This window comes from Parasteatoda tepidariorum, chromosome 9, assembly GCF_982258835.1.
Source record: "Parasteatoda tepidariorum strain Cologne lab strain chromosome 9, Ptep-v5.0, whole genome shotgun sequence".
NCBI classification, from domain to species: domain Eukaryota; kingdom Metazoa; phylum Arthropoda; class Arachnida; order Araneae; family Theridiidae; genus Parasteatoda; species Parasteatoda tepidariorum.
In genome coordinates, this window is record NC_141763.1 from 64,378,882 (window position 1) to 64,517,257 (window position 138,376).

A 138,376-nucleotide genomic window follows, 5' to 3' on the forward strand; every position below is an offset into this window, starting at 1 on the left:
TTTTGTTAATATAATTTAGCATGTGCGTATCAGAAATTTTCTCGAAGAAATTATCCGATTTAACTGTTTGAGACCACTCATTTTGGACGAAAATATTTGCACACACATTTGTAAATTTTAAATGTAAATATCTATTCTCTGGTGGTTGTAGCAGACAAATCTCAATTTTCTCATTGAATATTTTGTGTGCTACTATGTAAGTTTTAATAAAAACCTAAGTTATTGTAGCCCGAATTTTTATTATTTATTTAATATTTTTAAAAATATTATTAATAAGAATTAAATATTTCTAAAAATCTACTTATTTTAATTTGTAATTCAATACTTTTGTTTTGTACAACTTATTAAAAATCTGACAATAATATTTAATGTTCTTTCAAACATGAAAAAGTCCTTCATAAAATTTTGATAAAGTTGTGGCCCCACCATTTGATTTGAATTTTTAATTGTGGCCCGCGGCCTCATGTAAGTTGGAAACCCCTGTTTTAGACCATTATAACAGAATCGTCCTTTTAAAAATATTTCTCTGATAATGAAAGTGCATAGAGAAAGTGATTTTTTATTAAAAAATGTAGTTTCATGAATGCTGTTTTTAAAAAGAATTAAAAATAAAACCGTCTTTAATGAAATAAAAAAAATATTTAAAACTGAATAAAAATAGACATAACAGAACAGAAATGTCTATTATTTATTATTATTTCTTAACAGAAATAATAATAAATAATAGATTTTAAACAAAGCGAAATTTACTTATATACTTCCTAAAAATAGCTGAGAAATGTGTTACAGGCTATTTAATGTAATTTATCAGCGCAAAATAACGCGTGTTTGAATAAGTTCTTTAAAATTAAATTTTTTTTATGCCGAAATCTTAAATTAAATCTTATCCGTGTTAAAATGAAATGTATTAACAAAAAAATATTCTTAATAAAATTCAGTATTAAAATAATCCTTTAAAAGACTACCTATCTGGTAAAAGACTCCTCATTTTACCAAAATAAATGAATCATAACTGTTAAAATAGGGTGAAAACAATTTTGCAGAGAATTGTATCTCCACTAATTACTTAAAAACTGACATATGTTTTAAAAAAATCCTTGTTTAATTAAGAAAAGAAGTATATTTAACAAAAAAATATCTAGTTTAAGAAACTCCTTCTTAGAAATTAAAAAAATTTCTTGCATCAAATCCCTCCTCCTCCTACTTGCACTAATTAACGAATCTGAATCAAAATTATGAAACGGCAAGAAAACTATTCATAACGTTAGCGTCGTGTCAACTACTTCTATAAACTATTAGTTAAATAAAGAATAACACACATTCCGTAACAGAAACAACAAAAAAATTTTAAATAGTCTTTTTATCATATAAAGGAAGGGGAAAAAAGTAACATTGTGCTTAAATGTTCTTTCTCCTTTACCTCAATTAGCAAAACTAAATATCAATTAATATGAACTTAAAATATTTCCATGGCACCAACCATCCGAATCAGAATTTTCGACAATAAAATAAGTTAATAGAGATAAACGTATCTCTTATAAGAAATAAAAAACCTATAAATAAATAAATAAAAGACGAAACCTCTTATAACAATTTAAAATCTTATAAAAAGAAAGAAAAAATGCATCCGACACAAAAGTCCTCCAACCTTCCTCAATCGGCTAATATGAATATCTATACCCTCTTTCCAATTTATCATTTAAAATAAAAAAATAACATCTTTTACATTAAACATATTAAAATGCATCTTCCCCTTAGAAAAATAAAATAAATTAAATACATCCAGCTTCTAAGAAAAGAAATACCGTGACTCTAATTAAAAAAGAGCAATACTTTCCTTTCTCCACAATTGAAGAATAAACATCCAACACAGAAATCCACCCACCTTCCTTAATCGGCTCATATAAATATCAACACCCTTTTCAAAAAATATCATTTAAAATGAAAAAAAAAATAGCATATTTTATATTAAATCTTGCCCTAAAAAAATAAAATAAATGGAGAAATTAAACATACCCAGCTTATAAAGAAAAGAAATACCGCTACTCTAATTAAAAGGCACCAATACTTACACCTCCAATCACGAATAACCATCCAACACATAAATCCTCCCAACTTCCCCGATTGGCTACTTTAAGCCCCACATTAGCAACTTCTTCACAAAATATAATTTAAAATAGAAAATAACACATTTTTCGCTTAAAAAAATTTAAAAAAAAAGTAAAATATTATTGAAAAATTTAAATTGTATCTTCCTGCTTTAAAAAATAATCAAAGAAGAATAAATAAGTGAAATAAAATTAAAAAAAAAAGCGTAATACAACCAGCCTATAAGTGCCCCCCCCTTACCCTTCTCGTAACCTCAATGATCTAATCTGAATTATTACAGATAAAAAGAATATTCATTGAAACAGCGAGAAGCATTCATGTTGCCCAGAAAGCGAGAGCGAGAGGGGAAATATCCCTACAGATTTTCCCTATGGAGGTACCTTTTTTACCGGGACCTTTTTTTCCGGGACCTTTTTTTCCGGGGACCCTTTTTTCCGTACCTTTTTTTCCGGGACCTTTTTTTCCGTACCTTTATTTCCGGGACCTTTTTTTCCGTCTACCCTTTACCCCACCTTAGAAAATCAACTATAAATAATTTAAATATTAATATTTTCCTTACCTTTTTATGTGAATGTGTTCCTCTGATGTTCCTCTAGAAGTCTATATAAAAATATCAGCGTTAAATAAATACAATTAGGTACTGTATGGAAGTTTGTGAGCATCACATGTAAGCAATCACATGGCAGAGAACATAAACAGTGTAATTTGAAAGCATCAATACTGTTGCCAGCTTTTTAAACTAAAATAAAAATGACTCACAATCTCAAAAATTATTTACAATACTTTTTTTAAATAAAAATGTATTAATAATAAATGAAAAGAGGAGTTTTTTAATATACCACCACTTTCCCCCACCTGACCTTCATGAATGTATTGTCATAAAAAGTAATCAATTCTCATAATAATGTAATCGTAATCAATCTAACTTGAAATTACGATAACATTTAATAGAGCTGTAATCATATATATTACAATTACTTATTTAAGAGTACTTGTAATTGTTAGGTTATGATCACTGATAATTATGATTACTTGTATTTGCACCTCATTATGACACGTATTTCCCGACAACTATTCTAGGGTTTAATTACTTAGGGTGACCTGGGGTAATTCACGATCAAAAAATGCAAACATCTATTTTGTGGAAAAACTATTCAAGATAGAATTTTAATATTTACTGGAAGTTTGAGGCTATATGAGATGAGCCCTATGCCACCTTCTTTTGTTTGAAAATCTAATTAGAATTTAAAATATTTTAAATTTTTAGTGATCAGGAATTACCCCTGGTCTTGATCATTTCTGGGGTAATTCCTGATCACTTCTGGGGTAATTACTGATCACCAGTTTTTACAGTAAAGGGGCGGTTTAAAAATAATTATACAGTGGTAATTAACAAATAAGACATCAAGATCAAATAAATAAACCAAAAAGACAGTTTAAGTAGCTAATAAAACTACTTATTTAGAAATAAGAATAAAGATTAACACTTTAAAGTTTCCAAAAATCTTTGCAAAATTTTTTGTAGCATTTATATGCACTGCTTACTGCTGTATCATCAACAGTAAATGGATCTGTTCCAGTTAAGGATATGGGACCATAAAAAATATATTTGACATCAACTTTTTCAATTTTGTCGCGTTTGGGCCATCTGAAGTTACCTGCGCCTCTTTCCAAAAATTTCATTTCAATTAGGTCATCCTCTCTATTTATTGCTTTGCCAATATATACAGGATCATTATCATAGTACACAGCATAATAACTGTGTAGTAGAATATTCTTGTGAATATTTGTTAGCAATAATCTAGCTTCATCTAATGGAGTATTTCTATATATTTGGGCAGCATTATTTTCAGCATTTGATTCTATCATGTCCTCTTTCTCTAGATCCTACTTATCAACTTTTTGCTTTTTTCCAGATTTCTTATATTTATGAATATCTCCTTTTCTTTTCACTTCTTGTTTTCTTTTCTCCACCAATTCTAACTAAAAATTCATTACTTGTAATCACTGCTGCATTGGTTTCTATCTTTCTCCTTGTCTCAGAACGAGCAATTTTCGGCTTTCTTCTTAAACAATTGCATAATAGTTCTTCGAAGGATTGTGAAGCAGATGATACAATTGGTGTAGATAGAATTTCCTGAAGACCCTGAAATACCTTCCGAAGCCAAGGCAATGGTATTATTCAATGAAAATCTGCACTGGTTTGGCTGAGCATCAGCCAAACCAGTAATCTCTTTGCAGGAGAATTTTGGAGGGTGTAAGAACTGAGCATCTGACTACAAAATCTGTCTGTTGGATATTTTGTTCTATCAATTGGAAATATTCCAGTGGAACGGAAACCAGATTTGATATTTGCTGATGTAAGCATGACAGGCCAGATTTCATCAACGAGTTCAATAAAACAACTTTTACTGATTCGTGTTGCTCCTGATAAGCGTTGTACTACTGTAAGTCTTTTATCCCATTTCATTTTTAAGGGTCAAAAGCAGCATTTGTCAAGGGGTTGTAAAATGTCAGTGGTATGTGCTGGTAGTTTTGAAATTGAAATTTGTTCACTTCGGGCTTTAGCTATGACATTCATGGACATGTGCGTCTTGTGGCCATCATAAATAATTAGCAGAGGACGAGGTTTCACTTGTTCACAAAAAATAATGAAGCAACTGTCAAAAATGTCTGCAGTCTTCCACCCAGATTCACTAACAGCCAAAGTCAAATTTTTGTCAACTTTGGAAGTTTTCCATGTACTTTGCAGTTTTTTTCCGCTGAAGATTAAGAGAGGAGGGTGTCTTTCTCCAACAGCATTGACGCACGCCATTACTGTCACTGCTTCCCTTCCGGAGGTTGCGGTTGCTCTTGCCAATTTTGATCCTTTTTCTCCCCTTTGTCTTAAATGGGTCTAAAACTATAGCTGTTTCATCCAAGTTATAAATATGTGAGGACTTGTTCTTTATATTCAAAGAAGAAAGCTCTTTTTCAAGCAAATCATAAAATTCATAAATTATAAACGGGTTTGAAGTGGCCACAAATCTTGATCTTTCGAAAATACTTGGTTTTTTTGCTGACAAATTATGCTTATGCATAAATGAATTTATCCAGTCCTCTCCAGGCATATCATCTTTGAAGTGACAATATTTTTGCAAATACACAGCTAATGCTGTTGTATCCTCCTTATTTTTTATTACAAAATCAAAAACAATTACTTTAATTTCTTTTCGAGTTACAGGAAATCCCCATCGTACCATACATTTTAGGCAAGCAGCCAACTCATTCTCATGTTCTGCAGGAATATAAGAAAGAGTTCCTACATGGGTTACTTATGCTGGATTTTTTAATTTCATTAAGCGACAGTGTAAAGTGGAGTAAGGTATATCAACAGCTCTGGCAGCAGCTCTCACACTGAAATTTTCAATCATTTAAAAACATTCATTAATTACTTTCTAGAAGCTTAGTATCCTTTTTAGTCTTATTATTTCTCACCATATTTATTTAGCTAATATATAAACTTAAAAATTATTCTGAAAATGTAATTAATAAAACTAAGATAGAAGTAAGTTAAGACAAATTAGAACACATTTGTCTTGCATACAGTTAAAAACAAATTTTGTGGTTATAGTTGAAATATATTTTATAGTTGTTCCACTTAATAAATTTGAACTGTCATTTAAGTAAAGGCAATAATAAAGTCTAAAAATAATAAAAAGTAATTGGTTGGCAAAAAAGCATGAATAAAATAAAATAAACACATAAAAAGATAAAGTTTAAAAAAGCAGACGATAAAATTAGAATTTTAAAACAACAGAGAGTTGTTGATATTTTGGAGAGTAGCTCTTAGTTTTTTAAGTTTATGGGATTTACTATATTTTACTGAAGGATTATTATTAACCCATTGCAGGTAATTTAATGTAATTGTGGTGTGAAATAAATGTTTTTTTTTAAAAATAAAACAAAGAATTGTTTCTTAATATAGCTTGATACGTTACACAATTATATTTATTAGCTATTTTTTATACTATTTATAAGAAAAAATGACCATGATCAAGAATTACCCCAGTGATCAATAATTACCCCATCTGTAGGGGGCAACAATTGATATAGTTTCCTATAATTAATTATAATGTTTACAGTAGATGTGAAGCAACTAATCAAAAGCTTACACTATTTTTATATAAAAGAAAAAGAAAGTAACTCAAAATATTTATTATTAAGAGAGGGAGGGGGATCTTTGCAGAAATGTGCACATTTTGAAACCCATCTTTGAAATGAAAAATACGGAAAGCAATTTAAAAGATATTTATTTTGTTAGATTAAACAAAAAACTATTATTAAATAAATGTAGTTATACTTTAGTAGAGTGTAAAGTAGAGAGTTTTTTTTTTTAAAATAAAACTTAGGTGATCATTATTTACCCCAGAAACAGAGTGATCGTGAATTACCCCGGGTCATCCTATAATCCCGATTATTTTCAATCACTTCTTGTTGTGATAATAAATAATCATAATTGCTTGTAATGAGAAATAATTATTTGTTACCGTGATTACTTAATTGTAATGATGATTACAATGTAGTCATTATTTTCTGTAATTAATTACATTAAAAAATGATTACCGTAATCGGCGCGAAAGTCGCAATAAAATGACATGATATTTTAGTTTTGCTTCCATTATTCAGAAAAGTTATTCATCAATCATTATTCAAAAATTTGCATAATGAATGATGACTAAATTTCCATGTGAATAATCTTTCAAAATAAATTTAGTCATGAATAAAACTTCCATGAATGATGCCTGTTTCGAATGGTAAGTTTTTGAATTAATATCAAAATTGGCTTACCTGAGATTTCTTCCTGCTATAAAAAATAATGTTAATTATCTGAAAAATAGGGATTCGATTTATATACCAAGAAATGGGACAATAACGTATGCTATTTTCATTCGATTTATTTTGATTTTTGAAGATGATTCCCATTACAGGAACAACATTGCTCGCCTCGATTCCAATGGCAAGCCAAACATAAACAGAAAATCTTTTTTAATGTTATTAATAAAAGTTAGTTTTTCATCAAAATTGAAAACAGCGCCATCTATCGGCGAAATGTTTTATGAACTAAACAATGCCCATCATCGTAATATATACTTAATTTAAAATATAACAGTCATATTTCTTATGTCTGAAAATGTTGGTAATTCCGGAACAGTTTCGAGTTTATGAATGATTTTTATTATTAATAATGATTAGATGTCATTAAAAGTCTTCTATACATGTCTTGAAAACATAGTCTATTGCTAATAATTTAACTTTATAAATAAGCAATTTTTCTTATTATTACAGTTTTAGGAATGAAAGAACAATATATATAGATAAGTGAGCTTTATATAAATACTTAAAAGTGATAATGTGTAGTATAATCGAACAGGGTGCTTTGTTTCTGTTTGTAAATTGATTACTTAATAACTCACAATATATTTAAATGCTGAGCTGTTTGAGGCAATAATAATACTGGGAATTCAGATTAACTCGAGAAGAATTCTAAGGAAATATCCAATCATTTTTATAAAATAAAAAAAATCCTATATATTGTTTATGAATATAGACTAAAGGAAAACAATTGCTGTTTCTCTGCCGGTCTGACTGCTTTGCGATGAGGGTTAAAATTAATGTAATAGGCTGCAGTCCAAGTGCGAATGATATGAAATAAATAATAGTTCGTTTCAAAGTTATCTTATCTGTCCTCATTCTGTTATCGTATTTCAAATAATGTATTTTGATTTTGCTAGTGAGAATTCAGTTAAAATTAGGTCCTTTTAAAATGTGATAAATTATAGAAAGACTTTTAAGGGAAAAAAAAACAATTACACTCTAATTGAACTGATAACAGTTCAATTAGAGTGTAATTGTTTTTTTTTATCTATAAAGACGAAATACACATCGATTGCATTGTTACAGATTATTTTTAACTAATTTTATTTCTTATGCGCTTCATATATTATAAAATAGTTTTTTTTAATATATATTAACCTTCAACGCACCTGAGTCAAGCAGAATAGCAATTATCTGGTTCAAAATTAAATATTTTCTTCAAAATTTTTCAATCAAAATTCAAATTCAAAATTTTTTCTTTTGATTGTCAAGATTCTATATACTTCATAGGAAAGGATAATCGCAAACAGTCTTATTTTGAGAATTTTTAATGCTTCACAATTTGAATTTCAGAGAAGGATTAAGATATTCAAATAATTTATAAGCTTAATGCGTCATGTTTTTTTAAGCATTTTTTGTACCATTGAATGGGCATTAAAGTATAAAATCTTTCATAAAGAAAAAAAAAAGATTGATATCATAGTTTTTATTATATAATATTTATAACAATAAACAAAATTATTAAAATAAAAGTAATTACAATCTTTTTCAAAAGTAATTCAACTTTTTTCACTAAAATGAACATCTTTTGTGCTCGTTTAAAATAATCTCGACACATACATACGTTAAAGAATTACTTCATTCAATGCAAACCTTATTTCAAATGCTTACTATCTGGCAGAGTTGGCCAAAAATGTAATCGATTACATTTTTTGATTACAGTAATCAATTACTTGTAATCATGATTACAATTTTCAAAAATTTTGATTACAGCTGTAATCATGATTACAATATTGATTACAGTAATCAATTACTTGTAATCGTGATTACAAAGTTTGATTACAGCTGTAATCATGATTACATAGTCGATTACAGTAATCAATTACTTGTAATCATGATTACAATTTTCGAAAAATTTTGATTACAGCTGTAATCATGATTACAATTTTGATTACAGTAATCGATTACTTGTAATCTTGATTACTTGTAATCGTGATTACAAGTAACCACAACAAAAAAGATTACATGTAATCATGATTACAAGTAATCAAAATATATGATTACATGTAATCATGATTACATGTAATTTGATTACAAGTAATCGTGATTACATGTAATCAAAATGTATGATTACAAGCAATTATGATTGTATACCATATATGAATGCAGTATGTTCGTATGTAGACTCATACATATTTTTATGTACATAAAATGTACGCACGTTTAAAAATACAATTTACTATTTTACAATGCATGTTATGATGTGCATATATGGGTGTATAACGTATATACATGCATTCATGATTCATGTACAAAAGTACATACATTGCATAAATGTACGCTGATAGTACGTATGCATATGCAATGTACGTACAATATATATGTAAGAGCGTTGTTTATAGGCATGATACCTACAAATAGCTGGGTATATGGAATGCATTTGCGTATGTATGTATGTTTGCATGCACACTTAGTGCATGTACATATGCATGTACTTGTATATCTAGAATACTTATGGTCATGCAATGTGTTTACATATAATCAAAATATACAAACTATTACGATTACGACTGCAAATTATATATAAATGCAGTGTGTGCGCATGTAGCTACATACATATTTTATGTATATAAAATGCACGTATGCATATAAATATACTAACGCATGAAACAATGCATGTATTTACATATCTATATAGACGTATATATGCATACATAGAACATGTATGAATGTACATAGATATATTTGTATTCTTATAATGTTTGTATGAATGTGTGCATATACCATAAAGGTACGAATGTAAATGCAATGCTCTAATGTAAATATAATATTTTTATATATGTACAATGTATATCCGCTCATACATTGTTTGTACTTGAAAATTATACGTACATAACTATGCTTATACAATACGCATGTATGTACGCAGGAAAGAGCAAAATTTTATGTACGCAGGCATGGACAATATATGTATGTACATAAGTATACATGTATTACGTTATATAAGTGTACGCTAATAGTGCGCATGTATGTAAGTATGTGTATACAATGTATGTATGTGCGTACAATGTATATCTTTAAACGCTGTTTATACGCATAATGTATAAACATACCTGTGTATATAAAATGCATGTACATATGTATGTACAGTCGGCAAAAAAAAAGATATCACCCTGAATAATTTTCGTTCTAATGATCGGATTTTCACGAACTAAGTGCTAATCTTAATGGTTCCTGGGGGTGACCTCAAATATGCTAATTAATTAGTGCTAACTATTAATTAAGTTACGAAATCAGACACAAAAACGTACTTTCTCTGAATAAACATATATTTTTTCTTACATATTTGGATTCTTAACCTTCAAAATATAGGGGGTAGCCGCAATCTGGGAAATATGGTCCCCATAGTTGGTCAGGAGAGCGATTCAAAGTTCGTACCCCTTAATGTTAATTTCACTTTTTACGTTTTTAGTCATATTTTAAAAACTAATAAAGCAATTCGAAGAAAATTTCACCCAGTCATAAAACTCATTTACCCAAAGATAATTTCACGAAAAAAATAATTTTTAATAATTGTTAATTATTTTTTATTATTTAATTAAATTAAGGATGAAAAATTTTTGAATTATAAGGTATGAATTTTTTTATACCATATTAATCTACATATTTTTCAATTGAAAAATCTAAAGTTTCAACTGTTTTTATTAATTAGAAGCTGAGAAAAATTAAAATTAATTGTTTTTAAAAAAATAATTTGGCGACAATGAAGAAATGATTAAATGGAGCGATTAATATTAAAATGTGATAAACTTGCGAGGAACTTGACTTCGCGCGCTTAGCATAAAATTTCATTCATATTTTTTTCGCTAATAATCGTTTGCTTATCTTTACATTTTTATTTTTTTAAGCTATAAAATACGATGTTTCTTCTTTAGTCGTCTAAAATTCTATTTGCAATTTAGTAAAGAAATTTGAATAAAACATTTTATTGAATAAAATACATTTTATTCAGAGAATGTGGAGTTTTATAAAAGCATGCTTCTGATAGAATATGATTATACAACAGATTGTGCTTCTTTAATGTGATTTTTTTTCTCTCAATAACTGATAAAATTTCAATAATATACATACGAATGAATAAATTTGGAATAAAATATTCATCAATTTCTTGAATATATATTTTATAACTATTAATAAAAATACGCAGTCAACATTTTTAAGCATCTCTCACAACATCGCAAATTTCTCAAAATCTTATAGGGTAAACTAACCAGTGAAGGAATACTTAAGCTTAGCTTGTCTTTAAAAAAAAATCATAAAAATTTCAAAATTTGTAATTTTAGCTAAATGACGTATTTGTTATTAAATGCATGTCGACATATTTGTTATTAAATGCAAATTATGTAAAAAAAATTTAGATAACTTACATAATATTGTTTTAAGCTTTTGGTGGTTTAAATAATAAGTAGCAAGATAACCAAGTGAAGGAACAGTTCTTAAATTGAATAAACACTAAATTTTCCAGTGAATGAACACTTAATTTTGAGAATGTTTGATGCTCGTTAGGAATCCTTAGGCCACACAGATATCTGTCGCCCTGTAGATGCCTGAATTGACTGATGTTAACACAGGCGGGCATTAGGAAAAAAAAATCTTTTTAAGTTTTCGTGCCCCCATTTCAGTATCTTAAGGGCCTTACGAGCTCTGTTTAAAAAGAGAGTATCATATCAGATATATATATATATATATATATACATAAAAAGCTTCAATTAATCTTTTTATGTTAGTTTCTTTGCTATAAAACTTCATCCTAATTAATTATTCTAAACGAAATACTTTCTCACACTTTTAAAAACCACATCCTGTTCTTAAATCTATTTTTGGCTCAAGTATGCATTTAATTAAGAGCAGGACATTTTTCCCTTTGCTCTTGTGTGGGAAACGTTCGATCTATTTCATAAACCAATAGCAACTACTAAGAGTTCCCTCTTTCCCTAAATTAAGACATATTACGGATTTTACTTTGCAAGATTTTCCCTAACATATAACCAAGGAGCGCAACTTTTCATGTGCACTTTCACTCACTCTCACGACTGCTCTTGTCTAATAATTAATAAATAAATTTTGTACCCTCCTTCCCTACCTATGACCTGTTTTAATCCTTCCACTCGGCAACGACGTTATATATACTATATATATATATATATCTGATATATATATAACAAAAATAATCATAGTAGCAGTATTTGGTGGTAAATGTAGCTTATCGTAATTGAAGAATATGCTGTGCGACATTTTATGGTGAATTTGCGAACGTAAGTTTCAGAATGTATCGAAACATGTGGATGCTATTTGCTAATCATCTTTATCCAAAGAAAACCATGTAACGTAAATATCTAGCAAAATGAAGCAATTTTTTAAACAATGAATCATACAATATGCAACATATTATTTCTATATCTTATTCTTAAACATAACATATTTCAATGTTTTTAAAATGCCACTAAACATTCAGCAATTCATTGAGTTATAGAAAAAAGAAATCGTAAATTACAGAAAACCTTGTGAATGTGCATTAGAATTACTATACAATCTACATTTTATTTTTCATGCACTTTTTTTTCCTTCAAACTTTCATGCCTAGAAGACTCGATTAAAGCTGTAAAAATCATTATCCCTAAAATTTTGTATATAGCTATTATAAGTTATGTTAATTTGATTTTAGTATGAAATCCTCGAATAAACAAAGCAAAAATAGCATAATGTAAATAATATCAGATAAAAAGTTCATGTATTTAAATTCTGAAAACTTATAAATCGATTCAAATTTTCTTTTCAAAAGAGATTAAAATAATTTTTTATTTTATTTATTTATTTTGCTTTTTGGACATAAATGAACTTAAAAATTGTCTATTGCCTAGAAACTTCGAGGAGTTTTCTATTAACTATTAATTAAACCTCTCAGAGCAATCACAAAACATTATTTCAATTTTTTTACAGTCAGAAATTGGTTGCCTAGCAACCTAGTAAAATTAAGCGTTTCTCTTTTGAATCAGTCAAGGGTTATCTTAAAATATTTATTTGCGCAGGCGACTTTTTTTGGCGGTTTTCTGGACTATCGCCAAATATATAAACCTTTATTGCAACCCAATTTACGACCCAATTGTTTTAAAATTTTGTCTACCCCCCCTAATTCATGTGTCTAGATTCCAAATATGTAAAAAAAAATATATGTTTATTCAGAGAAAGTACGTTTTTGTGTCTGATTTCGTAACTTAATTAATAGTTAGCACTAATTAATTAGCATATTTGAGGTTACCCCCAGGAACCATTAAGATTGACACTTAGTTCGTGAAAATCGGATCATTAGAACGAAAGTTATTCAGGGTGATATCTTTTTTTTTTTGCGGACTGTACGTTTGCATGTACACACATTAGCGGTTTGTACGTTCTATGTACGTACGTTAGTATGTAATATCTACATGCTGTGTTAGTTTATATGCTCATGTAATGTATGTATGTACAAAAATATTTGCATGTGCAATGTACGCATGTACATACGGTGCATGTATGTTCGTTATTACACGTAATGTGTAAATGAGTGTATGAACAGGAAAAATTTGTATTTGCAGCTTATATATGTACATGTATGCATGTGCGTATGCATGTCAAATTCTTTAGATATCAAGGTAATAAGTTTCCACGGACCGAGATTCAAAACTTTACTTGCTCTTAATCATCTTATATACTTGCTCTTTATCAACTCAACCATAGAACTAAGGTAAATATGAATATTTATTTCTATGCTATTTTAACTTATTCCAGAGTAACACTGTTGCTTTATAAGTTTTTATGTGTAGTTATATATATAAAAAAAAAATTTCTAACATTTAAGTTAATTGTTCTAACATTTAAGTAATTTAAGTTAATCTTAAAATTTCTTCCAAAATCCATAACACTCAATATCTTGTTTTAAGAAGCAAACGATTATAATGAACAAGCAAACGATCTCGTTTTAGATTCCTAAACGCAATTTCAATGTAAAAATTAAACGGTTTTATTTAATATAAAAATTTTTATGAACTTTACATTATAAAAAATATGTTATAAAATCAGATTTGAAGCCTTAAACATTTTATGAAAATACCCGAAAATGATTTTTATTCAAATATTTTTAATATGATATAGAACAATTAAAACTGAAAATTAATTTTAAATATCGTTTGATTTTGTCATTGTCAGCTGTTATCAGTTTCCGTCATATATTTAAATTAAGATAAATTCATATTTGTTCGAAAGTAAGGATTTCCAAAAGAAAATTTTCATTTTAGAGGTAAATAAATTTTTAAAAGCATATTATTTTTTTATTTCTTATTTTTTTAAAATATGAATTGAATATTTCTCTTGTTTCAAACAGGTGAAAAAATAATTCTGCCCATAATTATGGTAAATACTAAACTTGTTCTAACAGTTTATTATGATAAAAAGAAATAAGAAAACTTGCTTTGTTAGTTTAATTCTTCCATACATTTATTGTCAATTCTTTAATTATTTATAGCATTATTTTATTGAAATCTCTTCAAAACCACTTAATTATCTTATTAGCATGCATTTTATAAATTCCAGAATTGTAACTAGAATTGTAAATCATCAAAATTATTAAAAATCGTATTTTTTAGCTTTTAAAATATTTTACATCAACTTAACTAATGGAAATTAATAACTTTTTCGTTAAAAATCTGTTTAATAAAATACTTCTATCTCAATGTTAAATGTTATTGTATTTAATTCAATACAAATTTTACTTATTAGTATGGGTTAACTAGTTTAATACCTCTTCCAAAATTAAATCACTTTAATCTAAATTAGTTCAACCTAAAAATTTTATTTCGTGCTAATTTTATAAGCAATTCAATATTTTTTGAATTAAAAATAAGCAAAATAAATAGAACATAACATTAATTTGATTTTTGTTATTGTATTTGTTATTGTATTGTTATTGTACTTGATTCATTGCTATTGTATTTAATTCCATACAAATTTTACTTATTAGTATGTGTTAACTAGTTTAATATCTATTCAGAAATTAAATCACCTTAATCTATCTAAATTAGTTTAACCTAAAAATTTTATTTTGTGTTAATTTTATGAGCAATTCAATATTTTTTGAATTAAAAATAAGCAAAATAAATGGAACATAACATTGACTTGAAACTGCATTTGAGTCCGCGTGTCTACTGTTTAAAAATTTTTATGTCAAAATGACTTTTGTTCTGATGATCAGATTTTCTCAGAGAAATGCCAATCTTAATGCTTCAAAAGGGTGACTTCAAATTTGCAAATTAATTAGTAGTAACGATTATTTAAGTTAAGCAATCGGACAAAAACTAGTATTTTCTCCGAATCAACATACCTTTTTTTTTATAGATTTGAATTCTGACTTAGCCATACTCAAAAATATGGGGAAGGGGTAAGAGCAATCTGGAAAATATTGTTCAAGTAGTTTAGTTAGGACAGCTATCGAGAGTTTGAACCCTTTAATATAAATGTTAATTTCAATTTTTGAGTATTTCGTTTAGAAAATTTTTACGTGAATTTAAAGAATTTTGCAAACAATCAAATAATTAATTTATCCAAGGATAATTCCAAGTAATAAATGCTTATCATAAATTGCTATAACGTCATCTTTCATATTAGGTCGAAAAATTTAGAATTGTAAGGCATATATAAATTTTTACACCACTTTAAACTATTGTAATTTAAATGACAAAATACGAAAATTGAGAAAAATTGGATTAAAAAGCTGAATCATTTCTAAAAAATATTAAACTGGTTTTGTTCAAGTTTTGTATTTTATAATTTAAAAAATTACACAATTTAAAATTAATAAAAAATTTCCTTACCATACAGTTCAAAAAATTTATGATCCTAATGAATATAAAAATGATAAATAATTATTAGAATCTATATTTTGCATGAAACTATATTTCGATATATGAAATTTTAATTGCATGCAAAAATTTTTCGATTACATAAGAAATTTTTCATTGTATCGCGAAATATGCAAAAAGTAAAATTAAACATAAATGGTCTAAACTTTTAACCTCTGTCCTGACTCAACTTTCAGGATTACGTTTTTTTAATTTGTGGTTACTCACCCCCCTCATATTTGATAATAAAAAATCCTAAACGAACAAAATGCCACACGTTTTGTGTAACCTATTTAATCATTGTAATTAGTTGACATATTTAAAGTCTTTTTCTTGAGCTATTAAGATTGGCTCTTACTTGGCAGGAATTTAATCATTTTAGCATTTAGAATATCTTTTCTACTTAGCACTCTGCGCACTATGATCCTACAAGTCTGGAAGGAACCTTCTAAGTTTTTGACATTTTTTTAAACTTCTTACAGGAAATATTTTGACTGTACTTTAGTAGCACTTCACTTACGTCATACGAGAGCTGTACAACGGGCTATTCACGACTGTTTAGGAAACATCCCTGAGAATGATCCGAAGATATGCCATCATAATTTTGATCCTTTTCTGAGAGGTAGCTCCTCCGTTTTGGTAACCAATGACCTGCGAGTTGGACTTTCGAACGAATTGGAATTAGAAAAAAAATCGCGTTTATCTATAACTAAAAAGACCCGTACAGAACGTCCAATTTCGACACTGTAATTGCATTTTAGCAGGCAGTCGATCAATCATCATGTTTCTTTCTTTCTTTTTTTTTTTACTAGGAACAAATTAAATAGTAAATTATTCTCAAACTAATAATCAAATGTTTATTTCTTTTTAATTTCATTGCCCTCCTTGTACATTTTTATACACACTATCATAATTTCCAGATTGTAAGTCTTATAAATTTTTTGAAATTGCACTTCTATGGCCTGTAAAGTAGCCAACTAATTATTTTTTCCTATAAGTTTAAATGTTAATAATCTTCAACTATTTATCGAACGTATAATTTTTCACTCGTAATCCCTGTACACTTGAGAATTAAGAGCAATTGTAAATGGTACTTCACGGAATTCAATTGGATATAATATAGCCTACGTCACAGGTTGTGTTGTTCCTACTAAATTTAACCCATGAACGGCATTTTCTGCGAGCCTAACTTCAAGCCACAAATAAACAAACGAAGTGTTCGATCGTTTAAATAGCTGCTCGCCAGATTTTATTGCATTATAAAGAAAAGTTATTGAAACTAAATACAACTAAATAAACAACAACAACTAAAACAAATAACAACAACTACTAATAACAATAACTAAATAAACAACAACTAAATTCCATTCGTTTAGCATTGCGTCATATGTTGTTCCTACTAAATCGAAGTAGTTGTGTTTTTTTCATATTATACCCAATTGCTACCTTAAATTGAGGTTACGTTCACTCAAGTTTTAATGCCGAATTATTTTTTACAGGTATTACACGTATTTCGTATAACTTTGATAGTAGTATAAATAATGAAGTATATACAATATATTTGAAATGTTTACCATCTCTAGCATAGAGTAAACAAAATAAAAATATGCTTGTAATGATAAAATTAGTTATGAATGTTTTACTGACGCTTATATTTTATTAATTTTTTTGCAGACAAAAAATATTATGAAGTCTCAAGTTTTGCTAACTGAAGGATTTGGCAGCGGGAATTACATATAAGAGTTGACTGCTATTGAATTATTACACTCTGTTTAAAAGCTTACTTTTAAGAACAGAAGTTTTCTTCGTTGGTTTAATTATTTTAAATAATTAACTTATGGAATGTTACCAATCGTTAAGTGATGCAGAAAATGCTGCTAATGATTCATCTCCCGACAAGGATATGATAGCTGTATCGAAATCTCCAGTTTTTGATAGCTCTAATAAACGATTTGTGGAGTTTATGGATGGCACTTTTTTTGAAAAAATTAATGATAAGTGTACAGAAAGTATGACAGTTGGAAAATGTGTAAAATGCCTACCCGATATTATAGAAATTAAAGGCTTTAGGAACTGTACATCAAATTATTACAAGCATTTAAAAAGGAAACATGGAAATGTTTGTCTCGAAGAATTTAAATCACATCTTAAGATGCAAAAAATTAGTCATAGAAATTCCTGCTCAGATAACATCACTGCAAGCAACACCTACACTCAGGAAATGTTCAATGATGATCTTGTGAAATTTTTTTCACATTCTATGATACCTTTAAATTGTATAGAAGATCCATACTTCGTAAATATTTTAGAAAAACTAAACATTGAAAATTGCGGTTTAAAAGTGATCAGCCGGAAAACTTTAGCGAGACAACTCAGTAAATGTTTTGAAAAAAACGTAGTGTTAGTTAAAGAAGAATTGAAAAATGCAAATCATGTTTGCACCACGATAGACATTTGGTCTGGTCGAAAAAGGAGTTTTTTTGGTGCAACCGCCCATTGGATCGACCAGACGTCCTTGCAAAGAAGGTCTAGAGCACTTGTCTGTCGGAGATTCAGTGGGGATCATAACTATGAAAGAATCAATGACATGCTGCAGGGGATTCATGATGAGTTTGGATTATATGCTAACAAAATCGAAGCAACGATAACCGATAATGGAAGCAACTTTGTGAAAGCATTTGAAATGTTTGGCATACATCCGGCCAGCATTATTGATGGATATTTGAATATCATTGATCCTAGTGAAGAAGATATCAAAATTCGGGAGTACTCAGATATATCTCAAGACATGGATGACGGAGAAGTCGAAATCGTAGACGATAACTTGAGGAAGAGCTTACCAAAACACTTACGATGTTGCTCTCATACGTTGAATTTGATTGCAGCTTCAGACGTCAACAAAGCAATTAAAAGTGACGCAATACTCAACTCAGTGCATCAGAACGTTCTTAGCAAATGTAACAATCTTTGGAAACGTGCTAACATTCCTAAGTCTGCAGAAATAATTAAAAATACTTTAGGACACACTTTAAGTCGACCTGGAGCCACTCGGTGGAATAACTTATATGATGCATTGAAGCAAATTTTGAGCATTAAAGATAAAAACGTCAACCTTCATAAAGCTTTAGGGTTAAAAATTATGATACACGAAAATGAATTTGATTATATGGAAGAATATTTAAAATGTTTAAAACCGATTTCCGAAGCTTTGGACATTCTTCAATCAGAAAAATACACATTTTACGGAATCACGTTGCCCACCTTATTAGCCTTACAAAAAAAAAAAAAAAAAATTAAAATTTTATGTTCGATTGATATGCTGTATTGCAATGTAATTAGCCAATCAATATTAAAGAATTTCAATTCCCGATTTTCAGCTTTTCTAACCCTTACAGAACCAACTGCTGAATATGCTATACTAGCAGCATTAAGTTACCCTCGCTTTAAAAACCAATGGTTTTCTTGCGTTGATGCATCTGAGCACACTCGATTGAAAAATCTTCTAATTTCCGTCATTACAAAAGAATTTAGTGAAACAGCACAGCCTATTATCAATAGCAATGTAACTAAAGAAGAAAACGAATTTTTTGATTTTGACATTTACAAAGATTGTTTACTAGGAAAACCAAAAGGTAAAGCTGAATTAATCATTGCGAGTTTCTTTGCAGAAGAAAGTCAAGATTTAAAAATACTCAATCGGTATCCAGAAATAAAGAACATATTTTTAAAGTACAATACACCCCTACCATCTTCTGCACCAGTAGAGCGACTGTTTTCGTTTGCGACTATGATCAATACTCCAAAAACAAATAAGCTATCTGATCAATTATTTGAGGAAAGAGTAGTATTAAAAGCCAATTTAAATCACGAAAAAAATATTTTAAATATGGTTGTTTAAATCATTATTTTGAAAAGTGTGATATTTATAGTTTGGGGTATATCTGATTTCAGATTTAAAAAAAAAATAGTTTTCAGGGTCAGCTTAAATCAAAATTGAATGCTTTAAAAATGGCTTTTAATTTCATGCTAAGCTTCTTAAACATATATTATTTACATGTCATGAAGTATATTTATTACATTTGTTTATTTGTAATTTTGTTCTCTGCTAATAAAATTGTGTGAAATATTGTGTGAACTATACATTGTTTTAAATAAATTTACTTGGTTTATTAAATTATATTAAATACTTTGCTTACCAAAAATATTGTTTTTAATTATTTTTTTCAAATTCAGGTTCAACATTGACAACTTTAAAACTATCAGACCTATCCACTTAGAAGGGATGTAGAGTACTGAAAGATACTTATAATTTTTTTGCGTAATTTCACTATTTGCATACTTCAGCCATGTTAAAGAAATTTTGTGTTTTAAATTTTTTGTATATATATATATATATATATATATATATATACACAACAAAATAAATAAATACAAAAAAACGAAGAAAATTAAGAAAAATAAGTATCATTTATTGCGCATAAGCTGCAAGTAAAGAGAACTCATAAAATGAGTTCAAGATGAAGATAAAACAATGGAAAATTACAAACATATGAAAAAAGGGGGAAGGAGAAAATAATAATAAAAATAACAAAAAGCTGGAAAAAATAATAATAATAATTAAAAAAAGGGAATAAATTTTTTTTAAATATACGGAAAATAAAAGATATAATCTTTTCATCAGCGCACACGATTATATCCGCAAAAAAGAGGGCTTTCTGATATTGTATCAATGTAGCCAAAGCAAAATATATCAATAAAATAGTGTGAGGAGCACTCAAAAATGCTTTAAAATATATCAATACGATAGTGTGAGTGCTCCTCACACTATTGTATTGATATATTTTGCATTATTTTATATTACACTTTTCATTATTTTATCTTCATTTTGAACTTATTTTATGTGTTCTATTTACTTTACAGATGTTCCGGTTAGGTCGTCAACCGAGTGTGAACCCCTCCCCCCAGAGTTTAGTTCTCAAGCATACGTTTAAAACATTTATCAAACTGCTGAAGGAGTGAAAGGTTGAGTCAACCATGCCCCTGGTCCGAGGATCGAACCCAGGACCCGTGGCACAAGAGATATATATAAATACATACATAAAGACATATATATATATATATATATATATATATATATATATATATATATATATATATATATATATATATATATATATATATATATATATGTATATGTATATATATATGTATATATATGTTCGTACAAACAACAAGTACTTGTATGTACATGCGTACATGAACATTGCTATACATTTTACATACATAAGTGTTTGCATAAAATGCATAAATTCATTGTGTATGAATGTCATGTACATGTCTTTATTTTTCGCACATGCATATGCAATTATTTGCTGTGTACATATGTACATATATCTTATACTAACAATATAAGTGTATGTACATTTATGAGTCACTAAAATGTCTGCACAAATGCACTAGATAAAATCATATGTACATACATTTTAGTTATATTCATTCGTATGTATACAAATACGTACAAAATGTATAATTATAAGATACATTATACTATCTACTGTAAAATATAATCATTTATAAGAATACAATTTTCTTGTAATCGTGTATTTAGATTACATGTAATCAGATTACAAGTAATCATGATTACATGTAATCATATATTATGATTACTTGTAATCACGATTACAAGTAATTGATTACTGTAATCAAAATTGTAATCATGATTACAGCTGTAATCAAAATTTTCTGAAAATTGTAATCACGATTACAAGTAATTGATTACTGTAATCAAAATTGTAATCATGATTACAGCTGTAATCAAAATTTGTAATCATGATTACAAGTAATTGATTACTGTAATCAAAATTTGTAATCATGATTACAAGTAATTGATTACTGTAATTGAAAAATGTAATCGATTACATTTTCGCTCTACTCTGATGTAATCAAAAATTTTGATTACTTGTAATCGCGATTACTTGTAATCGCGATTACAAGTAATTGATTACATTGCTGTAATTGTCTGTAATCAATTACAGTTGTAATTACTTGTAATCGCGATTACTTGTAATCGTGATTACAAGTAATTGATTACATTGCTGTAATTATCTGTAATCAATTACAGTTGTAATCGATTACTGTAATCGATGGCCAACTCTGCTATCTGGTACAGTATTAGATATGGTTCTTAAGCCTCGCATGATAATTTTTGTTTTAAAAATTTCTTTTTATTTCAGATTGGTTTTCAAATTCTCAAAACCAAAATAAATTCAGAAATAAACAAATAAAATAGACATTTTAATTTATCATAAAAAGTATTAAGAACAATGCTAACGTTTTATCAATATCTTTTATTCAAATATTATTGAATTGAACGATAATTTATGCAGAAATTGTAATTCTGTGAAACGCCGAAACAATCTTTCGAAACCGAAACTAATAACCAGTCCTTTTTTTATGAACCTAATTGTTCTTAAAGTGAAAATCAATGATGCAGTTGCATCAAATCTATGATTTTCTATCCAAACTAACTCCTAAATGTAATTAAATGAACTACTTAGTATTCGCGATCGCAACGCTCGAGTACGCCCTCTATCGGGAGCCTGTAAATATCAGACATTAATTTATCACGTTTTCATTTAGTTCCATCAAACTCATCGGCTATGACGGACGCCATTTTCTTAACAGCAAATAAAAATCAAAATTTCCCTAAGGAACAGCTGAAGAACTTGAAAAAACTAACCAGAACATGCCAAACATTGAAGCAGAACACGCCAAGCATTTGAAGAACAATTTCTGAATAATTTTTACCTTTCAATTACCAACAACATAACTTACGATTTCATGATCACTTGCTGTTACAGATGTGTATATTACGGTAAAATAATTTTTTCTGTCTTCAATTCGTTACAAATTAAAATGAAGTCAACATTGCTTTCGTCATACCAATAAAGAAATGTGAATTCAGAACGTCAAGAACTGCAATAGTTATAGAATTCTTCTTTGTTATAGAACAGTATATATTTCTGTATCTATATAATTCGGAAAACAACAATAAAGAATCAACCAAATTACTTGAAATAGTGTCATTTGTGCTGATGATTAATAAATGTTTTATCGCTTTCTTGGTAAGTATTTCTTAGTTTTGAAAGAATAGATAATTTCAACTAGAATTCAGCTGTTCTGTTTTTAAGCTACATATTCAAATTCATATCGAGATCTTACAATTATAAAATTTTGATGTGTGGTATGTTATCTAAAAGTAATAAAGGGATAATCTATGCACATATTATTTGAAAATAAAACTTTCAAACGAAGAACATTTCATTTGGAACTCTACGGATTTATAAAGAAGTTAAGTGTTATGATTTTTATAATAAAAAATTAGCTTGTAAAACTTTTTTTCTTATTTAATGATAGTTCTCTACAGAATGGTTTCTTACGTCTGATTAAGAACTATAAGAATAATAAGAAACTATATGAAAGTTTTTATTTCAATGTAAAGAATTCTTAAAATCGTTTTTCATCCTAAGAATTCTTTATTTTCCGTTTTATAGTTTATAATTTTTTGATAAAAATTGTTGTCAAAATACTTTTTTTGAAAACATAAATGGTATAACATTATGTGTTTATGTATACTTCTTGCATATTCTAATGTTTCAAGTAATATGATTCAGAAAAGTATGAATAAAAATTTGGTACTTATGTATTAACGCCACAGCAGCTACAGATTTGGCTGTTTTTAAGTGCCGCCAATCGACACCTAAAATTTTTGTGACAAATCATAAAACGAAACACTTTATTTAAAATCAAAGTAGTTTATCGGATTTCGGTGGACAATGGGGAAAATATTTTGCTCCAGAAAAAATAAAATTGCATCTTGTTCTATTTTTGGCAAATCCCAAAGACGCATTTTCGTAGCACTGAAAAATGGTAACAAAAATCGAAGAACAAATCATTTTGGAATTCTTCTGATTTATAAGCAGGTAAGTGTTAATTTTTATAAAATTAAAAATTTTACTTTTAAGTAGTTTTTTTCTTATGATAGTTTTCTATAGAATGGTTTTCTACGCCCGATTATGAATCAAAAAAGAAAAAACATGAAAGTTGTTTATTTTAATATAAGGAATTTTTAGAATTGTTTTTTTTGTTTTTGTTTTGTATCGTAAGCATTCTTTACTTTACGTTTTTAAGTTTCTAAATAATGATTTTTATTATAACTTAAAATTTTTTGATAAAATTACTTGTCAAAAAACTTTATTTACAAAATTAAATTACATAAAATTATGAAGCTTATGTATACTTTTTGCTTATTTTAATGTTTGAAGTAATATGATTCTTAAAACTATGGAATGTAAAGTTTAAATAGGCCTTTCAGGTTATATCATTAAATTTAGCAAAACTATTTCTCGGGCATTAGGTTTTAACTTTAATAAGAAGATACATATTTTTTTCTGTTTATTTACAAATATTTTTCAGATGTTCCTTCTTTTAAAAAAAAAGAGATACCATCTTGTTTTCGGTTGTATAAGAAAGGATATCAAACATTTTTCTTTTTTAAATTTAATAAGCCACATTAAAGAAGGAACGTTGCAATGCTACACGCTACATTAAAGACGTCTCCAGAGTAACTGAATGACGGTTCATATAGAAATCGCAGGTATGCGTCTCATACAACAACGCCCCCTATAGTTCGTTGCGATCGCGAATAAAAAAAATGATGAGAAACATACATCATTTAAGAAGGAAAACAATCGCTGAGAGGGAGGGGATGGTGGGTGACGTCATGAATACGTCATCACTAACCCTGTTGACCGCGCCCACTTATAAAACTCCCTGCAGGCACTCGCAGGGATCTCGCCAAATATTGGCAATAATTTTGGCGTAGATCACAATACCGAATTTTCCTGAACTGTAAAAAACACCTATAATTATTTTTACAAAAATACTTCAGCTTTATTTGTTTTGTTTCTGTAACTGCTAAAGTCTGCTATATTACATAGATAGTTATAGAGTTGCCTTTTTGATGTTTATATAAAAAATTATTTTAAATTGATTAATAAATACTTTGAATTTTTGAAAGTAACTACTTATTTATTTTCCCAAACTGTTTAACCACTTGTGCTTTAAAAACTTAAAGAAGCACCATTCTCTTCTTCTTCAGCCCTTACCCTCAGTGAAAAATTAATGGTTTTATTTGTCTATTGTTAATTAAATTTTATATTAATTGTTTTTATTACAATGATTTTAATTCTTTAACAAAATTATTTTATAATGTATTACAATTTCATATTAAACCTGAAATTTTAATATGAAATTTATTTATTCTTGTATATTATAATGTTGATTAGGATTCATTATTTGATTATTTAATTATTCTCTTTTAGGAATGGACTTTAATTCTTGGATATTAAGATGAAATCTGAAGAAATATCTGATGTAATCCTCCCAGAAGAAACTAGCTTATATTCTCATCAAGTAGCAGGCCATGAATATGATGGAAATACCAAATTGGGTAACTATAAAATTTTTATTTATTTGTATTTGAACTTAAAAGAATGTAAATTTATTTTTGAAATAAGAATTTTTTTTCTAAAATTATATGCTTCATAGTTATACTTATCGATATAGATCATTGAAAAATAGAGCTTCACACAAAATATCGATGAGATATATTAAATATAAACAAAGATTTACGTTGAATTTTTTTTTTTTTGAGACGTGACATAAGCAGCACCAAAAACTAAATAAATAAAAATTTGCAAAAAGTCAGTAGTTAGAAAGGAATTGCCAAACATCTGATGCAGATGCACAACAAATCAGTTCATTTTATGCTTGATATTTGTCTTTATAGTTAATTTATAATGACAAAATCAAAAATTAAATGGTCAACCTTATTTTTCTATATTATTCTTGTTATATATTTTAAATCCTCGGAAACTTAAATAGACAAGAGGGGGGTTAAAAAATTATTTATCTTTTTATAAAAAACTAGAATTAATGCTTCAGCTACAAAGCGCTTGCTATAATCACAAGGAAAATTAGTTGCAGTATTGCTATTGACTACCATTTCACAAATAAACTGGATTATACTTTTGGTAGTTTTGCTACTTTACTGCATTCATTGGCTTGAAATATCCATGTATCTCCCAGACATTAAATCTTGTTTATGTTAGATCAAACATAAGTTAATGTCTTATTGCTGTTGAGCTAATTGTGGACAATTTTTATGATTTTCTTTCCTATGCAATGCAAACTGCAGATCACAGATCAAAAGATAGATATGAACCTATTGCTAACTGCACTTTTTTTGTCATTTGTGATTAGGGCTTTAAATAATAATCCATGATATGATGTTTATGATATATTAAACCATGATACAGTAATTATGTTTGAACCTATTGCTAACTTCATTCTTTTTGTGATTTGGGCTTTAAATAAATACTAAGTCTTTAAGAGTGTTAGTGCATATGTGTAAAAAGCATTTGTAAATAACTTTGAAAAATATCGCAGCTTTTAAAATGCTATTTGAATTTTTCATTGTTGTTTATAACTGTTTGTTGTTCGTATGACTTAATTTCTTTCCACTTTTTACAACAGGTGTCTTAAAGCACAAAAATGGAGCTATCATTAAACCAGTCATGGAAAATGGTCGATCTGAAAAGGAACTTTTATTTTACGAAAACGTTTTCTGTAACAAAGATTCTGATTCAATTCTATCAGAACTGAGTAACTATTTACCTAAATTCCTTGGTACCTGCCAGGCTAGAATTAAAGACAAAGGTATCAAACATTTCATTTATAATTTTATTATTACAAAATGTCTGCTATTTTTTATTATTTTATGTGCTATGTTTAAAACTTATATTCTTTTTGTTTCTTTACTGTAGCACAAACTAGTTTTATTTTTTTAAAAAGGTGTGTTTGACAAGGAAAAACTTTGTATAAATTTTCCCATAGTTGAATTGTTCGGAGGGTTAAACCATTAGAGATACCTCTAATGGATTTGAGGCAGTGATATCTCTTATGGAATTCAAATTTATTAGCTGTGGGAAGCGGGATACTGGGTAGTGGGGTACTGGTCCTTAGTGTGTAAACGAAAATATTGCTTTGCTAAAAAAATTTGCTTTTTAACATATTTATTTCTTTAAATTTATCAATGGTAATAGGCTTCAAGTTTTGTGCAGAAAAAGATTTAGTCTGTACTTTTTTTTTTCTTTCCTCCAAGCCCCGAGCATGTACCTAGGTTATGAAAAATCCTTAACTATATAGCCCAGGACTTGGCCACTAGTCCAGATCACTCCAGCCTAGGAACGGGTACCTACTCTATTGCTGTGTGCTTTAATCTAGGAAATTTGTATTGATGTGTGTTGAAGTTCTTGTTGAATATCAAAAGAAATTCTATTATTTGTGCCAAAATCAAGTATTGATGATGTTGATGCTTTTGAGTCTGACCAGAGGATATAACTATCATTATTATTGAAGTTTTCAGTGCTCTTAATATATTTAATGCATTCAAGGATTGCCAACTGTTCGACTTGAAAGATTGAATTAACCCTCTCTAATGTGTAAAGAACAAAAGTAAAAAAAATTTAGAATTATCTAATAATAAGGAGAACAAAATTATAATAAATTCCTTGAAACAAGAAAGAAGATGTTAGAAATCTGTTCTTAGTTATATGAAGTATATTTCCAATCGTTTGCCTGGTTTGCTAGCTGGTTGACGACGGTTAAAAAGTGGAATCTTAACTCTGAATGGATTGACGAAACTCCTACGATAAAATATTCATCAACACTCTGATTGTTGGTCGCGGCTTTTATCATTATATACCTATATCATTACACACGGCAAAACTTTTAGCCATTCATTATTCAGTGTGAGAGTAGTGCATAGCCACTAAAATTTCCTTACAATTTTACCTATGGGCTCACCACTTGGAGAGTTAGTTTATTTTTGTTCTGTAAATATTTTACTAAATTCATATGCAGTGCTGGATTACCCATTAGGCGTGGCTAGGCCATGGCCTGGAGCCCCCAATGATTAGGGGCCCCCTTAAAGTGGATTTTTTTAAAATATCGCAAGAGCAGAAAAAAAAAAAAGATTTTTGAATACCAATTTTATAGTAGCGTTGATTTTGTAAAGTGTTAATAAATTTCAAGTTCTTTAAAGACATATATTTTTGTTTCGAAACTTGCAACTTTGATATAAAGTTTTATGTGTTAAAAATTGCAATATAATTACAATTGGATTACTGGATTGGATTAAAAATTACTATATTATTTAAATTTGCTGATCATATGTCTTTAATCGTAACTGAAAAAATATCATGTATCATCAGGAATCATTGTAATTATATGGTGAATAATTTTATGAGAAGTTTAAAATGCATATTCCAATGTTTTATGACAAATTTGTCATGATTAATTAATATTTGATTATTCAGAATTTTTTTTTAAAAAAAACAAACAGCGCCACAGTTTTAAAAAGTTTTAATTATGCCTTTCAGAAAAGAAATTTCTGTGTTTGGAAGATGTTTGTGAAACTTTTTCAAAGCCTTCAATTCTAGATGTTAAAATTGGAAAAGTGACGTATGATCCTGAAGCCACTGGAACTAAAATTGAATACGAGAAAAGCAAATATTTGTACAGTGAGGTTTTAGGATTTCGAATTCTGGGAATGAAGGTAATAAAATAAAAAATTAAATGACATGTATGGCATTTTATGATTAATAGTTGGTTATTCTAAACATAAAGTAAGACTTATGAGAACATTTTGAAGATTATGAATCCTATTTAATATTTAGATCCAGTACATTTTAACACTAAAATGTTCCTTTGTATTGTTACCTGGTAACAGCATAATACACGTATAATATTATTGCCTATAAGGGAATAATACTTTTACCCAAAAGTTCTTACCTGCACAATTTGAAAATGTTGTTAATTTCATCATTATATCATCATTATAATTGTTAATCATTATATTTAAATAAGAGAAGGAACTGTTTCATCTTAAATATATTTTACATATCTTTTCCCTGTCAACTTTGAAAAAAATTAAATTTTTCTAGTTCATTAAATACTATTTTCTCTTAATAGTATATATTTAGAGTAAAGATGTCTAATAATTTGGATAAGATTTAGCTGTCTTTTTATGCTTGATGATATCATGATTAAATTACTGGCAAATTTAAGCTGAAATTTGAGAACCAGCATTGGCTAAACATTACATTCAAAATTCATCTGTAGACATTAACTATGTCTTGAGTGTGTTAATTATTCAAAAAAAGTAATAGTTTTCAAGAATCAGTTTTACAAATAGTATTGAATTTCGTAAGCCTGTTTTAAATTAAAGAGTTCCTCTCTTTATTAGAAAAAATTATTGGAAGCAACTTTCTCTGTACAATTTTCACTCTTAAAACTCAAAAAGTTGGATTTAAAAAAATATAAAATTCAGCATATTTCTAAACAAATGTTTGATGAAAGTTCTGATGTGAAAATATTTGTAATTGAGTTGAAATTTTTTAAAATTTCGCATAACGTGTTGTTAAAATATAATTTAGACAAAATCAGTGTTTTCTGATTATGTTCTGATCTGAATTTATAACATTAACTGTTAAGTTATGAAATTTTTTAATGCATTCATAGGTACTATTTTTTTTTGTACTAAATTATAGTTGTGAAAAATATAACATAGTTTTTTGTGAAGTATATAATCACTCTTATAGTAGTATTATTTGTTAGATTTATAAATATTTTACTTCCAAATTATTATAAACAAATCTTATTTAAAACTATGAAATAAAATATTTTTATAGTTTATTATAAACTTAATATTTTTAAAAATTCTCATTCTAGATATATAACTATGATGAAGAAAAGTATGTGCATAAAGATAAAAAATTTGGAAAAGGAATTACTCCTGAAAATATGAAAAATGGTAAATTTTTACTTACATAAAAGTGTTATGTTTATGTATTCAACTTGTTTGTGCTGCATATTATAGTAACAAAAATTATTGACCTTTAAAAATTATTTTAAACATGCGAGGTGTGACAGTTAAAAAATTGAACCAATCTTAAAAATTAACTTTATTCAAAACATTTTACAAATATCTTTTAGTCTCCTTTAACATACTCTCCTTCGCTATCAATACATCTTTGCATATGAGTTTTCTACTGTTCCAAGCAGTGCTTCAAGTTATTATAGGTGTCACCTTCTTCAAAAAGTCTGCCGTTTTTGCCTTCACCTCTTCTACAGACTAAAAATGTGTTTTCTTCGATGCACATTTCACTTTTAGAAACAGGTGGAAGTCACATGGTGCAAGATCTGGTTGACTACTGTAGATGCTTGAGCACAGTAATGCATTTGTTTGCAGTTCACAGAGTTTGTCCACGGTTGTTTCACGGAGTGCATTGTGTGCCGGGTCGTTGTATTGGTGCAAAATTCATGTGTTGTTGCTCCACAAATGTGGTCTTTTTTTTTCTCACTCTTCATTTAATTTTGGGACCTCAATGTAGTACTGATGGTTTATCACATGGACTCGAAGCATTCATTCTATCATGATGATACCATTAATATCGAAAAAAATGATGAGCATGGCTTTCAGTTTGGAATTGTTGATTCAAACTTTTTTGGCCCTTGGTGATATGGGGTCTTCCAGTGCATGGACTGTCATTTAGTTTCAAGGTTGTACTAAAAAATACAAATTTCGTTACGTGTGATTACTTTATTAATTGGTTCAGGATCGTCTGTGAAGCATTCCATGATGTTAGAGCTAATTCTTCTCTTCCTGTTCATTTTTTGCTCACATGTCTGGTTTTTTGGTGCAAGTCTTCTGTCAAAATTTTTCTTATTTTCTCTCTCAATGTTTATAATATATGACATCATTCTAAGACTCAAGCATTGGTTTTTGCGCACAATTTCATTAATTTTTTTAATGTTTTCTTCAGTTCACGGGCCGACCAAAACGTTCATCGCCTTCAACAACCTCGCGAAAATCGTTTGTGCTATTCAAAAATTTGACTGTGATATGCAATTATCTCCAAACACTTCCTTTAACAATTAAAAAATTCATTTAGATTCTTTTTCTTATTTTATTAGGAATTTTAAATGAATGCACTGCTCAATTTCTCCACTTCCCCACGCCAAGCCTAACGGCAAGGGCATGCACAGTCTGGTTACTTAATTATTACACCTTGTACGCAAGTTTTACAAGTTAGTAGGAAATAACTCAACTTCTTTATTTCTGTGCTATAAATTTTTTTTATTATTCAATAGATCAAAATTAACCCTTCTTTCTTAGATATAAGTGACCTGTTCCTCTTTTCTTAGAAATTTCAAAATGGTAGCTCAAGAAAAAGTGATGCTATTTACAATATGGAACATTTATTGTAAACAGATGGGAAGTTTGTAATGAATAGTTTGCCTAAATGGTCAGCACTTAGGCAAACTCTCTTTACTCTCTTCCCAAAACACAAATTGTGTCATCTGTCAACATTTAGAATATGTTCTTCAGTAGAGGTAATAACATTAGTGCTGTAATCAGCTCTGTAACTTTTCTGTGTTTTATATATGTTATGTGGGTAAATTGTTAAAATTATTAAAATTCTTTACCCTAAATTGTTTCTTTCGATCCTGTATTTAATCAATGATCATAATACTGTTTGAGAATTTGTAATTTCATATTCAGAAAAATGTTGAAATTATAATATTAAAAAGATGCAATGACAAAATTAAAAAAATAATTTTAATATTTAAATTTATTTTCAACTCTCTAAGATTTAAGCCCAGCCTTTTCTGAAATTTTTGCTTCAAGCTTTCTTACATCTTGAAACCGGTTTGAGGTGCGCTACTTAGTGGGAAAGTAGAACATGGCCAAAAATTTCGTGTCAAGCTTGTCTAGGGCCTCAACTCTTGGAGGATTAAAAATAATGTTTAATTAATTGTAGGAAAACACTACGACAAAAAAGTTTTAAATAAATTTCCTATTCTCAGTGCACAAAAAATTTTGTATTGTTTGTTATATGACTGTTATGGATTACATTAAACATAGTATTTTAAATAGAATTTTGCAAGAAACTGAAATGTTTTTTAAAAGTTCTTACAAAAATGGAAACATGTAAATTTTTCTTCAATTGATTTTTATGTATCTAAATTTTTTTGTTGATATTAAGTTCTATTGAGATCAATACCTTTGACAGTAAAAATAACATTTTAGAATTGCTAGTACTAATGCATATTTTTCGTAACATTGTTAAAATTTATGGTTTTCATAATTTTGTAATAACTTTTTACAATGCAGTTTAGTATAATGTAAAAATAGAATATGTAATTTCACATTTGATTTTTTAAAATTATTTCCTATTATATTTACATAATGTTAGTTCTAATTCCTTTTTTTTAAAAATAATAATTTTATTTTTGTACTGCTGTTGTTTAAGTGCATGCTTTTACTTTTCCTTTTTTAGTGTATTTAAATTAATTGTTAATTTTAAATTTAAAAGTAAACAGGAAAGCATTTGCTTTAATTTCTTCTTCATTACTGCTAAGAATATTCTTTTTTTTTCAGCTCTTGAATTATTCTTCACAAGCAATTTGTTTATTAATTGCTGTATTTTGAGTGGATTTCTACACAAACTTAATGAACTGGAAAATTGGTTCAAACGTCAAAGGAAATTTGCTTTCTACTCAAGTTCGCTTCTATTTGTGTATGAGGGAATGTTTACTGCCTGGAACAAGTGGATTAAAACCAACCTTCATAACTTTTGTAGATTAGAATGCCAGGAAAAAGAATCTAGTGCCATTTCTGCAGAGTGCCTTAGAAACATATTCATTGATAATAACTCAAGTAATAATTTGAATTGCAATACATGCTTATTGCATAAAAGTATTTGCCATAAAATAATAAGTGACTGCAGTCTTATACGTGTTGCTATGATAGATTGTGCTCATGTTTTTCCTACTAGTACAGAAGATTCAAATTATGTATTTGGTCTTCAAAAACTAAAGCAATTCATACAGACAATTTTAAATGATCAAATTAAACTGCTTCCTAAAAACTAATATTTGTTATAAACAATAGTAGATTAAAACATAAAAAATAATGTAATTTCCTTTAAATTCTTTATATTTTAAAAGATAATGTTTGAGAAAATGTTTTAATTTTTGAAGCACTCCAAACACTGAGCTTACCTGACAAAAGTATTAGATACCCTTATAAAATCCTGAAAAGTCACATTTAATACCCTGTAATTACTCCTCTGAACTTGATAACTATCTGTATATAGTTAAAAAGTGAGTCTTAAAGGTTTTATAGGTAGGACCCATACTTTTTAAGCCTCTTCTTTGTTTGTGCAAATCCATCAAATTACAGAGATTCTGATTTTGGCATTTTATCTGCTGTTCTAACATGTCATAGAGATTTTCCATGGGGTTTAAATTAAGTAATTTTATTCGCGCAACAAAATATATTGAGGCATATTCATTAAAATCAGTCCTATATTCTTCCAGCGCACTAAAACTCTGATGTTATCATCTTGAGAAATTAAGTTATCAACAACTCACCATTAAGAGAATGACTGAAAAGCTCGTCTGGTCATTCATAATGTTAAAATAAATATGCTGGTTTACGTAAGTGTTCACCTTAGTGATTCGGTTCATCTCGTATTAAGAAAACATCCCAAAACAACAGAAACCCATTTCTGGTTTCAGGTGCATGGTTCATATTCTGTAGGAGTGACTTATTTTTTGTCTGGTATGCTTATGTCTTCCAGTTTTATTTTCCAATAATTTCCTTGCTCTCTTCTCATTGATAACACTGTGAACTTTTTGTCGCTATGATGTTTAAAGTTCAGATATAACAAGTATTTCTGCTCAGAGAATTATTACAAATATATATATATTAATTTGTGATCTTAGTTTTAATTAGTATTCTCAAATGGTGTTCAATAGAATATCAATTATGACTTTATAAGGATCAGCTATGAAAAAGAAGCTGAAAAAACTATATAAACAGTTATGAAATTAATAATGATTATTTAAATAGTGTTAAAGTTTCAATATGTAAATATTTTTTGCCTATTTCAATGCATGTAAATTTCGTTTTAATTATCCGTTCTTCTGATAATTTAATAATCAATCGAAAGCAATATGCTATAAAAATATACTCCATACTTTTCACACATTCCTTACTTAATATTAATATATTTAACTCTAGCAGGCAAAAATAATCGTGCTACTTTTGGTGCCACTACCACTTAGGATAGTGTTTGTCAGCAGTCCTGTTTATGCTAACTTAAATTTTCGTTTGTGGTAGCATATAATTAAAAAAAAGGCATAAATGCATACTTGAGTGCAATTATCAATAAATAAGTGTGTAATCCTGGTACTTAATTTACTAATTTTTTTACTCTATTTCTTCATTTCCCAAAACGACCAGCCTATTTTGTATTTGTGCTATATATATATAGTATAATTGTTTAATTTTTATATTCCCAAATATAAACCTATTATCATGATATGAATAAGCAAAACCAAAATGTCATTTTTTCCTTAGAAATTTACTCTAAACTATGAGATATTTTTTACTATCTTTACTTAAATATTTTTAAATGCATGCAGTTTTAATTTTGTTGTTGTTTTACATACAAGTTTTATTTACTTGTTTTTATAGATATGGATTTTAATTTAGATCACAATTTATCATACAGCATTTTATTCTGAATATTGACTTCTATTATTTTGCAATTAATAACATGTTTCAGTCTCATTTCAGATTACAATAAGACAATAACAAAACAAAAAAATCTTTTTTTTAACATTTAGTGAAAGTTCATTTTGAAGAAAAAGCTTTTTTTTTTGCTCTATTCCCCTAATGCATTGATTCAATGTAGAACTCCAATAACTATTTGAGTGTTTGCATTATAGTCATTTAACTTGGTTTCTTTCTTGCATAACAAGCTAGTTCCTCTAATTATGCAAGAACTGTAGAGAGAAAAAATTCCTTGAAAGTTTGCTTGGAGAGTGTATGGATTGATAATTATGTTTCACTTTTGGACTATAGCAAAATTAATGGAGCACGACATTAAATCAATGCACCAGCTGTGTGCATCTCTTTGGCACCTAATTTATAAGATATAATAATAAATAAACCATGCTTTTTATAAAAACTTTAAATTTACTAATTTATGCATAAAGAAAATGCTTAGTAAGGTTTTTGAATACAATTTTTTTATAACAATAAACTATGCAACTTTCTTTTGAAAAAGTTTTCTTCAATCTTTTTGAAGATTTTCTGATTGCAGATCAGCTAAGTTAACCATTGAGCTTGGTTATTTAAAAATATGTATATCAGAAAGATGCAGTATACTCTGAAATTTATAATTTCAAATATTAATACAATTAATTTTTTTTTCTTTTCCCTATCTCTGTATTATTTCTCTACATATTTTAAATGTTTATTCTTAAAATATCCTCTTAAAAAGGATATTTTAAGGTTTAACAGTTTTTAAATATCTTAACTATGTATTTTGGTGCCAAAAATTTTACGCTGATTAAAAACAATTTTTAAAATTGAGATTATTTTTAAATATGTTTACTAGTCATAGCTAAGCATTTTTTAGATTCTAAATTTAATTTTAAATAAAAAAGTGGAAACAGAATGTTATGGAATTTATCAAATAGCAACTTTAATTTCCTCATTTTATTGGGTCATTAATTAATAAAAACCATAGAATATTAATGTAGCTGTAGACTTAATATCAAAAATTCTTCATGGAACAACTACTTATTCGTAGGAATTAAAGATTGAATTTTGATAAAACTTTTATTGAAAGGAAAGCAGTACATTAAAAGATAATCTGATTGTTTCCTGTATTGTGTAAAAAAAATTACAAGAGATTATTGTTAGGCATGAATGTAATGGAGTATTTCTGATTGTGATATCTTTTCTTGATAAAAAAAAGGTCTTCATTGTTTGATGTACTTATTAAAATGCTTTTTTTAGTGTATTATAGTTTTGTGGCATGTGTTTCTATTGTTATTTCATTCCAAACAATGTATAAATATTACTTATTTAATGAATGTTAAAATATGTGATATAGTTATCTAAGTAAAATAACAGGCCAAAACATGTTAGTCTAGTAATGTAAAAACCTGTAACCCCTTTCATAACTTAAATCTTTTTAATACTATTTACAATTGTTACATGGTTGTCAATACTTAATAAGTTCAATATATTTTTACATTAAAAAAATTATGTTTAATTTTGAGTGAGTGCATTTATTGTTTTTATCTTACAAAACAGATTTAGATCACATTATACAAAAAATTATGTTTAATTTTGAGTGAGTGCATTTATTGTTTTTATCTTACAAAACAGATTTAGATCATATATCTAATTTCCTATTTAAATATCCCAAATATTTCAAATATCCCAATTTTTAAAAAAAAAAAAAAAATCAGGTTTTCAGATGGATACTAGCTTGTTTGGAAAGTAAAGGTAGTTGCTGACTTCAGTGAAATTTTTATTATGCGTGTGGTTTCAAAATTACAGACTCTTAACCACATGGCTAACAACTGACAGTATTCCAGAGTTTCTGCTATTGTCACATTTCTAGATTACAGAATTTGCTAAAATGGAGCAAGACATTTTAACTAAAGGATTTTACCAGCAATGTAAAATTCTTCAACAACAGTCTGTTGTGGACTAGAAGGTCAAGAAGATTGAAGACTTTGACTGTAGACATGATTGTAGAAATGTGGTCAGCAATGTACCTAAGTTACCAAATTCTATTTAACAAAAAAAATTGCAACAAGATTTATAATATCACACCTTCCTTAGAAAGCTTTATTGTTTCGATACACCTAGGCATAGAGAAATATTTACTGAAGGGAAAAAAAAGGCAAATTCTGTGTCGCAAACAAATAATGATTTCATTATTTGTTTGTGACACATAATTGTATTTTTTAGCAATAAAAAAATATAAAAATTTACATTTTTCACCTGCAAAGATTTTGCTAATAACTTTTAAAACTTGTTTACAAATTAAAATTAAACACATCCAAGATTCTAGAATGGATTATAAACTCAGTGTAAACCCTATAAAATTCTTTAATTAAAAGGAAGTACATGTTTATTTATAAGAATATAATAATCAAACAATATAGAACAAACAATTCTTTTTGTCAGGTTATTTAAATATACAGTCAGACCTCGATATAAGGTCATCCGCATGTAAGGTCACTTTTCTGAAGTCCCGGCTCACTGAATAGGAATTCTTTGTTACAGATTATCGGATATATGGTCAAGTTTTAAAAATGATTATCGCTTATAAGGTCATTTTTATCTGAGGCGAGGGGAGCTCTTTTCTAACAAAAGCTATTTAACTTCCTTTCAAGACAATTAACCCTCTCGAGTTCTAGGAAAATGTTGCAGCTAACGAACAAGCTACAATATCTGAAATTGTTTCACAAGTTGTGGACAGTGAGGACAACGACAGTGATCCTTAGACTGTAGCTGTAACCCAATAGGAAGCTTTCAATGCAATGAATGTCATACGAAATTTCTTTACAAACCATGAGGGAGCTGAGGAACATTTTAAGGAGTTACAAAATCTAGAAAACATTGTTCGAAAAATGAAACCAAAAACGAGACAGACCTGCATAAATGATTATTTTAAATAAGGTAGGATGTAATGTATGCATGTACACTTTGAGGAAATTTGTAAACAGCTTTATTTTAAATTAAAATTTTTTTTACTAATCTAACTTTATTTAATTCTTTATTAATTCTGTTAAAATTTATTGACTTAAATATTTAATTTATGGCCGACCGTTTTTGTTTGTATTACAATTTTAAAAAAATTATAATGTGTACTATTTACGTGCTAAGTTACGAACTGCTAATGAATCGGTTAAAAGGTCACCCCGCTTATAAGGTCACTTTTGCGATGTCCCTTAGGGTGACCTTATATCGAGGTCTGACTGTATATACATTTCTAAAACAAACTCATCATAAAAGCTTAAATATTATTACTGTGCTTTTGCAGTTTGAAAAAACTGAACATGTTAAGTGATTTTTAAAATTCTATCATTTACAAGTATGTTATGGTCAGCTGTTGGCATAAAGTCTAATAAATCTAAATTTGTAAACAGCATTCTGATAATGTTTTTTCTAAAAATTTATCACTAAAATTAATAACTTTTATCTTATCGCTACAGTAATATTTTTTTTCTGAAATATAGAGAAAAAAAAAAGACATAAGTGAATATTTTACCACTATTGCAAATAAATAACACTCTAAGTATTTGACTTCTTAATTTGCTGAGAAAAATGAATACTTCTAGTACTAAACTCAGTGAAGCGACAGCACATGAAGAGCCAAGGCCTACTTTGCACATTCCAGAGACAATTTTCATTTTTGGCTTTGGGGTGAGAAGCATGCTGTACTTATTTTATTGACCCACCCATGCCCCTTTCAAAGATAGTGCTCTCAAGCCACAGCTCTGGGGTTCCAAGTGCTGACACTCAGTCACTAAGGGTTACATACTTTTTGTACCACACCACAAATCGATAAAGCACCAAGTATTTCATTTTTTAAAACAAAACCATCAAAAATTTCTATATAATGCGTACAGAAATGTGCATAATAGCACTATTTCTTAAAGCTATATTTATTTGAATACTTACACGCTAATTTCTCTCACGTCGTGCTTAAAACTGCAAGGCTATAGGGGTGGAATATAAAAATCACACATCCACCAAATGAATAGGCTAGAATATCAATAATAAAATAAGATTGTTTCCATTCATAAAGAAATCTAAAGGTTGTTAATTTTAATAAAAATGTGACTACTTTATTTTAACAAAATTTAAATAACAGTAAACATACTAGAAGTGAATGTTTCAAAATAAATAAATTTGACAGAAATGCTCTAATGATAGTCAAAAAACAAAAATATAATCTATACAAAAAAATAGACCCACTACATAAAATTCCAAGTAAATTTTAAAATATCTATTAAGTAAATATTATGTACAGTTTTCATAGATTGAGAGAGTTAATTTTGAAGACAATGCTAAACTTGACTATGTCATGTAATTCTTTTGGAGTTTGGAAAATCTTGATTTTTGAAACATGTTAATGCATGCAAGCTAACAGGTCTTTGTGTAGGTAAATTAAGGAGTCTAAGAAGTTTTGTCTTGATATCTAGTTTCTTGTTTGTTGCTTCATTACTGTCGGGTGTCATCTATAAAAAAACAGAAATTACTAAATTATATTTCATTTTATATAAAAAAGATGGAGACACACGTAAATATATTTTTATTTCATCATTTTTCTAAAAAAGAAATAGCAATTTATCACTGAAGAAATTTCTTTTAATAAAATATTTTTGTTTCATAATATATGAAATTTTTTTTAAAAAATTGTTTACATATGCTTAACAAAGAACTCTTAATTTAGTAAAGAAAAATTGCAAATTGTTATAAAATTTCCTTCATATAATGCTTTGTTCATATAACGCTTTGAAAAATTAACTCTTGCTTATTAATTAATTTAACTAAAATTTTACTTCAAGAAGTCAGAGATAAAAGTATATATGTCTTCAGTTAGTTGAGTAATCAAGTTCTTTACCAACAACTGTTATCATTTTGTAATGTGCCAAGCTAATTGGAAAAATCTTCAGTGTTTTCTAATCAGTCTGACACTTACTAGGCTATTGTAGTGACCCAACATTCCTTCAGGCTAATTAAAAAATATATTATTTGCTCAATTAGCTTGATTTATTACCGATTTTCTGAAATTGGGATAATTGAGCAAATGTTTTTTCTAAAGGGCCTTCTAGGGTCATTACATAAACCTAAAAAAAGTCAGACTGATTAGAAAACACTGAAGATTTTTTATATTAGCCTGGCACATTATGTTAAGGCTTATTGTAAATAGCCCTATTTACAGTTTATTGCAATTCAGTCTGAGCAATTATTTACGAACTTCCTAATTGGCCTAAAGATAAATAGGTTGATTGTATTTTAACACTATTAAAACAAATGATAGTTCTTTAAAAACAACTGTCACTATTTTGCAATGTGCCAGGCCGATTGAAAATTTTGTTGGCATTTTTTAATCTGTTTGAAACTTTTTAAGCTTTTGTAGTGACCATGCATACCTTTAGGATAATTAGAAAATCTTTCATTTGCTCAATTAGCCTGATTTATATCAGAAAGTTTGCAATATCCCAGAGTAGTTAAGGCTTATTGCCAATAGCCATATTTAAGGTTTATTGTAAATCCACCTGATTATTTGTTCAAATATTTTGAAATAAACATAAAATAATATAATATCCCTTTTTCTAAAAAAATTGTTTAAGTCAGTTAACAGCAATGAAATAATTATAACTATTTTTTTTAATTTCTTAAAATAGCTGTCAAATAATTTGTTGCCCTCGTGGGAACTGGTTAAAATCAATACAAGATTGTTGAAATAAAAATTAATTTTGAAATTTAAAATAAATTAACTCTTTTTTTTTAAAAAAAAAAAAAGCTAACCTATTATGATGCATTTTTAAATCTCCTCAATAATATTTTTATGTAAATTATGAGAACTCTTTCAAATTTAAATAGGATAAATAATCAAGTTTGTACTAAAAACAAATCCAGTAAGTACAACTTAAAAACAATTTTAGATTATATTTTGTTGAATACAGAAATATAACTGATATGAAATACATTTTATACAGTTTTTCATTATCGCCTATTTTAAAAATACCTATCTTGCACTTATTTTAACAATAACGTTCAACAACTACACCAAAATAATAAATTTAATTAAAAAAATTGCCAAATAAAATTTTACTAAATTCTCAATGATAAGTATGAAAATATTACCTTATCACAAACATGTTTGTAAATTAAACCATCTACACCCACACTGAAAGTTGACAGGCCATCTATCCACCTAAAATACAATAATTAATATAGAATTAATAATGAGATCTAGTTTTTTTAATTCATTCATGTATAAGCATATTTCTTTGATCATGATAGCAAAAATCTTGTTCCTGTTAAGTCGTAGACAGCACAGATCAAATTTATAGAAAAATAATGGAATTTATTATCAAAACAACTTGACAGTTCTATAATTTTGTCATTTTTTTATGACAAAGTTTCAGTGGAAAAATTTTTAGAGGGTAAAAAGCACTATCAGTAACTGAGTGATCTAACAGAAGAATCAAAATTGAAATACAACAGAGTAAGCTTAATTTTTCATCTTATATTCTAATACTAGTATGAGAAATTGCACTATGAAAAAATTCACCATTTTAATATTTAAAGGTTTAAAATCATTTACCTTGATTTGCCAATAAGACTATGACCATGCAGAAAACCAAAAAAGTTTATTATTTTAATTAACTTTTATTAATTTACCCAATTTTTTTAATAGGTTAAAGATCCAGTGTAATTTATCAAAAATTAACTATAATTTATTGAAAAATCGGCTTCCCAATCTTTTGATGGTGTATTCAAATTATGTAGAGGAAATATTTATTCAAATTAGAACATTTTATGTAATTTAAAATCAACCATTGAAAGAGTAATGGCCTGTTCTTCTGCTTTTTTCGAATTTCTCTGATGACTTCTGGCAAACAAATGGTCGTGTACCATTCAGAATTGACCATCCTGTGTTGCTCTAACGCCACTGTTGACACATGACCGTTAATGCCGAAGAAACAGGCAATCATTTGTTTCGATGTGCTTCTTCCTCGAACAACTTTTGTTGGTTTTGCCTCGTCTTGGAAGACCCATACAGTTGATTGCTGTTTTGTTTCCGGCTCATATGCATAGATCATATGCATGATTCGTCACCTGTGTAGATGTCATACACAGCCTTTGATGTACCTTGAACGTATTTTTCCAATATTTCCTTGCACCAATCGACACGAGAATTTTTTTGAGCGTTTGTCAGATTATGCGGGATCCAACGCGAACAAATTTTTTTTACGCTCAAATGTTCATGCAATATTTTATTGATGCTAGTCATACTAATGTCCAAAGACGCCTCTATCTCACGGTATGTCACATGACGATCTTGCTTTATCAGTTCACGCACAGCATCGATCTTTTCTGGCACAACAACGGATTTTGGACGACCTGTACGGGATTCGTCATGGATCGAACATCGACCACGATTACATTCGTTATACCAAATTTTTTCAGTGCTGTAGGATGGCGCTTTATCGCTGAATAAAGAATTAAGTTCATCGAAGCACTCGTCTTGACAATCCACGTCGAAAGTTATGAAACATAATGGCACGAAAATGTTCACAATTCAATTCCATTTTTTGAAAGAGAAGAACTTTTCAATTTACTGTCCACAACACAAATGAAGCTATAATGGTAAATCGTCTGCTGAATTTATGTTTAAAAATATCAAACTTTAGATTAAAATCGTCTGCGGTCGCCAAGCAACACTTAGTGTTGCCAAGGCCAGAAATATAAACAGCAACCCTCGTAAACATCTTTCAAAAGAGAAAGAAAAATCCTAAAATCTTATGAGGAAAAAAATATTTTGTTTTTTTCCTTAATGGCGGAAAAATGTATCGAATTTCGTTCCGGTTTTTTGCTTTCCGGATAACGGGTTCCGTACTGTATCTCGTGTGCCCTGAATAGGGCGGGTCGAGGTATAAATAAACAATATCAAACTAAGAAGAAAAAAAATATTTTTTAAAACAATTTAGAACAGAAAGTGCCAATAAATTTACCACTAGTTAGATGTTTTACCACAAGATTGAAATGTTAGTTCACTAATCAATCCAAAATTTTATAAATTCTTATTTTCTTTAAAAATGTAATTAGTTTCAAAAAATGAAAAGGAAACAGGAAAAATGATATCATTAGAATTACATATTTTTCATAAATTGAAAAAATAGAAATAAATATTCTGAAATTATATAAAATAAAATAGATATCCTTTGCATTACACTTACTCCGTTTCTTCCTGAGGCACAGATAGTTTTTTCTGTTTCCAGAGGTTAACTAATAGCTGTTGTCGAGATACACCATTCACTCGCCACCTCACTCTGATAGCCCCATCTTCAATGTGATGAGTAATTTTCAAAATTTCTACTTTAACTTTGGCATAATGAATAAAGCCATAAAGCTTTAATATATACATAGCTTGGATATAGGCAGTTAAGCCCCTAAAAATAATTTTTTTTTTTTATTAAACAAGGTGAAAAGAACTAAGAACCATGTGGAAAACATGTTAAGTAGCATTTTGTTGTACATATTATGTTGTATATGTACATATTTTGTCATAGGTTAACTTATGCTATATTATAACTTTATATTGTTACAAACAGAAAACTAAATCTGCTTTAAAAATCTGTCTTATTATGGTTAATCAAAACTAATTTATCATAAACGATAATTTTATAAAATAATTTAGGATGAAACAGATAAATGAAATTAAAACTGCCAAAAAAAATTTCACAGGAACAGAGAATATCTTTATTTGAATTATCTTTTTAACAAGTAAATGGTCATTAGTCATTAATAGGAATGTATAACATTACTAAAAAAATTAATTTTGTAATTTTTTTCTTCATAATTTTAAATTTCATAAAAAGAATGATGACATTATAATGAAATTTAAGTTTTTTTAGTTTATAGTTCAAATGTAATACATATATTGCCATTAAAAACTGAAATTCGTTATTTCACAGAATAACTTGATATTTCATGAAATAATTAGACTTGTTAAAGTATGTAATATTATTGAATTCTACGATTTAACTAAGTATTCTATTAAATAACGATTACTTGATCATTAAAGTATGAAATATGGCACTCAAAAGTTCTTTGAACCAATTCTAGCTCAGTTACGAACCGCTTCATTGCGCTGCTGTTAGGCGTAGAATTTAGACAGTGTATTTATGTTAGCATTTTACATTATTAACAAATATTTTTCCTTATTATTTATCAACTAATCATCCGCAATAGGGATAAAATGTATTTGTTGAGAGATTTTAGCAATTCATGATCAATTAATTTATAAAATAACTTTAAAATTGTTTATTTCTCACTTTAACAATTTATTATTAGTTATTTCATTAGAATAACTAGATAAAGTATGAAATTTTTCATCTATTATACTCTTTAACTGACTTGTCTAATTATTTCATCAAGTACAGTCCGCAAAAAAAAAAAGATATCACCCTGAATAACTTTCGTTTTAATGATCGGATTTTCACGAACTAAGTGTCAATCTTAATGGTTCCTGGGGGTGACCTCAAGTATGCTAATTAATTAGTGTTAACTATTAATTAAGTTACGAAATCAGACACAAAAACGTACTTTCCCTGAATAAACATATATTTTTTTAACATATTTGGATTCTTAATCTTCAAAATATAGGGGGTAGCCGCAATCTGGGAAATGTGGTCCCCATTGTTTGGGCAGGAGAGAGATTCAAAGTTTGGACAACTTAATGTTAATTTCACTTTTTGCGTTTTTGGTCATATTTTAAAAGCTAATTAAGCAATTCAAAAACAATTACATCCACTCATAAAACTCATTTACCCAAAGATAATTTCATGAAAAAAATAATTTTTTACAATTAATTATTATTTTTTATTAATTAATTAAATTGAGGATGAAAAATTTTTGAATTATAAGGTATGAATTTTTTTATACCATATAAATCTACATATTTTTCAATTGAAAAATCTAAAGTTTCAACTGTTTTTATTTATTAGGAGCTGAGAAAATATAAAATTAATTATTTTTAAAAAAATAATTTGGCGACAATGAAAAAATACTTAAATGGGGCAATTAATATTAAAATGTGATAAACCTGCGAGAAACTTGACTTCGCGAGCTTTGCGTAAAATTTCATTCATATTTTTTTTTGCTAATAATCGTTTGCTAATCTTTTTATTTTTAATTCCTTCAAACTATAAAATACGATGTTTCTTTTTTAGTCGTTCATTAATTTTTTTGCAATTTAGTAAAGAAATTTGAATTAAACATTTTGCATAAAAAACACCTTATTCAAGGAATGTCTAGTTTCATAAAAGCGTGCTTCTGATAGAATATGATTATACACCAGATTGTGCTTTTTTAATGTGATTATTTTTGATTTCTTGATTTTGTTTCTCAATAACTGATACAATTTCAATAATATACACGCTTATGCATAGATTTGGAATAATAAATATATATTTCATCAGTGTAGGATATACCGGTCAAATGTATACCGGGCTGTGGCACTTAACTAGACCAAGTATATATTTCGGACATTTACCAAAGGTCTAGTCATACTAGTTCTAGTTAATTGCCACTGCCGGTATACATTTGCCTGGTATACCAGACACTGATGTTTTTTTAAGGTCAAGTGTCACTGCCTGGTATACATTTGCCCGGTATACCAGACACTGATGCCTTTTTAAGGTCAAGTGCCAATGCCCGGTATACATTTGCCCGGTATATCCTACACCGATGTTTTTTTAAGGTTCAGTGCCATTGCCCGATATATATTAGCCTGATACTCCAAACACTGATGTTTCTTCTAATCTACCGTCAGTAAGTATAAAAATATCGAATAAATGTAATTATATCCACGAATATTTTAATATCAAATTGGATGTAATAAATATTTCGGACATTCACCAAAGCGACTATGTGATTGTCAACATTCACCGGTGAAAGTCAACAACCACCGATTTCGGTCATTCACAGTAACATGCACATCATTAATATAACATAATGACCTCATCAGTATGTTTTTTTCATATTTTGCCTAAATAACATTTGTCATTCTATAGAATGCATAGGGAAAGTATGTAATACCTCTCATATTTCATACTTTGCCTAAAAACATCCAGCATTGCATAGAATGCCTAGGCATTCTACTCAATACCGGCGTTTTATACTTTGCCGATAACATATATAAGAAAACAAAAATAATCATAGTAGCAGTATTTGGTGGTAAATGTAGCTGTAATCATATTTGAAGAATATGCTGTGAGACATTTTATGGTGAATTTGCGAATGTAAGTTTTAGAATGTATCGAAAGATGAGGATGGTATTTGCTAATCATCTTTATCTAAAGAAAGCCTTGTAACCTAAATATCTAGCAGAATGAAGCGATTTTTTAAACAATGAATCTTATATGCAACATATTATTTCAATATCTTATTCTTAAACATAAAATATTTCAGTGTTTCTAAAATACCACTAAACATTCAGCAATTCCTTGAGTTATAGAAAAAATAAATATCGTAAATTATAGAAAACCTTGTGAATGCGCATTAGAATTACTATACAATATACATTTTATTTTTCAAGCACTTTTTTTTCTTAAAACTTTCTTGCCTAGAACACTCGATTAAAGCTGTAAAAATGATTATCCCTAAAATTTTGTATATAGTCATAATAAGTTATGTTAATTTGATTTTAGTATGAAATCCTCGAATTTTTATAACATAAACAACATAATCTAAATTATATCAGATAAAAAGTTCATGTATTTTAATTCTAAAAACTTAGAAAATCATAAATAAATTATAAATCGATTCAAATTTTCTTTTCAAAGCAGATTAAAATCAAAAAAATTTTGCTTTTTGGACAGAAATTAGCTTAAAAATTGTCTATATCCTAGAAACTTTGAGATATTTTCTATTAACTTTGAGATACTTCTATTAAACTTCTCCGAGCAATCACAGAGCATTATTTAATTTTTTTTTTTTTTACAGTCAGAAATTGGTTGCTTAGCAACCTAGTGAAATTAAGTCTTCTTCCTTTGAATTAGTCAATGGGTTACCTTAAAATATTAATTTGCGCTGACGACTTTTTTTGGCAGTTTTTTGGACTATCGCCAAATATATAAACCTTTATTGTGACCCAATTTTTTAAAAATTTTGTCTACCCCCCCTAATTCAAGTGTCTGGATTCCAAATTTGTAAAAAAAATACATGTTTATTCAGAGAAAGTACGTTTTTGTGTCTGATTTCGTAACTTAATTAATAATTAGCACTAATTAATTAGCATATTTGAGGTCACCCCCCGGAACCATTAAGATTGACACTTAGTTCGTGAAAATACGATCATTAGAACGAAAGTTATTCAGGGTGATATCTTTTTTTTTTTTTTGCGGACTGTACACAGTTATTCTATGAAATAATTGTATTACACACTTTAATGGTACCACATACATAATATATATCTTTGGTAATGTTATTTACAGTACTGAAAATACTTCAGATGAAAAAAAAAAAAATTGTAAAGGTGGGAACACAAAAAAAATTATAATTTAAAGTTCTAATTACAATAATATGATATTTCATTACATGCAGTAACAAATTTTGATTTCTGAATAAAGCTAACTTTAGAGGTCAATGAAAAATTTTAATTTTATGGTTTCTTATTTTTGTACATTTACAACGTTTTTGTAAAAATTTGTTTTATATTTCTACATCTAGATTTTCAATTCAGATTTATTTATATAAGTACAGTCGGACCTCTATTTAACGAAGTCGTTAAATCCTGATAATGAGTTCGTTATATGGAAAATTCGTTAAACAGAAAATCACTTTTGAAATACTTAACACAAAACAGGCTTTAAATTCCTAAACAGTAGATATAATTGAAATAGCAATTGATACACCTTTATCTTGTAGACTAGTATCTACTATTTATTTTATAAATCTTAACCGCAAAAGAAATCTGCATGGTAAGCAAGAATAGAGCAAAACATTATCCAGTGTTACACTATCACGCTACATATATTTTCAACGAAAAAAAAAAAGAAGCTAAATTTATGTATAAAGTTATAGCTGCATTTATTTTAAAAGTAATTTTAAATACATTACCACATGGGTTCTTAAGTTTAATTGCTAATAAAATCTGTTAATTTTGTCTGAGTTTTTGGTTTGAAATGCAAACAAAAAGCGAAAAGTGGCTTCGAAAATTATTTCAAAGCCATTTCTCCTATAGAATGCGTTAACAAGTTTGAAATGCTTCGAAATATTTTGAGAAATAGGGAATGTGGATCTCAAAGAAAAGTTCGTTAAATAGAAAATTCACTTCGTTATTCAAAAGTTATTTTAAGAAGAAATTTCCAAAATGTTCTTGGTTCCTCGAAAAATTTCGCAAAATAGAGAAATTCGCAAAATGGAAGTTCCTTAAATAGAAGTCCGACTGTATATTTATTTATTTTAATACTTACTTGATGCATTCAAGTTAAAAAAACTTATAGTAAAAATGTAAAAATAAAATAAAAGTATGTCATTTATATATCTTATAGAATCTAAATACACCCAGTATATATACAATTGTAGCTTTAGGTTAATGTTGACTTCAACATAGAAAGTTTTAGGATTTGTGACCAGGTATCCAAAAACAACAGCAACCTGTTATTATTATTATGAATATATATATATTTTTTACATTAATTTTTTTAACCTTAAAATCGATTTCAATAAAGTTATATTACATTCTGTTTGAATAATTTAGTTGTACTTTTGACACTGTCCTGAAGCAATGAGATTACAAAATATTTTTTCATTCCATAGAATTTAAGCAATTAACAATAAAAAGGTGGAAAAACTCACTTAGTAGTAATTCCTCCTCTTAAGTTGTTTTGAAAAACTATGTTTTTGTGATATATGGAAAAATTTAGAGGTTTCTCAAAGAAGTTCATAAGCTGAAATAGAGAGCAGATATTAGATATCAAACACAATCAGATAATTCAGAATCTTTTGGGTGTGAAAGAAAAAAGAGAAAATCAAACATTAGGCAAAATAAATAAAGGTTTTTATTTCAAAAGTTATTCATAAATCAAAAACTGAAATTAAAATAATTTGTTTCATAAAATAGCAACCAATATTTTGTAAAATGATAATAGTTTATCAAGTAATATTACTGGTATCATTTATCAATGTATAGTATATTATATAAAATAGAAAGAACACATTTATTACAATTCTGTTCCCTACTCTGTATTTGGACTTGACATTCTTTCCTACTTGACTCCCTGATTACATACAACACAATAAATTTTTGTGCAGAATCAAAAACCAAATCTATATACCTGGATAACTTTTAAACTAATGATCAGATTTCATAATATAATATGTAATCTAATATGTTATAAAATGTAGACCATTGATACACAAATTACTTATAACAGACAATATTTCAATTAACAAAATCAAACACTAAATACCTTCCTAGATTATTAAAAAAAATTTAATAATGCAAAAATCTTTTTGATTATTAAATTAAATTAGAAAAATAAATATTTTCTAAAAATTACTTTTTATGGAAAATATTTTTTAAATGAACAGTTTTTGCAGTTATATGCAAAAAAATTTTTTAGTTTAATATAATAATTATAGTATAATTAATAGCAGCAAAATGGAAAAATGATGGAACAACTTTTTAATAATTTCTTACCTTAACTATTTCATTTTCTAGATTACAACTATCCCATAATTTGGGAGGTAAAAATTTTAAAAGTTATAAAGAGAAATGTTTATTTGAAGAAAGTGAAAAATATCTGCACTAATAATCAAACATATTTAAAGCCTTTCCTCAAACTCAGAAAATAGCATCTTAGTTAAATTAAATATCTGATCCTTAGATCAGAAGTTATCCTGGGGGTAAACTTTTTAAATAAAATGTTCAAGAGAGTAAGAAAAGTTTACTTACTGAGTAAGTTAAATGCTCTATCACATAAAGCAACTGCTCCTCAGTGGGTTTACCAGAATTATCACCATGATTTTTACTAGTCGAACACAACACAATCGAGTCTTCAAAACATTTAGGTTGCTCCACATAATTAAGTTCTGTGCTGTTATTGAAGTTGCCTGGAGTATAAACTGAAGTATGTATAGCTGTATCATTGTAAATTGAATCTGATAATTTGACATCGAAAGTGAAGGGTACCCTAGATATTACTTTTTTGAACTCTTCTTTCCTCAACAGTTCATCTAAATGGCATTCATTTGTTACTGAGATTAGTTTAAAATATCGATTTTCAATTATGTTAAAGTTTTCTTTTAAAAATGGTGAAAGGCAGAATGTTTCCTGAGCTGCTGTTAATTCATACTTGGGCTGGATACTACTTTGAGCGTTAAATTTTATGTCAGTACAAATAACTCTACAAACAGAATAAGATAGGGGTCTTGGAACCTAAAAATGGAAGAATTAAGAATAAATGTTAAAGCACATTTAGTCAAAAAAAAAAGCAAATGGAAGTTACTTTAAAAAAGCATTTAATAACAAATAACATTAATTGGCAACTATAATTATTTTGTTCTATGAAGAAAAATACAGAATTTAAATAATTAGCGATATAGAACCTCTATACCAGTGATTCTCAACCTTTTTTTTGTTGCAGCACACTTTTAACGATTTCGAAATTTGACGGCACACAATGAAAAAAATTAGATTAAAAGTTGTTTAATTACCTATTTTACACTATGTTAAATAGTTTGTGATAATAATTTTGAATGTGAAATAAAATAATATGCACTACAAAAGCACATTTTTTAAGGGATTAATTATTTCTTTCGACCAATTTTTTATTAGCTAGTAACAGTTATTATTTTTTTTTCTAGTTATTAATTGTTAGCTTGTTTTTTATGGTTATTAACTGTTAGTTTTTTTTTTTTTACATTAATTGTTATTTTTTTGTGATTTCATGTTAACTAGTTTCTTTTTGCTAATTATTAATTGTTAGCTTAATTTTTGTTAGTTATCCTTCGTTAATTTGTTTTTTATATATTTGTTTTTTTAGTTATCCTTTGTTAATTTATTTATTAATTGCATAGCTTACTTTAATGATTAGCTCTTACAACATTTTTTAAAATTGTGTGTCATATACAATTTAAACACTTCCATCTTATTTTAAGATTGTCAGAGACAAGACAATCGCCGACAAAGATGTTCATGCGGTTAAAGCATGGAAAAATTATAAAATGTATATATATATACATATATATATACACTTTTCTTTAATTTAAACTTTACTCATAATAAAAAAAAGATTACTCACGTTATAATTTTTATTGTATCATTCCTAATATTTGGCGGCACATTTTAACGATTCGGCGGCACAGTGGTTGAGAATCACTGCTCTATACTTATAAAACATATACGTCTATGGTTGAGAACAAATTTGTAACATGTTTATGGCTTTTAAAGAGAATGTTTGCTTTTTAAAAATCAAAAACAAAGTTGAAAGCTAAATTGCTATTCTTCTAAATTTTAAAATACTAAATGTGAAAAATTGGCTTTCTTAGTAAATCACAACCGAAAAGCAGGTTTCATGCTAGATAAAATGAAACCCAATAAAAACTAACAGCAACAATTGATTAAAAGAACAATTTTGTAAAAATTGTTAATGGTAGTATATCATGAATAGTATAGATATAGGAATTAAGGATATAAAACTTCATTTGTTTCAAAAAATATGAAGGTGGTAACTAATAAAAGTCAAGTAAATTTTTGGAAACAAATAAAGCTTTATAACTCCTAGTAGATTTTTCTGCTTCGGATTTTTGGGATTATAAATCATATAAACTATATATTCATTATGTTGAATTTCATGGAAATAAGAAAACCAAAAAAGAAAATAAACTTTTCGGTGAAGAATTTTTAGTGTTTTCCTTACCTAATTTGACATGATAGATGGAGTCATAAGTATTTCCAGAATAATAACTATTGATCTTTGGGATTTTTAAAATTTTTTATATAGAAATATTGTTGGTTTTTCTTAATTGGTTTCCTTACTGAATGGCAAAAAACATTGTTTCCCTCCATTTTTATGTCTATTTCAAAATTTTATATTTTACATTATTTTGAATAATTGATCCATTGTTTAGCTTTTAAAGACAATGATTAATCAGGGGTCTGTCTAGGTTTTTCTGAGAGGTACCTATTTTGTGAAAATTTAGACATAATTTGTGAAAAATTAAAAATTATACTAAAAAATCAACACAAAAATATGGATTTATCGTTTCTTAAGGGATACAAAAATAAAAATTTAAGAGAAAGTATTTTGTGAAACTACCATTTTTCCTAAAATTGAATTTGTGAAACTACCGTTTTTCCTAAAGTTGAATTTGTGAAGGTACCGCTAAACGGTAGTAAATTCGGCCTGGACAGACCCCTGTTAATAAAAGTCAAAACAAGCATTGCAAAAGAACCAGATGTAAACATCAAAGATGAGTACACTATCTAAAATAAATCTTTAGGTCAACTCGTGATAAAGATTTCATATACCACACAGGGTTGGCAAGATTTTGCCGCCGGTGGAAAAAACCATGGTAAATACCGGTATAAACCGTCCTGGCAAAAACAGGTTTTTGCCAAGCAAATTGGCAAAAAGTGGCAAAAACCTATATTTTCCAAGATGAGAGGACAAAAACACATTTTTGATTCAACATTATTCCTAAAATTGAAATATATACTATAAATATAAATAATTACAAAAAAATTAACAAAATTATTATTCCATAATTAAATGATAATGTAATAATATATCATTTTAGTAGTTTAAAACATTATTGATTGGAAAATTTGTGATTATTCTTTTTTTTCCAGTGAAATGAGCTTATTTTAAATTAATATAACTATAATTTAAAGCATAAAATATCTATCAATATATGTAGTTAATTATTGTACAAATAATAATTTTTTATAATAAATAATAATATTATACAAATAATAATATTTATTTATTTGTAAAAAAACATTTATTTTAGGATTCTAAAATGAAAAGAGATCACAAACTTTCAATCTTTTAAAAATTATTACCATTATATTAATTATTAATATGTTAAAAATAATTTTTTCATGTAATGTATCAAAATTATTATTCCTTATGATTGATTTAAATTTGTTTCAAGTATTTTGTAATAATATTTAATCAGCAATTTAGATAATTTGGTTTTTGCCGGTTTTTACCAGTTTTTGCCGGTTTTTACCAGGTTTTTGCCACTGTCCTGGCAAAAACCCCTTTTTGCCGGCAAAAACTCCAACCCTGCCACATAACTTTCAAATTAAACTAATATGAGGTTTCTTCAGCAATAAAAATGCAGCCAAAATAAAATTTGAATAAAAATTTAAAAAAAAATTTTTTTTAGTGTAAAAATGTAAAAGCATTAGAGTTGTGAATTAATAATCCCAATAATATATTTAAATTAGCTTTTCAATTTGCAAATTTTTGTTTAATATCAATGTGAATATTGCATCTTGGTCCTATGTATAAAATAATCCTATTAATTGCAAATTTAAGTCCTTGGGTTCGAGTGGGTCTAACCCAGAGTTCTCCTTAGGAATAAAAAAGGGTATGGTGCTTCCTCACAGAAAAGGGCACTTACTACTCACTGTTAAAATTTATCAAAATGTACAATATAATGTAATAACTGAATTTAATCCTCAATTTAAAAATTACCCTCTTTTCCTATTTAATGTGTATATTTCACTAAGCAATTCTCTTTCAGTATCAAAATAACAGAAAAATTTGAAACTTCTGAAGAATAATTAAAGGCAAGCTTAAGGACAATCTCTGTGTATAATTTTTTTTTTTTTTAAAGTAAACAAAAAAGCATTAATTGGTGATCAACTTGGAAAGTTTATAAATATATATATATAACTGAAAATTCTGAGAAAATAAACATTTAAAGGTGCATTTTTAAATAAAAGGTATTCGTTAAGAAAACAATTCGGTTGAGCCACCCTTCTAAAAAAAATTCTTAAGCCACACAAAGTGAAGTCAAACTTATCTCTAGTAAACATCGATTAAGTCTGATCCTTGTTAAAAATAATCTTAGAAGACAATTTTGTAGTAGGTTTAAAAACTGTGATAATTAATCTGAAAGAAAAACTTGTAATCATGGTTGCAATACATTTTTAAGTTAAACCAATTAAATTAATATTTTGTTGCTAGATCACACACTTATGAAATGCAGGGGGAAATACTTCATCGTGAATGAATTATCTTTAATTAATAATAATAATATACAATTCATCAAATGAACTTTACATGAATTATTTTTAATACTTCATTAGGCACAAATTCACAGGAAGCAAATCCAGAAATTATAGTCAGTACATTACATTCAAGATATAAATTTTGAGAAAAGTTGTGTCAGGATAAAATTTAAGTGAATACCTTCGACGAAAAGAAAAAAAAAGTATCCTACACACATATTAAAAATTTAAAAAAATATTATAAAAAATTACTTATTTTTTCCTCTACTTTTTCCGTCTTACCTGCTTTTTTTATCACATATTATAATATAGGCTATATTATAATACAGCCTACAAAATTTACAATTTGATTACATAACAAATTATAAACTTCACTAACGCATGAGATCAGTCTATTATCAATAAACAAAAATACTAACTATCATTCACATAATAATTGAAAGAAAAAAATTTGTGCGCACTGAAGGCAAGTAGTTAAGTTTTTTATAAAGGTCTTTTGATACTTTGTAAAAAAAAATATATCTATACCTCAACAGTTCTTGAGAGAAAAACATGAAAATTTGAAACAAATTTAGTATTTCTCATGCAATATAAAACACGTATGAAAGCAGAAGAACAACACTTCTGCATGATTATAATCACATGTAAAAGGATTCAAGCATTTATCAAGAAAATTCGAATTGCAAAAAGTTTTTGCAGAAAACAGAATGGAATAAAACGAAAACAAAAAACATTTTGTTACAGTTGCGATTAAAATTTTTTTATTATAGTTTCAAAAATTCTCAATAATTTTTATTCATAATTTAAAAATTATCATTTAATAATACGTCTTTAAGATTCAACTCGCAACTTTAAATTTTCACTTTATTATTTTATAAACACATTTTAAAAAAAGAGATAATTTTTATGTCACGGTTATAAGCATTAGTAACCGCACATTCTTTCATCCATGTTAGTTCTTTTTTAGGTGGAAATTTTTAATATTCTTTTACGATAAAATATCTATCTTTACTTGGCTTATCAAAAATTTGTTTGTCAAAATTGTTTTGACGTAATCTATTATTTTATTAAAATGTTTGCTTTATCTGTTATCTGCAATTGATGCCATTTTATGATTCATCATGGAAACCAATGGAATGAAACCCGTCACTTTCGATATTAGAAAAGAAAAGAGATTTCAAGCAAAGAAAAGGAAACTGGAAGCCCTCCTTAACCTTTTTCAAGAGGAAGACAAATCTCTAACCATATCAAATAAAAAGAAAACCTCTACCACTCTTCAAGAGGACTATAAAACTCTCAAAGACGAATTGAAAAAATATACAAGAAAACCAGACATGGAACCAGGCTTTTACCTTACAGATACTGGATATAAATCTCTGTTAAGATTAAAAGATAAAAAGCTGTCGAAAAATGTAAAGCCTTTATTTGTGAAAGATATCTATCAAGTTCTCCTTAAATCTGTTATTGGTCATATGTCACCTTATTCGAATATTAAATGGTCAAAATTAGAACAACCGCAAAATATTGTGAAAACTGTCTTTTTAGTCATTGAAGGCCTTCCTAAAAAAGTTGTTCTACAGAATAGAACTTCTCTTTCAAACCTTACTGAAATTTTTCCCTTTGTATTTGATATTGCTTCTTCGAATTTACCGTTCCCTCAAGAGTTAACCACATTGCACAAAGTGACTCATTTTCACATAGAAAATGGAAATTCTTATTCTTCTATGTTCCCAAGTAAAAAGTCTGTTCAAGTTAAATCGGATGAGAATTTACAGAAACCTTCTAAAGTTCATTTGCTGCTCAGCCCAATTCAATTGGTAATGGAGAATTATCCTTTACCTAAAAGTGTGTTTGAATACTCTAAAAGTGATAATTATACTTATTCAAAGGAGAAATATGTCCCAGTTACTGCTAACTCTCCACTGTTCGCCTTGGATTGTGAAATGTGTCGTACTGATAAGTCCAATTCTGAACTAACTCGAATTGCTGTAGTTAATGAAAATCATGAAGTTGTTTACCACTCATTAGTTAAACCAAAAGCCAAAATTATTGATTACTTAACTAAATTTAGTGGTATTACAAAAAGTATGTTAAGTGGTGTTAAAACTAGATTGGAAGATGTTCAAAGAGAACTAAGAGCTATTCTGCCATCAGATGCAATCCTTTGTGGCCAGTCTTTGAATTGTGATTTGCACGCGCTTAAAATGATTCATCCATATGTTATAGACACTAGCATAATATTTAATTGTAGTGGAATACGTCATAAAAAAGACTCATTGAAATATCTGTCAATGGTTCATCTAAATGAAAATATCCAGGGCAGTAAAATGGGTCACAGTCCAGTCGAAGATGCTTTGGCAACTATGAAATTGGTTCAGTTAAAACTGAATAACACTATTAGTTATGGTGATCTCTGCATTGGTGATGGTATTGCTTCGAATAATGTAGAAAAAGATATTGATATTAAGTTTTCAGGAGAAAGTAAACAATGTAATGAGGAAGAAAATGGAGTAGTAATTAGTGAGAAAACAGATGAGAATGAAAATAAAGAGCAACTTGGAATGTCTAATGAAAGTCAAAGTAGTTTCTTTGACTTGACCTCTAAATATGAGAAAAAAGTTTGCTTAATTGGCCCTGAACCAATCCTTAATTTTTATGGTGATAATTTGCCTGAGACAATAGACAAAAAAACAAAATTTCATAAAAATAAAATCATTAAAGAAACCTTAAATAATATGGATAACTTTAATCTAACAATAAGTCATGTTGAATTTAATACAAATGAAGAGTCTGATTGGATAAATGAATTAAATGAGCTTGTTAAACTTGTATTTGATAATTGCTCTGCTAGAACTATGTTCATGGTATTTATTTCTGGTAAAGATATGATAAATTTCCAAGATATTGTTAGTGGAATGTTTATGGCTACTGTGAAAAAGAGTTAAACATAATTTTTACCTTAAAATTGCTTTTTAAATGTTTGTCTTTGATTTATATTGAAAATCATGAGCTTTATTATCATAAATGTGGAATTATTTATTCCTTATTTGAATTTAAAAATACAGTGTTCTCCCTTAGTGTTTTTAGAAGGGCGGCTTGCCCTGCCGGCCTTTGATCCTTATAAATTCACCATCTTTGTCCTTTTTGTAAAAACAAGCCGCCCATCCATTAAAAACGCTGCCTTTTTATTTACATTCCAATTTTATAAAAGTTAATTCTCTGTTTTAATAATTACGCACTGTTAAGTAATCTGTTTATGGGTTTAATTCTGATTACAATTACAAGTATTTATTTTGTTAGGATAATTTTCGACTCTAAATTTTTATAAGTGTTTTTCAGGCGAAATATTAATAAATTTCTTCATTTTTAATAACTTTGTTTTTAAAAAGTAATGCAATTTTAAATCTTTATTTTCTCACAATTTTCAGTTTAAATTGCATTAAAATCTCTCAAGTTTATCAATAATTTTTTTAAAAAAATTGTGTCCAAATATTATCTATTAGCAGGCTTTAATTATTTTTATAAAATGTAAAATTATCTCTTATTCTGATAATGAGAGAGAATTATTTTTTGAAATATACAACATGTAAAATTGTATAAGGGTAATTTAAAAATTGTTGAGGATCAAATTCAGTTCTTATATAATATTACACATTTTAATAAATTTTTACTGTTTCAAAATTTATAGTGCTCTTTTTATTTCTAGGGAGAACTCTGAAAATATAATTAAGAACTATAATTTGAAATATACTAAATAAATGACAGATTTTGTATTTACATTTTCAGGTGTTTCTTTTCTTGAAATTGTTTTTTTTTTTTTATTTCTGTAATTTTTTTTATATTTAATTAATCAATAGTTCTTTTAATTTGGATAATTTAAAAATTTTTGAAAATCAAATTCAGTTATTATATAGTACTAAACATTTTAATAAATTTTTACTGTTTCAAAATTTGTAGTGTCCATTTTCATTCCTAGGGAGAACTCTGTAAATATGTTTAAGAACTAGGTATAATTTGAAATATATTAAATTAATGACTGATTTTGTATTTGCATTTTCAGGTGTTTCTTTTCTTGGAGTTGTTTTTTTATTTTTTTTTATTTCTATATATTTTTTTTATATCTACACATAGCTTATAATAATTTCACAACCACCATCTGTCATTGATTTATCTGGCTATTAATTTTAAAAAAAATGTTCGAAATTAATAGTTTTTATGGAGAGACACCCTGATCTATGGTAGAATAATTGCTAAGTCTTGGCAATTTCAGAGCAGTGACCTGCAAGAAAATAAAATAATAAAAACGCAGAAAGGGACCAACTCGAAGGGTATAACTTGTTGCCATCCATGAGCAAACATCTACATGTTTTTTTTTTTTAAAGTTTTTTTTCCATTTGAAATCAATTTGGCTATTTTTGTTTGTGTGGCAGATCACGATAAGAAAATATTCTTTACATAGGATATACTAAAAGTTAAATTTAATTATTGCTATCTAAATACACAAGTGGGCAACCTTGGTGCTAAAATGCAAAACTAAGGCAAACAACGTTAAAGAGCACAAAAATATTTATAAAAAAAATATATTATAAAAATATTAAAATTATTTTTATAAATATTTTTTCTGCTCTTTAACGTTGTATGCCTTAGTTTGGTATTGCTGTCTAATCTATAATGTACATTTAATTTGAATAAAAGTGGAAATTTGTTATAACAGATTAAACTGAATGTTTTCTTTTTACTGTGACAAATTCTCATCTAGTTATTAGACTATTTGAGACTTGCAAATTTTTTTTAATGTTATGTAACTAAATCAATTTTTTGAGCAAATTTTGAAAATAATATGAACAAATGATAAAATTAGTTGATCTTGTAAAAATCTGTTTAAATCAATTATGTAAAGTGGTGGACAAAATGTATTAAAATGACTTTTCTTGCTTTCCTTAGTATTTTATTTTTTTTTAGTTCAAACAATATTGTTTAATTATTGTAATTAATATAATTTATATATTATATAATTATATGCATTAGTTAATCATAATAATTTTTTAAGTGCCTAAAATATTTTTAAAAAAGGTTTTAATTAGCCAGTATTAGCTATCGTTAAATAAATTTTTTAAGTTATGCTTTAAAATATCTTTGAAGTTAATTTCCTCATCTTACACCCCTGTATATTCCATTACAAAAAACAAGAAAAAAAAAACTTATAGAGATGCATTAATAAACAGTTAAGCAATGTTGAAAAAATATGTAAGTCTCAGTTTATTCATAGTATGTATTTTATTTTTTTCCATGGAAATAGTTACATTTTAAATGGGTGCCTACTTAAGTTAAGATTGAATAAATGTGGACTTAAATGACATAAGCTGTATTTTTGTAGGCTGCACCAAGAGTAAGCTTTTAATTGAATGTGGAAATAAACTTAGTTTCTAATGGGTGGTTTCAAATACTCCAGATATTGTAAGTTACAACATGCTATCTCAATTTGGAATACATTGCTCCCCTTAGTTTAGTCATGAAAGCAGTAAAAAGTTAAGATGCCTTGATGTTAGTTTCACTTTATCTTCAACTTTTTAAGCCCAATTTAACACTCTTTAATTATGCTATTAACACATTTGAAGACATTCCTATGCACTCTTAAAATAGGCACTCAATCATAAAAATCTGTTGACTTGAACAAAAGTATTCAGGTTGATATCTATACAACTTACAAGAAATGTTTTGGAATAATTATATGTACCTTCAGATCGTGAAACCTGTATATCTAAAAAGACATGAAGACTATCTTATAACAAACATGCTACACCTAATAAGTTGCAGTTTATTGTCTGCTGACAAGAAAGGAAACTGTAAATGATTAGTTGAGTGATTTTTCTCTCGTGGTTTTAAAGATATTTTTCATAGTCATAAGAGTATGTATCTCTATTTTAAGTCTTAAATGCTTTGGAACTTCTAATATTTAAAAGTTTTTCATTCAAATAGTCTTTTTGTAAATGATGTTGCTGTTTTAAGAATTGTTCTATTCCTAAGAAATTTTCAGTATTAAATTCTTCTTAAGCCTTTAAATTTTTAAATATATATCCTTTTCCTTCTCAGCCTATTATATTCTAAATTTCTTCTTGGCTGACCAACATTGGCATCACTTGGGCCCAATTTTTAAGGGAGATACAATTAAAGTATGCACTCAATCCTAATTTCACAGATAAGAAAAAATTCTTAAATATGCTAAGTACCTACTAAAAGAGTAATTATTTTTTATTTTTTTCGTGTTTTTAATTTTAAGGAATTTAAACATGGGAATCGTGTTTGGTGGGTATATTACCTTTCCAATAGTTAGAAATCTCCAGAAGTCCCTTTCAATATTACTGACAAATAAAGAAAATTTTTGCATTTAGATTGTGAAGACAGATAGTATCAGAAAGATAAAGTTTTTTTTAAAAAAAAGGGAGGTTTAAAGAATTGCACAGTTTTTGCCAAATGTATGACATCAAACTTTCAAATGATTTTTCTTTACAGTTTCAATTAAGGTTTAAATCCCCTTAAAGTTAAAGAGATAAAAATCCACCATTCCTTTCCCCTGCTAACAATGACCATGCTGGTGAGATCTGGTTTGAGATATCTCCTCAATTAAGAAAGAAAAAATCTTTTCTAATGATAATTTTAGTTAAATTATCTACACCTGCTTAATGCTTATTTTTGTCATTTATAATTGTGCTAAGGTATTTAAAATGAAATCATTGCATGTTGTATGCAACAATGTTCCTCAGGGGGTTTGCTTCGTTGAAGTAAACACGGGAATCACGCTCCCGAGGTACCCCAGTGATATTCCCTCATCATTTTTCTTAAATTTCGGAATATGTAAATACAAAGTTTCTTAGGTTTTATCACGCTAAAAAAAGAAGCATTCTCTAAATAATTTGTGATTGCCTAAATTTATTCTTAGTGTCACAAATTCAGTTATTACAAGAGTGTTAGAATTTCAAGATCTTCTCAACAAGATAGCTATATCTGGCTCTTGTGCCAATAAACTTTAATTTACCGACTAATGACAAAATCTCTGAAAATTAAGGGTAAGAAGTAAAGAAATATTGAAAGTTTCCATAGCATATGGGAAATATTGTGTACCCTATTGTATTTAATATTTGAACGATTTCATTAGATAATTATGATAATATTTGAATACATGCCTAAATTATTCACAGGCACTAATTCAAGTCCTATTTAAATGTTGAAATTTCAGTGATGTAAAATCTATTTTTTAATTCTGTGTTAGAATACACAAAAAAATAATAAAATGAATCAGTTTAAACACAGCTTATATTTATTCTTCCTTATAAATATTTACAAAAAAAAGTTACAAGAGATCCTCCCTCTAGACCCTGCCAGTGCCCTATTTTTGGTCCGTAAACTGGGGCTAGGAGTTAGTTCCCCCTACAAAAGCATAAAAAATAAAATTCAAGTAAATAATACAATAAAATATTTGCAGAGAACTGAAAAATATCTATACTAAAAGTAATAAATTATATAGGATATTTAAAACACATATATACAAAGAATTATCTAAAAATTTGTATCCTAATTATACAAAGAAAAAAAATATTAAGAAGAGTAGCATTAGACTATATATTTGGTAAAAAATGAGAAAAATAAGCAGCAGTTAAGGTTTTAAGAAAACAATCATTCTGTGCAGGAAAAACTTCAATTACAACATAGCTGTTGTCATACGATGAAAATATAACAAAAATGCTCCTGTCAAATACATTCCCAGCTGGACCTGGCCATAATAAACATGCTAAGTTTCAAAACAGAAGACTTCGACATTTTGATCAGAGGAAAAGATGCATCTCTCTCTGTCTTCCATTTCCTGCCCAAGGAAAGTCGAAGCATTACCAGGAAAAACATCTGTTGCAGAGGCAACTTTCTTTTTCCAGTCAGGATTTTTATTCCTGCTATAAGGAAATAGCAAGAAGACCCAGTTATACGTTTCCTACGCTTACAAATCAAACTATTAGAACATTGCTTCTGTAATGCTATGTTTCGAACTTCTTGTTTTGTGAGGCATACTTTTTCCTGGAAAAATTTTGCTGTCGCATGATCCAGATTTGGAATGCTAAACTGCTAGAAAAGTTTTGTCTTCCAGGACAGCAATTTTCCTTCTCGGCTACTTTCCTAAAACAAAACAAAAGACATGACATAAACAATTCATTGAAATTCAGGAATTTTTTACTTATCTACTTTGAGAATTTTGTAAGGGATACTCAAGGTAGCAATAGCTTAATTATGTAAATGTTAAAAATAAGAAAAATATTTTATTGAATGCTGATCATTATGAAATGGTTTCATCTATATTAAAATTAAGTACGCAGTATCTAATATAGGTTAAATATAGACCTTTTTCTTCATCAAACACCGGTCTTATATCCTATCTTCTGACTTTTTGCAATATTGCATAAAATTAAAATTTTAAATGTGTAAAAATTCTTCTAAATCAGAAGATAATACAAAAATTCAAATTATTCAATCTGCAGGGAATATATCCATATTTAACTGAGTTTGCACCAACTATGATTGCCAATGCCTTTTAAGAAATTTAAAAATTGTACATTTTTTTGTTTTAAAAAATAGTAAAGAGGTTTGCATAAGGATAGCTACAAATTGGACACTTCTAAGTTGTTTTTCTTTAGTCCTAGGCATGCCACTGTCTGTGTCTGGAGATAGTCAATACTTGGCATTTATTTTCGTGAAGGTACCTGTATACGAGACATAAAATTTTTACACTAATTTGGAGAATTATACAAAAGAATAATTAATAACCCAAAAAATATTCCTACAGTTCTAAAAGAATAATCAAACTTCGTTGCTCACACAAAATGAAACATTTATTTATACTTCTATATCTCAATCAGAAGCAACATTGTTGCAATATATTTTTTCCTTATATGTTTGACTACAATTAGTCCGAATCTTGTTGAAAAATATTAAATTAATCGACATGAAAATTTTGTATTTCAGTAATCGGCTCCTAGAGCAATAAATTCGCATTTCTTTTATCTAAAAAAGCAACTAAATGGAAAATAACTTACACAATAGGCTTTGGTGTTGTTAAATAACAAGCTTTATGTCTGGCGAGAACTGAATAAGGACAGCTTTAACACAACTTAGTAATGTATCACTTTTAATGTGTTGCGCATTAAGTAATCTTAACAATTTTTAAATTTATAATATTTTATTTAAAAAATTGCTAGAAATTATTTTTTATTTACATAATCTATTAATTTTCGAAAAAGAAATTATGAGATACAAAACATACACTTACATAAATTTATACAACATATTAAATATTTTATAAACTGTTTCATTTACTTTCCTCCAAATGCTTTGTGCGAAATGAAAGTAGCACCCTTTAATTTTTGTGTCTACGAAGACATCCTTTAAGGGGACAAGGGAGGTTCAAATCAATTTTTTAAAATTTTTTCACAAATGTTTCGAAATTTTCTGAGTTAATAGATATATACAACACGAGATGCTGTATAAAATTTGGTTCAAAAATTTTAAAAAAGCACCCACAAAAAAAAGTTCCTGGCTCATCAATTTTTCAAATATTGTGTTAATATTCTTTTTAGAAACTGTAACAAAACTTGCTTATCACCATTAATATTATCCAAAGACTTTTTTTAGAAAAAGTAAAAAAGAGCAAACAAATGTGAAAATTATGTGACAACGCTGAAGAATTTTGGAGGTAATTATGCCAATAGCCCCAGCATATCTTGATTTGATAGCAAGAAATATTCCTGTACATATAAACAATACGTAAAAAAAAATTTCAAGTAAATTGAACCAAAATTAAGCCGCCTGGAACTTTTCGAAGTTATTAAAATGACGAAAAACAATAATTAGAGAAAACATCAATTTTAGGAAACTTTTAACAATATTAATTTTTCTGCTATATAATTGTGTGTAAAAAATAATGCAAAACATACATAAATTTGAATAAAATTTTATTATAGACAATGTAAATGTTTAAAAAATGTCATTATCGACAATGTGAATATTTTAAAAATGTCAAATTTATTGACATATTTCTATTTCATAAATAAATTTTTTTTATCATATACATTGCTCACATAACTATATGCTATTTAGCTAGTCTGTTTTTTTTCAAATTAAAAAAATTTGAAATTTAAAAACATAAATAAAAATTTAACTCAAGCGTTACAAGAATTTACAAGGCAATTAAAATTTCCCGGCTCCATATGTTTCACCTTCTCGTTTTAAAATTGTAGCATTTTTTGATGCACATTTTAGTTTTTTCAAATTTCTTTTTAGTTTATAATCAGTAGTTTTTCGCGCCTATCTCTTTTTTCAGCTTCCCATAAAAAACTCATTGGCATCAATTGTCGTTGAAAGTTGTTCAAACGAGCTGACACAGCCAATATTAAATTCTCGTACAGCCGAAATCACAGCTAATTCAAGTCTTTTTTTGGAAACGAAAATTTCTTTTTGACATTTATTCCAAATGCAAACACTCATTTGCATTCTGTGTCTTAGCTGACACACATTTCGCTAAAATGTCTTCAGATGCCAGTCGTTGGTATACCGGCATAATCTTCTCTGCAACTGTTTCTGATAGAACAGTTTTCATCGCAGTGTGGCTACCTGGTTTCTCACTTTTTGCTATTGCTCTTTGAAAGAAGCACCATGAAGTTTCACCAGCAGGGCATTTGTTGTGCATGGGTTTCTTATTACTTGACATGCAATGAAAAAGCGATGCATAAATAGCAGACTTCATTTTGGAAATATCGGGGGCATTATCTTTTTTCGCGCATCGATAGTAATTTTGAAGTCGCCTAATTGTTTCATCTTTCAGCGCACCTTTCTTTCTTCCGCCAAGAGTCACCCCTTTACTCTTTCACTCCTGCACCTTATTGCGCAAACCAGTCCCCAAGCGTTTTGCAGTGTGATTAATGCATTCTTTATTTATAATGGTATCACCATAAACTTTTCTTTACGCTGCTGTCATCTCCATACTATTAGATGATCCACTGAAATTCTTTTGGCATTTTGGTTCATGAGCCGAATACCATACATGGAATTCCGGACTGTTAGCTCCCAAATTATTTTTGGTAATTGGTCAGTCATGGCAGTACTTACTCAGTACTTCATAATCAACCACCAGTCCGGTTTCAATGTGAATGACGAAGCCTATACCATACAATGACGAATGGCCACGCTTTTGCCTGGTGCCATCATACAATAAGCAGATGTCAAGAATATCTTGTGTATCAGTAGCATCCACATAATAATGTTCCCTAATTATGTGGAATTTAATCTTTACAAGATTTTGAGTTTTGTAGTTCGCTGATTTGTGTGAAGAAGGTAAATAACTGTTGTTATGCACTAGAGAGCTGTCTCGCGGTGGTCTAGACGATGAGGCAATGGATCCACCTACAATTGAACTACAATCGAGTCAGTTGCAAGATTTTGACGAATGGCAATGGCGAGTCCGAACCCCCAGGAAGACCCATCTAGTGCATAAAAGATAAAATGAGGAAGAAGGCCGATGTTCCATTGATAAAGCAATGATGAGAGTTGCCATCGCCAGTCATAAAGAACGGTAATAAAACCTGTTAGAATTCAAAAGATGAATAGTTGGCTAGGTGGTCGGAGCAAGCATTAAAAAATGTTAAGAGTTGAGGTCAGTGGTCGGAGAAAGGATGTCCAAAATGTTATATTTAATCAATAACAGTCGAGAATATTATTAGTTGCGCAATTGATGAACTGAGAACTCAACAATAACGGAATAAACATTAGGGGCTCCGCTAGACAGAGTGAACGTCGATAAATTTGGTTATGATGCCGCGATATGGCGTAGTCTTTAAAAGACTAAGAACATGAGATAAAACAAAAGAGAGATAAGCAAAGAAGGGAGGGGGGTGGTCGATGCGAGTATGTCCATAAAGTTACTTTTAATAAATTACAGTCAATAATATTAATAATTATTCATTAGATGAAGTGAAAACTATAGAATACAAATTAACATCAAAGGCGCCGCTAGGCGGAGTAAGTAATTAGAGAATTTAATTTAGTGGTGACATTGTGGGATGAGTCGTAGTCTGAAAAAGACGAACAACCTGTAAGAAGACTGAAGATGAATGAAAAATTAAAAAGGGGGGGTGGTCGGTGCGAGGATGTCCGAAACGTTATATCTGATTTAATACAGTCGAGGGTAATATTAATTATGCATTAGATGATGTAAAAACTCTATAGTAAGGAAGGAAAGAAAGATTTAGGGCGCCGCTAGGCAGAGCAAGCAAGAAATTAATATTGGTGACTAATGATAAAATATCTCCAATTCATGAAATGGATGTTAAATAGGCCTGTTAGAAGGTGGATAATTAGAAATGAGACCGTCGGTCGGTGCGAGGAAGGTAGGTGCTAATATATGATCTAGCGGTAGCAAACAATTAAAAATATACAATGCAATATATAACAGAAGCACTAGAATAGAACAAGCAAGATAAGTATAATACTTGAGCCCCAAAGAGTGGGCAATAGTGTAAAAGCATAAAATGATATTTAAATTGGCATATTGCCAGGGATAGTAATGTGATAAAAAGGTCTGTTAAAGGAGTATAGGCTGTCGCTAGATTAAAGATAGTTTTCTTAAAATATAAAGTAATGGTACGATGTTAGTCTATGCAAAAACGGATGCAGCGGTAGTCGGTTTGACCTGGGTCTGTCCATATGTAAAAGAGAGGAATCCATAATCTTCTGATGAGCTGATACAAGAAAACGCTAAATGATCTTATGCTACATGAAATGTACATAAAAACATATTTAATACATGTGGAAAATAACTATATAAAAGGTATTAAAATAATCAGATAAGAAACTCACTGACACAATGAAAATACTAATATTTTAATGGTGTACATATATAAAACATTAAAAGATAAAAAGAAAGGCTTTAACCTATGTAAGATAGTTAAAAAATGCACTGGAAAAACATATGTGGGATAAAGATTCAATACATAATAAGACTGTAAACACTGATTACGATATTGGTGTAAGACAACAAAGATTTTGTATTACTATCGAAAAGATTAAAGTATAATAAGAAAATTATTATTAAAGAAAGGCGTGATGAAAAGCTCATAACTGTTTTTGCAATCATGAAGTTTGTTTACAATTTACTATGGGTAATGGAACACGATTTATAATGGAAAAGTGATGTTACTTTATAAAATCAGTGGATGGGAGAAAAATTTAAAAGAGGGCGGCAGGCTTTCAGAAATAGTTGGGGGAAACACATATTAAAAATTTAGACAAAAATATTAACTATAAGAAATTAATTTGAATGTTCAAAGTCAGCGTTTGCAATAAGCAAAAATTAACATAGCGACAGCCTATACTCTATCTCGTTAAATTTTAAAATGATACTGTTAAAAAGAGTATCAGACTGCCGGAAGATAAAAAGTTGATAAAATCTGAAAGATAATCGCATGGGCGATTGTAATAATGTATTTAGAGCCAAAAATGAAGTCGGAAATATAAAAATATTTGTTGCCAAAATTAGCGATGATTTCCACTTGCAGTGGATGACATGTTAATATGGCGGTCTGATACTCTAAGCCTAGATCAATGGAACATCGGATTTCAAAAATTGGAAAATATGCCTGACAGAGGCTCGAAAATACTCACCGGGGATGCCGTGAATGATTACATCCTGTTTTTATTAGCTTTTGGCTGTAAAGAATGGATATTTAATGCTTTTAGGAGCGGTTTTTTGGAGCTCCCAAAGGAGATGTTGTTACTTGGGTGGGAACTATATATTTTTTATTATTCTAAATTCTCTATTTTTTACCTTTATTCTTTATTTTTTGCTACTTTAAATTACCTAGTTACTATCAAAAGTGATGAAATATGAAATGCTTTTTATGTATATAAACTAAAATTTGAATTTTATTTTCCCTTAATTTTGTTCTATTTTGTTCTGTCTGTGTCTTCAATTTTCATTTTTGGTCACAGTTCTGTTTTGCTCTGTTCCTGTTGGCCTCCAATTAGGATGTTGAACTGATTTATATTCTTGGTTTAATATCATCTATCTTGTTTTTTTCTCTCTTGCCTTCTCTGTATTCCTGAATCCCTCTAGATCTGTGTGGTTTATAACTGATTTGTGATGGTCTTTTGCTCCTTCTGATTTGTCAACTGCTATGGGTTGCTCTTGCTGTGGGACTATTGGTAGTGATTAAATGCGAGTAAATACGAATTACATATGATCTATACTGACTATGATGATAAAACAGTTTTATCGAAGAAATAATTTCTTGATAAGTTATGTTTTTAGTCTAAAATTTCGTTATATTAAACACTAGCTGACCCGGCGAACTTTGTTCCGCCTTAATGTCAATAAATAAGCAGATTTTTTTTTTATTGGAAAAAATACAAAAAAAATTAAATTTCTACATCAATCATTCATAATTATTTCTGTATTTTAGTACATAGGTTGCTCTTCATTTAAGTACCTTGTGATACACGACATTTTTTGTTTTATTATCAGGCGCAAAAACAAACAACGCAGATGGTCTTCCGACCCGTGAACATGCCACGTATAATTGACCATGGGAAAAACATGAATGTTCTAGATTTAAACCACAAACTTTTAAGGATTGGCCTTGTGATTTGTTGATGGTCATGGCAAATGCAAGACGTATCGGAAATTGAAGTCTTTTAAATTCAAACGGCATATCGGTTGGGATCATCGGTATCCTCGGAATGAGAACTTCCTCACCTTTGAATTTTCCTATCATTATCGTAGCGTAAATTACATTGTTCATCAATTTTCTAACCACCAAACGCGTACCGTTGCACAGTTTTGGTTGGTTTATGTTTCGAAGCATGATTACTACGGAGCCAACCTTTAGGCGTAAATTGTGCGGTGGTAAGCCAGGCACGTCCAAAGAGTTTAAAATTTCAATTGGATAGTTGGTGGCTTCATCTTCATTTGTGACGCAGTCAATAGATTTGAATGAATGCATTGTTCCAATGATCTTATTTTGAATTATGTAGTTTAGGTCATCTACATCTTTATTCTTAGCCGCTAAAATTGCTCGCTCACTTATCCATTCATAATTTTTGTAGTTAGAAATAATTTCTGGAAATACATTGTTGATAAGTTCGTCTTTTGATGAGACAAAATTACAGAAATTATTTGGAAATGATATTAATCCGCTCGATTCATCGACAGGTACTTGACCATTACCGATAGTCAGCAATTGCTCCGAGAAATCTTCAGCAGATGTATCATTAAGCAATGTAACTCTCATGTTTGTTGTCAGTTGCAGTTTCTTCACATGGCGCCATAGATTTGACGATTTGAGGCAAGCGTTTATTTCGTCGGCAGCCGTAGATCTTGGAATTACTGGCAGTATTTGGCGGAAATAGCCAGAAAGTAAAATCATTGCTCCTCCGAAACATCTCGAGTCATTGCGTAAATCTTTTAATGTTCAGTTAAGTGCTTCTAATGCACGTTTATGCGCCATTGTGCATTCGTCCCAGATGATGATTTTCGATACCGCTAAAACTTCTGAGTGTTTTGCAATATTACACGTTAGTTCTTCAATAGTTTGAAGATTTAACGGTAATTTGAATGCTGAATGAGCCGTACGGCATCCTTCTAACAATGTGGCTGCTATTCCAGAAGAAGCAACTGCAACCGCTATGTTAGATCTCGCCCGAACAGTTGCTAAAACTAATGACATGAGGAATGTCTTGCCAGTTCCACCAGGGGCATCTAGGAAATATAAACCACCATATTCATTATCGATTGCCTTCATTAAAGTATCATAAACTTCCTTTTGTTGGTAATTCAACAGGGGTACATTCGTTTGAACTACTAAATCTAATTCCTGGTGATCATATTCACGTTCCCGTTCCAATTCTCGATTAAATGCGTCATTCATTTCACGATATGGTGCTGGCATTCCTAACCTGATTAATAAATTACCGCACATGAGGTAACACATATCTTCGATCAATAGTAAAGCACGATTATGTATCTCCTCATTCATCTCAATATCGTGATTTCTGGAACTGACACGAATTTGATGTAAAATATCTTCTGACATATTATCCTTGTATTTGTGCCACAGGTTACATGGGTTTGATGGAAAACATGTCGAAATTATGATAGCGAATAATGTGCGTATCTGACTTGGAGATGCAGAGATAATGGCTTCAGCGATTGTCGTATCCCAATGACTATCGTTTTCTAATAACTTCAATTCTTCACATGCAGCACAATATGTTGGGAATATTACACCATTAACAGTTTGTAGTGACTCAAATGACGTTGGCCCACGCACATTTACCAGCAACAACCGCAAATAGAAACATTCATTATTCTTTGGATGAACTGTATACATACGACCAAGAGCATCAGTAGAACGCACATCTGGATACCCAGGAACCGCATCGCCTTGCTTCCGTCTTTGAAAATTCTTCGATGAAGCATTCCAAGTATAATAACGTGGCATCTCCGAGTAAAGCAAAGTTCGTGCAAACTGATCGCTTTGGCAGATTGCAAAAAAACTGGTCAATGTAGTTGCTGGAGGTGTTTCAGCACGTTGCGTAGCATTCGAAGCCGTGAAATATACTCGTTGACCGTTCTCCAGATGCACCGCCAAATGCGTAACAGTAGGATGACGTTCGTGAATGGGAAATGCGAATATACGCCAAATCGCTTCATTACAGTTCACATAACGACCAACTTGATAGCGTGAAATTTCATCGTTGGTATTCGAGGATTGCAATCCAAAAACCGCCATATCACTGCCTTTCGTGACATATTTGCAAATATATTTTATGGACTTAACTGAATTGCAGTATTCAAAGTTGCAATGTGTCTTGAACGATTTAGAAATAAGTGGCGAATATGGAACAATCCAACTGTTGTCGACAACGAAATCCATTCTTTTCACTTTCGTTGTGACAGTTCGACCGTTGTCATCTGGTGATCGACGCCGATACAGCGGATAACCATCATTGCCAGTGACAGTCTCCGCCGTTAATTTCCGTGGATATCGTTTAGAGCACTTTCCATCGACCATGCAAGGTGATTGGGGATTGATGGCACCACACGGTCCATGAATCATATTAGTAGTAACAACATCATGTAGGTCTGGATCGACTTCATAATCAGGAATCTCAGCACATATGATATCATCTATTTGGTCAGGCTGAATTCTTTCCACTAACCAAATAAGAATGTGTGCGTGCGGCAGGCCTCGCTTTTGCCATTCGATTGAATACATCCAGCATCGAGTACCTCCAAAGACGCGTTGTTTAACAATAAAGTTCATCAGGGACCGAATTTTTTGCCTGAATATACGTGCTGTGATGTCGTGTCTATCACTTGATGTTTGTCCGGGAAGCAGCAATTGAGTAATTTCTATCCATTTTGGATTACAGGTAAAAGTAATAAAGAGATCGGGCCGACCGTAATGACGAACATATGTCATTGCATCTTGTGCATATTCATGCATATGACGTGGACTACCAATGTATGTCGCCGGCAGAATAGTTAATCGACCAATATTAGCTGCATTTCCTTCAGTACTAACTGCATCACGTAAATGGATGTACTCATCAGAACGCAGTTTGGCTTGGTTCAACCTAATGAATGTTAAACGTTCCGTCTCTATTTTTACATACATGTCAACGCAATACTGCTGAAACAATCGACGAAACCGCAGCAAATAGTTGTCAGCATTTTGACGAATCATCAAACGATATGCGTAATAATTCATTGAGCTAACTTTCTTTGTAGTTTCTTCACCTGAAATTAAAAGCGGGTATTGCAATGTGTCATATGATCGATGAGTTTCAGATATTTGTTGCAGTTGCCCAGTATCGCGACGTGTAAGCACAATATCGCGTTTTTCCAATTGTTCACCAACAATCAGGATGGCAACTTCGTCTACTGTTGGAGCATTAAATGTCCTTTCGTGTGTTCCAGATGGTCGTTTATCTGCTTTGATAACAACTTTATAGTCATCACTTGGCATGCGCTCTAAAGCACTTTTAAACAACCTGACCAACGCATGATGTTCATGAAGCAGACACTGCAAGTCTTGAAGAATTGCTCGCTTCATTCCTGCATTGATCTCTAGGCGTCGATCAAGTTGTTCTTCCATGTTGCCCATGAAATATATTTGTAAAAATTTATTCTGTGTATCTTCGAAAGGTAGTAATGATCCAATTCGATGATGAATCTGTCTTTGTATCTACAAAATAAAAACCAGACAGTATTAACTGGGTTATAAACACTTTTTTCGGTGGGAGAGTAGAGTTCAGAATTAGCAAATATACTACATAGGTACCAATAGATAAAGTAAGTTATTCTTTAACTACATTCTATATAAGTACAAAAATAAATACCTTAAATGTCGGATTAAATCCCCGTTCTTCGATAATATCTGCCCCAAATGACGTCATCTGGAAACAACCATTGTATTTTTGAGTATTTGCAAGAAAGTGGCGTGATTCTTGTGTTTCGCCACAAAGCAATGAATACAATGGCTCAGGTGGCGGAGTCAACAATGGCAATTTCACTTTACCATTAAGGCAGCATAATCCAGGCGTTTCTCCGGAAAACTTTAATGCACCACAATACTCGCAAACTACGTCCATTTGCCCAATGCAAACGCTAGGATGCAAGCTGTAATCATTGCTGCAATCGTATTGAAACGCTGCTCGATTCAAATCAGCACTTGATAAATATCTTGTTCTGCGTCGCAAATTATCTATTTGTTGACCTCTGTTGTTCGCTCGACGATTCTGCATTGCCAACCGAGCTGTTTCACGGGCTGCCTCACTTTGCTCTCGTGATTGAGAAGCACGAAGTCGAGCCATACTATCGCGGCGCTGTTCACGTGCAATTTCTTGTTCTTCTTCAGTCCTTTCATTTGCAGTATTTCGTATTCTTCTTGCATCACGGCTTTGTCGGGAAAGATTCGATCGTCTTGGTCGCGGCATTATTAATTATTAATGATCCAATTCGATGATGAATCTGTCCTTGTATCTACAAAATAAAAACCAGACAGTATTAACTGGGTTATAAACACTTTTTTCGGTGGGAGAGTAGAGTTCAGAATTAGCAAATATACTACATACGTAGGTACCAATAGATAAAGTAAGTTATTCTTTCGGCGGATATTTTTTCGGCGGAAATCTTTTGGCTATTGCTTTTAGCACTGATTGAAAACCGTCTTCGCCATTAACAGCTTGAGCTTGGCGCCATATAAATTCGATAAGGTATTACGAAAAACCACGTAGGGTTGCCGTAAGTAGGGTCGCCAAATTTGGCAATTTATGCGAATTTTGGCCTTGTTGCGTTAATACGTAAGTACCTTTAATAGACCCTTTGGACACCATCTATTGATAAATAAATTAAAAATATAGTTGAACTATACGTATTAATTTATGAAGCTATGATATTAGTGCTCAATAAATCGACAAAGCTAAAGTTTTAAATTTTCATTTATACATGTATCATTTCCAATTATGTAAAAAATTTTATCTACTAAAATTTAAAGATTTAGAATATTTACTACTAAGATTTAGTATGTTCTTGCACAGTATTTCGCTTTTTTAGTCTTTTTTAATATTCTAATACACTAACCTAGATAATTTCTATTTCATCTTTCGAGAATTTCTATTTTGGCGATGAAGCTGAATTTGAAATTACTTATATATATATGTAAAACGACATTTCAAACAATACAAAGAGCATTTAAACGAAATGAATTATTTCGTTACTTTAAGGATGTATGAAAGCTGCATAAAAAATGTATGTAAATAACTTTATAAGCGAAATGCAAAACAAAGTGGTACTGTTTAAGTGCACAGTTAAGTCTTATTTACTTAAAGAGCAATACAATTATTTAATTCGCGTGAGAATTACATATATAAATGAATACGTTCGTTAACTTAAGCAGAGAATATTTATTTTAGAAATTATTTATCATAGCGCGAGAATTTTATTTTTGTTTACTACTTCAATGTAATCACCTAAAAAATCTAATAAATCGTACTAAATAAACATGTAAACATTTGTTTCATAATAATGACCTTATATAGTCGAAAATATATTTACTTATAATTAGCTTTTGTTTTCTCAAGTCAGAAACTTAAACTTCTGAGTTATATATTAATAATAGATATTTAATGGTAGATATTTAATAGTAATAATAGATTAATGGTAATAATAGATATTTAATACCACGTTTTATAGTGACTGACGTTACATGTCAAGTCACACGGGAATGATGTCGAACGGGATAAAAAAGTATCCTATGTCCTTCTCCTGGCTCTAAACTACCTCCCTGCCAATTTTCAGCTAAATCGGTTCAGCCGTTCTTGAGTTATAAGTGAAGTAACTAACACGACTTTCTTTTATATATATAGATTTTAAGATAACTTGATACTATTGACTTAAATTTGGTATTAGGGGTGCATACCCTCCAACTGCTACGGAATTTCCGTAGTTTCAGAAATCTTCTTTTCAGACTGTAGCAAAATTAATGTCTTAATATTTAAAAAAAATTAATTTTAGCGTAACTTGTCCACTATTACTTATAAAAGTGCAGTTATATGGCTAGATTCTTAAGTTCTGATAAAAGTTTTATGAGAGATCCATTTGCTTTAAAAATTTCTACTTTGGTTCGCTACCACTAGAAAGAATTATTTTCAAAATCCTCATAAGTTGGAGGGTATGGCGGGTGAAGCATCAGATCAACTCAAATACTACAAGATAAAGGTTATTTAACATTATTTATATTTACTCTTATACTAATTTTGGATTGGAAAGTAAGAATATTCGTGTTATTAGAGGACTGTCTCATCAATATCTTATATTAATCATTTATCTTGTAGCATTGTTCTGATAATAAACTTTTATCAAAGTTTCTAAATATTTATTTTGCCCTGCCAATTAAGTAAAATGATCTTATCAGATCATGAAAATATATTAAAAAAATAATGAAGAACACCAAAATAACACTTTGACATATTTATGAGCCATATATATACTAATAATAGAAGATGAATGTAAAAGAGTAAATAAGAAAAAATGAAAGTAAAAATATCCCTCCCACCCTACCTATTAATGTTTTACTCAACCACCTTGCAAGCCAAAGCGTTGCCTCGGATAAAATATGTACAAGCAAAAACTCCGTTGCGACCAGTTATAAACTGTTGTAATATTTTCTCGATTATGTAGATTTTGTACTTATTGGTCTCTGAGTCTGGAAACTTATCAATTACAATCCTTTCCACCTCCCAAAGTTTTACTAGAAAATTGGTAAGTCCTAATTCTGCTGAACTTAGGCCAAGAAAATAGCGCCAAGACATGGCAGGTTCGATGATTGTTTGTGGGACCTTGCAGTCCATTGGACAGCAAGATCTTGCATTCTTGACAATGAAAATAAGAAGGGAGCCATATGCTTATCCCTACTAACGGAGCAGTTCTCTCTGAATTTAGCAAACCCTGGAATACCTAGGGCAGCTTTCTCAGCTATAGCTGCAATAATCTTTTCTTTTCCTCTTACAATCTTTGTTATACTGTATAAGTGTCTCTGAAAACGGTAGAAGTCGTTAACTGTCAATTTCAGCCTATTATATATGAAGTAATAGCTGAGAAAGAGCGGATCTATGTTTGAGGTTTGGCACATCCACTGATCATTTGTTCTTCTTTCCATGTGAGTGATCTCGGCATCTACATTTGTGAATAATTTGACATTGGAACCTCCAGCACTTTTAAATTTGTTGGTAATTCCAGATGGATCTTGTCTCAGTGTTCTCATGTGTGACAGAGCTGTCGAAACTAGCAAATAGCCAGACCCGGTTTCCACAAGATTGCCCTGTTCATTTATTGTGTGCCCTCCTCCTATGGCCTTCCTTCTAGTTGTTGTCCCCAAATGAAAGAATTATTTCATCCAGTGCACTAGTGTTACTCAAAGCGTTGATGGTCTCTGAATAATGCTCTAGAACGCTTCCTGTCTCTCTCAGGTTTATTACACCTGCTTCAGGTTTATTACACCTTCTCAGGTGTATTACACCAAATTGTCCTCAGAAACAAATTACACCTGCAATTGTGAAAAGCCGACCTGGAACCAATCTTGCGTGATTGGTATCAGTAAAAACACTTGAGTTGCTATTGGTGCTGCTGATTGCAAATTATCAGACATCATACGATTTATCACAGCTGTTAAGAATTTCAGAACAGCTCAACTAACACCTAATCTCCTATTTTGTATTCCTCTGTACTTTTGGTTTTTGCTAGCACATAATGGAACAGAGATTTTACTCTCATAGTTATATGCAGACCAGTTCCCAAATTAAAATGTTCACACAAAATTGATGCATCGCATGCAAAACACGAGAGAAAGAGAGAGCAAAAATTCAATATATTATTCCTTTAACTGTATGCAACTTGATGAGCTTGCATAATGCCAGTGAATAGCTTTATTTCTCCTTCAATTAATTTATCACATTTTTTTATGTCTTCATTTGTAACTTCAAATACAGTTACGTTCGCATATGAACTGAGTCTCAACACTAAGTTGAATTGAACCGAAATCAGAAATTTAAAAAAACTTACAAATTTATTAAATAATGAATTTGCAATAATGATGTACAATATGAAACACAAAACTATAAAAAATAAAATAAAATTGTGATCGCCTGAAGGTGATTACCGGTCACCCATTGGCAAAATGATTTTTGTCTATTTTTTTTTTAAATTCTACCGTAAAAAGGTACCTGAAGATACTCTCATTAACGCCACAACATTTCAAGTCATGCCTTGCAGAAATTGCCTCTATTGTTTGTCCTCGTGTGGTCCAATGGGCTGGATTTGTTTTCAATTCCAACCAATATACGTTTCTTAAGACATATCAAAACTCTTTTCCATCTTCAGTGTTCATATATATGTTAAAATCGCCAACCAAGACGATGTTGTATTCTTCCCAATCGTCTCCAACTGCCTTTTCTACAGCATCTAATATGTCACCGGTTGTTACCCTGGTTTTGCATACAACACAACCAAACGGATATTATTCATCAAATGCACGACAGCTACCCGAATTGCTGATTCATAATTGGTGTATTGTTGCATGTTCTCATCATTAATATTGTTCTTTACGTAAATGGGAAGGCCACTGGGTTTCCTGATACGGTTCACAGTTGAGTTAATTTTAGTCGCCAACTTGAAGTTTGGAAATTTGACAATATCCCCTGATATGTACCATGTTTCTGCAAGAAGCAATATGTCACAGTGCATGAAACTGTAGTAACTTGCTATGTCTTTTTCATGAGCTTTTAGGGATTCCACGTTATGGTACATGAATTGGTAACCATAGTTTTCTTCGTTTTTATTTAAAAAGGCAAATTTATGTTGAGATTCAATGCAATCCAATCTACTTAATTCCTTTTGTAAGCGATCCCCCTCTTTTATGGATGCCGGAGAATAGTAACCATTAAAACATACAAGCCTCTAGCACTGGTCACGCGAGAAAATGCCACATATTGCAAACATTTGCTCATTGCAGGAGTCATTCCAATGGCGACCGAATCAAAGGTTCATCCTTATGATTTGTGAATCGTCATGGCTTCACAGGGTACGGTAGCAATCGCCATAGCAACGCATGCAATGACTACGCATGCGCACTGTTTGCCAGTACTCTTGAACACAGTCGAAAGGTATTGAGTCCCAAATAAGGTGCGCACGCCATCAAACCCAAAACAACACCCACTTGTAATAGTAATAGATTTCAACGATTACATAAACAAAAAATCATCTAATAATGATTAAGAGTCGAGATGAAAAACACAACTCCAAATAATAGTTCATTGAGAGAACTAAATGGACAATCTGTGATGGATCCCATGTTTCCAACAATGTAAGATACAATTATTGGTAGACCAATGGATGTTGTTACTAAAAGATTTATTTTGGAAAATGGTCGTAGAAGTTCTACCTCTGTTCAAAAAGAAACTCAACTGATTGTCTTTCAAGCATATCATCTAATGAGAAATTTTCTCGAATCATAATTCTATTTACGGCAATCCTATACCAGTACTTCGTGAGAAATGTAATTCAGAACGTTTATCCGATTCAAGAAACAACTTAATCAGCAGTTCCAGTCGTTATGAATGTATGTCTACACCATTATATAATGACGTCAACTCAAATAATCCATCTACAGCAAGGCATCCTCATAAAATAACTCCATCAAATCGTTTTCCTATTAAGAACTTACCCAGTTTCAGTGCTAAGTGATATGTTTGGTCCCAATCTCAATTAGACTGCATCTAATGCTTTTGAAAATATTTCTACACAAACTCTACCATCTTTTGAAAAAAATGTGCGAGAAAATGTAAGAATCTCCCTTTTTACATAATCATGCTATAAGATAACATCCCCTTCCAGCCGCTGTGTCACCTATTAGTAAAATTCTACTCCAGTAACAGTCAAATACTCGTAGTAATATGTATCATCCATCTTCGTCTTTTATTAAACGGCTCCACATTATATATGCTTTATGCATTTCCATTGAGCTCGAATTTCTTTCAAAGTTTTTTTCACACTCATACTGATGTGCACTTTGCCAGACACTGAATTCAGCACTGGTTGCACCTAGATCACTTGCAGTGACACTGCAATCCTGACAGTACTTGGAAAGGATTTCATAATCTAATACAAGACCTGTCATTACATTAATTACTATTCCCATTCCGAGATATGATGTGTCGCCTCTTTTTTGCCACGTGCCATCATAAGACACGCTTATATCTAGAATGCCTTTAATTTTTACAGAATCTACACTCGTGACATTCTCTCACTATTTGGAGCATTTTAACTTTCAGTTCTTTGTTTTTCACTGATAAATTATGCAGATATTTAGAGAATGTTTTTTTATTGTTCATAGAAGGCATGTTTAAGACAGCCGAGAAAGTCTTTAACGCAGCATGGCCTCTACCAATGGCCAAAATGCGCTGACTAACTTATTGTTTATCTCAAAAGCAGAGTTTGTGTCTTCCTGACGACTCGAGAAAGTTGTGAGAAGAGACTCTTCGTATGAACCGCAGAGAAGTTCCAGTTTTAATGAGTAGCCAAGAGAGTGGTGTTGCACCAATTGCAAACCAAATTTTTTTTTTTTTAAATTACGTTTTAAACAACTCCTCATGCTCCACAATGTATAAAATGAGGCTTACAGAAGTAAGTGGGCAAAGTACAAATGAAAATAAAAATTACAAAGAAACAAAATAAGAATTAAAAGTTTAAGCTGTATGCAAATTTCACAAAATAGTAAAGTATTCAGTGCACATAACTGAAGAAGATAAAAACAGGTGGCCAATAAATACCTGCAACTCCTTTTTTAAACTTTCTCTTTGGCTTGAGTATAGCTTACAATAAAAAATACATTCAACAGCTTCAGTATCCTGATCACATGAGCAAAGATAATCATTTATCAAATTAAACTTAAACAAGTAACTTTAAAATTATCGTGACCAGTAAGAATTTTGGTCAGCTTAAAGTCAGTAGAAAAAGTTTTATACTTTTTCGGATGAAAAATAGTTTGGAAGAATTTTTTAGTCCACATATCTTTCGCTGAAGGCAAATATTCTTTGTTCCAGTCCAAAACAGTTTTTTCCGAAGCAGCGTGTTTCCAGTGTGAAAGCGGGACAGACATAGGTAACTCAACATCAAGACAAGTAAATAATCAAATTAAATCAATATCAAGACAAGTAAATATTTAAAATAATTAAATTTCTCATGCAATAATCTAAATGTAAATGTCTTAACATCATTAGAAGCAATAAATTTTGTTTCAAAATCAAGAATTGATTTAAAACTAGTGTTTTTAATTGAAACATTGAATTTTCATTAAAACATTTAAGGACGGGGCGAATTTTAAGATTTTTAACCATTTTTATTATATAAATGGAAACTAGAGTTTTATGGGGAAGAGAAGAAACGACGCATGATAAATTTTTAAATAATTTATTTAAATAAACATCTTTCTAATCACATTTTCATTACATTTATACATAAATAAGGAATACAATTTTAAAAATTATATATGGGTCATTCTCTCAAAAACAGTCATTTTCATGTCCCCAGTATATTTTATGTTTGTTTTACAACTTACGAAAAAAAAAATTCAGAGAAAGTGTCCTTCAGAATGCAGGCTAACATAAGAATAAAAAAAAATTATCAATTTTTATTTATTTTAGGTAATTAAAATATACCAATATGTCATTCCCTCACTTGTCCCCACTGTTGATTTAAAAAAAGAAAAAAATGTTTCTGAAATAAAAAATTTTACAAATTCGTGTTTTTTATTTCAGTCTATTGAAATATAGAATTCAGAAAATCAATTTTAAATTTAATTTCTGATAAAAATATTAACACAGCACTATTTTAAACTTTGTCCCTAGGGTTTCGCGTCATTCCCTCACAACAATGTTCTTATCACCTACAATCTTCTTAGAATAAAAATATTTTAATAAAAACTTTAGCAGTTAACAACTGGCATAATAGAACAAAATTGCAGTATGTTTCCATCTTCAACTTAAAGAAGCTTTGCTGTGGAGTAAATTTGAATGAATCAAACCAGGTAAAAAAAATTTCATTTGTCATTCCCTCATATCGTTTTTTAGAGTAAAATAAAATACAACTTCATCGAGAAAGTGGATAGTTATACACTGCTGGACAATTGATAAGGACGGATCACAAATTGCAATGTAACATAACATTAAGCGAGACATGAGGCCTAGTAGGATAAAATATAGTTGCCACACTGTTCAGACATTAGAATAAAGAATATTCATTGTTTTGGAAAGTACAAAAGCTATGAAACACCTGAAAGAAAAAAAATGTTCATTTGATGCTGCGTACGGAAAAATTGAACAATGCATCTAAATGTCAGCAGGCAACTTGAAGAAAGGTGTCAGTACGGATATGTCCACCGTGGAGTGTGATGCAACATTCTACACGTCGTATCATACTTTGCACAACATTATCCAGCAGCTGTTGAGGCAATTTATCCCATTCCTCTGTCAGTGCACGGATGAGGGTGTTCTCGTTTGTCGAAGGATAGTCTCGACCAGCAAGTTGCCTCCCCAAAGCATCCCAAACATTTTCAATGGGGTTTGGATCTGGAGAACGTGATGGCCATACGAGGCGTTGAATACCCTCGCTGTCTAGACAATCCTGAACAGCGAGTGTTCAATGACATGTTGCGTTGTCGTCCATAAAAACAAATTTATCACCGACAGCACCACGGTAAAGACGAACATGAGGAAGTAGAACTTCATCCATGTATCTTTGGCCCGTCATAGTCCCATTCGCAACCACATGTAGGCGCGTGCGGCCATTGATCATGATGCCGGCCCACACCATGACACTGCATGTCGGATATCGGTTCCTTTCCTGGATATTTTCTGGGCGATAACCAGTACCATTCTCGCGCCAGATCAGTTGGCGTCTACAATCCGATGACAGACTGAACCTACTCTCAACTGAGAATAGTACGCATGCCCAGTCCTGTTCAGTCCAATTGTGATGCTCACGACACCATTGCAAACGGGCAGTACGGTGCTGTCTGGTCAATGGGACACACACAACAGGTCTGCGGGCGTATAGTCCTCCTCCCCTCAAACGTCTGGCAACAGTTTTTCGGGAGATCTGCTTTACTGTGGCAGCAAGAAACTGATTTGCCACCTGCTGAGCTGTGGTGCGCCTGCTCCTTTTTGCTGATAGGACGATGTATCTGTCTTCTGCAGGCGTCGTACTTCTAACACGACCTCCCCCGTGCCGCCTACTACACATTCCAGTAGTTTAAAATGATTTCCACAGCCGTGAAACAACGCTGTGAGCGATGTCGAACTCCCTGGCAATATGTGTTATTTTTCACCCTTCTTCGATCTTTCCAATAATTCGGCCACGCTTAAAATCATCTAAGTGATATCGGGAAGACATGCCGAAAATTTCAAGTTCGTCAACTAAATCTTTCCTTTAAAACTTTGATTTGAAAAAACAACTCTCCACACGCGTCAAAACCTTTTAAACTCTTATCAGCGCTATCACGAGATGAACAGACGTGGAAAACAAAATTTGCATACACATATCTCTTCTTACTATATCCCGCACTTATTCTAATTTTCCACATTTTGCTTCCTTTCATTTTGTGGTTGCTATGGATGATAGCGTTATCCGTCCTTAGCAATTGTCCAGCAGTGTATGTTACTTTCTTGTATGAATATAATGGCATGCGATTGATTTCAGAAATTAATTAGGCCTAACTGTTATTTTTAAAATTTGTTAAATTTGTCATTCCCTCACTAGTGTATAAAGTGAAGGAATGATTCAAGATGAGTATATTATAAAAAAAAAAAATTTGTTCAATCGTGCCAGCCAATTTTATGTCCCAAACCTTTAAAAACTATTAAGTATATAAAACTAAATTATAATAAATGTTAGATATACTTATATAGTATGTTATCATTTTCAAACTTGAGGTAGCTGTAACTTAGAGAAAAACATGTATTAAAATAAAATATCATTCCCTCACTTTTTAAACAATGAAATTAATTAAGGGGGTAGGTGCACGAAGCAAATTTCCTATCTCGATAATGTTAAAATCACCCTATCATGATGTACCTTTTTGAAAAAACTATTTACTCTTTTTAGTTAATTATTTTTTCTACTGATTCTATGCATTCTTGCACACACTTTAATCAGAGCTTTTGTAATTTTGAGTTATCATTATTTTTAAAAAAAATATAATCTTCATCCATATAGGATTTTCTTGATAATTATAAAATTTCTGCTATATATACGCCCACAAAACATGTGTTTATTTACGTAGACAAAATTCACTTGATCAAATTATTTATCAATGCATAGAAAGTAGGTCTGCAAAATTTAATCTCATTAGGATGAGTAGTTTCTGAGAAAAGGTACATTTTATGGCAAAAATCTTAGTTTTGAGAAAATCAACATTTAGTGAAAAAAATAATGATATTTTACTCATAGTAACTATTTTTTATAGTATATTAAATAATGATGAATAAATGCACTCTTGATAATATATATCTGAATTTTTAGCTCCCTAGATTAATTAGTTTCTTTAAAAAAGACAATTATCCAGTTTAAAATTAGCACATCGCAGATGGCTGTTTCAGTTAGAATATACACATCACTTCACTTTGATATATATTTTTGCAGGAAATTTATTTAACCTTTTTATTTCTTTTATATAATTATTTTATACAATACATAAGACATTTAAAATGCAGACTTTTCAGGTTTAAATTTTAAATAATTTTAAAAAATTTAAAGAACGTATAATAATAAATACGAACTATTAGCAAAAAACGAGATATCATTATCAAATTAACTTTCAATATTAATACAAATTTTTACATTACTAACACAATTATGTGATTAGAAAATTATGATGAAAATATCATTTATATAATAAAATCGAAATTTGTCCAAAAAAATTTGAAGTATTACATTTAGAACATGCCTTTGGCATAGCTGGGGTTATCTGGATCTGATAATTTATCCTCGCATATACATTTTTCTAACCTTCTTCTTTTTCTAGCCTCCATTGTCTTTTGTTTTACATCGTACTCTCCCTTTCGGATACGAGCTTTATCAGCCATTAACATAGCTCTGGCTGTGTAATAACCTGGCGTTATACCCAACTCAGACAAAACTTTACATTTTACAATGTTTCCTTCATTGAAACATCCAACTGCCTCATAAGCACCTATCTTTAGTGTATCAAGTTGGACAAAAGTACTCTTGGGAATTCGAGACCACAATATATTATTAAAACTCTCATTTGAGTTTTGAGTCTTTCCGTGAAGACACTTAGCAAGCAATTCAGGTTTTGCCAAATCCTGATACACATGTTTTATCTTCAATAAAACATCTGGGGGCAAACTGCTCTTATGTTTATATTCCCCACCTGAGAGTTCCGCTTTTACATACCCACACCACGTATTCTCATCTTGTGGGCAAAGGCCATGATTAGGGTTTTTATCCGTTGAAAATTTATGGAAAAATGTTGCCCATACAGCTTGCTTCATGGATTGCAAATCATTCGTATTGTTGCGAATTGCTAAACCATAATATAATTGAAGCCTATCAATTTCCTTTTCCGTCAGTCGACCGCGTCCTCCTATAGATTTATTGTCGTCCAATTTCTGACCCTTTAGTTTTTGTTTCAATGCACGCAGCCTTGTGACCAATACACTCTATTTTGTCAACAGTCATATCTACATATGGTTTAGCTTCGCACACTGCTTTGTAAGCCCTTGAATCACCATCACCAAGAAATTTAACATAACGAAGGTTATGTAACGCTTCAGATCTCTTAAATATTGCAACAGCACCGTGTGTTTCCATGGCCCCACTATTGCCATGAAAGTTTGCCCGACAGTTGAAATCGTGCTTTAGTTTATTTTTACATTTACAAAACCTAGACAATATTTCTATATCAAGCACTTTGCCTGTATCAACACTTGTTGCAACAACCGCACCATTCATTGACACATGTCCTCGTCTTTGCCAGGTACCATCGATTGCTACAGGAATGTCAATTGAATTGTTTGCAGTTTCAGCTTCTCTTGCTGCATCATTCATGCTCTTCAATGCAACATTTTGAATTGCAGATCCTAATTCACTTACAGCTTCATCAAATCTGTGTGTTCATAATTCCACAAAACATTTGAGCAGCTGTTTTTCCCTTACCAATGCTTCTCATGGCATATGTCAATCTAGTGTTCACTTCGTAAATTTTAGTTTCTTTGTTGTTGAACATTTTGGTAGCAACTTCAGTATTTGAAAAAGATGTTTGAAAGTCACACTTTTCACAATATAAGGAAAGTTCAGAAGCAAGCCCTTGAACTTGCCTTAGAAACTTAAGTTTTATACTCTTGTTTTTACATGCTGAGCATAGAACTGAATTATGTAAACAATTTGACAATAAATGTAGATTTATAACTTCATTTGTGGAATCATCATTTAAAAAGGGTTCAAACTTGCAAAAATTACTGTCTAGTTTTGTGTTTGATGCAGATTGATTCAAATCAACCTCTGTGGATGAACAAGCCACTGGATTTTTAGAATGAATTCCATATGCTTTACGTTTTTTGAAAATTTTCACTCGGCTTCGTGGCATGTTTATTAAAAAAATAAGTTAAAATGACTATAATAAAATAGTTGCACAAAATTCTTCTGAAACTTTGCAGAAAACAGATGCAAATTTCACATAAAATCAAATTCTAAAGTTTGTAAACACACGCAATCAATCGAATAAAAAGCTGATTTCGCTTCAAATCTTTTAATAGTTGCTGTTGCCATACAAAACTAAGTATAAAAACTAAATTCTATTAAAGTTAAAAGCTAATCTAAATTTATATACATGTCAACAAGAGCAATCCATAGTTTAGTTTCGGTTTGGGTGGGCGTGGCATTGAGCAAAAAATGTTTGTTTACAATTTTCAAAATTTTTTTTAAAATACTTCTAATTTAGACAGATTAAAAATTTAAACGTCATTTTTTGCAGAAAGAATTCAATTTTCATATAATGCAAAGGAAAAAAAAATCATTTTTTAATCGATTTGCGTGCACCTACCCCCTTAATTTATTTAAATATTAAGTATAATTTATAGGATACACACTTTCTTTATAATGCCATTACATATTTCTATTAATATAAAAAGTTTCAGAGCTGTTTATTCACTTTACTTTTTTGGGATTTTATGAACTGAAAAATGACAGTTTTCGTGAGAATGACCCATACATATATTACTCATTACTAGATTGAAATAGTTTATACAAATTTTTGGTTCTTTAATAATAAAAACTAGGCAAATGGCGAACATTTACTAAATTTATACTTGCACTAGATTCAAGCTTATCTAAAAGTGATGCAGTTTTTGGACAGCCTATTCCTTTCAGTCTTTTTTGAGGAATTTTACGGAATTTTGAAACTTGTTGGAATAGCAGATCTTAATTTATTGTGACCATCTTTTCTATATATTTCTAGTTGATATTCTTCAAAATGAACGTGCAAAAATAGCTAGAATACGTTTTTTTTAATACTTTTATATTTTATACATTAAAAAAAATTTAGTTTACAATTTCTAAACATACTCCCATGAAATTTTCTAACACGGAAACTAATTATTTCAGCAATTTAACACAAGAATTTCAAAGAAAAAAAACATTAGTAGATCCAAAAATATATGAAAGATCGCGCTAGAGATTGTAATATGTTATTATAGTTAATATCAAGTGACCCTAACTACAACTACTTCCACTTAATTTTGCTGTTTCACTTTAGTTTTCGCTAATAGCAACTCTCTATGTTCTATGGAAAAATAAGTATATCGTTTTTCTGCTTTTTAAAATTCTTGTAAATAAAAAGTCGTTTTGTAAAGTTAAACTTCTGAATTTTATCTTGAACTTCTCAAAGAGAAAAACGAACTGCTTTTGACTTTGAATGAAAATATTCAAAATTAATTAGTAATATCTGAAAATATTGAAAAATATTTCATTGAAAAAGAAGCTAGTTTGGCTGGTAAATTCATGGGTCCATAAAGTCAGGTAACTAATTATTTTAAGGAAAAAAATATTAGGTAGTTATGAATGTGTTGCATCCATTCAGCTAACTCCAAGCTCAATATAGAAATAAATTGAATACCATAATATTGAAATACGCTTATTGTTAAAGAAGGATTTTAGAAATTGAAATACATAAATTTATACAAATATTTATCATTACTTTTAAATAATAATGTCAAATTTAAGAGCAGCATTGTTTTATAATTAAATTAAAGTTTTAGAAAATACTGTAAAAATCAATGTCCTTTAAATAAAATACATTTGGTTAACTGTCTTTGAGTAATAATAGAGCGAGTTAAATGTATTAAGTGGTTGTCCAAAGGATTATTATCATATTGATGATCGTGAATGGAAACAAACAAATGTTGGAAATCAACTGCCTCTAAAATTTGCACAGCCATCTTTTGCATAGAGTAGTTTTTTTTCCCCTCGAACTACTAGCTTGCGGAAGGCTGCTTCAATCACCTTACAAACTTTAAAAACATCACTGCTGGGATACATTAGTTTTCCTTCAGATTTAAAAGAAATTAAGTTCAGTTTTTAAGGTTGTGCAGAATCTTCTATGACAGAAAGACACTCACCACATTAAAAAAAAATTTGGAGCCGTTTTACAACAAATCCAACATTATAATAGATTATGTCACTGGAACACTGGTTGATAGCACCAGATTCAAAAAGAAAAATATGTTGCACATCAGATTCTGGTGTGCTACTGTCGGTAGCGGAACTGGTTAAATTAATTACTGTTTCCGGAGAATGGAAATTTGCTGCACTCAAAATTGTAATTTCACTTGAATACAGTTGCCAGTCGTATGCGGATTTCAACTCAGATTGTATTAGCAGCTTTTTGTGCGCAGATCTGAATTGCCTGGCAGTGGGATTATTGTTACTGCCCCCATGAAATCTGATGCAAGAAAAAAACATTCAAGGTGATTTTGGGAAACTTTGTAAGTAGGGAAGTAAAAAAGCGGAACATTTTCTCTAGCTACCAATTCTTCAGCAACCCTTAAAAAACTTTTAATACAAAGTTGGAGGCCAAGAAAACCAGTTCTTCGATTTGAATATAAAATTGAAGTACCACCCCTGGACACTTTTAAAGACGATATGTAATTGTTGGCCATAATCAGAAAGCTTCTTACTTCCTCAAAATGTTCTTTATTTATGGCTTTTTTGAAGCCATATCTTTTGGGAGAGCGTGAATTTAAAATATCAAATAGGTCATTGAACATTCTAACAAATTCTACAGTAGGTTGGCTCTCCTGAAATTGCGGAAGCTTTAACTTCTCCCTGCAGTACTCTATAGCATCCGAAACACTTTTGCTAAATAACTGCCATGCCAATTTCACTTTTATTTTTTGCTTTGAGTAATAGACGTGGGTAGATCTAAGTTTATTTCCAAAATGTAGGCCTTCGGTAGTTTGAAGTTTATGGAGTTCTTTAATGAATCTGAAGTCTATTAAAGATATGCTAGGCTGGGTAGCCTTCATATGCTAAGCTAAGCTACCAATGTCTCCGAAAGTATTTCTAACAAGCTTTATCATATGTGAGGGGTCTAAAAATACAGATATTTTATTACACTCACTTGCAGGATTTTGGAAAGATGAAATTAGATTACCAGGCTTGACAGAACAGCCAAAGTCTACAATCATAGAAAGATTCGCAGCCAAGCCATCAAATGTTAATATGACTACATTAGCTCCAAAATCATTCAATAAAAAGAGACAGTTAGAAATTAAGTTTTTTCTCTGAGAGCCAGTGATACTTGCAGTTCTACCTGCAAAAATATCCTAAAGGTAACTTCCAACAATCAATGATGCAAACAATCAAAAGAACAAATGCTTCTATGGCCAAAAGAAAAGAATCATCACCCTCTCCTGTCCCCAGAGTAATATGTCCAAGAAAATGCATACCGTCAAACTCTTCTTGTTCCCGAATAGCCATCTCATCGACTATGAAGGCAAAAGATAACTCATACGATGTGCTTTTTATTTTACATTCCAGAACCTTGAAACTTTTTTTAGAAAAGCCTGGATTGCCATCTATTACACCATACCACCGGAATAATTAATGTTCTTTGGTGAGGTAAAGCCAAATTAAAAGACTGTCTGACGTACTCATATGCTCTTGGGGAATAAAAATGAAGAGTTAAGCAAAAGCTCTTAACTCTTCACAGTATGCATTCGGTAACGCTGTTCTCCCAACACTTGCCAGTTGCCGAGCGAGAAATGCTTTGTTTACGTTTGAAACAGTCTCCAAAATATATAAATCGTCGCTTGCCATCAAATGCTTCTCTTTCAGCTCGGATATAAGAGATTTTAGAGTTATTACTCTTTTCTTATACAAGCTTGCTGTTGCAACAATTTAATGCTTTTGTTCTTTCTTTCAAGTTTAACCTCTAATAAGTCTATTTTTCTTTTTAAATCATCTTTGGAAGGGGATACAGTCAAAGAACAATTGGAGTCAGAAATGAACGTTACACTTGATGAAACCAACGTAGGATTTACTGATGTAAAAATTATCTCACTAGTAGATATACCAGGTAAAGAACTGGAGGCTTGAATGTCCTGAAACATGGGTACATCTGTCGATTCATTAGACTTCGTTGAACAATGAGCTGTATCAGGCTATTGAAGGCTTGAATATCCTGAGATATAAGAACATCTATAGATACATTAGACTTTGGTAGACACACACTCCGAACCTTTCGCGGTTTACGAGGTCTTTTTATCCTAAAAAATTATACAGCTTATATCACAAAACTCAAGCATATAATCAATGCACAGCAGACACAAAATTAAATTTTCTTTATTTTAAAAAACTATATTGCAGTCAAACCTGACCCACTAAAAAGATTCTTAAAATCTTAGAAAATGTTATTTTACGTTAAAAAACATATATAACACTAATAAAATTATCATTCTATGGGGCTGTAATATTTAATTTCAAAATTGGCAGCAATAAAAATGTGCCACAACTGGTTGGCATCTACTAAATTAGTTTCTAAAATACTTTTACAATCAGAAATATTAAACACTACTTCACGCAAGAAGTTAATAAAAGTAAAACTTGTTCTAGATGTCAAAATCAAGTAAAAAGTCAAATACTAAATGCTTTAGGGAATTTTTTTTACACAAATTAGGAATATTCAAGCTGAGGTGTGATATGGGTCATTCTCCAGAAAAGGGCATATTTATGTCCCTGCAACATTTTAAAAAAAACTGTCCTTTTAGTTTGAATTTTAATTTTGAATGTTTACATTATAGAGAATATAATTCATAGTGTAACTTTTTTTTAGTTACTTTATTTTTGGCTTTAATATTGAATTATATATGTGAAACCTCACCTATGTCCCCACTCACTTTTTCCGCAATTCTTTTCAAGCACAATAAAAAAAGATAATATGTTAAACATTTTTAACTGTATTTTCCTGTTTAAGTAAATGTTAAGTATAAAATAAAAGGGTTTTAGTAAATTCAACACGTATTTAAATGTATTTTTAAGCTACTTATTTGCTTGTCCCTGAAAAAATCCTCTCATCGCTGATGATACTTATAGCTACAAGATCCCAGATATTTGTTCCGTCTTCACTGCGGAAGCTGTTGCCATCCTTTTGGCATTGCGGCTGATTTCTTCACGCTCCGAACGAAAGTATTTTATATACTCTGATAGTAAGAGCGTTTTAAACCAGCTAGAAAATTTTCGCAGCGATACTCACCCAATCTTATGCTTCATTAATCATATATTAATCGCTCTTCGCAAAAAGGGATTTGATATTTCATTTTGCTGGATACCGAGTCACGTCGGTATCTCAGGGAATGAGTTGGCTGATTCTGCAGCACGATCTGCAACTACTGAATTAACCATATCTGTACCATTCTCAGACATTAAACTACATGTTCGACAGCTCATCTCGTCCCTTTGGCAACAACATTGGGACCTTCAAACTCAAAATAAACTTCATAACATCAAACCATACATAGACCCCTTAACTGTATTACGATTACGTAATGCAGATGTAAAACTTAATCGTCTCAGAATCGGCCACACTCGACTCACGCATCTTCATCTGTTGTTTGGAGAATCTCCTCCCAAATGCGACTCTTGCAATACTTTACTTACGGTTCATCACATTTTAACCATTTGTCCTTGTTTTAACAGCACGATTTTATGTATGAAGGATTTGTTAGATGATATTCATCATCCCAACATTTTCGCATTTCTGCGAGCTATTGGTATTATATATTGTATATAACTGTTTTATCTGATTTTATTCACTCTTGTTTCCTACCCATGAACCGTTTTACCTTTTTGTGTATTTTATAGAATTATGCTTTTTAATGATTTTTATGAACTTTTAAAAATACGTGTCTTGAGATAAACAATTTTATTACTTTCATTTATTTTATGACAATGAAACTATTGTGTGCAATTTACCATTAGATCTAACTCAACAAATTGTTTGGCACAGCATATCCTCCTTTGGATCTTGTGCCATAAAACTTCTACATTCAATCCAATCCAATCCTGAAAAAATCCTCAACTCCTTTACTACTATATTTTGTTTGAACAGCCACTCATAGAGGACAGTACATGTCCTTATTCTAGGTAGAAACACAAAAGAAGAAAGCCATTTTTTGATTTGTGTGAAAAAAGTTCCATTAGCATTAATATCACCTTTATTTTTCCTAAATAACTATTATTAACCAGATTGGTTATTTGGAATTCTCAACTCCATTACTGCTGGCGTAAGGTTAACTATGTATTATAATTATTTATTTTACTTCTGAATTCATTAATTGTTGCAATATTTACATTTTATAAAAATAAAAGTTTGGTATTAATATATTATCTGAAAACTAGACCAAAAATATGGAATATCCTCACCTCCGTTACCAACACTACTTATGAAGGTGATACTAAGCATTATAGTTAATTAAATAAATTGTTTGTTTAAAATTATTCAAGAAATTTTTATACCATAAGAGCTGTTATAGTTTACTTCTTTCACTACGTAACTTTAGGTTATTTATTTAGGTACTATTCACAATTAATAACTTATACAAACTACTTTTCCTTAATAGACTAATTTCCTAAATATTTTATACAAGTATATATATATATAATACAAGTATATATATGTAAAATGATGCAGTCGGACAGAGCAGGAAAACAGACACAGGATTTTAATGAAAGCGAAAGAAATTTATAATGTCATACTTTGTTGAGTGGCAAGAGAAAAGTGTTGTTTACTCCATGAGCGATCAATCTTTCTGGTAGGGAAAATCTTGTAAAAAATGCGAAAATTTCTGTATTTAGGGAAAAGAGGGAAATCTTAGATATTACTATTGGTTTAAGAAATAGTTCGAGTGATTCTCACGAATTTTAAAGGGGAAAATGTCCTTATTTAAATTAGATTTAGAAACAGTATGTGGCTGAAATCTATAAAAAATTTCTTAAAAATTTAAATATTCAAAAACATGAAAGATAAAAAATATGAAAATACAATTGATATGAGATACAAAAATACAAATTGACACGTTTTGTCAAAAAAATTTCAATCTGAAATTTGTATTCAGGATTGAATACTTTGAAAATAAAATGTAAAAAAAATTGACACAATGGTCTTTAATCTGAAGTTTAAGATTAGGGAAAAATTTTTGCTGGATTAGGGGCTGTATTCCCCAAATGAAGGAAAACAGTTCCTAGTCTCAACAATGGTGTGCTGGAAGATCCTAGATTCAATGAAATGCCAAGTATTCATTTTTTTGGTTTTCACCACAGACAAAAACTACCATTGCCCCATATCGTTCTAGGTTTGTGTAAACGTTGAACTTGAAGAAAATTAGAAAGGTCGGATCTTCCAGAAAAAAGGGGACCACATGTTCCATTGAACCATGTGTATTAATGTCATATTTGGTATTTTTAATTTTATTTAAACAATGAAAAATCATTAAATTTAATATAAAATATAATTAATTCCATTATTTAAATAATTACATGTTTTTTTATTCGTGACATAATTTCAGTTTGTCAGGTGGGTGGTACCTTCGCAATTTTCATACATGAACTATTTCTGTATTTTCTTTATTATGAATATTCTTTTTATTTATTTTAGAATTAACATCAGAAATTTTTTCAAGAATTATATATGGACCGGAAAAAGTTGGGGTAAGTTTCCTAGTATTGGGGTATTTAAAATCTTCATACATTACTGTTTCATTAGGAGAAAATTCAATATGAGTAAATTTTGCATCATAATAAATTTGTTTTTTTTTCATGATATTGTTTAGTTCTTTCAACTGCAATTTTTCTTGTTTCTTCTATTGATGGATAAATTTCTTCTGATAAAGGATGATTAAATGGGACAGTGCCAAACATTAAATAAGCTGGTTGAAATTTAGTTAATGAATGTGGAGTAAAATTATATTCTTCAGTTACTTCTTTTAATAATTTAGGCCAAGGAATTTTTTTAGAAGAATCAATAATTTTACATTTTAGACGTGTTACAATGGTTTGTCCTAAACGTTCAACTTTTCCATTAGTTTCGGGTCTATGGGCTGTAGTTAACAAATGTAATGTTTTTAAAATAGGAAGAAGTAATCGAGGCATTTCTATCACTTTTAGGGGTTTGAATTTTAAAAATTTGGTGCAAAAAATTAACATAAGTTTCCGTAGTTATTGAGTTAGATGCAAAAGACCACATATATCGATTGTGATGATCAATTACTAAAGTTAAATATTTTTTTGTAGAATTGTTATAATTAAAACCACTATCGATTGCAATTATTTCAAAAGGTTTGTCAACTGGGGGCATTTCCTGAAGTAATCCAAATCTTTTCTGTCTAGGTTTTATATTAATTTGACAAGTATGACAATGTTTGTTAAAATTTGAAATGTCCAAAGTAATATTTTCCCAATAATAAACAGGAGTAAGTTAATTGATAGTTTTTTGAATTCCCGGAAGGCCAACTTTTTTTTATTAAATTTCAAGTAATTTGAAAATGGAACAACAATTTTGGTAAAACCCTTTTTACGTAAACACAAAACATTATATATTTTAATAAAATTTCCAGTTAAATTATCATTTTGTTGGGCTTCGCGAATTTCATCTAATTGCAAAAGATGTGAAAAATGGCTTACATTATTTAAATCAACATCACTATTGTGTTCAATATTGTCAGGAATATCACGGGATAACATGTCAGCTTCAAAGTTTAAGGTGCCTTTTGTGTATTTTATATCATAATCATTCATACTTAATAGTAAAGACCAGCGGAACAACCTACCCTTCAGATTTTTTTTCATTTTTTAGCCAAACTAAAGCCGCATGATCTGTATGTATGGTAAATTTATTTCCAAATAAATAGTGATAAAATTTATTTAATGCATCAACAATAGTAAGACATTCCAGTTCTGTGATAGCATAATTTTTCTCATAGTCTCTAAGAGAACGAGAATGGAATGCTATTGGATGTAAGACACCTGAAACATCTGGCTGTTTCAAAATTGCTCCAACACCACTTTGACTTGCGTCAACAAAAATATCACATGGTAATTTAGGATTAAATATTTTCAAAATAGGTTTACAAACTAAAGCATTCTTTAAAATTTCGAAGGTGCTCTAACTTTAGCATAATTATTTATAAATTTATTATACACATTTATTGAACCTAAAAATCGTTGCAGAGATTTAACATTAGTTGGAGGTTTCAAGCTTTTAATTGCTTCAATGATGTTGTTATCAAGAGTTACTACACCATTAAATATTTCATAATCCAAAAATGGAATTTTTGTTTGCAAAAAAGAACATTTAGAAGCTTTTAATTTTAAGTTTTTAAATCTACATATTTCAAAAATGTCCTTTAGATGATTTAAATGTTCTTCAAAACTTAGAATAAATAATGATATCATCAAAATAATTAGCTGCAAATGAAACTTTATGTTTAGTGAGTATTCTGCGTATTGTTCTTTGAAAAATACTAGGTGCGTTCTTCCACCCAAATGGCAATCTTAACCATTCGTCTAACCCACTGTTGGTGACAAAAGCAAGTTTTTCAGTGTCCTCAGGGTTAATTGGAATTAGCCAATAACTACTTACCATATCGAGCCTGCTAAAATAAATACTGTTTCCTAATTTATCTATAAAAGGCAACGGTTCTGCATCTGATTTAGAAATTTGATTTAATTTTCTAAACTCTATACACGATGTACTTTTTTTATTTTCATCTTTTTTATAAACTAAAGTTAGTGGAGCTGAATAGGGAGAAGAGCTTTCTTTAATTATATTATGCTTTAACAATTCTTCAATTTGTTTATCTATTTCCTCTTGTTGTTTTTGGGGAAGTTTTGTATGCTCGTAAGGATGTAAGTCTGATGTTAATCTTACCCTTTGAGGTTCAATTCTTATTGTCCTTACATCATACTTATCTTTAGCAAAAATATCTGAAAAATCTTCTAAAATTTCCTGAAGTTGGGAATTTTTTTCATCATCCTGAATTTGCATAATTCCATCAACATGGTTTTGACAATGTTGCGCACCATTATCACATATAGTTTCAAGAACATTTGAAAACTCAAGATTATTTTCAGTTTTGCTATTTAAATCTTTATTTTTAAGTCTACTTTTTGTTTTATTTTTCTTTAAATTATCTTTGTTTACATTTTTATTTTTGTTTATTTTCACTCCAAATTTTTATTTTCTTTAACAATTTCCTCATTTTGTTCATTGTTATTTGATTTAACATTCTTTCTTTTATTTCTACATTTTTCATTTTTATTCTTAACTTTGCAATAAAAATACCAATAATGAAAGTAATCTTTAACCTGGATTTCAGGAGAAATGTGTAAAGACAAGTTGCTTTTATTATCCGAAAAAGTGATTAGCTTTCTCGGATTTTGCATTACTACTCGTTCAACACAATCAATCACAAATTTAAACCCAATATGGCATAAGGTAAACTGCTGTTTGTAGAAAATGCAACACCATGAAGGAATCATCAGAATCAAATGAAATTCGCAGCAAATGTCAATTATAGGATATTATGCAAATTAATAAAGTTTCAGAGCCATCGCGCGTGCGTGGCGCGCGCAGCGCCCTCTGAATTGATGCTGAAAGCGTATAAATAAAGTGCTGTAGCGGGACGTTGAAAATAGTCTATGATTATTTGTTAGTGGCAAACGTTTAGTGAGACCTGAGTATGCCTCCACGACGGAAGAATAAGAAATTCAAGCAACTTACGGAGTTTGAACGAGGGAGGATAATCGGCCTTCGAGAAGGAGGATTTTCCTATCGCGCAATAGCAGCTCGTATGCAGCGGAACAGTTCCACAGTGATGCGAGTTTGGAAGCAGTGGACCGACGAGCACCGAACAACTCGAAAAACAGGCACTGGACGACAGAAGGTGACGTCAGAGCGCGATGATCGACACCTGCTCCGCATGGCGGTGAATGATCGCACAGCTTCCTCCAGGCAGCTGGCAGCACATTGGTCTACTGCTACAGGTGTACAATTGTCGGCTTCGTCAATTCGTCGTCGTCTGCTGCGCCGTGGATTGCGTGCAAGGGTGCCATTATACAGGATTCCCCTCACGGCGGATCATCGACGGCTGCGTCGGCAGTGGGCTCTTGAGCACAGAGACTGGCGAGCTGATTGGCACCAAGTTGTCTTTTCAGATGAATCACGCTTCAATTTGTGGACCCATGATGGCCGTGTTCGTGTTAGACGTTATGCCGGTCAACGCTGCCTTCCTGAGTGTATTATTGAACGACATAGTGATCGAACACCCGGAGTTATGGTCTGGGGTGCGATTTCGTATCATGGACGATCCAATTTGATACGAATTGAGGGTAATCTCAATAGCAACAGATACGTCCGTGAAGTGCTACAGCCCGAAGTCGTTCCTTTCCTTCAAGGCATCCCTGGAGCTATCTTTCAGCAGGATAATGCACGCCCACATGTTGCGCGGACTGTTAGAGACTTCTGTTCAGCACAACGCATGCAACTTCTTCCTTGGCCTGCTTATTCGCCGGATATGTCGCCTATTGAGCACGTGTGGGATATGGTTGGTCGGCGTCTCACTCGTGATCCGCGTCCTGCAGTTTCCAAAGACGAACTTTGGTTGCGCATACAAGCGATATGGAATTCTCTTCCTCAAGCAGATATTCAACATCTGTTTGACTCCATGCCACGTCGTATAGCAGCACTTATTGCAGCGCGTGGTGGCTGCACCAAATACTGATTTCGGACGCTTAATTTGTTTCTTTTGTTTTGAAAATTTCATCATTTATTTGTATCAGTACAAGTCGTTTCTGCATTAAATTTCATTTGATTCTGATGATTCTTTCATGGTGTTGCATTTTCTACAAACAGCAGTTTAGATCAGTATTTAAAATGGAAATTTCCACTGACCTAGCTATATCTCCAACTTTTAGTACAAGAGTGGTTAACGTACAAGAGTGGTTAAGTTGCAAAATACCTTTTGTTTGATTTACATTAACAAAGTTTTTTCTTTCTTTTTGGAAATTGAGTTTTTCAAAAAGCTTAGCCGGGATGATATTTAAAATACTACCTGTATCAATATTTAACAGGATAGTTTTATTTGTCAAAATTAGGTTTTTGTCACTTTTATTGTTTTGTACAAAAAGCTTAGCCGGGATGATATTTAAAATACTACCTGTACCAATATTTAACAGGATAGTTTTATTTGTCAAAATTAGGTTTTTGTCACTTTTATTGTTTTGTACATATCCAGTTACTATTAATTGACAATTTTTAGGTTGTTCAATTGCTTGTTTAGGCTGGGTTTGATTCTCAGCCATCAAAGAATTAGGTTTGTTTATACAATTTTGGTCCCAATGATAAGCATTGGTTATACCCAGCTTATCACAGTATTTATATGGCTTAGGAGGAAACTCCTGAGAAGGCTGGGCAAAATGACTTGTTTATTTTTATGAATTCTGTCATTTACATTTTGAATTCTAGGTCTAAATTGGGATTGTTGGTTATAACTTAGACTTGGCCGGGAATAATTTTGATTTTGTGGATGATAATAATTTGGATAAACTGGGTTATTAATGAATGGCCGCCTTGGTGCCCAGCCTTGATTTTGTGGTCTATACCCATTAAATTTGGACTCTGATAACTTTTGTTTAGTTTCAGTTTGGAGTAAGACCGTAGGTACATCATGTATTATTTTTGAAACAATTGTGAGCCATTCAATCGGGGTTTTGGGTTCTTTTAAAACTAAAAATGTTTTAATTTGGGGAGGCAAACCTATAGACAGACCCTCAATTATATGATCATTACTTAAATTTATTTTTCGACCTAACTCTACCTTTTCAGTAAAATATGAATTTAGGTCTTTAGCTTGGCCAGAAAATTTTAAATTTTGAAATCATTAAAGCCAAAGGCAGGTGAAAAATAATGCTCTTGAAAAATTTCAACTATTACTTGATATGAATTACAATCAAGGCAGTTATTAATATACAATTTCAAAGCTGAACCTTTAATGAGTTTTTGAAAATTTTTAACTTTCCATTCCTCATTTAATTTAGCATCTTTAGTTCGTTTTTCAAAATGTTTGAGCCAGTCTGTGAGTTGAACACCAATGTCAGGCTCAAAGATAAGTATGTCTGGTTTATCCTGTACATCCATACTTAATTTTTGTAAATTATCATTTAATTCATTTTCAAAATTACCTGTATTGCTTTTAGCATTTTCATCCATATTAAATAATTTGTAATTTTTGCCGCTCCGTAAGGGCATTCAAATAACCAAAATAAATTTCAATAATTAAATATTGCATTTAGAAGTAACTTAAATCTCATAGTTGCTCATTTATTACCTTACGATAAATACTAAAACGAAATTTAAATTTTACCAAAATATTCAATTGATCATATATTATAACACATAATATAATTAAAACAAAACTATATATCCTATAACATTTATATGCTAGTCAAATTAAATCAATTTGTTAAAGTAAAATTTCTCAAAGAAAAAAGTACATTTCAATATCAGTAAATAAGTTTTTGAAAATGCAAAAATAAACAAAGAAAATAAGATCAATGAATAAAAATTAAGCATTTCAAATGAAATATCAAGAATGAGAAAAAAAAAAAAAGAAATTCAAGAATTATAATCATTTAAACATCAATTACTATTTTATGTGAAATTGCTTACCGTGAATTATTTTCAAATCATTAACTTTTTAGCTCTTAACTGCTATAGAGACATGGGGGAAAATTTTTCATCCTGAATTAATTATTTTAAATAATTCACTTTTTTGATGTATCACTGAAAACTATTGGTAATCAAAACAAGTTGATTACAATTAGGAAGGATTTCCATCGACTCCGCACTGGCGCTAGTTGCAAACCCGCAAGAGACTTCTCACGGAGTTGAAAGACGAAATCCAATCTCCAGCGGTAATTCCCACAGCAGAAACGGTAGAGGCAACTTCTGGACACATTAAGTAGGAAAATCCCGAAATTCTCTTCTTTTAAATTTTTTGGTATCTGATTCTTTTAGTCAGGATTAGAGACGATAATATCATCCACGAGCAATGCCGGCATCTCTCGAAACTTCATTCGATTGTTTTCTTCTCGATTGCTCCGTTCCCTAGCTAAGTGATCAGTGCTCTCCGGTTACTTTTTCTTTTCTTTTTATTTATTTATTTTTATATATTTGAAAAGAATGGAACCAATGAGAAAAAAAAAGTGCTAAACCAACTGCAAAAATATCCTGCGCCCGTTTCATCAGGTCTAAAAATCCAGCTCGGCTTGTAAAATGATGCAGTCGGACCGAGCAGGAAAACAGACACAGGATTTTAATGAATGCGAAAGAAATTTATTATGTCATACTTTGTTGAGTGGCAAGAGAAAAGTGTTGTTTATTCCATGAGCGATCAGTCTTTCTGGTAGGGAAAATCTTGTAAAAAATCCGAAAATGTCTGTATTTAGGGAAAAAAGGGAAATCTTAGATATTAATATTGGTTTAAGAAATAGTTCGTCTGATTCTCCCGAAATTTAAAGAGAAAAATATCCTTATTTAAATTTATGCATACTTGGGCCAAAAATAGATATAGATAATATAAACATCATGCATGAAAAAAAGCAGGTAAAATAAAGCGTAGTAATAATATGACTCTTGGTGAACAGAGAAAAGTTAGGAAGAATTTGCGAGAGAAAAGCAAAAAGTCCTACAATTTAAAGAAAAGCAAATGATATCAGAAATAGGATACTCTTCCAGCAAGTCCATGTTTAGATTCTTCAATATTAGTGCAAAATATGCCATCAACAAGTAGAGGAAACATTTAAAAACAGACAAGAGCTAAAGAAGCAAATTGAACATTAAAAAGTCAACTGAAAGAAGTTAACAAAGAAAAAAAGAGAGAGAAAGGGAAAAAATATATATAAGAAAAGAATACAAAGATTTCAATTGACAAAGTTAGATACTCTTGCTGAGTCGTTAAAAAATACAGATTAATGTCTGGAATAGTATTACTAGTAGTAGAAGCACCATTAAGTATTTAAGAAGATCAACTAAAAACAAGTTTGTTTTCCCAGCTATACATGATACATCAATAGTTGATGAAGAAGATATTGTTTGAAAGCTAAATCAGTCATTGAGGGATCATAGAAACCAATATATTTTCGATGGAGAAGAACTTAAAAACATTTCCTAATTATTATTTTTAATTACTTTCTGAAAAACATTTCATAATGCTTTTTTAGCGCATTTTATTTTGAAATTTTGCTCCTTTTTTGTTGTTACTCAATTTATTGTCATAAAATTGTTTTGTGTTAATTTCAACACTTTCAAGTTATATTTAATAATTATACACAAGTTCTCTATGCGATCGTCTCAACTCCCTTACTAAAAACTCTCCTCTGTTACAATTAATTTTTTAAAAATATTTTTTGTAAAAAAACTAAATGGAATTGAACAGGACCACACCTTTACCTATGTCTATAAGTTATTCACGTATCCCAAGAAAAAAAATTAGGCAAGTCTAATCACTTTTAAAATATTAAGAAAAAAAATGTGAAAAAAAAATAAAGTGATCACCAAAAAAATAATTATCATTCTGCTCGGCATTTTCATAAGAATGTGTATAAAAAATTTGTTTTACTGCAGCCAATAAAAATTCGGGAAGGTTTCCGTATTGTGATCTGTAACAGAATAAGTTTCAAATCATGCCAACTTCCCGGCGACAACCAGCAATAAATTGAATGTTTTCATTTCAATCAATACAAAAATAAATGGTACTTTTCCATACCGGCGCAAAGGAATTCAACTATTTATTTACTTTTATTTTTTTTGTTTTATTTACTTTTTATGTTTTCAAAAATAAATAAAAAAATTTTTGCTTAGGTTTACATTTTTTGGCGACTTTTCGCTTGCGCCTGCATAATGGAAAAGTAACCAAATAAATTAGCATATTCGTACTGCTGACGCCGAGGCTCTTATGTAAATATAATGAATTGTAATGGTACATTACCGTTCTGAAATAAGAAGGAAAAGCATAAAAAATTACGGGCACGAAGAAGTTCGATCAAACTGATCTTCACGAAAATGATTCGAGCAAGCTTGTTGGTTTTAGATGGAGCCCGATTTTCTCTTCTTGCAGCTTTTGTCCATAAAGCACGCCTTGTTTCATCTTTTGGAAAACTAGATTGAGAAAATTTGATAATATCATAATACATTTAAAGAAGTTTATTCAAAAAACATTAACATTCTGTTCATTTAATCGGGAAATTCTCAATTTAAAGCCTATATTCAGAAATCAACAAAACAAAAACAAATTGGCTTATCAATTTTACATCATCTTACAGATCTCAGCTTGTGATACTCAACTACAAATATGTAAATTAATCAAACAATTCTAACACAGAAATAGTTTTTTAATTTAAATTTTTAACTATGTCCAAATAATTATATAACTAACCATCAATAAAATAATTTAAAAAATTTTAAGATAGTAATATTTATTATATATATATTTAAATTTCTAAATGTGCCATAATCAGTATTTGCCCTACATCAGTTGATATTTAACCGATATTTATTTAAAAAATATTGATATGCGATTTTTTCTATCTCTATGATATTTGTAACATAATTAATTAATTTTTTAAAATAATAAGAATGTAAGCATTGTAATAATCTTCTTCAATTGCTCGACAGCCCAGGGTAGGCCTTGGCCTTCTCACGCAGCCGGCTTCCTGCAAGTGTCCTGCAGTTCATGATTCCTGTGGCTTGGAGGTCTTTTTCAATTCCATCAATCCATCTAACTAAAGACATCAATATTATTAATCATTATAATTATAATAAAAAACACAACTACAAGTTAAAAATACCATTAAAATATATACCTATATTATAATTAAGTGGAATAATAATTACTTTTTTTATTATTAAAATCATTACTACAAACCATTATGCTTTATGGAAATCAAAATATCATAGATAAATACTATTACAGAATTATAAATTCTACAAAAAATTAACAGAATTGTGCACAAAATATTGTTATTTGTAAAGACAAAAATATCTTACTATTTAAAAAATATATATACCTACTTATAATAGTTTTGATTATTATCCTTAATAAAATAATGAAAAAAAATACATGCAATTTTTTTTTAATATTACCTAGTAATAATAAAAAAAGCAACAGTATGATGTAAGCATAGAGCTACATTTGAAGAATCAGTGTTGGATCCAATATTTTAGAAAATATCACGATATTTTAAAATCTTCGCCAAAATAAATCACTACTTTGAATAATAACACTCAGCACAGCAATTTAACGATAGCAGCATGGTAATTAAGTGCAGTTTAAAAAGGTGAAAAATAATATTAGAGATACATTTCGATTTAGCACCTTTTGAATAACAATTATACCTTAATTTAACGTCTACAATGATATATATGAATATAATTATAGAATTAGCTATACACATATAAAACAAAATAAGTAATATTTAGATGATTAAAACAAAACAAAAAATTATGACAATGAAATAAATATTTTATTTAAAAGAGGATAATTGTATGAGAAAAAAAAGGATAGAATAGCAATGACTTACTTGTGGAATGTTATTCCTGGGATTTTCTTTGTAGAACGGCTTGTGCAACCATAAGCCACGCAAGAAGATAGTAATCTGGTAAATGACGTAATTTCCAAGTAAAAATAATCATAAGACAAAGTAAAACTACTCCAATAACGAATAAAATAAAAACGTTAATGACTGTCCGAGCATACGACAATCCAAGCATAAATGAGCAATAATTGACAATGTTTTGAACTATGTAAGATGGCCGACGGTTAATTTCGCGGTTAACGTTGCTGAGCTCTCGGCTTCGCGAATATCTGCTATTGTCTCCTCCACCTACTCCTAGCTCCATGAGGAAAACGGACTAGTCGTCCACTTCGTGGGGTGGTTGGCAATGAATGTTGTCATGTTGCATCAGAAAACGGTGTTTCTTGTGATTGCGTAGAAGTCTTTTCTAAATTATAAGATAATTCTTCCTTAGTGGTAGGTGTCAATATGAAAGCTGGCTTTTAACGCTCCGTCGAAATATTTTGTGGTTTTCTTTTTATGATAGATTTGAATCTTTTTGGTTCTCTGCTGAGTTCCTGGTATGGACCATCGTATGGATGTTGTAGTGGTCGACGAATGGCATCATGACGCGTAAATACGTGAGTGCATGTTTCCAATTCTTTGCGATGTTGAGACCCTCGCAGGTGCCATACCATGTCCTATATCTATCCTGATTTTTACTGCAAGACGTGTGTCCCTTCTCCTGGGAAACATTCGACACTGTTGACAGACAAATCCTGATGGTGGGTGGAATTTCACGACTGTCTGGAGTTTCCAAGATGTTATTTGATGTTGTATCCTGTTGTTTTCCGGACGGGAGACATTCACTGATGTTAAAGTTAGTCTGCTTTATTGGACAGATGCTGTTCCAAGTTGAGTCGTCAATAGCTGTTACGATCTTCTTATGTTGTTCATTCCAATAATTTTCCCTCATACGAATACTTCAGATGGTGTTGGATGGTATTTATCTTTTGAGGAACAAGCAGGATAGTTATTCTTGTCCTCAGTACTGGCTTTCATAACTTGGCTGGGAAGCTGGGACTTGGCTGAGAAGTTTTTATAAAATGCATTTAAATAAAAATTGCTATTTAATATATTATGAGTGAAACAGATTGCCCAGTCAATATTTTTCTATTTATTTCTTAATATTTTAGACTTAAAAACTTTATTCTCGTATGCATTTCGATTGAAAATAAAGCAGTTTTTTAAAATATTCAAAGTCGGAATTTTATCTTCAATTTAAACATTTTAGCTTTTCCAAGTTAAGGCAATCTGTTTCAGTTTTGATATATAAAGCTTTAAAATCAGTATTTATCTGTATTGTATATACGAGACGTTTTTAAAATTAATTTTTGTTGTAGCGTTTGTATCAAGAAAGTTACAAGCTACACAAAAATAGAATTTTATTTATTATTTCACAAGTCACCTGGATATCGTATTCGCAAGCTCTCCAGTTTCAGTTTTTACTCTTATATATAATTTTTGAGTCACGTTTTGATTGATGTCCAATCACTAAATAGTTGAATGAGTGTTCGCAAATCAGGATGCATTACCATACCTGCCAACTTTTAATCTCTTCCATTATGATTTTTCGCAGTGGTAGTAAATTGGAATTAAAATTTCAATTGTAAGCAAAAAAATACGTCGTATTTGAAAAACCATCAGCTGACAACCATGATATTAACGCATATTAATGTGTATGCTTAATTTTTTTAACAATAGTGGTGATCAAAATCATTTAAAAATTAAGTTTATAAAAGGAAAATATAGTATATATTTCCTACCACTTTAAATATAAAAATAAAATTTTACGCCAAATGCGTAAAAGTTGGCAGGTATGCATTACTCACGTGTTTTAATTAGCTTTCTCTCAGGTCCTTCAAAAAGTGAAATCTGCAAGGCACCTCAGTGTAACTACAACAAAATGCGCTACCATGTTAATTCTTCTCGTGGAATCATGTTTAAGTCAAGAAGTACTTAGAGCTTGGCAGAGAAATGAAAAGGGGTTGATGAAATGTTCTAAAGAAGAATAACTTCTTAAAAATGAAGTCGGGAATGAAGATAGAATTGCTCTTGCTGTGCAAAGTTTCTCTTTGCAGGAAAATACGAAGTATTCTAAAGTCAAGAGAGACATTCCAACTGCTGTAGGATTATTTTTAGAAATAGAAGTTTTAATTTGAAATGTGTCTTTTATGACAGAGAGACCCATGAAGCAAAAGATTGTCATTTTGCTCGAAATATGAAAAAACGACAAAACTTACGAAATATGGTTGTTGTTTTAAATGTTTGAATATTGGTCATCTGTCTAAATTCTGCAGGGTTCGAATAAACTGTGAAAGCTGTAAGAAAAGACATCATGTTGTAATGTGCACTGATAGAAAGAATATTGGATTTGCGTGTTGTTCGGGCATTATCAATTGATAGAGGAAATTTTCACAATCTTTTCTATTGCTTATTTTTGTCATCAGTCATATCATCCCATTTTCGTCCTTAAATGTTTGAAGAGTCTTCAACCTAGTATCTTTTCCTGTGAGAAAAGACTCTTGATCTTGAACCATCTTCATCGCTCTCTTTTCGGCTTCTTGATATTCTTTAAAAGTCAATTCCCCCTTAATTACATGTCTACGCATCAAACAGTTATGTTTAAATCGGAGATTCCATCCGAGAAGTCTCACAATTTGTTCATAACTCGAGAAATACTTATAATACCAATCATTTTCTAAATGCATATTTGCACTGTTCGCCAAACAGCAGGTTTTCTGTCTTTATTAATCTCTTCTTCATCAATATTAAAGTAATTGGTTGGTAAAGCCATTCATCTACAGCATTCAGCACTAGCCAGCACACAATTTTTCGGACGCAAATCACAGAACTTGGAGAATCCAACTCTAACCTTGGAATTCTCATCTTTAAACCCTTTAAGATTTCCTAAAACCAAACGCTTTTGTTTCTCTATTTTTAATCCTAATTCAATCATTGTGACAAAATCTTTTCTTCCCGTCAAACAATGACTTTATCACTGTTGTAATATGCTATCAATTATGATGTCAGTAGGAATTTTTCCAGGTCTAGGATTTGAACTTTTTAAAATACCCTGGTCTTCAACTAGCAGGTTAGATTTTCGTGCGATATAAAATGTTGCATTAAATTCTTCCTGAATTTTACAAACACTTCAGGTTTTAGGCAATATTGTTAGTAATTGTCGCTTGAGTCTGTTTCTTGAAATTTTTCTTTTAAGTGTTCTCATACCTCAAAGCCATTGGTTTTGATGCATCAATATAGATATTTTATACAAACCAAGTTGTGGGTGTGATCTAGCCACAACTGGCTATTGCGCCTATAACTAACTAACTTATTCTTTCAGCTGTGAAATCATAATAGATTCATCAGACATTGTTGCAGAATTCATGCGTTTTCGATAACTATAATAGTCTATTAAAACTTTTCCAATTTTCTTAAATTTTTTTCACTATATTGCCCAAAACCTTACCTTTTTGTTTATGCAGGAGATTTATCTAAAACGCGTAATGTATTGTTCAAACTTCCCAATTCTGCGTCTTTATCATTCCATATTTCCCTCTGAACATCCTCTTCTGAATCACTTTCGCTGAACAACCTAGGGTTTTCCTCTGTTTCATTTATAACTGAGAAATCTGGCAATTTCGAGAGAGAGATTCGGCAAGATGAACATATTTTTTGTTGCGAAGATAAATTTGGGCATTTTTTAATCATCCAAGGTGGTACTTTTCTCAAATTCTTTTTGACATGGGTGTGGTTATTTTTAACCAGAGGATTAACACAAAAAATTTGACTTTCAAAATCTGTTTTGTGAAATGAAACTTTTTATTACAAAAGTAGTTAAATTATCTGAAACAGCAAAATTAACCTAAAGCTCGCAAAATCGTAATCTAAATGACAGAAATCTAAAAGAGTTTTTCGAAAATCCTTATTGGTTAAAAAAAAATAAATGAATAAAAAATAAAAGTGTAAAGGGTGAAAGTGAATAAAAGTGAAAGTCCTAAAGTGCAAGTTTGTTGTTTTTTATGAAAATTTTATTTTTTTCAAATGTCCATAATTTGGACAATTTTCAAATAAAAAATAGATAGAATTGCTTACTTTATAATGAGTGTTTATTCCACCAAATTTCATTAAAATAGGAGGGGGGGGGGAGTCGGTCCAAAGGAGATTGATCTTACGTGGAATGATGATTCATAGGATCTTTATTTATCGCAACGCACATTTATATTTAGTTTGATTGTGTGCAACTTTTATTATTTGTTGTTTGCTGCGCAATTTCTTTCGAAGAAATTTAATGCATTGTGAATAAATGCATATTGATAGAATTGTTTGTATTTTCAACTTGATCTTATAAAATTTTCATTGCAATTTGCTTGTTTGCAATTTTTAGTGACTTAAATTAATTTTGCCTTAAATATCTCGTCTAGCAAAATAAATATCTTTATAAATACATAAGTAATACATAACTAAAAAATTTATTGCAATATTTTGAAAAGAAAACAAAAATGCTTAACAAAATATTGAGTTCTAAGTTCATTTATACTTTTATCTATTTTTTTTTTGTTTTTATTTAGGAATTTTGAACTTCTTTTGAGGACATATTTTTTATTGGAAGAAGTAGTTCAGAAGCGGGTAGTTCAGAATTTTTGAATGCTTGCCTGAGCCACGAATATTTTTTACCATCTTCAATATGTGGTAAATCTTCAGAAGATTGAATAGATTGGGCATCACTGGATATCTCTTTACAAAATTGTCTTATAGCTTAATTTTTTCTCGTTAATGTCCTTCCGATGTTTTTTTATGTATCTGTTTTAAAATAATGTTTTCTGTATTATTAGAAATTTTTTCTTTCGTAACGTCAATAACCAACAGGTATTCCTCGGATTTACTAGAGAAAATATCATCTTCGATGTTTTTACTCGCGATTTTAAATTTTTGGAATGCAAAGTGTATCTGCTTACAGTTTATGTACCTTATATTAAAGACCACACAACTTCACGACATAGTATGAATGCATATCTTATAATCGATGCATGCAGTAGTGCAACTGCCGTCACTGTTCTCTTTTTCCACATCATATGCAATAATCTTTCCCTCTTGTACTTTAGTTACAATTTATTATCCATTTTTGTACTCACCAAATGTTGTTTTCTAATAAATTTAAGGCGGTTCGTAAGCGCTTCCGACCTTCAATAGCGATAACCCTATTAATCAGTTTTTTGATCATTGCCTTCATCATAATCTGTAAATATTTATCAAGTATTTTCATAGCAACCACGCCAGATTCCTCATACTTGATTTGGCGGTGCCGTTCTAACTTCATATTAATATTTATCTTCAAACCCTTTCTAAAGCAATATGCTCATTTTTCTGTTCTGGGCATATAATATTCCTGAAAATAGTTGAGAAAAGCTTCCTACTCTTTGTAGTTTACAAAAAAGTTTTCAACTAACTTTGAGAAAGTAATTACATCCCCATTCATGTAATAACAGCTTCATGTCTTTTTTTTATGTTTGCCCGAACCTCTTCATTTTTTTCTTTAAATTTTTCATTACATGCCAGGAACATAGTTAATGTCTCAGTTCGTCTTAAAAAGATTTAACCCAGGTGTTTAAAAATGTTGTGTATCATCAGTCAGCATGACACGGATAGTAAAACTAGACGACCATTGTTTAATAGCAACAAAGAAGGGTCCCAAACTCTCAGACGTAATTCTCTTGGAACAATTCAGGATGTGATCAAATTTTCTTTAAAAAAAAAATAGTGCTTATTAATAAGTTTTTTTCCAAAAGAACATTACTGAGAATTTATATCTATATTTAAACTATAATTTTTGTATAAATGTTTTAATAAGTTCTACAAAATAAGAAAATATGGCTCATTGTGCTTCAAGGAAGGGGCCCATAAAGCCTTATAATATGCAGTTATCTCCTTTTTTCATCCGCTGCTCTGCAGGTTTCGAGGATCCAGTATGCACTCACTTTAAAGAGGTTAGGGGCAAAACCATGTAGCAACTAATCTTACCCAACTTTCTCTCTTCAAAGTAGGAGATTTTTATTTTTAAAATGTATAAAAACTCAAAGGAAGAAGACTTGAAAGAGCAGAGTTCTCATTCTTCTTAGATTCATCGTTGATAATTCCATCCTGACTGCTCTTTGGCGATTAAATTTTTCTTTTTTTATTCCGAGAGGAATTTTTAGTATACTCAGAAGGACTCTTACAACTGCAGGGGAAGGCATAAGTTTTGATGTTAACGCAGCACGAGAGCGATTTCTTGTTACAGTTTGGAACGGAACAATTTTTGGTTTTCTCTTTTAAAGGCTTGTCAACAAATAAAAAGCAGTATATTTTAAGTAAACTTGCAACTGCGAAATATATTCAAAAGGAAGTTGCCGTAGTTGGCTTGCATCATTTCTCCCGAAGTGGGTGAATTCATCAACGGGCTCTTTTTCTTTTATCTTTTCTCGGGCCTTGTCAGAAATATCATGTAGAAGAGAGATGGCTCTTTCATCGTGGTCGGGGACTTGTTTTGGTTTTTTCTGTTAATTGTATAGGCAATCCATCGCCTTTTCTAATATATTTTGATTAATATTGTCGTCTCTTCTTTCATGAATAAGTTGTAGAATTAAGTATCTTCAAAAGGAAGTTACCGTAGTTGACTTGCAACATTTCTCCCGAAGTGGGTGAATTCATCAACGGGCTCTTTTTCTTTTATCTTTTCTCGGGCCTTGTCTGAAATATCATGTAGAAGAGAGATGGGTCTTTCTACGTGGTTGGAGACTTATTTTGGTTTTCTCTGTTAGTTGTATAGGCAATCCATCGCTTTTTCTAATATATTTTGATTAATATTGTCGTCACTTCTTTGATGAATAATTTGTAAAATTAAGTATCTTCAAAAGGAAGTTGGCTTGCAACATTTCCCCCGAAGTGGGTGAATTCATAAACGGACTCTTTTTCTTTCATCTCCTCTCGGGCCTTATCAGAAATATCATGTGGAAGAGAGATGGCTCTTTCTACGTCGTCGGGGACTTATTTTGGTTTTCTCTTTTAGTTGTATAGGCAATCCATCGCTTTTTCTAATATATTTTGATTAATATTGTCGTCACTTCTTTGATGAACAAGTTGTAGAATTAAGTATCTTCAAAAGGAAGTTGGCTTGCAACATTTCCCCCGAAGTGGGTGAATTCATCAACGGACTCTTTTTCTTTCATCTCCTCTCGGGCCTTGTCAGAAATATCATGCAGAAGAGAGATGACTCTCTCCACTTGGTCTCCACAACCTCCTCACCTAGTTTTGTCTTGTCAAACTGTCCAAATTATGACCTCTCAAATGCAAAATTTCTGATACTTAGTTCTAGTGAAAAGAAACTGTCTTCCATATCACCATTTTTAGTTCAGAAATCTCTTGAAACTCATGTTGGAAATCCAAAAAGCGTTAAACAAATGCCATCAGGAGACTTATTAGTCGAAACAAATTCTGCTAAACAAACAACTGCACTATTAAAAATGAAACAAATTGGGAACATTAATATTACAATAACACCACACAACACTTTGAATATATCCAAAGGCGTCATTTCAGATAAAACTCTGCAATCCCTACCCATCTCAGAAATAAAAGAAGGTCTTCCAAATCAAGGCGTTATAGATGCGCACCACATCACTATCAAAAAAGGTTCAGATATCTTCACAACGCAACATATAGTTTTGACTTTCAACACTGCTGATCTACCTGTTGACATTAAAGCTGGATATCAAAATTGCAAAGTCCGCCCATATATTCCGAATCCTCTACGCTGCTTTAAATGCCAAAAGTTTGGTCACTCCACCAACAATTGTAGAGGTAACGAAACCTGTTCACGCTGTGGTCAAACTGGACACTCCTTTAAGTCCTGTACATTTCCTGAAAATTGTGTTAACTGCAATGAAAATCATTCTGCAAATTCAAGACAATGCTTAAAATGGAAACAAGAAAAACAGATCTTAACCATAAAAGTAACTCAAAATCTCTCCTACTTTGAAGCTAAAACTAAATTCCGGAATTCGCAACCCCGACCTAATGTTTCGTATGCTGCAGCAGTTATGAACTCAGTCTCTAATGCAAAACATACAAAATCAGTAGGCAGTCAATATGATATCACAGAAACACAAAATACTAAACTTAAAACAATATCTCCAAGGCAAACAGCAAGCTCATCAAAAACAACTCTCTCTCAATCTCAACAAACTCAAAATCTTGAAAAATCCGTTATCCCTTCAACACAGGTACAAAACAAATCTGAAAATCAAAAGTACTTGAAGTTAACCCCGCAGTTGATAAACAAATTACAACAAAAACTAACTCAGTCTCCAATAGTAAGTAAACAAAAATATTTGCCTAAAAGCAGACAAAACAAATTTAACAAAAACAGGTTAAACCATTTAAAAAATAAAGAACAACATTCTGAGCAAGAATCTGATGCAATGAGCACAGATGAAGATAAGAACGACGAACAGCTTAATTCTCAGATGCAAACTGAAGATGGGATGGAGACTCCACCAAATCTGTGTCCCAAAAATACTAAACTCAAAATTCGAAGGTAATAATGACAAAAATAATATCTTGGAATTGCAGAAGCTATAATGTAACAAAACCGGACATCATTGATATAGTGAATAAATTTTCTCCATGTTGCATTTGTCTCCAAGAAACCTCACTAAAACCTAACTTCGCGGTTATAATTCAGTTAGAAAAGATAACATTGACAAAAATAAAGCTTGTGGTGGAGTCATGATTATGACTTCCACCATGTATCCAACTCGTATAATATCACTTAACACTAACTTACAAGCGGTTGCTGTTCAAATATCTCTTCAATTCCTTCTCACTGTTTGTTGCATTTATCTTCCTCCTCATGATAATGTGAGCCAATTAGATTTAGACAATTTACTCGCACAACTTCCTCAACCATTCATAATAACCGGTGATTTCAATGGCCATAGCCCTATGTGGGGGAGTCCTGATTCAAATAATAGAGGACTTATGATTGAAAAACTTATCGATGACCATATTTTATGCCTTTTAAACACGGGAGAAAGCACCCATTTTCATGTTCCCTCAAAAACATTTCATGCCATAGATCTAGCGATTTGCAGTTCATCTCAGTATCCATACTGGTTATTTCACGTATATAATAATCTCTTCAATAGTGATCATTTCCCATTAATACTCACTTATACAGGCACTAATAATTATCAGCTTTCCAAAACCCCACGACTTAAAATGAATTCAACAAATTGGACTAAATTTACCTCTAGCATAAAACTTGAAGAAAATCTTATAAATCAAAATAATATAGATCTTGTAGTTGAGCATTTTACAGATAAAATACTTGAAGCAGCCAAACACAGTACAAAAATGACATCGTCCAAATTACCAAAACAACCGAAACCGTGGTGGAACCAGGAGTGTAATCAAGCACAGAAAGAGCAAAAACAACGATGGGGAATTTTCCGTAAGCACCCAACAGCAGATAACTTAATTGCATTTAAAAAAGCTCGCTCCGTGGCTCGCAGAATTCGACGTAATGCCCAAAAAACATCTTGGAAAAATTACGTTACGTCAATAAAACATAACACACCGTTAAACATTATCTGGCATAAAATAAAAACAATATCTGGTAAATACACAGCAAATAATATTCCTATCCTCAGATGTAATAATTCACTTATATCTCATATTCACGATATAGCAAATGCACTAGCCGATGCTTTTGCTAAAGTTTCTAGCGACTCTGCTTACCAACAACCATTTGCCACGATAAAAAGAAATAGTGAAAAGATCAAACTGACGCCAAAGAACACAAACAGCGAGTATAATAAACCTTTTACTCTTAACGAACTTCAATATGTTTTAAAAAATACCCACTCTACAGCTCCTGGTCCTGATGAAATTCACTATTCTATGATTCAAAACCTGCCTGATAAAATCTTAAGTCTTCTCTTAATAATATACAACCGAATCTGGACAGAAAGAATTTTTCCTAAAAACTGGTCTACAGCTTACGTAATACCCATTCTCAAACCAGGAAAGAATCCAGAGGAAACCACAAGCTACAGACCCATCGCTTTAACCAGCTGCCTCTGCAAGCTCTTTGAAAAAATGGTAAATCGGCGCCTTATGCATTTACTTGAAACCGAAAATCACCTTTCCCAATACCAAAGTGGCTTCCGCAGAGGTCGGAGCACCGTAGATAATCTGCTAAAACTCGAAACTGACATTCGCCACGCATTCTTAAAAAATCAACATCTAGTTTCAATTTTCTTTGATATGGAAAAGGCTTACGATAGAACTTGGCGCTATGGTATACTTAAGGACCTTATAAACTGTGGAATAGGTGGTAACATGTTTTATTTTATTAAAAACTTTTTATCCAATAGAACTTTTCAGGTCAAAATTAATTCTATTTTATCTGATATTTTTCCTCAGGAGCAAGGTGTTCCTCAAGGAAGTGTTTTAAGTGTAACGCTTTTCATATTGAAAATAAACAACATTTTAACCCAACTTCCTGTAACAGTATATGGTGAATTATTTGTGGATGACTTTCGGATTTCATGCCGATCCACTAATATGACCCTAATTGAGAGACAAATGCAACTAGCTGTAAATAAAATTTTAAAATGGGCAAATGAAAATGGTTTTACTTTCTCACCTCAAAAAACTCATTGTGTTCATTTTTGTCGACGACGTGGTCTTCATCCTCATCCTGAAATTATTTTAAATAATAACGCTATTTCTGTTGTTGAAGAAACAAAATTCCTGGGAATGATTTTTGACTCTAAACTAACTTTTAAACCTCATATAAATTACATTAGGAGAAAATGCTCTCAATCATTAAACATTCTTAAAGTCCTCGCTAACTGTTCTTGGGGAGCTGATATGGATTCGATGTTAAAAATATATCGTGCAGTTATACGTTCCAAACTAGATTATGGTATTCCTATATACTCTTCCCCCTGAGGGGGTTTACCTTCTTTAGGTAAACACAGGGAGTCACGCCCCGGGGTACCCTAGTGATCTGTCCTCCCTTCGTTTTCCTCTCCCTCTACTCCTACTTTCCCCTTTCTCTTCCCCCTTGTCGTGGTTGCCAAATTTACTGGTAAGGGCTTGTCATCTGTGTTTCATTACCACTCTGTTGTGTTGGACATAGATGGGAAGAGACCACCCGCGTGTTTGCCGTGCGTGGAGACCCGTGTCCCTGGAAAAGGGGATCCTGGCAGTTGAGGGGCATCTTGGTACCCCAATACACTGCTTTGGCCCGTGCTTCAGGTAAACGGGAGGTGCATATTGGCCTGTGTGCATCAATCGGCTGGTCACAATCGTCATCTGTTTCTAGGGTCAAGACCGGGGTCACCTACTGGGCACTTCGTTAAGGGTGGAGGCTGCCTCAGGGATGACTTAAGGTCGTATAACTATTGGTCAGCATCGGTGTTAAGTAACAGATTCCACTTTGTTACTTGCATCCCCTTGGTTGGACTCCGTGGTGGGTGATGCCGCTGGTAGTCGAAGTGATTTTTTTAATTTTCTATGGCTGAAAGTAGCAAGGTGTTCAGTTCCGCACACCAAAACAAAAACAGCGGAACAATCTCCTCACCGTTTGAATACGCTAGATTTTACATCATAACGCTCACAAACCCTGAAGTACCCAAAACTTCATTTACCAAAGTCTCTCCATTTCTGATTTACAAGGCTCTTCTCTCAGTACTGGGAGAAGTAGCCTCCGTGAAAAAGTTACGCTCGGGTGACCTTTTAGTTGAGGTCTCCCAAAAACAAGCTACTATTCTATCTAATTGTACCAACATATGCTCCTTCAATGTGACAGTATCGCCTCATAAGACTCTTAACACCTCTCGAGGTGTCATATCACAATCTGAATTCCTCGATGATGCAGAGGAAACAATTGTGGAAAATTTAACAGACCAACATGTTACTGCTGTCCGTAGGATCAAGATTAGGAGGGATGGGAAACTCATCCCAACGAAACATTTGATCCTTACTTTTGACACACCGAAATTACCATCTTCGGTTAAGCTTGCCTGGCATAACTGCCCTGTACGACCATATGTGCCAAACCCATTAAGGTGCTTTCAGTGCCAAAGGTTTGGACACTCTAAAGTATCTTGTCGTAGCAAGTCCATTTGTTCTCGATGCTCTGTATATGACCATGATGACACTACCTGTGAGTTGCCACCCCTCTGCATTAACTGCAAGGGTGCTCACCCTGCATACTCCAGAAGTTGTCCAAAATGGTCCCAAGAGAAAGAGATACAAAGTGTCAAAGTATTGCAAAACGTGACCTTCAATGAAGCCCGCCGAATAGTAACCGCCCGTACTCCTCGTCCGGGTGTGTCCTATACTGCGGCTGCAAAGACTTCATTTTGCTCTGTCAGTACGCAAACGGACCTTCCACCTTTGCCTTCTACCTCTCATCATCAGACTAAGACTACAGTCCAAAAACCAAAATTCAATTTTAACACACCATCAACATCAAATAGAACAACATCTCCTCCTCCTAAGAAAACTTCTAAAATTGATAACGCAGAAAAAGTCCGACCATTCCCCAAACAGCCTCCAACAACAAAAATACCTCAAACTAAAAAACCTGGCATAACTCGGAAGAAAAAAGACCCAAAATACGTCAATCAATCCACTTCTTCTACGCAGAAGATGGATTTAGACGTAGAATTATCTCTTCATCCTTCCGACGATGAATTTTTACCTGACTAACCGAAAACTTTTGACTTTAAAACACAACTAATTCCATCCATTTCATAATGTCAATAAATTTTATTTCATGGAACTGCCGTGGCCTTAGAAACAAGCTCTCTGATATTAAAGATATCATCTCAAAGTATCAACCTGCATGCTTTGCACTGCAGGAAACTCTTTTAACGTCATCTCATAATTTTAAATTGCGCAACTATTCTTGCTCCCGGCATGATTTCGATGGTGCAAATCATCCTCATGGCGGTGTTGCAATTTTAACTTGTAATGCATTTCCATCTACTCATCTTACTTTATCAACCTCATTACAGGCTACCATCGTTCAAATTCACATCAATGTTCTCCTCACAGTTTGCTCTGTCTATTTACCTCCTCATGCACCCATTTCTCAAACAGATTTAAACTCACTTATAGATCAGTTACCTTCGCCTTTCATTTTGCTCGGAGATTTTAATGGTCATAGTGAATTATGGGGTAGTTCTGCCTCCAATGACCGGGGGCGTAAAATTGAACAACTCATCCATGACCACAATCTCTGTTTGCTTAATCAAGGCGAAGAAACTTACTTTCATACTCCGACACGAACTTTTCATTCCATTGATTTAGCTTTATGTTCACCATCTCTCTTACCTTTTATAAACTTTTCAGTAAGTAATGATCTTCATAACAGCGATCATTTCCCTCTCATAATTTCATATTCTGCTTCAGTTCCCATGAACCCAAGGCCCTCAACCTTTATATACCATCGTGCTAATTGGTCTCTATTTGCTCAGCTTGCTCAGATCACGGTTGATATGGTCACACAAGATACTATAAGTGTAGCTGTTGATCGCGTTACGTCTGCAATTCTTGAAGCGGCAGAAGAAAGTATTCCTAAGTCGTCAAGTTCGCTTCCTCGCCACCGCAAGCCGTGGTGGAATGAGGATTGTGCAGCTGCTTATAAAGAGCAGAGACGCTTATGGAACATCTTCCGCCGCTACCCTAACACTGCCAACCTTTTAGCTTTTAAACGGGGTAAAGCAATGGCACGAAAGGTCCGGCGCAATAGTCAGAAAAATTCTTGGTCCCGTTACGTCTCTTCCATAACATCTTCTACTTCTCCCAGACAAGTCTGGTCGAGAGTCAAGAGAGCTAATGGCATATACCGTGAATCTCACCTTCCGGTATTCGAGAAAAATGGCACCACTTACTCTTCTCCTGCCGATGTCTGTAATATGCTTGGTGAGACATTTGCTGCTGTCTCTAGTTTAGAGAGTTACAGTCCTGCATTTCAACAACATAAGCAGATCGTCGAAAGGAATAAAATCAACTTTAATACTCGCCGCCTCTTCTCTTATAACAGCAATTTTAATTTTGTAGAATTGCAGCGAGCACTTTACCAGTCTCGCAATACAAGCCCTGGGCCTGATGGCATCACATATCACATGCTCCGCCACTTAGATCGGACGTCGTTGTTGAATGTCCTCATTCTGTTCAATAGAATATGGACGGAACAAACGTACCCATCTGGTTGGCGTGAAGCAAGTGTGATACCCATCTTAAAACCAGGTAAAGACTCGAAAGACCCTGTTAACTATCGCCCTATAGCCTTAACCAGCTGTATTGGAAAAACATTTGAACGGATGGTTAACTCTCGCTTGGTATACTACCTAGAAAAAAATCACCGTATACCAGACTTCCAGAGTGGTTTTCGTAAGGGAAGATCCACGATTGATAACATCGTTGCTCTAGAGTCACGAATTCGTAACGCCTTTGTCCGACGTAACCATTTTGTCTCTATCTTTTTCGATATTGAGAAGGCTTACGATCGGACATGGCGATACGGAATTTTGAAGACACTTTACGACATGGGACTTCGTGGAAACTTACCCATCTTCCTCAAAAACTTTGTGTCGAAGCGGTACTTTCGAGTAAAACTGGGCACTACATTTTCCGATCTCTTCATCCAGGCTGAAGGCGTTCCACAAGGCAGTGTTTTAAGTGTTATACTTTTTATTATTCATGTCTCGCTCATCTTAAACGTATTACCACCTTCCGTATTTGGTTCACTGTATGTTGACGATCTGAACGTGTCATGTACAGGATCTGACATGCGCGTTATTGAGCGTCAACTGCAGTTGACTGTGAATAAAATCGTTCAATGGTGTGAACAAAATGGTCATAGTCTTTCACCTTGCAAAAGCTCTTGCATAAATTTTTGTAGGTTACGCAGAATGCATCATGATCCAGTTATATCTATTCACAACGTCACCATACCCGTTGTATCTGAATTAAAGTTTTTAGGTGTCATATTTGATCAGAAACTCACTTTCAAGAATCATATTTTACATCTAAGAACACGGTGTGAGAAGACTTGGAATATATTACGCGTTTTGTCGAATACCTTTTGGGGTGCGGATCGTATCGCCTTACTCAGACTGTACAAAGCGTTAATACTATCACGTATAGATTACGCTTGTGCAGTCTATGGTACTGCTACTGCTTCCACGTTAAGACGTTTGGATACAGTGCATCATACGGCTTTACGTATATGTAGTGGCGCATTCCGCACCTCACCAGTAGAGAGTTTATATGTCATTTGTCACCAATCATCTCTCGATTTTCGTCGCATGCAATTGTCTTTAGCGTATTACTATCGTGTGAAATCCTGCAAATCTCACCCTCTAAAACACGATGTCCTTCCATCAAGCTTAGAACGATTGCATGACGCCAAACCTTCATATGTCCGTCCATTTCATGCTCGCGTGCGTTCTCTCATACAAACATTTAACATCTGTGAGGTGCCAACACAATCAATAGATCATCTTCTCATACCACCATGGATCATCTCACCATATCAGTTTTATTCCCTTTTTAAGTTGTACAGTAAATCTAATGTTGCATCCATCATTTATCAACAAATATTCAATTCTCATCGCCACCAATATTTTGAGTATATGCCTGTATATACTGACGGATCAAAATCGACGGGATACGTAGGCTGTGGTGTCATCATCGCTGATGATACTTATAGCTACAAGATCCCAGATATTTGTTCCGTCTTCACTGCGGAAGCTGTTGCCATCCTTTTGGCATTGCGGCTGATTTCTTCACGCTCCGAACGAAAGTATTTTATATACTCCGATAGTAAGAGCGTTTTGAACCAGTTAGAAAATTTTCGCAGTGATACTCACCCAATCTTATGCTTCATTAATCATTTATTAATCGCTCTTCACAAGAAGGGATTTAATATTTCATTTTGCTGGATACCGAGTCACGTCGGTATCCCAGGGAATGAGTTGGCTGATTCTGCAGCACGATCTGCAACTACTGAATTAACAATATCTGTACCATTCTCAGACATTAAACTACATGTTCGACAGCTCATCTCGTCCCTTTGGCAACAGCATTGGGACCTTCAAACTCAAAATAAACTTCATAGCATCAAACCATATATAGACCCCTTACCTGTATTACGTTTACGTAATGCAGATGTAAAGCTTAATCGTCTCAGAATCGGCCACACTCGACTCACGCATCTTCATCTGTTGTTTGGAGAATCTCCTCCCAAATGCGACTCTTGCAATACTTTACTTACGGTTCATCACATTTTAACCATTTGTCCTTGTTTTAACCAACATCGTCTTACCTTTTTTAATAGCACGATTTTATGTATGAAGGATTTGTTAGATGATATTCATCATCCTAAAATTTTCGCATTTCTGCGAGCTATTGGTATTTTATATTGTATATAACTGTTTTATCTGATTTTATTCACTCTTATTTCCTACCCATGAACCGTTTTACCTTTTCTGTGTATTTAATAGAATTACGCTTTTATCGATTTTATGAACTTTTAAAAATATGTGTCTTGAGATAAACAATTTTACTCGTTTCATTTATTTTATGACAATGAAACTATTGTGTGCAATTTACCATTAGATCTAACTCAACAAATTGTTTGGCGCAGCATATCCTCCTTTGGATCTTGTGCCATAAAACTTCTACATTCAATCAATCAATCAACCTATGCAACTCTTCAGCTCGTCAATCCGTTTTAAAATACCTCGACACTATCCATCATCAAGGATTGAGAATATCATCAGGTGCATTTAGGACTTCACCAGTTGAAAGTCTGTATGTGTTATGCTCGGAACCCTCTCTTCATTTCCGTCGCTCTAAACTGTCATTGGATTATTATTTTAAAATTAAATCGAAGTCACTTCATCCACTATACTCATGTGTCGTTCATCCACAATACACCACTCACTTCTCCTCGCGTCCATCTTATATACCTTCGTTTGGGATTAGAATCACCAATGTTTTAAATGATTTTAACATTTTAGATATTGAGGTTTTTACTAACACAGGCATCATCCCACCTTGGATTGATGTTTCAAAATGTGTGTTAGACGTTTTTAATAATTTTAAAAAATCTGACACTAACTCGAGTGTTTTCACTCAAAAATTTTACGAACATCGCCATAAATATATCGATTTTAAACCAATTTTTACTGACGGATCAAAACACGATAATCATGTTGGTTGTGGTGTGGTTACCGAAAATTCTACTGTATCTGAGCAACTGCTTCCTGATTCTTCAGTCTTTACTGCAGAATGTTATGCTATTTTACTAGCCCTTAACTATATTTTCGACCAAACTTATCTAAAGTGGATAATATATACTGACTCACGTAGTTTTATAGCAAGTATTTCAGACATCGGTCTAAACCCAGTCATACTCAAAATCCAAAAGTACATCACTCGACTATATGACAGAGGTTTCATTATTTATTTTTGTTGGATACCATCCCATGTCGGTATACACGGGAATGAATGTGCTGATGTAGTTGCAAAAAGTACTCTTAACATAAGCAGGAATGTTTTAGCACCATTGGACATCAAGCGAATTTGTAAATCATCAGTTTATCAAGCCTGGAAAGAACACTGGAATACACAAAATGATAATAAATTACATGAAATTTTCCCTTCTATTGATAACAATAAAATAATATCCATTGACCGTAAAACTCATGTTTTAATAAACAGGCTACGCATTGGCCACTCACGATATACCCATATGCATTTATTGAAAAACGAACCTGCACCTGTTTGTTCATTCTGTCAAGTTGTTATCACCATTAAGCATATTTTTACTGACTGCAGACGATTCAAATTCTTGAGAAACAAATTTTTTGGCTGTTTTAATCCTGATCTTCAATCTTTACTTGGTAACCCTATACATCACAATCTTTTAAAATTTATCAAAGTCATAGGACTTTATTCTCTGCTTTAAAAAATAACACCTTAGTTTAACCTTGTGACAAAATTTTAACCTAGTGCCTGGCGCAGTATAGCCATCTCTGGCTCTTGCGCCAATAAAATCCAACCAACCAACCAATCTTAGATTCATCGTTGATAATTCCATCCTGACTGCTCTTTGGCGATTAAATTTTTCTTTTTTTATTCCGAGAGGAATTTTTAGTATACTCAGAAGGACTCTTACAACTGCAGGGGAAGGCATAAGTTTTGATGTTAACGCAGCACGAGAGCGATTTCTTGTTACAGTTTGGAACGGAACAATTTTTGGTTTTCTCTTTTAAAGGCTTGTCAACAAATAAAAAGCAGTATATTTTAAGTAAACTTGCAACTGCGAAATATATTCAAAAGGAAGTTGCCGTAGTTGGCTTGCATCATTTCTCCCGAAGTGGGTGAATTCATCAACGGGCTCTTTTTCTTTTATCTTTTCTCGGGCCTTGTCAGAAATATCATGTAGAAGAGAGATGGCTCTTTCATCGTGGTCGGGGACTTGTTTTGGTTTTTTCTGTTAATTGTATAGGCAATCCATCGCCTTTTCTAATATATTTTGATTAATATTGTCGTCTCTTCTTTCATGAATAAGTTGTAGAATTAAGTATCTTCAAAAGGAAGTTACCGTAGTTGACTTGCAACATTTCTCCCGAAGTGGGTGAATTCATCAACGGGCTCTTTTTCTTTTATCTTTTCTCGGGCCTTGTCAGAAATATCATGTAGAAGAGAGATGGCTCTTTCATCGTGGTCGGGGACTTGTTTTGGTTTTTTCTGTTAATTGTATAGGCAATCCATCGCCTTTTCTAATATATTTTGATTAATATTGTCGTCTCTTCTTTCATGAATAAGTTGTAGAATTAAGTATCTTCAAAAGGAAGTTACCGTAGTTGACTTGCAACATTTCTCCCGAAGTGGGAGAAGACTGCTCTTTGGCGATTGCTCTTTGCATCCTGACTGCTCTTTGGCGATTGAATTTTTCTTGTTTATTCCGTGAGGAATTTTTAGTATACTCAGAATTACTCTTACAACTAGAGTGGAAGGCATAAGTTTTGATGTTAAAGCACGGGAGTGATTTCTAGTAACAGTCTGGAACGGAACAATTTTTGGTTTTCTCTTTCAAAGGCTTGTCAGCAAATAAAAAGCAATATATTTTAAGTAAACTTGCAACTGCAAAGTATCTTCAAAAGGAAGTTGTCGTAGTTGGCTTGCAACATTTCACCCGAAGTGGGTGAATTCATCAACGGGTTCTTTTTCTTTTATCTCCTCTCGGGCCTTGTCAGAAATATCATGCAGAAGAGAGATGACTCTCTCCACTTGGTTGGAGACTTATTTTTTTTTCTGTAATTGTATGGCTGTGGCAGCTAATCCATCTTTGTTCAGTATTCATATATGTATATATAACAATCTGTTTAGACAATAGACAAAATCCTCGCTCACTGATTGATTATCACTAATTCTCTCTTTCCATAAAATTACAAATGTGATGTTTGGAATTTCTGAGATTCGTTGAAAAACTTCAGAGTTTAATTTCGAAATTTTCAATTATAGGAACAATTAACAGTAATGCAGAATAAGCCACTACCACCAGATGTTTGCCGCGAAATAACTGATTCCGGCTCTAGTGATTTGAACAGCAAAGTATGGAAACCGCAAGGCGATATGTACTTGAAGGTGATTTTATGTATTACTAGCTGTACCCTGCGTGCGTTGCAACGCTTTCAGTTTTAATTTTGTATTTAAGTGTGTGAATGAGATTTGCGATTATTATTTGAAATGAGAATTTTATTTAATGGTGAAAGAACCAGTGATAGTCACAACAGTTAATTCTCTGGGATATCGTTAGTGCATTTTCAAACTTACATTTATGGTGATGCACACGGATCATGAAACATATTTTAGATGATTATCTGAAAAAAGTCTGGATCAGTGGCGACATCAGGTATTTCTGCTGATATGAGCTGACCAATTTGTCATGGTGTGATTTTTTTTTAATAAACCAAATCATGTTTCAGCTCTTTTTTTTGCCCTTCAATAGAATACATCAAACACCGTGTCTAAAACATGACGCTTCGCAATGAAACCAAGTATAGAGCTTAATATTTGTTTTAACTCACGTGTGGTAATTTATCATGAAGATCCGATGATGTTTGCCTAGGTTACAAAAGCTCTTTAATTTGAGCTCAAGCAGGATTGCATGTGGATGTAATAAATAACTCTGGCTGCCCATAATCGCACCGATTTTGTAGCATCGAATGAGGTTATTTGGAAACACGACTTGTACCGGTGTATTTTCGCAAATAAATGTTTCGATTGGTTTGTTTGACCTGATAAGAACGTTGATAATGTCTCGACTGGCGACTTTAAATCTGGTAGTTTCAATTTGCCACTAGAACAGCAAGTTCCAGCTGTTTCATTTTTAAATTTAAAAGCACTACAAAACATACATAATTAATCCATTTTACCGGTGATGACACTTGGGTGAAGACTATAGTTGGTTGTCCGATCATAGTGAAATGCACTGAGATTCATATCAGAGTATTGGCAGTGTCTGAATAGCGAAGTGCGTTCTTGATTGATTTTCAACCTTGCTTCCCGTTGCTCTGATGTTTCCGACGAACGGGCTTGAGTAGTGCGTAGTTGATTCGTTTACAATCTTCTTTCCCGTTGCTCTAATGTTTCCATCGAACGGGCTTGCGTAGTTGATTTGTTAACAGTCTACTTTCCTGTTACACAGACGTTTCTAAGGAACTGGCTAAAGCATTGTGTTCTCGATTAGTTTCAAGTCTTTTTTTCCCATTGCTCCGATGTTTCTGAAAAACGGGTAGTTCTCTTTTTCCATGCTTGAGATGTTGATCAACTAAGAGCGATTCGTTGAGGCGGCATATTTTTGCAAATATTCTCTTTCAAACAAAACGAAATATAAAAGTTGACAGTGATCCTCTTTCTGCTTCTAGCATGACTCGTATCAAAGTAAACTCATCTGAACCCTTCTCTCGAACACATAGCCATTCAAGCTTGAAAGTAATTATATCTGAGTTTGGGTCCCACTGAAGTCCTAACAAATCCAAAGGCTTTGAGTGTCTTATTTCAGAAGAAGTAAATATCCAATCTCGTAATTCAAAACCTCCTCTTTTTAGTATATCATCAGCACCTGCTATAAATTCTTTTAGTTCTGCCTCATTCTCAACACCAGTGACAAGATTATCTGCGTTAAAACTATAAAAAAATCCAGACACCATGAAAGGATTAATATCAACATATAGTTTAATATGGTAGTCTAATACAGTTTCCAACAGAAAAGGACTGCTCGTAACACCAAAAACAACCCTGGTATGACGAAACATCTTAAACTCTTGACAATCTTTAGTTTTCCTCCATAGGAAGCGTATAAAGTCTCTGTGTTCCTTACTAATACTTATCTGAAGAAATGCCTTCTTTATATCAGCAGTGATTCCTTTTCTTATCCTCTTTCTGCTTCTGGCATGACTCGTATCAAAATAAACAAAAGATCAAATCTTCTGACTATTGCAGAGATTTACAGAAAACATCCGGTTATTGGTTTAACTTATGTGACTGAAATACATTTGTTTAATGAGATTGTATATAATTGTGAGTTATGTAATTCAAGCCGTGCTCCAAACAATATCATGTGTCACCTTATTGGATATAAACATAAATTGAAATTTTTTCGGATTAAATTATGATAAAACTCATGGAAGAGGATTGATAAAAGTAGAGGAAGAAGTTGATGAAATAAGAGTTAGAAAAAAATTTAATGGTACAAGCATTACCAGAAATTGCCAAACACTCTCTTGATCAGTTTTCGAGCAAACCATCTAGTTCTATATCTTATCAGGATGTGGAAGTCAACTACTTCATTATCCTCTTTCTGCTTCTGGCATGACTCGTATCAAAGTAAAGTCATTCGAACCCTTCTCTCGAACACATAGCCATTCAAGCTTGAAAGTAATTATATCTGAGTTTGGGTCCCACTGAAGTCCTAACAAATCCAAAGGCTTTGAGTCTCTTATTTCAGAAGAAGTAAATATCCAATCTCGTAATTCAAAACCTCCTCTTTTTAGTATATCATCAGCACCTGCTATAAATTCTTTTAGTTGTGCCTCATTCTCTACACCAGTGAACCACACTGCTTGAATGCTGTTAACAGTCTGAGGTTGTTTGATGGAAAGAGATTTAAGCTCCGTTTTGATGCAATTTACTCTTGGAGAGTCAAGAGAGTATTGGTTGAGGGATCTATATGAGAGTTGGCTAAGGTAGCCTGGATAGCCTGTTATACAGCGAAAAGCAGTAAAGCTTCCACTGCTGAAGTATCTTGTCGACAAATTAACCTAACGAGAGTCAACGAATATCATATAGTTATTGTGTGTTGGAGTATTTGTAAAATCCTGAAATTCTTTAAATACTTCTCTTCTTTTAGAGCTGTAGGAAAAATAATTTATACGTATCACGTATCAAATCCTCAATATTTCTGGGAAATTTTAAACATGCTTTACTCGCAACTAATGCAGTTGAATGCCAAACACATTTAATAAGTCTGCAATCGGATGATTCATTTCTTAGCTTTTGTACAACACTATTGTGTTCACCAAACATAACATTGATGGTGTCTGCAGCAAAGCCTACTAAATTTTGTAGTTGCAGACCATTCTTGTAGTTTAAACAATCCCTCAGCTGTCTTGTTTTTTATTTCAACAAGATTTAACAATTCGTTTTAACGATTTCATCAGCTTCTGAATGATATTCAATCACAATAGCAATATTGCTTTTAATTGATACATCTGTAGATTCATCTACTGTAACTAAATACTTTACTTTAGAAATATCATTAGCACCTTTGATGCCTAAAAGCACATTTTCTTTCATGTGAACACTTAAAACTTAATTTGTCTTTCGATTTCTTTCTTTCGCTTACAGGAAAATCTTTTATCTATCACTGAATCTGGGAACGAACTCGATATTATGTCCGAAAGATGATCCATGGATTTGAATGGTGCATCGTGTTCTAAGAAAAACTGCACAAAACTTTAGCTCAGCATTTTTAACATTATCTTCCACAGGGGTTGTCAAAAACTTGCATATGGAACTAGTTCCAGAAAAATGTTTCATGTGATCAATTGTGTGTTACAAAAGACGAGCCTTACTTGTCATCATAGATGTTCCACAAGCTTTACAAAATGCATTTCCAGTTTTGTCTTGAGATAACCTTGTTTTAAGCAAATCATCCTTTCCCATTCTTGACGGTACCTTTGTTTCCTAGCAGAACTATTACTAACTATGTCTTAACAACTTCTCTTCATTGTGTTGAAGAATATGTATAATAGTAACTTTATTTATTAATATAGTAAGAATTAAACAAAATCAAGAAATAAAAGAAACAAAGATATTACCGTTTGAATTCTGAAGACAAAAAAATCTCAAATAGAGAAATCATTAAAAAGAGAGACGTTAAAACAAAAATTAATGCAATTTTTTATTTATTTTGGAATTAAAGATAGTTTGGAATAACCGTTCTTGAAAAAGAAAATTCTATCTGACGTTTCAAGAGAATTATATAGTATGATTGGACTACTAAAAATCGCTCGTCTTATGCTAACATGCCATTAACAAATCGAAATAAAGAATTTTTTCTTTCGTTTCGTCGTAGAATCGCCTGCATCAGCTTTCAAAAAACTCCTGTAGGTGGCGTGAAGTATTTTTTCGGATGAAGTCTTAGAATTTTTTATTTTCACAGTCTGGCAACACTCTTAGTATCCGCCTGAGAAAGTTATACTGTTCTCTTATTGTTATTGCCCTTTGATTATAATAAAGAAATCCACCATTAGCAATAAGGTGAATAGGTTTTTAAATTATTATTTTTCTGTACTTTGAAAAAATACTATATTAAAAATCAAAAACGTTTCAAGCTAATGAAATAGTACATAAATAATGTCTTACAGTATTATGAAATATAAACATGAATATTCTTGTGATTAAAAAGCACCATAGCAGTATCAATATTTTGACAACAAATGACAATGATTTTTATATTAATTATGAATATTTACATAAATACTTTATAAAGATAGATTGTACTATTACACTTCTAATACTGAACATTTCGTTAGACAAAACTCTAAAATCAGAGTAAAATAATTAACAAGCATAATAAGTTTAAAGTAGCATTAAAGAAATGGATATTAGTATTTTTCTGATTGAAGTCAATTTTGTAATAGCAAATGCTATGATAAACAAATATTATGCACACAAAAAATCACGTATTTCAATTTCTCTGCCTGTTCGAAAAAGAAAGATCTGCATGTATAATTTTTTTTTTTTTTTTTTTTGCTGGACTGACTAACACAAAATATTAATGAATAATGGAATTTCTATAAATGGAATAAAAAATTTGCAACTTTTTAATATACAAATAGCCATACGATATACATCATATTTTTGACAATTACCATGGTAAAGCTCCTTTGTTGCTCATAAAAAGCCTTTACCACTGCTATTGCACTTTGCCGTGATAAATTAAATGGTTTATGGAAAACTCCACTTATTTGACAAAATACCAAAAGCGCACTCAACGTATCGACGTGCTCGGCATAGTTGATAGTTAAAAACTTTCTGCTTCACGCTCAAGTTATGCCCCCCATAATTTCTCATAATGCGCTTGTTCATTGGAAAGGCATTGTCTGCCACAAAGACTATGGAACTTTAATACACTCTGGTGGTAAAGGCTCTGGGTATGGAAACATGACACTATCGTTGCACAGCAACTCCCAGAACTTCGTTTGCTGCAGAATGTTGGAATCGCGGTCTTTCCCATATCCTTCAGTGTATACATAACTAAATTTATAAGAAGCATCAGTTACAGCCAATGGAATGATGCTTCTTATAATTAAAGTTCATGGATCCCTCTTTCGGAAAATTTGTTATTCTGACATGCTTGCTATCAATGGCACCGAGGCATAGTGGAAAACTTGAAAACTCTTTCAATCCTCCGGGCCACTTTTTTTCCAGTTCTCTTCACTGGCTGTCATAAAATGTTTTTCCTGTAATAATATCTCCCAAATATTGCAGCAGGTGCATCCAACTGTTTTAGATATGGTGGTCACACCAATTCTATATTAGTAATTGCAAGTCTGTGAAAGAACTACTAATATTCCAAATATCTAGAAAAGAATGAAAATGGTTTTAGTTTATTAAAAGGATTTATTACAGTAACTAAACAGAAACAGTATAAATAATTACCTTAGGGTGACAGGAAGCATTTCTTTTGGAGGTATGCATTGACGAAAACTGGTGTCCTCTTTCTTAATGCTATCATATAGTGAGGTTAACACGTAGTTAAATGGGGTTTCGCTCATTCGGAAGTAATTAAAAAATTTATTAGGGTCTTTTTGTAGCTTATGGAAAAAGCACATAAAAATCTCCTTCAACATATCTTGCTTCATTTATTTCGTGCTCCCTAAAACGTTTCTGCAATGCTAGCTTCTTTCTTCTTAAGTAAGTATAGAAGTTTGAGGTGACGATTATCATCGGGCATATTTAAGGTTTGCAGGGGGAAAAAATCGCAACAGAACACAAATAAACAACTGCTCACCCAAGCTCAAAACATTAAATGAACTTTGATCTTATCGAAATACTGTTTTGAAAGTTAATAACGAAATATAAATTATCTGAATTTTTCTTATTTTAGCTTTTACAAGATCAAAACTAAGAATTTTGAAGTGTAAATTAATAAAAAAAAAAGTAAAGAATAAGATCTTGATGCTTTTATATACAGTGGGTAAAAAAAGTCTCCGTACGCAGATACGAATGCAAATCAAAGTTTAATTTGTCACACAAAATTCATAATGATAAAAATGAAAACTTAAAAATTGGTTAAAAATAATATTACTAAATATTTATTCATATTAAAAGGATGATAATACTGACAAAATTAAATAATAAATCTTAAAAACTCAAAAAATGCCGTAAACATGGAACAAAAAAGTCTCCTTACGGTGCCCTAGCAGACGAAAAAAGTTTACAAAAATGCAAAATATATTTACAAAATTGCATTTAATGATCAGTGGGCTCTCCTTTGGCCTTTATCGCCGCTCTTAGACGTTTTGGCATTACCCCTACAAGTTTTTTGGTTGTTTCTGGAGAAATATTACACCAAGTGCTACTAATGGCACTTTTAAGTTCAACTTTTGTTTTTTGTCATACTTTTTATGTTGTCGGCCAATTTCTTCCCACAAAAGTGAGATGGGGTTTAAATCGGGTGACTGGGGAGGACTATGAAGTTGTTGTTTAAGATGGTAAAGGCACCACTCTTGGCGAATCTTAGAGGTGTGTTTAGGATCGTTGTCCTGCTGAAAAGTAAATCCAGTTCCAAGAGATAGTTTCTCCTGCTCTGGATAACACATTTTGTTTAAGAATATCCAGATATCCATTGTTCCCTCGATGAATTGCAAATTTCCTGCTCCAGAAGCACTCATACATACCCCACACCGCCGCCACCGTTCTTCACAGTTCCGCATAAATTCTTAATTAGCATTTGTTTGTTTGGTTTTCTCCACACCATAACTCGGCCATCTGACCCATGAATGTTAAATTTTGATTCATCACTAAAAATAATGGATTCCCAAAAAGATAATGGCTTGCTTACATGCTTCTTTGCAAACTTTTTCCTGTTGCACAAACTTATATAGGGTTTCTTCCGGCCGCACGTCCATGATAACCGTTTTTTTTAATGACATTTCTCACGGTTTGTGTTTGGCGCAGCATGTCCTCATCTGGATCTTGCGCCACTAAACCCTACATTCAATTCAATTCTCACGGTTTGAGTTGAGACTTTAATGTTGTAACTAACCATTAAATCAGCTGCCAACAGCGGAGCACTAATTCGTGGATTTTCTTGAACTTGGCGTATGATGTTTCTTTCATGCACGCGATTTAATTTGGACGTGCCTCCCGGATCAATCTCTATCCTCAAATGAATGAAGTTTACGATATCTTTCAATGATATTGCACAGTAGACTTCGATTTTTTAGTCATTTCACTAATCCTTTTCATGGATAATCCATCTTTTCGCAATTTAATCACTAATTCCCGTATAGCTCTGGGAACTTCCATTTTGAGACGATTAACTTTCTAACGTCAAAGATTTACTGCGGGCCTGTTCCAAACACGTCAGAAAGAATTTGCATAACGCGTACGGAAACTTTTTTTGCACTGCATTTTCAATTTACCTTAGATATTGCAAATAATATGCTTTTCTCGTTTTGTAAAAATGAAAATTTTTAAAAATCTCTTTCCATAGAGTTATACTAAACCACATATAGACAGTATTTAAAGAAAAAATGCAATACTTTACAAATTATGCTCCTTTATTCTTAAATTTAGCGACCGTACGGAAACTTTTTTTACCCACTGTACATCTTTATTCTTAGAGCAGAAAACAAAATCTTTAATTGGTTTAATATTATAATGTTTATTAAAATCTTTTTCTATATTAGAAATAAAATTTACATTTAATTTGTCACTATTGAGAGAGTTTCTATTACTCTTGATCCCCGTTTACCTCGAATTGTACGCTTATCTTTAATATGAAAAAGTGAATAATTTGAGGAGTTATTAAAGTTAATCTTAATGTTGGAAGGTATCGTTTAGCCCATACGGCAAAATTGTTGTGTATAAAAGCATGTAGTGGTTTTCTTTTTGTAGTTTTAAATCTAAAACATCTACTTCATCCAAAGTATTAATTTTGACACTATTAAAATTATGTACTCTAAAATTATTCAATTCTAGGTTATTGATAATTTTATTACTGTTTATATCTGAACGGTGTTGATTAACTGGAATATTAAGCGAGTTACTTGTTTGTCCAACATATTTCATACTACAAAAACCACAGGTTAGCATATAAATAACATTTTTAATTTTACAAACAGATTTGGAGTAATCGTTATTATGATTTATATGTTTTTATACAATATTAGGGCAAGTTTTGCATCTTTATTTGAAACTATCTTTGCAAGTTTTATGCTTTATAAGACGGAAAAATTTTGGGCATTGAGTGTAATTCAAAAAATATTTTTGCTTTCAGAGTAGCTGAATTAGAATATTTAATAATTGAATAATTTAAATATAACATATAATAATCATATTTCTTACCAGGCGCTAAATTGTTATAACTTTTTAAATCTATGAAAATATGCTCATAGCAACGTCCCAAATGCACGGAAATAGAAAAAGGACTTCAAAACTTAAACAAAAGGAAAACGAAAGTAAATTAATAGTTGATAATATTAAGCGCTTAAGTTGCATTTTGTCCATTTTGTATTTATTTAATGTGCTATGTCGCTCATAGGCTGCAATAGCGGCAGAACTAAAAAAAAACACGCGTTTTGGACAAAGACAAAATTAACATTCTTTTCAGCAGCAATGCTAGCACAACTCATAATTCAATTTGAAGGTAATATTCGTTTAAGCAGACTAAAGCATTTCTTATGCATTTTCCTTAGCAATAAAAACTTTAAACCCACTTATCTCAAAAGATGATTTTTTGAGTTGTGCCGCTATTGCAGCCCATTAGTAATATACACAGTATATTTGCCGTTTATAACAAATTTAAAAAAGGAAAACTATAGATTACAATGTTAGTATCTGTTCTAAACTATTTTAACATTTAAATTCTCCATGTAAGTAAGTTTATTGAACTTTTTTTATCCTTCTCACGTTAAATTTATATTAAAAATTTATTTAAAAAGTTATTCTTTCGTTCTATCAAATATTTTTAATCATATATTCAATTTAAAACTATTGTAATTGTTTTATGTCGTTGCTTACTGCATTATAATACTTTCTCCGTATTATTATGCCCCCTTTATTAATCTTAACTGTATTAGAATGTAATAAGTATCTTAAACATTGCTTAAAAGAAAGTTTCTTTCTGTGGTATATTGTTTCAACTGGTAATTCAGTTTTTGATAATTTCAGTTTGGTTCCGCAGTAAGTATTAATATCAGTTTTTTAAGTTATATCTATTTTGATAACCTCCTTGATGTCATATTAAAATGATTGGTTTATTAATGTTTCCGCAAAAAATTAAAAAGATAATGAGGTGTACAGTGATCATAAACACTCTCCTTTTAAGTTAACTAACGTCGGTTATTTTGAAGACCAAATCGGAAAGCACAGTTCATATCCATTTTTCGCATAAATAACAGATAGATCGTCCTCTCTTTCATTTTGAGGATTACTCTGTTTTAACGAATCAGTATAGTCTAAACTTTGTCCTTCCTGAGAGTTATTACGCAGTGAAAATAGGTTGTAATACGGAAAAATTCTTTTTAGCAAAATCGATTCTTCTTTGAATCACATTAATATGCATAGAGTATTTTTTTGTGGTCTAAATTTAGTTAATTATAAATATCTATATTATACATTATAAATATTTGTAACATTTCTGAAAATTTAACAATTAATCGAAAGATTATAAATCTTGGGAAAGAACATATATACTTGTAATGTTTTGTAGACAGGTCTCAAGAGGGCATTGCACAGATACACAACGTTAGCATAACAATTTCTTTCTCGAAATTTTATTAATAGTTTATGAATTATTTCAAAATGTAATTTGAAGTATTTAACGCAAATATAAATAATAACGAAGCAGAATATTTCGTTTCAGGAAAGTTCCGAGAAACAAATATTTAGTTTTATGTTTCGTACAACTATTTTTTCAATTCCTTTTCAAAAAATTACTTTATTCTTTAAAAAGCTTTTTTCTGAGAATATATCTAATGATTTGAATTCTCAGAGGGGAAAACAATTTCTAATGAAACACTTCTGTAGAATTTATTGGTTCAGTTGAATCGGCATTGGATATGCCGCTGTAGAGCAAACAGTTTTTACTATTTTCAAAGGTACATGCAATAAAAAGTAAATACAATTTTCAAAGGACATTAAGTATCTTACCAAGGCACAAAAACTGTTTGAAAGTAAATTTAAATAGCCATCTTTTCTGGTGTGATTTCTTAATAATAAATAGGTAAGTAAAGTTGTTTAATACAAAAATATTCGTTAACCTGAAGTCAAAGTGTCTACCAAAATATTGCAATATGATTTTTACTGAAGAAAAGAAAAACATAGAAATTAATTTATTATTATTTTTTTTTATATTCAAAACAACTTTTCCATTATGTATATTTTATGTAAGGATATGAATTGATTTGAAAAAAAATCAAGACCGAGTGAAATAGAAAAAATCTTACTTGAATAATAGATGACTTTTGCATGCCATAAATCCCACCCATTGGAAGGTGAAACTTTTTTGAAGGATATTTCTCTTCAAATCACGCGGTGGGAACCAGCAGAGGTACCCACCTTCTGCCTCTTTATCTTCAATTAGCCACTCGAAAGGGACGACTGACACTTCTCCTTTTTCTTGAATACTGGAACTACATTAATTTTTTGGGGCACCTACACAATTGTGTTTATCCCCAGTAGAAAAGTTGTTGTGCCTGATGAGATAAGATTTCTTCAGGTGGAAAAATTTTACATGAAATTATATTTTTTTCTTGAATAAATTCCACAACCCTATATTCTAAGGTTGGTCAAGACAGAGTGGAATAGAGAAATGCTTACTTCAAGATGACTTTTGCAGGCCATAATTCCCACCCATTGGAGGGTGAAACCTTTTGGAAGGATATTTCTCTTCAAATCACGCGGTCGGAACCAGCAGAGGTACCCACCTTCTGCCTCTTTATCTTCAATTAGCCATTCAAAAGGGACGACTGACACTTTTTCTTGAATAAATTCCACAACCCAATATTCTAAGGTTGATCAAGACAGAGTGGAATAAAGAAATGCTTACTTCAAGATGACTTTTGCAGGCCATAAATCCCACCCATTGGAGGGTGAAACCTTTTGGAAGGGTATTTCTTTTCAAATCACGCGGTGGGAACCAGCAGCGGTACCCACCTTCTGCCTCTTTATCTTCAATTAGCCATTCGAAAGGGACGACTGACACTTTTTCTTGTATAAATTCCATAACCCTATATTCTAAGGTTGGTCAAGACAGAGTGGAATAGAGAAATGCTTACTTCAAGATGACTTTTGCAGGCCATAAATCCCACCCATTGGAGGGTGAAACTTCTTGAAGAATATTTCTTTTCAAATCACGCGGTGGGAACCAGCAGAGGTACCCACCTTCTGCCGCCTCTTTATCTTCAATTAGCCATTCGAAAGGGACGACTGACACTTTTTCTTGAATAAATTCCACAACCCAATATTCTAAGGTTGATCAAGACAGAGTGGAATAGAGAAATGCTTTCTTCAAGATGACTTTTGCAGGCCATAAATCCCACCCATTGGAGGGTGAAACTTCTTGAAGAATATTTCTTTTCAAATCACGCGGTGGGAACCAGCAGAGGTACCCACCTTCTGCCGCCTCTTTATCTTCAATTAGCCATTCGAAAGGGACGACTGACACTTTTTCTTGAATAAATTCCACAACCCTATATTCTAAGGTTGATCAAGACAGAGTGGAATAGAGAAATACTTACTTCGAGATGACTTTTGCAGGCCATAAGTTCCAAGTGAAACTTTTTGAAGGATATTTCCTTCAGATCACGCAGTGGGAAATAGCAACCTCTTTATCTTCAATTAGCCATTCGAAAGGGACGACTGACACTTTTTCTTGAATAAATTCCACAACCCTATATTCTAAGGTTGGTCAAGACAGAGTGGAATAGAGAAATGCTTACTTCAAGAATTACTTTTGCAGGCCATAAATCATACCCATTGGAGGGTGAAACTTCTTGAAGAATATTTCTTTTCAAATCACGCGGTGGGAACCAGCAGAGGTACCCACCTTCTGCCGCCTCTTTATCTTCAATTAGCCATTCGAAAGGGACGACTGACACTTTTTCTTGAATAAATTCCACAACCCTATTTTCTAAGGTTGATCAAGACAGAGTGGAATAGAGAAATACTTACTTCGAGATGACTTTTGCAGGCCATAAGTTCCAAGTGAAACTTTTTGAAGGATACTTCCTTCAAATCACGCAGTGGGAAATAGCAACCTCTTTATCTTCAATTAGCCATTCGAAAGGGACGACTGATACTTTTCCTTTTTCTTGAACAAATTCCACGACCCAATATTCTAAGGTTGATCTAAAAGCAATAATATTAAATAAGTTAAAAAAATTAACATTTACTAATTATCTATACAACAGAAAATACAAAAATTTTACAGAAGTTTGAGTTTCATCCATTATTAATAGAAGTGAATGACAAGGAGTGGGTATTGAGATATAATACTAGGAATTCTAGTATTTGAAATACAAGCAAGCAAAAAAATGTGAAAGAAACAATTTGTCGGACATTGTAAATGACGTTACTTTAGAGTACATATTCAATTTAGTCAATCATTACACCTATTCAATTAGTTGTTTGAATTCTCAGAAGGGAAAAACAATTTCTAATGAAGCACTTCTGTTGGAATTTACTTTGGATCTGCACACATTTGGTTCAGTTGAATCGGCATGGGATATGCCGCAGTAGAGCTGCGCGACCCTCATACACACCTCCTTTTAATGCTCGTATGCTTACAGTTATTCAGACATTCAATTTTTGCGAATCACCATCTCAATCAACCGATCACTTTCTTAACAAACCTTGGATTATTCCATCATATCACTTTTATTCTCCATTTGCTTCATACAAAAAATCCAGTATATCTCCTAGCGTGTATATTCAGCTATTCATCTCTCATCGTCATGAGTATTCTCAGTATGTTTCTGTTTTTACGAATGGGTCAAAATCTCCAGGGCATGTTGGATGTGGAATCATTATAGCTGATCGAACATACAGTTATATCATACCTGCCATATGCTCTGTATTTACTGCTGAAGCTGTGGCCATTCTCATAGCTCTACGACTTATCTCATCTCTGACCGCACGAAAGTTTTGCATTTACTCTGACAGCCAAAGTGTTTTACGTCAGCTGAATAATCATGTAAACAACGAAGCTCACCCTATTTTATGTATCATTAAACATCTGTTAGTTAGTCTTCACAAAAGTGGTTTTAACATTTTATTTTGTTGGATTCCCAGCCATGTTGGTATTTCAGGTAATGACATGGCTGACTCTGCTGCCCGATCTGCTACGACTCCATTAACACTATCAGTCCCAATTTCTGACATGAAGAATTACATACGACAGTTTACTATGTCCTTGTGGCAACAACACTGGGATTTACAAATTGAAAATAAACTGCACACAATTAAATCCACGCTAGAACCTTGGCCTGTGTTGCAATTGCGCGGAGCAGATGTCAAGCTCACCCGTCTACGTATAGGACATACTCGGCTGACTCATCTTCACTTGCTGTTCGGAGAACCGCCTCCTCGATGCGATACTTGTAACGTTTCACTTTCAATTCATCATGTCTTAATCGCTTGCCCATGTTTTAACCAACAACGCCTTACCTTCTTTGGAAGCACGATTTTATATATAAAAGACTTGTTAGATAAAAATCACCATCCTAACATCTTTGCATTTTTACGCGCTATTGGAATTTTAAGTTGTATATAATTGTTTTATACTATTTAGTGTTTTAGTAAATTTACCGTTTTATTGATTTGCATTTGATTAGTAAATTTACCGTTTTATTGACATGCAGTTTTATTGATTTTAATGTATGTAACTTTACAACATTGTTTTAGAATTTTCATTATATCTGATTTTATACGTGTGCTTTACTTGACCTCTTAATCTGTTTTTAAAACCGTGTGTTTGGCGCAGTATGTCCGTTTTTGGACCTTGTGCCACTAAACCCCACATTCAATCAATCAATCAATCAACCGCAGTAGAGCAAACAATTTTTAATCCATAATTATCATTTACCTAATCGTCAAATAAAAGAGACTTGTTTACTCTTTGTTACCATCATGTACAGGATCTGACATGCGCGTTATTGAGTGTCAACTGCATTTGACAGTGAATAAAATCGTTGAATGGTGTGAACAAATTGGGCATAGTCTTTCACCTTGTAAAAGCTCTTGCATACATTTTTTGAAGGTTACGCAGAATGAATCTTGATCCAGTTATAGTATGTATTCACAACGTCTACCATAACCGTTGTATCTGAAACAAAGTTCTTAGGTGTTATATTTGATCATAAACTCACTTTTATGCCTCATATCAGTCGTGCGCAAACTAGGGGTCGCGACCCCTGTGGGGGTCGCTAGAAGTGTTTTGGGGGTCGCCAAATTTTTATGAAATGTATTATCCCTGCATGCTGCATACCAAACAGTGTACATATAAAGAGTGAAGCGCCGTCACTCCCTGTTTAATTGCAATTTCATTCTGTCCACTCTTTCTGATGGTGCTGCAGCATTAACAGGTTCAAATAAAGGGCTCAGAGGCTTAATTCAGTAGGTGGCGCCTCATATGGTATTTCATCACTGTATGATTCATCGGCAAGCTCTTGTTGCAATAGATATGGATGAAGAGTTGCACAACGTATTACAAGACGCTGTTAGTTCAATTAACTACATTAAATGCAACAGCCGTTTCTTTTCAATACTTTGCAATGAGATGGGCTCAACGTATGAGAAATTACTGTTACACACCGAAGTCAGATGGCTTTCACGTGGAAAAATACTACGACGGATATTTGATTTGAGAAACGAAGTGTACATGTTCTAAATCGAAAAGAAGCATAGATTGGCAAGATATTATATCAATGAAGTTTGGCTAGGGAAGCTGAGCTATTTAGTTGATATTTTTGAAAAACTTAACGACTTAAATTTGAGCTTGCAGGGTGAGAATTCAACTATCATAACTACAGCCAGTAAAATTCAAGCTTTTAAGAATAAGCTTAGTCTCTGGCAAACTGAATTGAATAAAAACAACACCGTGTTTCCTTGCTTTAACGATTTTATCAAGGAAAATAATATAGATATACACTATCCGGCCATTAATGACCGGACACCCCTCATTTCGGATACATGAGGTGCTAGTATCAAGTCAGTAGGGCGTAGGGCCGCCACGCGCCTAAATCACAGCTTTAACCCTTCTAGGAAGGCTATCTACTAGGTGTTGGTATAACGGCGGCCGGTATTGCCCGCCATTCCTCCTGTAACATGGCGAGGAGTTGAGTGGTGGTTTTGGGGCATTGTGGTCTGGCCCTCAACCGGCGCTCCAACTCATCCCAGAGATGCTCAATTGGATTGATGTCGGACTTTGGGATGGCCAGTCAAGCTCTTGCACCTCCATTTCATCAAACCAGTCCGTGATGGCATGTGCTTTATGAATGGCAGCGTTATCGTGTTGAAATACAAACGGGCCATTACCGAACTGTTGCAACAGGGTGGGAAGCGCCGAATTGTCCAGGATGTCTTTATACCCTTCTGCATTCAGGGTTCCACGCACTAACACCAAGACTCCAAGGCCAAACCATGAGAAACAGGACCAAACCATAATTCCTCCACCGCCGAACTTCACAATGGGGACAATGCACTCCGGTAGGTACCATTTTCCGGGCATTCGCCAGGTCCACACTCGTCCATCAGAGTGCCACAGCATGTAGCGTGAC

General features: G+C 31.2%; 5 protein-coding genes across 8 annotated transcripts; 3 read left to right on the plus strand and 2 right to left on the minus strand.

The window, feature by feature from the left end:
* The first annotated feature begins 24,678 nt into the window (after window positions 1-24,678).
* On the plus strand, window positions 24,679-36,157 carry Ipk2 (Inositol phosphate kinase 2). Of its 4 annotated transcripts, none has more exons than XM_087152011.1 (6): window positions 24,679-24,806; window positions 25,280-25,407; window positions 26,493-26,675; window positions 28,400-28,575; window positions 29,751-29,832; window positions 32,464-33,666. In XM_087152011.1, the coding sequence occupies exons 2-6, from the start codon at window positions 25,308-25,310 to the stop codon at window positions 32,955-32,957; spliced, it is 1,035 nt and encodes a 344-aa protein (XP_087008137.1). In that variant the 5' UTR covers window positions 24,679-24,806; window positions 25,280-25,307; the 3' UTR covers window positions 32,958-33,666. The 4 variants fall into 4 exon arrangements, with proteins under 4 accessions (XP_087008137.1, XP_087008136.1, XP_087008139.1 ...); XM_087152010.1 differs by having other exon boundaries at window positions 24,759-24,974; window positions 32,464-36,157; XM_087152013.1 differs by lacking the exon at window positions 32,464-33,666 and adding an exon at window positions 30,996-31,256 and having other exon boundaries at window positions 24,759-24,974.
* Window positions 36,158-36,987: 830 nt separating this feature from the next.
* On the minus strand, window positions 36,988-54,640 carry LOC107444392 (uncharacterized). The gene is made up of 6 exons (XM_016058514.4): window positions 54,422-54,640; window positions 49,604-50,086; window positions 48,505-48,596; window positions 42,879-43,091; window positions 40,780-40,849; window positions 36,988-39,143 (listed from the first exon to the last, which is right to left on the minus strand). Exons 1-6 carry the CDS (start codon window positions 54,521-54,523, stop codon window positions 38,988-38,990), a joined length of 1,116 nt encoding a protein of 371 aa, XP_015914000.1. The 5' UTR covers window positions 54,524-54,640; the 3' UTR covers window positions 36,988-38,987.
* Window positions 54,641-54,816: 176 nt separating this feature from the next.
* On the plus strand, window positions 54,817-58,019 carry LOC107444391 (uncharacterized). Its single transcript, XM_016058513.5, has one exon. The coding sequence runs from the start codon at window positions 55,015-55,017 to the stop codon at window positions 56,836-56,838; it is 1,824 nt and encodes a 607-aa protein (XP_015913999.3). The 5' UTR covers window positions 54,817-55,014; the 3' UTR covers window positions 56,839-58,019.
* Window positions 58,020-69,396: 11,377 nt separating this feature from the next.
* On the minus strand, window positions 69,397-72,925 carry LOC147804129 (uncharacterized). The gene is made up of 2 exons (XM_087151439.1): window positions 72,329-72,925; window positions 69,397-72,174 (listed from the first exon to the last, which is right to left on the minus strand). The coding sequence occupies exons 1-2, from the start codon at window positions 72,923-72,925 to the stop codon at window positions 69,397-69,399; spliced, it is 3,375 nt and encodes a 1,124-aa protein (XP_087007565.1).
* Window positions 72,926-109,963: 37,038 nt separating this feature from the next.
* Window positions 109,964-111,307, plus strand: LOC147804130 (uncharacterized). Its single transcript, XM_087151440.1, has 2 exons — window positions 109,964-111,079; window positions 111,173-111,307. Exons 1-2 carry the CDS (start codon window positions 109,964-109,966, stop codon window positions 111,305-111,307), a joined length of 1,251 nt encoding a protein of 416 aa, XP_087007566.1.
* The last annotated feature ends 27,069 nt before the right edge of the window (window positions 111,308-138,376 follow it).

Bases quoted from the DNA above. Each gene is read 5' to 3' on its own strand.
- Ipk2 (XM_087152011.1), top strand. From the start codon at position 25,308: ATGAAATCTGAAGAAATATCTGATGTAATCCTCCCAGAAGAAACTAGC. The intron at 26,676-28,399 runs GTATCAAACATT...TATGCCTTTCAG, and splicing joins GGCTAGAATTAAAGACAAAG to AAAAGAAATTTCTGTGTTTG. The intron at 28,576-29,750 runs GTAATAAAATAA...TTCTCATTCTAG, and splicing joins TTCGAATTCTGGGAATGAAG to ATATATAACTATGATGAAGA.
- LOC107444392 (XM_016058514.4), bottom strand. From the start codon at position 54,523: ATGCAGAAGTGTTGTTCTTCTGCTTTCATACGTGTTTTATATTGCATG. The intron at 50,087-54,421 runs GTATAGATATAT...TTCCATTTTTAG, and splicing joins TTCTCTCAAGAACTGTTGAG to GTTCCAAGACCCCTATCTTA. The intron at 48,597-49,603 runs GTAAGTAAACTT...TCTCTATTTCAG, and splicing joins TAGAGCATTTAACTTACTCA to CTTATGAACTTCTTTGAGAA.
- LOC107444391 (XM_016058513.5), top strand. From the start codon at position 55,015: ATGGAAACCAATGGAATGAAACCCGTCACTTTCGATATTAGAAAAGAA.
- LOC147804129 (XM_087151439.1), bottom strand. From the start codon at position 72,925: ATGCCGCGACCAAGACGATCGAATCTTTCCCGACAAAGCCGTGATGCA. The intron at 72,175-72,328 runs GTATTTATTTTT...TTTATTTTGTAG, and splicing joins GATTTAATCCGACATTTAAG to ATACAAAGACAGATTCATCA.
- LOC147804130 (XM_087151440.1), top strand. From the start codon at position 109,964: ATGCAGAAGAGAGATGACTCTCTCCACTTGGTCTCCACAACCTCCTCA. The intron at 111,080-111,172 runs GTAAGTAAACAA...CAACATTCTGAG, and splicing joins AACTAACTCAGTCTCCAATA to CAAGAATCTGATGCAATGAG.